General features: G+C 42.9%; 2 protein-coding genes across 12 annotated transcripts; both read right to left on the bottom strand.

Moving 5' to 3' along the window:
- Window positions 1-3,833: 3,833 nt before the first annotated feature.
- Window positions 3,834-86,731, bottom strand: HKDC1 (hexokinase domain containing 1). 10 transcript variants are annotated; one of them, XR_010935972.1, is made up of 23 exons: window positions 72,568-83,655; window positions 67,779-67,941; window positions 61,244-61,392; window positions 61,022-61,141; window positions 57,296-57,391; window positions 56,088-56,190; window positions 53,714-53,897; window positions 50,869-51,024; window positions 49,306-49,539; window positions 47,931-48,235; window positions 46,178-46,323; window positions 45,965-46,084; window positions 39,606-39,701; window positions 39,330-39,429; window positions 37,756-37,939; window positions 35,670-35,825; window positions 34,928-35,161; window positions 31,724-32,477; window positions 30,604-30,669; window positions 30,140-30,307; window positions 25,081-25,185; window positions 13,140-13,328; window positions 3,834-4,723 (listed from the first exon to the last, which is right to left on the bottom strand). XR_010935972.1 is itself a non-coding variant. In XM_067710723.1 (19 exons), the coding sequence occupies exons 2-19, from the start codon at window positions 72,628-72,630 to the stop codon at window positions 32,330-32,332; spliced, it is 2,757 nt and encodes a 918-aa protein (XP_067566824.1). In that variant the 5' UTR covers window positions 72,631-73,761; window positions 84,570-86,731; the 3' UTR covers window positions 31,542-32,329. The 10 variants fall into 10 exon arrangements, 9 of the variants coding, with proteins under 9 accessions (XP_067566824.1, XP_067566823.1, XP_067566820.1 ...); XM_067710723.1 differs by lacking the exons at window positions 3,834-4,723; window positions 13,140-13,328; window positions 25,081-25,185; window positions 30,140-30,307; window positions 30,604-30,669 and adding an exon at window positions 84,570-86,731 and having other exon boundaries at window positions 31,542-32,477; window positions 72,568-73,761; XM_067710722.1 differs by lacking the exons at window positions 3,834-4,723; window positions 13,140-13,328; window positions 25,081-25,185; window positions 30,140-30,307; window positions 30,604-30,669 and adding an exon at window positions 84,501-86,731 and having other exon boundaries at window positions 31,542-32,477; window positions 72,568-73,761.
- Window positions 86,732-86,878: 147 nt separating this feature from the next.
- On the bottom strand, window positions 86,879-111,026 carry SUPV3L1 (Suv3 like RNA helicase). Of its 2 annotated transcripts, XM_067710727.1 has the most exons (15): window positions 110,678-111,024; window positions 105,034-105,111; window positions 104,536-104,643; window positions 103,067-103,181; window positions 101,748-101,916; window positions 99,644-99,755; window positions 97,524-97,601; window positions 96,135-96,226; window positions 94,755-94,935; window positions 93,886-93,979; window positions 92,926-93,145; window positions 91,186-91,266; window positions 90,653-90,829; window positions 88,014-88,162; window positions 86,879-87,356 (listed from the first exon to the last, which is right to left on the bottom strand). In XM_067710727.1, the coding sequence occupies exons 1-15, from the start codon at window positions 110,949-110,951 to the stop codon at window positions 86,921-86,923; spliced, it is 2,364 nt and encodes a 787-aa protein (XP_067566828.1). In that variant the 5' UTR covers window positions 110,952-111,024; the 3' UTR covers window positions 86,879-86,920. The 2 variants fall into 2 exon arrangements, with proteins under 2 accessions (XP_067566828.1, XP_067566829.1); XM_067710728.1 differs by lacking the exons at window positions 86,879-87,356; window positions 88,014-88,162 and having other exon boundaries at window positions 90,653-90,753; window positions 110,678-111,026.
- Between the last annotated feature and the right edge of the window lie 3,906 nt (window positions 111,027-114,932).

Consider the following 114,932-nt stretch of genomic DNA (forward strand, 5'->3'; position numbering starts at 1 on the left):
AGGCTAGAGGTCCAAGAGCATGGTGTTGGCAGGTCTGGTTTCTTCTGAGGCCTCCCTCCTTGACTTGCAGATGGCTGCCTTCCTGACACGGACTTCTCTCTGTGTGCACACATCCCTGATGTCTCTGTGTATTCAGATTTCCTCTTCATAGAAATACCAGTCAGAGTGGATTAGAGTCTACCCTAAAGACCTCATTTTAGTTTAATTACCTCTTTGAAGATCCTATCTCCAAATATGATCACATTCTGAGGCTAAGACTTCAACATATGAATTTGGGGGGGATACAGTTCACTCCATAACAGGTGTTGTATTAAGAAAACACTGCCAAATCCAAGGTCACAAAGATTCATACCTATGTTTTCTTCTAAGAGTTTTATAATTTTAGCTATTGCATTTAGGTCTTTGATCCATTTTGAATTAATTTTTGCATATGGTATGAGGTAGGGGTTCAACTTCATTCTTTTGCATGTGGATATCTGATTGTCTCAGCACCATTTGTTGAAGAGACTATTCTTACTCCATTGAACTGTTTTGATATCCCTGTCAAAAATCAAATGACTGTGAAGTTGTAAGGGTTTATTTCTGGACGTTCAATTGTATTCCATTGATTTATATGTCTGTCCTTATGCCAGTACCACACTGTCTTTATTAGCTTTGAAAATAGGGAATGTGAGTTCTTCAGCTTTCTTGGTTTTTTTGTTTTGTTTTGTATTTTTGCGGTACGCGGGCCTCTCACTGTTGTGGCCTCTCCTGTTGCGGAGCACAGGCTCCGGACGCGCAGGCTCAGTGGCCATGGCTCACGGGCCCAGCCACTCCGCAGCATGCGGGATCTTCCCAGACCGGGGCACGAACCCGTGTCCCCTGCATCAGCAGGTGGACTCTCAAGCACTGCGCCACCAGGGAAGCCCCTGACCTTGCACTTTGGACCAGACAAGAGCGGGAAGAGACCTTTCCAGTCCCTCCCCCAGAGTCTCTCCCACAGTCGGCGTGCCACGCAGCGCCAAGGCTGGAGTGTGTAGTTCTGATGCTTAGCATTTTGCTTCTAAGAAAAGGCTAAGAAGGGAGCCTAGTAACAAAGGTCCCTCAGGAAGCCCCTGCCCTGTGGCAGTGCGCTGGGCCCAGCGGGAGCAACTAGAGGTAAGCGCTCTTCCTCACCCCAGAATCTACTGCAGGGCTGCTCACTAAAACCATGATCAGAATTCCCAAAGAGAAGTGCCGTACAATATGTTTCTCTTACAGAAAACGTTCCAGAACAAAACAGAAAGAACATTTAGGTTTCTTACCTTACTTTGAGCGAGCGGGGGCTGAATTGGACTTCCAGTTGCTGTACCCTTCAAGACAGGACAGGATAAGGTGTTATAAAGGCATGCAACTTGCATTCACAGCATATTGGTGCTTATAGTTAACCAACCACGCTGAGAAAGCAAAAGTAGTTACAAGTAACATTGAAATACCTAAGCAAATTCTACAATGACAAACGATTCTCTGGATGAAATGCAGCAGAGCTCAGAAATCTTCGATTCACAGATCTATTCACATCAGCGTTTATTAGGTACTTACAAATGTGCCAGGCACTGTGCTAGTGGCTCTGACCTCAGGGAATCCACAGGCCTCTAGAGAAGATGCATGTGCTCATCAATAATGAAAGCACAGCTGGCTGAACTGCTAGAGAGGCGTGTAGGGGAGCTATGGGAACACAGGGGTCTGTCTCTGCTGGACCTCTGGCCCCGCCCCACCGTGTCCCCCAAATTGCAGGGTGAGATGCTTCCCAGATGAACATGGAGGGAATGTGGGCAACAAGCAGCGACCAGCTTGGTGAGTTAGCACCCCACCCTTCCATAACCTTTTTACAACTTGCCCTGCCTCACAGATTTGGAGAGCTGATGCCAATCAAGAGACAGGCCCATGTGGATTTCTACATGATGGCAGCTGAAGGGATAAGGAGGATATAGTAAATTATTTGCAGAAAACAGCCACAACAGTTCACCTCTCTGTATCTATGCTCTCATGTTGTCTCCTCCCACAGTGACTCTGGGATTGGCTGTGTGACTCGCTTTGGCCAGTAGCACAACAGCAACAGGATGAAAGCGGAGGCTTGAAAAATTGCTTGTGCTGGGGCTTGCCCTCTCTTGCTGTTCTTGGGACTCTTACAAAACCACTCTCAGTGGGTGAGAAGGAGTGGAAACCAGAGTGACAGAGCACAAGAGGAAATCCCACTTTACAAGGAAGGAGACTGAGGTTTCTAGAAGGTTGCGTAGCAGCTCACAGACATGCAACCAGTCCCTGTGAAAACCAGCAGTAAACTACGCATCCTCCCTGAAGGGCAGCCCCTATCTTTTCAGCACTTCTTGTCCTGCCTCGCGTAGAATAGGTGCTCAGTAAATGTTTGCTGTTCATGAACTGAAAAGCCATGCCCTCTTCTAAGCGGGCCCCAAATCAAAGAAGCCCCATAGAAATCACGATCCTAGGGAAGCTAGGAAAGCAAGAATCGGCATAAAATGACCAGGACAATCCACGCAAATTTTCCACATGCCCAAGGCCCAAACAGTCTAGGCTTTATACTGATACCCCGCGAGAGCAAACTTCTTGCTGAAAGGGCTCTCGTGAAGCCTTGCAGATACTTACAGCCCTAGAATCGAGAGTAAGGCGACAGTGAAAAATACTGTCTGGGGCTTGGAATAGCCAGGGAGCCAAGGAGAAAGAAACTGAATGGACCATATAATTTCTAGCCCTTCCTTAGATTAAGAGTGGGAATTCAATATTCAAAGCACAACATTTCTAAGCTTGGAACAATTTGAAATATAACTGTCCTAAGGCAGTTATGGTCTGAGCGGCAGGCCTGGCCCTGAGCCTTGAGTTTGACGTGGAGATAGAAAGAGTACAGGCTTGGAGTCAGAGAGACCTGAGTTTATGTCCTGGATCTGCCACTGACCAGCTGTGCAAAACTAGGCAAGTAATATAACCTCTCTAAGCCTCAGTTTCCCCATCTGTAAAATGGGAATGATACCTACTTTATTGGGCCTTTGTGAAAATTAAAGGAGACCATGTAAAGTGAAGTCCTGGCACGGGGTACTGCTCCTGAAACGGCAGCAGCTGCAGAAAAGATCATGGATTTATACGGAGGCACAGGGCAACAACGCCAACTTACACTGGCCTGCTTGAGGGGTCAAACCAAGCTCCAACTCACAGGTTTTCAGCTTGTGTCTGAGACCCCAGAGCCCGTGTTCCTCTCTCTGGACCCCCAAGTACCATGAAGGACCAGCCCTAGACCCACAGATTGACCCTGAACTCCAAGTGCCAGTGCCCGAGCCTGCTGACTGCCACGTGGCGCCTCTGACACTGGCTGCTTTGTGCCACCTCTCCAAGGCTGTCCTGGCCTGCTTTAAAGGCTCGGTGGCATTCTGCCTGGGGCTGGCAAAGCCAAGCGGGGGCACAGGAAGGGGACAGTGGGGACCAGGAGATGTGGCAATGACATCCCAGACGAACCTCCTGGTGTGGAAGTGCTCCTCCTTCCCCAGAGCGGGCAAAACTTGTCTCGCCCTGGTTGTGGAGTAAAGGAGAAGAAGAGAAGGAAGAGGCATCGGAGGCCCGGGACCCACAGAGAGTCTCCCCACTATAACCAAACAGGTGCCTTGGATTCTTGAGACTGAGCTTCCACTTGGGGGTTAGAAATGGGTTCGAGTCCAATTCTCTCAATGCCCTGTAAGGTAGGAAGGATGTGTCTGGGTTACACTTTGCAAAGCCCTTCTCAGAGATGATGAAGGGGGCATTTTAAACCAGTCCTGCAGGACTGAGGGAAAGTCCCCCCACCCCACCCGACCCACTGTGTGCCCAAGCTTCTCACCTGGAGGCCAGAGCAGCTCCCTCCTGAGCTAGCACTTCCTCCCCACTTTCAGATGCTATTTGGGAACTAATTTGACATCCAAGCACTGACCTGGGGAAAGTCTTCACAGAGCAAACAGGCTGGGCCACGGCAGTGATTGAGACACTGCTGTGAGAGAGTTCTGTCCCCAGGGCACTAGCCTTGCGTTTGTCCCTTGGGCTTAAACACCACTGTGCCTCTACTTCCCTAACTGAAAAAGGGAGCAATTGTAGTTCTTGCCCACAGGGGCATTCTGCAGCACAGGTTAATTTAAAATGAGCCAGCCACTCAGAACATAATGTGTCCAGTAAACGTTTTCCAGGGTGTGTTTCAACACGCAGAGGAGGAGCAAAGCTCTCTGTGAGAGGCAAGAACGGGCTTCAGCTTTTACGTGGCAACGTAGAAGGCAGCCAAGGAAGGTTTCTCTTAGAAAAAGCCACACTCTTGTTTTCATCACACATTTGTGACTCTGCAGCATGACTGTCTAAGAAGCAATCAAGCAGAGGGCTTACATGAATGATCCTCTGGGCTCCCCTTGGTCAGGACCTTTCTGGCCCCGGTGAAAATTAAACTGCAAAGAGAATTAGAGGCCGGATCTGAGGGGCTCCTGAATTGTTCCATCACAGGTCCCTGCAGTGCTCTTGGTCTGGGGCTTCCCTCCTATAAAATGGACCCTGATGTAACACCTGCCAGAGGGAGTGGGCTGAGCGGGCAGGGGTGCCTGTGACCATGTGAAGCTAGAGAAAAGCTAGAGGAGATCTTACCCATCCTCGCTGGCAGGCCTGCCCCATGGTGGGGAGGACACCTGCTGTGCCTAGGTCCTTTCTTCTCTTCTGCTCTCAGCAGCAGGGGCAGTGATGCCTGGAGAAAAGCAAAGCCCAAAGGAGGCAGTGTCAGGGGTGCACCAGCCTCGCTCCTGTTCCCCATCTGGGAGCTAAACACCAGATACTGAGGACCAGGGGCAGAGTGCAGGCCCCTATTTCCAAAAGGGTCTGTAATCCCAAGTAAACTGTCATAAGGTTTCTGGCGGGATATCATCCCAGAAGAAATTCCCGGGAACCTAGTCTGCAGGTGGTGCCTCATCCCAACTACAGCCTCCTCTGCTTACACAGAGGTCTGGAATTGGGTGCTGCTCTGGGGAGGAAATCACGTAGGAATGGAAATTAGCCAAGACAGCTTCCAAAGGCCAGCGTTTCAGAGGTGTGATCATCATCACGGCGTCGCTCTTTTCCCCTAATTTAAACACGGTAGGGAGGATCTCTGGGTAAAAAGTAATTTTCTGGGCTTCCCTGGTGGCGCAGTGATTAAGAATCCACCTGCCAATGCAGGGCACAAGGGTTCGAGCCCTGGTCCGGGAAGATCCCACATGCCACGGAGCAACTAAGCCTGTGTGCCACAACTACTGAGCCTGCGCTCTAGAGCCCGCGAGCCACAACTGCCGAAGCCCGCACGCCTAGAGCCCGTGCTCCACAACAAGACAAGCCACCACAATGAGAAGCCCGCACACCGCAACGAAGAGTAGCCCCAGTAGTCGCAACTACAGAAAGCCTGCGCACAGCCACGAAGACCCAACACAGCCAAAAATAAAATAAATTAAAAAAAAGCTAGAAAGCGGGCTTCCCTGGTGGCGCAGTGGTTGGGAGTCCGCCTGCCAATGCAGGGGACGCGGGTTCGTGCCCTGGTCCGGGAAGATCCCACATGCCGCGGAGTGGCTGGGCCCGTGAGCCATGGCCACTGAGCCTGCGCGTCCGGAGCCTGTGCTCCGCAACGGGAGAGGCCACCACAGTGACAGGCCCGCGTACCGCAAAAAAAAAAAAAAAAGCCAGAAAATACAGGCAAGTAGTTTAAAATTTTAAATCACCTTTACTCCTGTAGAAACAAGCTCTATTAACATTTTGGTACATATCCCTTCTTTATATTTCCAGATGACTACATACCAATAACAACACAAAAATGGAACCATGCTATAATATACGTTTTTTTCTTCTTTTATTTTGGAAACAATACATTCACTCTAATATTCAAAAGGTGCAAAAAGCTATATGGTGAAAAGTCCTCCTTGAACCTTTGTTCCCAAGCCGCCCAGTTGCCCTCACTGGGCAAATAATGGTATAAGTTTCTGGTATATCTTTCCAGGCGTATTTTGTGCCTATACAAGCAAATCTTAATATATACTGTCCCCCTCTTGTGTGTGAGAGCATATTACACACACTGTCTACAATATACCTTTAAAAACTACTTTTTTCCAAGGAACAATATATTATGAAAATCTTTTCATGTCAAATTAATCAAGATCTCATCATTTTTTATTAGCTACACTGGGTAAAGATTTTATAGTTCATATACAGAAAGGCTAATTCAAGAATCCTTATTCAATAAATGTCAAATAGCCTAACTGAAAATTCGTACCAATTTTATTGTCACTACATATCATGAACAGCTTACAATATTATGTGATTTGCCTAACAATTAGTGTGCGGCAGCAAATCCAAAAGCCTCCCTACTATTTGAGGCTTTTTCAGTTCTCAGAGGGTAAGCCAAGAGTCCAAGCTCCTAAACATTGGCGTAAGCTGGGCATCCAGCCACTGAATCCCGATTCAAAGTTTGTGAATTCTGCCAGAATTGGTCTTGGCAGGATACCTGGCACCCCTGACACCCCGAAGCCTCCGTGGCCCAGCTCAGAGGCATAAACAAAATTTGTGAGGCTGCTTTGTTATTTGTTTACCAAAACAAAATTTGATTTAAAGTTCATACTTAATTCCTTCATCCCGAGCATTTCTGGATGAGAAAAGACACAGAACTTGGCTGTGGTACATCCTTCAGAGAACTGAGAAATATCAGTACTTGTCTGATATTTACTTGATAATCGCCGCCCTCTCCCATCAGAGAATAAGTTCCCAGGGTGCGCGGACTTTGTGGGTCCCCAGTTCTAGGCACATAGTAGGTGTTGAACACAGCCTCAAGGTCATGCTGATTGGTCTGGAGCCCTACTCAGCTACATAATAGCCTTGACTCTGGAAAAGTTACTTAGCCTATCTGAACCTCAGTTTCCTCAACTGTAAAATGGGGATAATAACTGTAATAACAGAGCCACATAGGAATGAGGTGTGTGTACATAAACAGAGCACTTAGAATAGTGCTTGGCACCTAGCACGTATTCAAAACGTTAGTTAACCATCATTCTTGTTGGTTGATTAGCAAATGTACTGAAATTCACAACAGCTGTGAAAGCAAAAGGGCTTTTACTGAGAACATAAGTGGCTTATAATTGGAGGCACAGCCTGTTCAGAGGTGGTTTAGAGCAGCGACTCCACAGGGAGAGCACAAGGCAATTTGTTGGGGTGAGGGAAGACACTATCAGAACTTTTATTTACAACTTTTTAAATCTCACTCTATAACTTTTTTAGGCTATTCTTTATAGTGTGTATATTCTTTTAGTACATTACTAAATGTATATAATTTTTTAAAAATTGAGCTATAATTCACATATCAAAAGATTTACATTTCAAAGTATGTATATAATTTGGTGCTTTCAGTGTATTCGTAAGGTTGTGCAAACATCACCACTATCTAATTCCAGGACATTTTCATCAACCCCAAAAGAAACCCTGTAGGGAATTCCCTGGCGGTCCAGTGGTTAGGACTCGTCTCTTCCACTGCAGGGGGCGAGGGCTCGATCCCTGGTCAGGGAACTAAGATCCCACAAGCTGAGTGGCATGGCCAAAAAAAAAAAGAGAAAGAAATCCTGTACCCATCAGCAGTCCCCAGCCCCTGGCAACCACTAATCTACTTTCTTCTCCATGGATTTGTCTATTTGGAACATTCCACATATATGGAATCATACATGTATATAATCTCAAAATAATTAAAACACATGCATTTGGGAACATGCCTACAAAAGTATTTTACTGATAGAGGGCATGACCAAAAAAGGTTTGGAGGGACCTGGCTGGGAGTGTAAAGCCTGCTTGGTTTTATCCCCAGCTCCACTATTAGTTTGCTCCACAGACACTGACAGGAGGTAACAGGCTCCCTCAACCCAGTGCCAATGAAATTCCAGTCGCTGGCACAGTCCAAAGTAGAACATGATCTAAGCATAACAAAGATTTTGCTTGGTAAATTATGATTTAACTTTGTTTTTATAAAAAGATGTTCTCCTAATTATGCTAGTTAGGCTAACAGTTAAAATAGCAATGCTGCCTGGGACCTGGGCTCAATCCTTGCTCTGCCACTTACTGAGCTTCTCTAAGTTTCCTTGTCTATAAAGCAGGGGTAACAATAGGTGAAAATTAGTAACCCTTTTCTACTTTTTTTTCTTTTTGGCCGCACGGCACACGGCTTGCAGGATCTCAATTCTCTCACCAGGGACTGAATCCTGGCCACAGCTGTGAAGGCCAGGAATCCTAACCGCTAGACCACCAGGGAACTCTCCCTTTTGCATTAGAATGTGGCCTTAGGTTAGTGCTTTAGCTCTGTTCCCTTGCTTACCTGGTAAGGGTAGTATGTCAAATATATTTCTGAGCAACATCTCCTAGGGTAAAGATGACCCCTAGTTGGTAGACCGCTTCTGGGTTGGAAGAACTATAACTACTAGATGGAATGCCATAGCTTTGGGCTTCCTGAGAGAGGTGACTCTTGACTTGTCCCCTGCAGGGACTCTGGAAAATGTCCCTATGGAGCTGCTACAAGAGAATTTGGTTCCTGTGGAGCAGGAGGCTTTTAAGCAAGAGAGGAATCCTGCACCTGCCCAGTGAGATCCTGTCTCCTCCTGTCTGTGCACTGCTACACGGACTCCCTCAGAAAAGAGGCGCTCCGCCTTGCCCTGCCGGCAGGCTGTGGTTCCTGTCTTACAGGCTTGCACGCAGAATGGGGCCGAGTGTGGCCTGTGGCAGTCGTTGAATCTGGAGGTCTAGTAGAGTCTAGAACTCTCCTGATGGGCACTGCAGATGAAGTCATGCAGAGAGCCTGGCATACAGTAAGTACTTAATAAGCGACAACTATCAGTACTAAATAAATGCCCATTATTATTATTAATGTTTTGTTTCATCTGCACTTACCAACTCACAGTGGGCCAGAGATCATTCTAACCCCAAGAAGCCCGGGTCGGGATATCAAGCTGCCAGATATAGCCCCACTATGAAGCATGAGAAAACACCTCTCTGTAATTCTCAAAAGAGAATTTATACAAATGTCCATTCACCAAGTATTTATTTGTACTAGATATTAGGAGCACTGTAGTGGAAAAGACGGACATGGTCCCTGTCCTTGCAGAGCTTATAACAATTAAAGAGCAATTATAGTGCATTGTGGCAGGCAAAGAGTGGGGAACTATATTTTGAATGATATATACTTAGAAATCCAAGAAGACTTCTCAGAGTAAGGACACCAACCTCTGGCCCATGGCACAGAATCCTAGGTTGGATAAAGACCAGAGCCCTGGCACTCACCTTCTCCCCCCATCACTGTACACATGGTAGATTGTTGCAACCATGGATAGGTCTCTCTGTATCCGGGCCCTTGGGTAGTTCCCATCCACAAAGACCCGGGATTGGCAAATGACTTGCTTTGGCCGACTGGCCAATAGCAACTGTGCCACAGGAAAAAACTTGAAAAGTGCCTACACATGAGGGACTTACTCTCTCTTGATGCCCTTGGGAGCCCTGCCACTGCTGTCATGGGAAGAAGCCCCTGCTGGCCTACTGGATGATGAGAGGCTACAATGGGGCAGAAACAGTCATCCCAGGTGGGTATCTGAGGCCAGCCCCCAGCCAACCAGGGAGTTGACTGACATACAGGAGTGAGCCCGACCAAGACCAGTCACATCTGCCTCAGATCTGCAGAACCACTGTGATACTGTGATTTACAATAAGAAATATATATTTGGTCTTCAACCCTGTTCCTGGCACATAGCTCCTAAAGCCCTTGTAATTTCCTAAGTGATAAAAAATTATGGGAGAATCTTTGGTTATAACATTTGGTCTTTTGTCCTCAAACAGCTCCAATTCCTGAAACAGCTCAAGTGATAAAGGGGAGCGTCTTGTTATTCATAACAAGCCTCTTTCAACCGCACCTGAGTTTATGCTAATGAGGATGGGGCTGGTTGCCAGGGGAACCAATTCTGTGGTTTGAGGGTTGGAATTTCAGCCCCCTCCCCACCCCACCCTCACCCCACCTATGGGGAAAGGACAGGGGCTAGAGGACAAATTAATCAGCAACGGCCAGGGATTTAATTAAGCATGGCTATGTATTGAAGCCTCCTTGAACACCCGAAAGGATGGGGTTCAGAGAGCTTCCAGGTTGATGAATATATGGAGATGCTGGGAGGGAGGTGCACCCAGAGAGGGCATGGAAGCTCCATGCCCCTTCCCACATACCTTGCCCTATGAATCCTTCCCATTTGGCTGTTCCTGAGTTATATCCTTTTATAATAAACTGGTAGTCTAGTAAGTAAACTGTTTCCCTGAGTTCTGTGAGCTGCTCTAGCAATTTAATCAAACTTGAGGAGGGGGTTGTGGGAAACTCTGATCTACAGTCAACTGGTCAGAAACACAGGTGACAACCTGGATTTGTGACTGGCATTGAAGTGGAGGTGGGGAGACAGTCTTGTGGGACTGAGCCTTTAACCTGTGGGGTCGGTAGATGGTGTCAGAATTGAGTTAAATTAGAGGACATTCTATAATTCTGGTGTCACAGAATTGCTTGGTTTGGGAAAGAAACCCCATCCATTTGGTGACCAGAAGTGCTCAGTGTGAGTAGGGAAAAGGAGAGACACAGGTGAAATGTCTTCCTTTACAACCACCCAGCTGAGCTCAGCCCAAATTGCTGTAACACAGAATCATGAGCTTATTGTTTTAAGCCACAAAGTATGGGGGTGTTGTTGTTGTTTTTGTTTTTTTGTGGTACGCGGGCCTCTCACTGCCGTGGCCTCTCCTGTTGCAGAGCACAGGCTCTGGACGCGCAGGCTCAGTGGCCATGGCTCACAAGCCTAGCCGTTCCGCGGCATGTGGGATCTTCCCGGACCGGGGCACGAACCTGTGTCCCCTGCATCGGCAGGCGGATCTCAACCACTGCGCCACCAGGGAAGCCCCATGGGGGTGGTTTTTTAACGCAGCAATAGGTGATTGAACCCTCCAAGAGCAGGTTGTCATAGAAGAGTCCTAAGTTAAGATTCAGAGAGCTGGCTCACTCTAGTCCTGGGTCCACCACCTGTTACCTAAATGGTCTCAGGGAAAATGCTTCACCCCTCCAAGCTTCAGAGTGTCACCTGGTATCAACTGCTCTCCTGTCTACCTCAGTGGGTCATTGTGAAGATCACATACAGCTACCTGGATCCCTCAAGGGAGCTATTAGCATGACCTGAATGGCAGCTGGCCATAAAGAAACTTTGTTGCCCAATAATCACTGATAATGCCATAAGAAGAAAGAGTTGCTTTTGCACTTACACATTTTCTCACTTGATCCTGGTAACATCGTTACAAGGGGGATCATATGATCCTAAGTTATAAATGAAGATGCTGACATTCAGAGGGGTGCTGTAACTTGCTCAAGGTCACACAGCAGGACATGGGAAAACAAGCACGGGTGCAGCTCTCACAGAGTCCAGAGCCCTCTTCCCACTCCACGGGCTGCCTCTCCTCCAGAGTCTATGTCATGTCATCCACCCCTCCTCGCGCCTCAGCATCCTGAATGCTGGGGTGGGGAGAATCACACACTCCCCAGCTCCAGGCCCTCTACAAGGAGAGCCTGCAGGAGCTGAGCTGCCCACTAACATTCAAACCTGTTCATCAACAAATTCCACACGCACACTTTCTGATACCAGGGCAGCTTCCCAAGTCTAGTTCAAATGCTGCCCTGGATCACCAAAGCAACCTAACAGAGAATAAACTTACATATTTCCCATTGCTATTTCTTTCTTAAAGACCCCATGGGTCTGTCGTATGACAGAGAAGATTATGCTCTCATCCTCTTCTTCGCTGGCTTCCTATCTGCTGTTACCCAGGAGACAGGAGTGAGGGGAAAAAGAAACCCTAGGGACTGGCCCAGGGCACTCAGTTTGAAGGTCATTCAAACTAGCGTTGCTTTTTGTCAAAAGACTGCTTGGCCCAGAGTTCATGTAGAAATTGGTGTCTTTTCCACTGGCCCACCGCCGTGGTTCCTTCTGCATGCACACCCTCCTTCCTGCTGGGAGCCAGCATTCTTCTATCACTCAATTCCCCTGGGAGCCCATCGGCCCTCTCTCTGGGACTCACACAGATCTCCCTACAACACCCTCCTCAGAATTTAAAGCATCTGTGTAAACTGAATATTGCCCTTCCCAAAAAAGCTGGCAAACATGACACAATTTCAAAACAGATGCTTCACAACATTATAAATCAACTCTACTTCAATTTTTTAGAAAAAGCTTCACTTCTTGTGTCATTTAACTGAATTTAGGGATCCTGATATCCCAGCATTTCAATAACAGAAAAATCCACTATTCATTTGCATCTACCAATGGCTGTTGGTTTCCAGCTATGCTTTCTTTGAGTCGTTTTCGGCTCTGTATCAGAGAGCAGGAACCCCCTAATCAATTGACTTCCCATCTCTCCCTTAAGCAACTCACTTGGAGGTAATTGTAACTAGCATTTATTGAGGGCATATTATTTGTCAGGCACTGCTACAGATGAGTCAAGACATTAATTCACTAGAACACATCATAAGTAATATTATCCCATTTTACAGATGAGGAAACTGAGGCTCAAAGAGGTCAAGTAACTTCCCAATTTCACACAGCAGGTAAGTAGCAGAGCTGAGATTGGAGATCCAGCTGGCTCCAGCTCCTGCACTCTCTACCCCTGTACTGTACTCTTCTTCAACAGCAGAGCATCAGCTCAGACACTGAGGTTAATAAGAAGGTACTTATGGTACTCAGGGGAGAGAGGCCTTTTACAGTCTATTAAGCTATGGTGAATACCACTACAGCATTTACCTTTAAAAAAAAAATCACACTGTAGTTAACATTATCCCAGTTATTTCAAACAGAAAGACCTAACTGAAGTGAGTTTGGGTCCAGCTAAAAATCACTGCGTAACCTGGCAAAGCGTTTGTCCCTCTCTGGGCCTCTTCAGTCAAGTAAGTGGGTTTAAACTCGAGGATCTACCCTTTGAGATCATGAGACTTGAGTATCTCTTTATTCATCCTGTTTTATAGAGAAAGACAGGAAGGTACCTAATGCAAAGGTCAGGGAGGGTGTGGCTTGGGGAAGAGTGAGACCACCAGGGTTTGGCCGCCTACTCACTTGCCTTGGGATGACTTGAGACACCTCTACTGGCTCTTCACTTGGTCTCACTTTCAAGGACAACATATGCTGCCTTGCAACCCGAATGTAGATTCTTGGCACAAAGCAGGTGTGTGTGGGTGTTTGGCTCTTTTCTTCCTTGGGAACAATGCTCTTGGGTAACAGTTCTTTGGTTGGTTAGTTGGAGTCCTGAGAACAGAAAGGGACAAAAGATGCATTTGTCACAGTATCAAGGGTCACCAAAGGACTGGAAGGGGTGAAGCCTGCTCCACCATCCTGTGGAAGCAAGGGTGTGGGCCTTGTTTCCAATGAAGGGGATGTTACTGCAGCCTCATGGTCAGGGGCTGGGGCCCTTGGTGTCCTTGACATTCAGAGGCTGCTTTATGGTTATAAAGTTCTTTGTCCCACTGGGCCCTAACAGAAGCTTTGGGTGGGGAGGACAAGAATGGTGACAATGGTGAAGAGGACGGTGAAGATGGTGATGACAACGGCAACCTGTGTGCACTGAGCCCTCACGCGTGCCAGGCACTGTGCTAAAGACTTCCTGTGTATTGACTCCAGAAGCTTCCCAACAACGTCAGGAAGTAGAAAACTATTTCCTTATGCCCAGGGAAGCTGCAACTTAGAGAGGTTGAGTCAGGTACTCATGGAAACGCAGCAGAAGCAGAGCCAGGTTTTGAACTTGGATCTCTCCCACCTTGGGGCTTTACTTTTTCATTTTACGGGTGCAGTAGCTGAGGCTTAGAGCTGGCAAGTAGCTCAGGATTAGTAAAACTAACTCAGGTTTTTATTTTTATTTAATTTTATTTATTTATTTATTTATTTAAGTCAAGCATTTATAGTCTAAAGTATGTAGAAGGAAAACACCCTGTAAATAACAGAATTAAGCACGAGAAACACATATGTGAATATGTTTAACCCCAATTCAATACCGTATTCATTAAACAAGTTCACAAAAATCGAACTGTAAGTTTTGAAACTTGTATAAGATTCATTCCATTCTTTCATTTTGTTTTAATGTTTTTTTGTGGTAAAAGTTACATAATATAAGACATACTATTTTAATCCTATTTAACTGTACAGTTCAGTGGCACTAAGTACATTCACACTGTTGTGCAATTCTCACCATCATCCATCTCCCGAATTTTTCACCTTCCTAAACTGAAACTCTGTCCCCTTTAAACACTAACTCCCCATTCCCCCTACCCACCCCCAACCCCCCGGCCCCTAGCATCTACCAATGTACTTTCTGACTCTATGAATTTGACTATTCTAGGTACCTCGTATAAGTGGAATCAAACACCAACTCAGGTTTTTAAATCTGGGGAGATATTAAATGACCAGACTGGTGGAAAAAATAGAGAAGGTAAACCTCATATGTTGGTGCCAGACTGAGCTGGGGTAGACCTGAGCCAAAAGTCCTAGTGACTGTCCCAGGTCACCTCCTTCCTCCTCCCATCACTAGGAGCTTCTTTCAGGAAAAATACCCCTGTTCTTCCACCCTCTTCCACGGTCCTGTGGGTGATCTACCACTGTCCCTCCACCTCTTTCCTACTGTTCTTAAATCCTGCCCTCATGGAGCTTACAGTCTCTGGAGGAGAGGGAGGTTAATTAAGAAGTCACAAGACGGGGGCTTCCCTGGTGGCACAGTGGTTAAGAATCCACCTGCCAATGCAGCGGACACGGGTTCAAGCCCTGGTCCAGGAAGATCCCACATGCCGTGGAGCAACTAAGCCCGTGTGCCACAGCTACTGAGCCTGTGCTCTAGAGCCTGCGAGCCACAACTACCCAAGGCCGCCTGCCTAGAGCCCGTGCTCCGCCAACAAGAGAAGCCACCACAATAAGAAGCCCGCGCACTGCAACGAAGAGTAGCCCCTGCTCGCCACAACTAGAGAAAGCCCGCGTGCAGCAACAAAGACCCAATGCAGCCAAAAATAAATAAATACATTAATTAATTTTTTAAAAAAGGCACAAGAGGGAATTCCCTGGTGGTCCAGTGGTTAGGACTCGGTGCTTTCACTGTTGAGAGCCCAGGTTCAATCCCCTGGTCGGGGAACTAAGATCCTACGAGCTGCAAAGCACAGCCAAAACATAAATAAATAAAATAAAATAAAAAGAAGTCACATGAATTATAGTTACAAACTGTGAACTGGGCGTGGTCACATCAGGAGGAAGTAAGGGGAAGCACAACACCTGATCCCGGAAGTGCATGGACAGCTTCCCAGGGGAAGTGACTTTGGGTCTGGGATGCATCAGCCTCTGTCAGAGTTTCCTTTGAGGCCCCTGAGCCAGGGAGAAGTGAGCCTTGATAAAAGAACAGGAGAGAAGAATGAAGGAGGAGGATGTGCCCTAACACTTACTAATCCATCCCTCCAGATTTGGGCCTTACTGAGAGTGGGCTGGCTTGGGTCTCTAGGGCAATGATTCTCAAAGTCTGCTCCCTGGACCAGTGGTAGGGGCATTACCTGGGAATTTGTTAAAAATGCACATTCTCAGGCCCTGCCACAGAACTATCGAATTGAAAACTTTGGGGATGGAGCCAACCATCGGTGTTTAACAAGTCCTCCTGGCCATTCTGCAACCTGCTGAAGTGGAGAGCCATGTTCCAGATGCCTACAGTCAAGTGGATTCACCCACTAAAAGTATGATAGGTCCTCATAGAGGAATTCATAGATGATGTTCTGAGAGTAGGCCTGGTAGGGGTCTGCAGCTGTAGAGAGAAATGGGACAAGTGGCTTGATGGGGTTGAGGATGGGGGACAAGATACTAACATTTTAGCAGTTCAGAGATTCACTGCCCCGGGTATGAGACTCCAGGAGGTAAAAGCATAATCTTGGGGAACTGGAAAGAACCTGGCACCTCATGTCCTATTCCTATCTCCATGCAAGACAAGATCTGGGTAGGTGACATCTCACCCTTTAAAGTAGCCTTTTCCGTTGTTGGCTGGTCATGTCTGAGATGAAATCTGCCTCCTTCTGACTTTCATCAGCCTTAGTTCTGTGGATTCTTGCAAAAAAATCTTCTTTCCCATGACCTCCCAAGGATGATAATCATGCTTATCCAGAGTTCTTAGTGAAGACACAATCACTGACCGACCGAAATATAAGAGAAGACCCCAGACGTATGAATGCTTTTATTAAAGCAAGAGTGAACATGATAGAAACTACTTCAAGTACACATGCCCTTCAGCTGGGCTGGTTGACATGAGGGTGGCCTTGCGGACCGGCCCACATTCTAGAGAATGTTCAACAAAGGTTACAGGGTCTGATTCCTAACTCTGGCCCAAACCTCCCATGCTCCCTAACTCATTGACACCTCTAGCATGTGGTTTATTTCAGGTCGTGCATTCATGACTTGGCTGGTTAGGAAGACGTTTTGGGACTATACATTTAAACTATCAATGCTTATGTAACTACGTTACAGCCAGGATCTACTTCGTTTCTGGAAGAAACAGTCCTCAGAGCATGTTTCTTGTGTCATTCTGAGGTTCCTCATCACATCCAACCAATTGTATGTTCATTCACCCATTCATCTCACCACTCTGCACATCCAATCCCAGTCCACCCTCCTCAGTCTACTTGCAGTTGGGCACTACACGATTTCTTCCCAAAATTGAGAAACCTAAGAAAACCCTAGGCAAGTTCTACTCCAAAGACTATGCTAACAAAAGGCCCAGAGAAAACAAATTGTGGCAGAGTGTGAAAGAGCAGATTAAATTCTCTTTTGAACTTGCACTCTCATGCTCTCCCAACATCCTTTGCAACACAAGGAAGAGGGCAGAGAGATGATTAGCCCAGGGAGAGCCAGACTGAAGCCCAGGAAGAAATACAACACAGGGACCTGCCGCTCAGCCTGGTCATCCCACCACCACTCAGCACCTTCCAGGCCTGGGAAGGCTCTCTGGACACCACCATCTGGAGATGATGTCAGTCCTTGAGTGATGATAAGAAATTTATCTTCAACCAAAATAAAACATCAAAAGAAACTTACTATGAAATGGGGCTCTGACACTTCTTGCATAAAGATGGTCTTTGGAGAATCACATCAGAGATAAAAGCTCCCTCTTCTGAGGCTGGAATCACAGATTCTCTATGCTCTTGACGATGTCGGACAAAAATGTGACCACATGCTCTTAAACCGGCTTTCCACTCAACGCCAGAGAGACAGCTCATTTGCCCACCACCTCGTAAAAACTGGAGCCAAATCTCTCATTTATACTGAAAAAAAAGACTCCATCCTACCACAACAGTCCATTGAATTCAAGCCTCTACACAGAGGAAGCAAAAGACTTCCTAATCTCAAGCAAAAAATGCCAGCTATGTGCTCCCACAGGGTTCCAGTCCCCTGGAGGCGCAGGGCACCAGGGCTATCACAAGAACCTCCCAGCTGATCCACATTCAATTCTCTTTTGTGCAAAACTCCAGACACTGTCTGACCATTCAGATCCAAGCTTCAATCCCAGGACAGTCCAGCCTGTGTTCCCCCCAGAAGCATTCGCTGGCCTCACCAGCTGACTCAGAAATCTAGGTAGACTAGAATCCGGGGCCCAGAGATTGACCAAGTAGCTCTAGCCCTCTTTGAGAGGAGAGACGGATTTCCAATTTCACCCAGTAAGTGCTGCCTTCTATGTACCAGGCACAAGAGGCAAAGGGCATGGGTGAATAGTGGCGAGTGGGGGGGCAGAGTAGAACTATGAAACCCTCAAAGAGCTGATAGAACACAGATTAAGCATACACATACCTGAGGAAAATGAGCCAAGCAGCCACCATGTGAGCAGTACCTGCTTTATGCCAAGTGCTTTAGGTGTCAGAGGAAATGCCAGGTTGTTCCAAGAAGATGGATTTGACCTGGGACATTGGCTAACCTGTCAGTTTCTCTGGGAAATGTCAATCTCCCTTCCTCTGCCCCCTCAGATTTATTTTTGTGCCCAGCCCTGTCCTCTGTCCCTCCACAGTTCACTATAAAACATACTACGTTGTTATCAGCACTGGGGTACCTGGTGATTATTATTTTATTTAGGCTTATAAAGAGGTATAAAAAAAGACATAAATCGTAATTGTTATCCACGATGTATTGTTAAGCCAAAAAAGCTAGATACAGAGTAATGTGTAGAGTAGAATCCCATTTTTATTGCCACTGCAACAAACAAAACAACCATATCCGTGTGTATCAACTGTACCATGTGAAATGTCTATTTTTATAGGTGAAAAATAGCGAAGATTAGAGAAGAGTTATTTAAAATTTGCTCCTGCCTCTCCCTGCATATAACCTAAGACAATTGCTTCCTGCTCCTTCACTACGGGCAGGAATATCTCAGACTCCAGTACAGGGGTCCATGGAGTAAGGTCAGCATATAAACCCTGCTTGGGTAAAGAGCTGGCAAAGCAGGTGAGGCTTAACTAGCCTCAGGCATTTCTAATTCTAATACCTTGTCCTTTCGAGAGTTAAAGCAAAAATTGTTAGACTTGCCGAAAGAATCTGACAAATCCATATTTTAAGAGGAAATTTAAATATATTTCTCTTTGTTGTTAGGTCAAGCAAACAAAAAAAAATCAACAAAGATATAGAAGATTTGAACAACATAATTAACAAGTTTAATAAATATATATAACTCTTTATCAGAAAATATATATTCTTTTTAAGCACACATAAAATATATACAAAGCAATCCTTAATAGATTTCTGAATATAACATAAACCAGGGGTTAGCAAACTATGGCCTGCAGGCCAAATCCAGCCTGCCACCTGGTTTTGTAAATAAAGTTTTATTAGAACACAGCCACACCCATTCATTCACATATTGTCCATGGCTACTTCTGTGCTACAATGGCACAGACTATATGGCCCACAAAGCCTAAAATATTTATTATCTGGCCCTTTATAGAAAAAGTTTGCCAACCCCTGATACAGGCCATATTCTGTGATCAACACACAATTAAGTTAGAAGTTAATAACAAAATGATAAAATTTAAAACTTCATAGTTTTGGAAATTATGAAAGTACAAACTTAAAATCTTTTTTAAATAACTAATAAGTGAAATAAGAAATCATAACAGGAATTTAAAATATTTAGAATCAGTGGTTAGGGTGTAGAAGGTAATAGCAGACCATTGTATTCACTGTAACAATTACAAAACAAATGGATAAACTAACAAAATCATATCTCTTTTTAGAGACACTGGAAAGCTATGGATAGAAAGAAGTCTAGTGGAACTACATTCCAGAGCAGAAAGAACTCTTCCAAGGTGAGTGGAGATGAGTGACTGCTTTTGTCTCTGAAGGCATTTGCTGAGTCTGGGCATGGGCTGATAGAGATGCGACTTGTCAGAGCAGAGGCCAACCTGCTCTGACAGGTGCACAGACATGTGCACCTGTCACAAAACATGCACAGCTGGTTTTCCCCACCTGCCAGTGTTCCTTCACAGAATATTTACTATGTGCTGGGCAGTAGAGGAGACTGTGGGCTAGAGTGGAAATTCAGAGAAAGATTTTTCTGAAATGTTATAAATTTGGGAAAGAGAAGTCTTGCCTGGAGGAGACTTGCAGGTGCCATCTTTGCACTCTCCTTCTGCCTAGCCCCAGATTTATTTATTTCCTTCCTTCCTTCCTTCATCTTTTGTCCGTGCCGCGTTGCATGTGAGATCTTAGTTCCCCGACCAGGGATCAAACCTGCACCCCCTTCATTGGAAGCGCAGAGTCTTAACCACTGGACCGCCAGGAAAGTCCCTAGCCCCAGGTTTCTGGTGTCTCCTTGAAAGGAGCTTGTGTGCACGTCTGGTATCCTGGCTTTTGTGGCTGTGGCCCAGAGGAGACATCCCTTGACAGCTCGGCTCTGGTGGCCAGCAGCGCTTGTGTTCACAGGTCAACGGGACAACAGCAAACAAAGGAGCAGTTCTTAACTAGCTATCCCCCCTACCCCAGGGCTCAGTGCAGAGGGAGCACATAGAAATGCCCATCTCCCAGTCTTCCCCTGAAAGACGTAGAGTTGCATACTTTAAAAACTGCTGCCTGGGGGTCTGGCTTCCAATCAGCCTACATCTATGTGCTGACTAAGATCCTCCCCTTTGAGTCACAGACAGGTCATAGCACACCCTCAACTGCTGGGGGCCACTAAGAACAAAGAAGGCTGCCTGGACAATCAGAAAGGCTTGAGAGACAACTGAGAACTAAGGCAGGGTTGAAGGATAAAGTTCATCTCCTACAGGAAGCCACTCTTCCGAGATTGGGTGAGGTGGCTGTTTTATCTAATGCACAGAAACCAACACAGGAAGTCAAAGAAAATGAAGAAACAGAGGAGTATGTTCCGAATGAAAGAACAAGATAAAACTCCAGAAAAAGATCTTAATGAAATGGAGATAAGTTATTTACCTGATAAAGAGTTCTAATAATGGTCCTAAAGATGCTCATCAAGGTCAGGAGAACAATGCACAAACAAAGTGAGAATTTCAACAAGGAGAAAGAAAATATAAGAAAGTACCAAACAGAAATCACAGAGCTGAATACAATAACTGAACTGAAACATTCAATAGCAGAGTTCTACATCAGACTAGATGAAGCAAAGAAAGGATTAGCAAACTCAAAGTTAGGGGGGTGGAATTCACCCAATCAGAGGAACAAAAAGAAAAAAGAAAGAAAAAGAATGATTTAACAGACATATACAGAATATTCCATCCAAAAGCAGCAGTATACATATTCTTCTCAAGCACATAAGGAACATTCTCCAGAATAGATCATATATTAGGCCACAAAACAAGTCTTAACAAGCTTAAGAAGACTGAAATCATATCAAGCATCTCGTCCATCCACAGTGGTATGAAACTAGAAATCAATTACAAGAAGAAAACTGGAAAATTCACAAATATGTGGAGATTAAACAACATGCTACCAAGCAACCAATGGGTCAAAGAAAAAATCAAAAGACAAATCAAAAAATATCTTGAGACAAATGAAAATGGAAATTCAATATACCAAAACTTATGGGGGAACTTCCCTGGTGGCGCAGTGGTTAAGAATCTGCCTGCCAATGCAGGGGACACGGGTTCGAGCCCTGGTCCGGGAAGACCCCACATGCTGCGGAGCAACTAAGCCCCTGTGCCACAACTACTGAGCCTGTACTCTAGAGCCTGCAAGCCACAACTACTGAGCCCACGTGCCACAACTACTGAAGCCCATGCACCTAGAGCCTGTGCTCTGCAACGAGAAGACACTGCAACGAGAAGCCCGTACACCACAACGAAGAGTAGCCCCTGCTCATTGCAACTAGAGAAAGCCCGCGCTCAGCAATGAAGACACAATGCAGCCAAAATTAATGAATTAATTTTTAAAAAATCCAAAACTTATGGGATGCAGTAAAAGCAGTTTTAAGGGGGAAGTTCATAGCAAGAAACGCCTACATTAAGATACAAGAAAGACCTCAAATAAACAACCTAACCTTACATCTCAAGGAACTAGAAAAAGAAAATCAAATTAAGCCTGAAGTTTATAGAAGGAAGGAAATAACAAAGATCAGAGCAGAAATAAATGAAACTAAAAAGACAATAGAAAAGATCAATGAAACTAAGAGCTGTGTGGGGTTTTTTTTAAGATAAACAAAATAAACAAACCTTTAGCTAGACTCACCAAGAAAAAAAGAGAGAACTCAAGTAAATAAAATCAGGAATGAGAGAGATGTTTTAACTAATACCACAGAAATACAAAGGATCATAAGATTCTACTATGAAAAATTATATGCCAACAAACTGGACAACCTAGAAGTAACAGATAAATTCCTAGAAACATAAAACTACCAGGACTAAATCATAAAGAAATATAGAATTTGAACAGACCAATAAACCCACATATATATGGTCAATTAATTTATAACAAAGGAGCCAAGAGTATACAGTGGGAAAAGGACAATCTCTTGAACAAATGCTGCTGAGAAAACTGGACAGCCATGTGCCAAAGAATGAAACTGGACCACTGTCTTACACTATACACAAAAAATTCAAAATGGATTAAAGACTTGAATGTAAGTTCTAAAACTATAAAAGTCCTAGAAGAAACCAGGGTATAATTTCCTTGACATTGGTCTTGGCAATGATTTTTTGGATTTGACATCAAAAGCAAAGGCAACAAAAAGCAAAGATAAACAAGTGGGACTACATCAAACTAAAAAGCTCTGTATAGTAAAGGAAAAACCATCAACAAAATGAAAAAGCAACCTATAGGATGGAGAAAGTATTTGTAAATCATGTATTGATAAGGGGTTAATATCCAAATATATAAAGAACACATACTATTCAATAGAAAAAAAAATTTTTTTAAATGGGCCGAGGATCTGAATAGACATTTTTCCAAAGAAGATATACAACAACAAATCAACAACAGATACATGAAAAGATGTTCAACAACACTAATCAGGGAAATGCAAATTAAAACTACAAAACCATCTCACACCCATTAGAACGGTTATTATTAAAAAACAAAACAAAACAAAAAACCCAAGAAATAACAAGTGTTGGAAGGGATATGGAGAAAAGGGAACCTTTGTGCATTGTTGATGGGAATGTAAATCGGTTCAGCTACTAGGGAAAACAGTATGGAGATTCCTCAAAAAATTAAAAATAGAAATACCACATGATCCAGCAATTCCACTCCTGGGTAGTTATCTGAAGGATAACTACCATTTCACTATCTTGAAAAGATAATCTGCACTTTCATGTTCATTGCAGCATTATTTACACAGTCAAGACACAGAAACTATCTAAGTACCCATCAGTGCATAAATGGATAAAGAAAATGTGGTATCCATGTGTAATGAAATATTATTCAGCTATAAAAAGAAGGAAACCCTGCCATTTGTGACAACATGGATGGACCTTGAGGGCACTATGCTAAGCTAAAAAATCAGACAAAGACAAATACCATATGATCTCAATTATGTGTAGAATCTTAAAAATTCATAGATACAGAGAAAAGATTGGTGGTTACCAAAGGCGGGGCATAAAGGGATGGGTAAAATGGGTGAAGGTGGTCAAAAGGTACAAACTTCCAGTTATAAGATAAATAACTCCTGGGGATGTAATGTACACCATGACAACTATAGTTAACAATACCATATTGTATATTTGAAAGTTACTAAGAGTAAATTTTTAAAGTTCTCATCACAAGAAAAAAATTGTTAACTAAACTTATTGTGGTAATCATTTTGCAATATATACATCTATTAAGTCATGTTGTACACCTGAAACTAATACAGTACAATACTATATGTCAATTATATCTCAATAACAATTTTTAAAATATCAATTTGTTTTATGTTGTCATACAATATAAGACATTCTCTTTTATCACTACCCAGTAAAACTGGAAATCAATATAAAAAATAGCAAAAACCATTTTCTCTTAATCTATGCTAGTGATAATTTATTGTGCTCTCCCACTAGTCATGTCTTGTGATATGCCTTTTTCATATAGTATTTTGTGAGAGAGAAAGAGAGAGAGAAAGAGAGAGAAAGAAAGAAAGAAAGAAAGAAAGAAAGAAAGAAAGAAAGAAAGAAAGAAAGAAAGAAAGAAAGAAAGAAAGAAAGAAAGAAAGAAAGAAACGGGAGGAAAGAAAGAAAAACGAATTCATTGGGTAGGCTTAAGGCAAATTAGGTAAAACTCATAGAAGAAAACATAAGGGTAAATCTTCTTGGCCTTGAGTTAGGCAGTGGTTTTCTAGATATAACACCAAAAGCACAAACAGAAGAAATAATAAATCAGACTTTGTGAAAATTATAACTTATATGCTTCAAAGGACACTATCAAGGAAATGAAAAGACAACTCACCAAAATGGGAGAAATTATTTGTAAACCATACATCTGAAAATGGTCTAGAATTCAGAATATATAAAGAACACTTAAAACTCAACAATAAAAAGAGGAATAACTAATTTTTTAAAATGTGCGAAGGATTTTAGTAGACATGTCTCCAAAGAAGATACACAAATAGCCAACAAGTACATAATAAGATGCTCAATATCATTAGTCACTAGGGAAATGAAAATCTAAACCATAGTGAGATATTACTTCATACCAACTAGGATGGCTATAATCAAAAAGACTGATACTAATAAGCGTTGGTGAGGATGTGGTGGTGTGATGTCACACCACACCACACCCCCCCCCCCCACACACACACACACACAGCTGTGGTGGGAAGGTAAAATGATACAGCCACTTTGGGAAACAATTTGAAAGTTCCTCAAAAATTTTAAACTTAGAATTACCATTTGGCCTAGCAATTGCATCCCTAGATATACATCCAGGAGAATCAAAATCATATGTTCACACAAGAACTTATTAAAAAAAGTCATAGTAGCATTATTCATAATAGCCAAATGTAGAAGCAAGCATATGTCCATCGACTTATGAATGAATAAACAAAATGTTGTATACACATACAATGGAATTATTTGGCATTTAACAGGAATGAGTTCTGATACATGCTACAACATGAATGAATACCTTGAAAACATTATGCTGAGTGAGAGAAGTCAGACACAAGAGGGCACATATTGTGTGATTCCATGACATGAAAATTTCAAAACAGGCAAATCCATAGAGTCAGAAAGTTGATTAGTTGTTGCCAGGGGCTGGGGGTTAGAAGAAACGGGAGTGACCGGCTAATGGGTATGGAGTTTTTAGGATGATGAAAATGTTCGGGGATTATATACTGGTGATGGTTGCACAACTTGTTAACGCTCTAAAAACCACTGAATTTTATACTTTAAGGTGGTGCATGTTATGTTACATGAATTATATAGAAATCTAAAAAATGTATGCAAATATATTTTAAAAAGAAGACAAAATGGATAAATTCTGGGAAAAATACAATCTACCAACTTGATTAAGAAAAAATGGAAAGCTTGTATAATCTGATTATTCAAAAAATTGAAGCAGTAATTAAAAATCTTACCCCAAGGAAAATAAAAGGCCCAAATGGTTTTATAGGTGAGTTCCACAAAACTTTCAATGAATTCTTCCAGAGAGTAAAAACTCATTCTATGAGGCTAGTATAACCCTACAAAAACAAGACAATGACAGTACAAAAAAGAAAGTTTATAAGCTCATTCCACTTATAAAGATGCAGAAGTTCTAAATAAAATATTAGCAAATCAAATCTAACAGTTATAAAAACAGTAATGAACCATGACCAAGACGGGTCTATCTCAGGGCTGCAGGGATGGTTTAATATTATTAAACTAATAGATAGTACTCTCATTATTGTAAGCAATTGAGAAAAAATTAAGATGTATCAATAGACATAGTAAAATAATTTGATAAATTTCAATACCTGATCATGGGAAAAGAAAGTCTTCACAAACTATGATCGAAAGAGAACTTATTTACTCTGATAAAAGTTACTCCTAAGAAAATACACAAAAATTATGCTAAATGAGGAAATGTTTGGGTATACCCTATAAAAATCAGGCATAAGACAAAGATGCTCACCAACATCACTTCACTTCGACATTGCACTGTATGATTTAGATGGCGTAAATTAAGACAAGAAGAAAATTAAAAGTGAAAAGAGTAGAAAAGAAGAAATAAAACTGATATTATTTGTGGATTATATGATTGTCAATACATAAAATTCAAAATAATCTAAATAACTAGAAATAATAAGATATTCCTAAATTTGATAATTGCACTGTGGTTTTGTAAGAGATTGTTGTTGTTCCCAATAAATACAGGATGACTTTTTTAGGGGTAAAGGGTCATGATCTTTGCAATTTACTCTTAAAGTCAATTGCATTTCTTTGCATCAGCAACCAAACAATCAGGAACTAAAAAAATTTTTAAAGGACTTAATTTATAATCACAACAAAACTACAAACTACCTAAAAATAAACCTAAGATTAAAAAAAAGTGCAAGACCTATATAGGAAATTACAAAGCTTTTTGGAAAACATCAGGGAAGACATAATCAAAAGAGAGACATCCCATGTTAATGACTAGGAAGAATTAACAGTTTAAAGAGATCATTCTCCCCAAACTGATCTACAGATGCAATACAACATCAATACAATTACCAGAACAGCTCTTTCTTAACATCAGTCCTAAGAGACTGACAACCTACTAAGGTACTTTTAAAGAAATCAACATTCTAAGCCAGACAATGACAAATACTATATGATTTCATTTATGAGTGGAGCTTAAAGAAACAAAATGGTTCAACTATTTTGGAAAATAATTTGGCTTTTGCCTAAAAATTTAACCAAATGACCTAGCTTTTCCATTCTGAGGTATTTACCCAAGAGAAATGAAAGTATATATCCATATAAAGACTTGTATGTATACAATGTTCATAGCTGTTTTATTTTTAATAGCCAAAAACTATTGGCTATTGGAAACAACCCAAATACCCATGAAAAGGTGAATGGATAAACAAACTGTGGTATATTAACACAATGGAATACTCAGCAATAAAAGGAATGGACACTTCGTACTTGCAACAGCATGAGTGAGTATCAAAATAAGTATGCTGAGTGAAAGAAGCTAGATCAAAAAAGTGTACCAATGTATGCTTCCATTTATATAAAATTCTAAAAAGTGCAAAAGAAATTATATTAAAAACAAAGCAAATCAGTAGTTACACAAGTATGAAGGAGGAAGAGAGGGGCAGGAAGGAGGGATTACAAAGGGTCACAAGGAAACTTTTGGTGGTTAATGTTCATTATCTCGATTGTGGTAATGATGTCATCAAATTGTATCAAATTATACACTTTAAATATACGCAATTTACTATATGTCAAGGAAAAACGCTCGTTGTAGCTTGACTCTAAGAGAACAGAATAATTCCTTTTAGAGAGAAAATCCTTCTATTTCTCTCAAAGGTGTTCATCCAAACACGTCAACAGGTCTTTTTGTTTGGGAAAGGTGTGGTCCCTTGGGCTGCCCTAGGAGTGGATTGAGACCACAGGAGAATCACTTACTCTGTAAAATAAAACTATAGGAAGTTTTCATTTTATGGAGGAGTCCAGAATTCACAGAAGAGGAGAAAGAAGTCTCCAGAGAAAGTGGGAAGAATCCATAAAACATGTAGCCAGCAGAGCCTATGGAGAAAGATGGCCAGTGAGAAGTTCTCTGGGGCAGGGATGGTCATAGAACTTTGATATCTAGTATTTCATATTTAAGTTTTTTTCCTGGGAATTCCCTGGTGGTCCAGTGGATAGGACTTGGCGCTCTCACTGCCAGGGCCCGGGTTCAATGCCCGATTGGGGAACTAACATCCCCGTAAGCCGCGTGGCATGGCCAAAAAAAAATTAAAAACTAAAATAGTTTCCTATTGTGTGATGTAGTCCCCCTCCACAATCCCCAAACCTTTAGCTAAGTCTGTTCCTGCCACTGGCCTTGAGTTAACGGTGTTTTGGGGAATCAGAAAGAGACAGTTCCACACAGCCGGCAAAACAGAGAGGAAGTAGCTGCAGGAAGTGTGGGATCAATTGAGATGGGGGGAAGCAAACTGGAGACAGGAATCAGAGGAGTAAAGGGAAGATATAAGCATTCCCTCCAGGAATTGCTGAAATACTAGGGTGGGAGAGAGACCTCTCTGTAGTAAGTGGGATGGAGAAATAAGCCATCTTATTTAAGTATTAAAGGAAAGGGTGACTGACTCCAGGAACTGGTGAACTTGGGAACATCCAGTTAAACTGTGAACGTATTTTGTGAAAGGCCACTTTAGACCATGCTAGCTACCACAGAGGTGACTTGTTAGGAACTGGGCCACAAATAGACCATGATGTGAATCGTAGACGCTGGAACTGTCCTTTGTGCTTAGTCCATCCCTGTTCTTTAGGTCAATCCCTCAAGCCATGCTGATTCCAAGTTGTCAATAACCTACCTTTCTCCCTATCTCTTTTCTTCTCATTAGGAAAAACAAAAACAAAACCTGGAAGATTTTTTAGTATTTTCACTTTCTCCCCAGCTTCATTCTTTCCCTGGCTGGACCAGAAAAGAATCCAACTCTTCTACTCTAGTCATCTCTCCTATTTCACCCCAGATATGAGCTACCAGATTCCCCTGTTATTACCCAACCTCTCCCAAGTCTCCTCCTTTCTCTAATAAAATATGGTTCACCAGGAATTTCAACTGTGAAATGGCAAGAGAGGGAATATCAAGATGTCAGAGGTGGAAGGAAGGGGTTGTGAGAAATGCATTTCCCCCAGTTGCCAGTCATTAGCCAGCCATATGTTTGGACAATAGGCTTGCAGGGACCTTAATGTTGATCATACCCATGATAAGACGGGCCCCCAACAACGGCTACCGACCTTAACACACCACCTCACACGTGTACAAACGGCTCATAGCTTATCCACATGTCCACAGTTTAGCTTGTATTGTTCACATAACCACGTTAGGCTGTTATAAAGTCTCCTCTTGCACATGAGGAAATTGAAGCTCAGGAAGGTTAAATAGCACACCTAGTTCTTCTGAATCCAAGCATACTGCCTCTCTGCCATCTAAGATGCTATCCCTAAATGTGCCAGTTCTATTAGAACATTTTGATCAGAGATGATTAACCTGGGCCCCATGGTGGGGGGGGGAGGAGGGACTCTCAAAGCAAGGAGTTCATAAACTTCTCTGGAAAAGAGTTTCAACTTTATTTCAATCACCTCTAATTGAAATTTAGCCTCTCCATCCATTATGAATGTGGGCAGCAAACCACAGTAGTTTTAGCAGCACCTGTAACTTTGTCTCCAGTGGGAACCATGGAAGTTTTCATATACGTGCTGTTGTTACAAATGTCTCAAAATACTGTTTACACTCATCAGGAAAATTATGATTGTTATTAGGTTCCTGCTGGAACTTGTCATAGAAGGCATTAACAAATAAGCACATCTATTACCATGCTACCACTTTAATATTCTAATAACTGTAATTCACTACCACTGACTTCCTCTGTAATCCTAGGTATTTAATGCATTTAAAAACATTCTGAGAAAGGATCCATAGGTTTCATAAGATTGCCAAAGGGGTTTATGGTGCACATGCACACACATGTGTGTGCACACATACATGCACGCACACACACAAAGATTGAGAGTTCCCGATCTAAAGGATGCAGGACATGGTCACGAATTGTGTGTTCATCTTGTTCCTGTTTACCATATCGTAAAGCATATATTTATGTCTTTCCTTCCCTGTTAGCCTGCGAGTTCTCACAAAGCAGGAATGGTACCTTACATTTCATTGGGTCCTCAGTGCCTAGAACAGGCCTTAGCATTTGTTGAACTATCATTTATAGAGTGTCTACTGTGTATAAGGCTCAAGTGCCACTGGCTGAGATAGAAGAATGGAGTGATTCAAAGGAGAGCAATAATTCATTCACATGCTTGTTTTAGCATTTATTCATTCATTCATTTAGAGAATTGTCCAATGGCTACTCAATGCCAGCCACTGTGGTAGGCTCTGGGGAGAACACGAAAACCGAGACCCAAGTCCTTATTCTCATGGAGTGCCCATTCCAGCTAATGGAAGGAAGAGGAAACAAGAGGTCTGAAGACAGACAAGTGGGAATGAGGTCATTTGTTCTGGAGAGTCAGAATCGTGGGGAAAGTCTAGTTCTTAAATCTATATTCATCAGCTCTTTCCAGCCAAAAGGTTACTGGCAGATAGTCACCACAGGGGTAGAAAATGTAGATAATCACGAAGCCCTTCCTAAGAGGATGTCCGTGGGATTTGCACGAGGACAGTTTACCTGGTTGCATGGTTGCTGGTCTTGCCTAGTAAACTTTGAGGAGAAGTTAGCCCTCCATTGCCCCGGGTGTTTCAGGGGCTGGCCTGTCCAAACACAGCAAAATGGATGTCTGCCCTCTCTGCAGTTCCGTTCTGGTTCTAGGATTCTATGATGCTATCAATTACTCACAATGTACAAGATTGCCTACATACCTTGGGATAGATACCTTGGGGCTTCTCTTTCTTGTAAGAGACCAAAACTGAAAAACAAGTAAGCCAGGTGACCTTGAACCTACCAAACATGTGCTGAAAGACCAGGTTGTAGGAGAATGTGGTGGTGCAACTCCCTGAATCTCTGGGCCAGATCATCCATCCAGGTAGGATGGCAAAGGGAGAGACCCCGCAGCAGAACCAGGAGAGAGCGGGACTTGGAGCTGGGGGTGTCTTACCGAGGAAGAGGAGAACTGGGGAAAGATAACAAGGACAACAAGGTTTGGGGTTGACTAAGACAAAATCTGTTAAGGTGAAACATTTCCCCAAGGAAGCATAACCTCAAAATACAAAAACATAATTTTAACAAATCTACACAACATCTCTGCAGAGAGGTATAACTCTAAAATACAAAAAAGTTCATTTTGGTAAATCTAGAACCTGTCCACAACAGTATCTCCATACCTGTTTCATAAATGTATGAAAAAATATTTCCCAGGGAACCTCAGCCCCCTCATCTGTCCCCGGCCTCAGCTGGCCTCTCTCTTACCCTCCTCCAGCCTCCTCCATTCTGTCTGTCTGAACATCCTGCTTCAGCACATGGTGACAATTAGCACTAGGAATAAGTACATAAATCAGAGTAAATCAACCTGGATGATCTGGAATATTATTCTTTTCAGTTTGTTTCCCATGATAATGGTCTCCACTTTTTCTAAGAAACATTTCTTGGAACACTTTATTTCAATCATGCCTCCATCCAGTAAGTATTTAATAAGAATGGCACAGCACTGAGTTCACTGGGGCAAAACAAAAACGTATCTAACAAAGATCTTACAATCTACCAGGCCAAATAAGAAATACATACAGATAACTCTGTGACAAGGTAGAAAGTTATGGGTGGTTCAGATAAAGGGCAGAGAGGTGTGGGGTAGGTGATGAAATGAAGAGAAAGAGAGAGAGGATGTCCACTGGGAAAATGGTCAGGAACAGGCCAATTCCTCTTAGTTCTGGAGGGTAGAATGGAGACTGATGGGGCATGTGGGAGGGGCCAAGTTCCAGAGAGGCATAGGTTAGTTTGGAGGGTGAAAGGACTTCTGGTCAACTCCAGCTGTTCAAAAGCGACAGCTGGGCTAACCTGGCGGCACAGTGGTTGAGAGTCCACCTGCCGATGCAGGGGACATGGGTTCATGCCCTGGTCCGGGAAGATCCCACATGCCGTGGAGCGGCTGGGCCCGTGAGCCATGGCCGCTGAGCCTGCGCGTCCGGAGCCTGTGCTCCGCAGCGGGAGAGACCACAACAGTGAGAGGCCCGCGTACCGCAAAAGTTATTATAGAAGATATTCCATATATTTTTCCCCTGTTGGTAAGAAGTTTGAACTAGAGAGATGCTGTCAGCAACTTCTGACTCTATGGGTCCCTCATTCCACCAACAGAGCGTGAAGTGACCAAGCAAGCCTCCCAGATGAAATATTAAAACCTCATGCAAAGATTCTTGGGAAATCAAATATTTTTATTCATTTACTGGATTTCATATACCTAACAGTCCTTAAAACAATTATCAGCAGTGACAAAAACCACATGTAAAATGATAACAGGTGCCCCAAACAGCACCCTCCCCATCACACACGTTTACTGAGAAACAAAATCCTACAGGGTGCTGATATAACTCACTTTAAGCATGACAAGTTTCCTACAGGGCTCCCTGGCAATCAACGCTTCTTCATCCTGGGGCTGAATACTCCAAAGTTTTTGTTCTCTCTTCACGCTTGAAGTCAACATGACAAGTTAATGACAAGTTAGATTCGATCTCCAGTTGATTAAGCCCCAATCCCTCTCAAATGTGCATCCACAAGTAGATGGCTCAATCTATTACAAGCAATGGCTGAAGCATCCCAGTGGGGAATTCAGCCAGCCAGGCCACATGGGCAGATCGTGTATTTGTTTCTGAGCCCAGCAGCCACAGGACCCAAAGCCATAGAGAACTAACAGCTCAGGTCTCAACTGAAAGACTTGCTGAAAGGGGATCTCTTGGGCCCAGTGCTTTGATTTTATAAGTTGGCCCATCTTTGGTCCAAACACGCCAAACAGAGATGTCATTTAATGCCCTTGAAAACCAGTAACAAAATGCTAAGAGTACCCAAGAACCTGGGGTTCTCTTTTGGCTATCCAGAAGGTGAAGTCAGCCAGAAGCTTGCCTGCTGGTCTCTGACCAACTCATCTGCCAGAGGAAAGGCTGGTCAGTATCCAAGGCACATGCGGCCCAACCCCAAGGGGTTCCTAGTTCTCCCTCCGTGCCTGCTGTAACCTCTTGGCCACAGCAGTGATCAGAGCTGCTCCCTTTCCACTCCCATCTTCTGACAACATGAATGTCACATCACATCGAGGAGCTAGTTCTTTCACAGTTTCCTGCAATATCCGAGAAAAGCTATAAGAAAGAAAAAGAGAAGCATCATCAGCACTTAGTTGTAGCGTGTATCAGTACTTCTTCCTTTTTATGAATAATATTCCATTGCATAGATGGAAAATAGATTGCTTATCCATTCATCAGTTGATGGTGAGAATGTAAATTGGTGCAGCCATTATGGAAAACAGTATGGAGGCTTCTCAAAAAATTAAAAATAGAACTACCATATGATCCACTAATTCCACTCCTGGGTATTCATCCAAAGGAAACAAAAACACTAATTAGCAAAGATATATGCATTCCTATGTTCACGGCAGCATTATTTACAATAGCCAAGATATGGAAGCAACCCAAGTGCCCATCAATACGTGAATGGATAAAGAAGATATGGTACATATATACACAATGGAATATTACTCAGCCATAAAAAGAATGAAATCTTGCCATTTGCAAAAAAGATGGATGGACCTAGAGGGTATTATGCTAAGTGAAATAAGTCAGACAGAGAAAGGCAAATACTACATGATTTCATTTATATGTGAAATCTAAAAAACAAAACAAATGAACAAACAAAACAGAAACAGTGTTACAGATACAGAGAACAAACTACTGGTGATTGTCACAAGGGAGGGGACTAGAGGGTTGGGCAAAATAGATGAAGGGTATTAAGAGGCACCAACCTCCAGTTATAAAATAAGTAAGTCGGGGGATAATATACTGCATAGAGAACATAGTCAATAATATTGCTATAACTTTATACAGTGACAGATGGTTACTAGACGTTGTGGTGATCACATAAATGTCAAATAACTATGTTGTATACCTCAAACTAATATAATATTGCATGTCAACTATACTTCAATTAGAAACAAAAGATTTGGGAAGTTGCTCTCTTTACAATCTTAAGTTTCACAATCCACTAGCATGGGATGTTTTTCCATTTATTTAGGTTTTCTTTATTTGAACAATGTTTTGTAGTTTTCAATGTACAAGCCTTACACTTCTTTTATTAAATTCACTACTAAGTATTTTATTCTTTTTGATGCTATTTTCTTAATTTCATTTTCAGATTATTCATTGTTAATGCATAGAAATGCAAATGATTTTTGTACACTGATCTTGCATCCTGAAACCTTGCTGAATTTGTTTCTCAGCTCCTTCCAATAGCTTTTTGTGGATTCCTTAGGATTTCTATATACAAAATCATGTCATCTGCAAAGACAGTTTTAGTTTTGCCTTTCCAATATAGATGTCTTTTATTTCTTTTTCTTGCCTAACTGCCTTGTGTAGACTCACCCTTGATTTTCTGCTTGAGGTCACACATTTTTGGTCTGGTTCCTATAAGCCTCTCCCTTGAATCAAAACTTGACTGAGAGGCAAAACCACACAACCATCTGGAGGCAGTGCTAGAAGCAGTACAATGTTGAACAGCAGTGGCAAGAGTGGACATCCTTGTCTTCATCCTAATTTTAAGGGAAAAGCATCCAGTGTCTCGCCCCTAAGTATGATGTCAGCTGTGGGTTTTTCATAGATGCTTTTACCAGATTAAAGAAGCTCCCTTATTCCTAGTTCGTTGAGTGCTCTTATCATGAAAGGTGCTAGATTTTATCAACTGCTTTGTCTGCACCTATTGAAATGGTCATGTGGTTTCTGTCCCTTGGTCAGGTCTTGGTTCAAAGGAAGAGGCTTGTAGGAACCACACCAAAAATATGACCCCCAAGGGGAAAATGAAGAAAAGATATTAGTCAGTTATTCTGGATAATTAGTCAGCATCATAGGAAGGGCTAAGAATCAAGGATTACAGTAATAATATGCTCATGTATACATTTCAGCAGGATTGGAAATTTCTATAAGCTTTTATAAGCTTCATCCCCAAAACAAAATATAAAACATTAAATAAAAATAAAAGCTTTCACTGCCATCTTTTCGATGTGCCACGTAGTCTACAGACACTATTTGACTTAATTCTCCTGACAGCCTATGGGGTAGGTATGATTTTTGTCACCATTTTAGAGATAAAGAATTAGGGTCAAAGGGGGTAAGAAACTGGCCCTGGGCCCCCCAGCTTCTAAGTGGTGAAGCCAGGATTCAAACTCACTCTTAATCCTTCTGCCTCCTGACTCTGAGCTCATACTTGTCACATGCTCTGTACTGTGCAAAATAGTCAGTTCTCATTGCTCCCTGTGAGGTCAGGTGAGACTGTGTTAATAATAATCACTTGTATTTACTGAGCACTGTGTAGAGCACTTTTCATGTAGGAACTCACTCAACCCTGATGCAGGCCTAGGAGGCAGAGATTATTACTGCCTGCCTGTTACAGATGAGGAGCCTGGGGTTCAGAGAGGGTGGTGAACACCCCACATCACAGCACTAGGAAGCAGAGCCCCCAGGGCCTGCACTTTGTCTGTCAGATTCCCCAGGGTCCACACTCAGCCTCAGCAGCCCCACCCCTGCCTCTCTGGAGCACTCACTGCGGGTGCAGCTTGTACAGGGTGCCATCCACACCCACGGTGATCTTCAGGTGCTCAAACCCCTGGTCTTCCCTCCTCTTCTCCACGACGGCGGCCAGGCCGGCACCGTAGAGCTCGGCCGCCCGCCGGGACACAGCTCCGCACACCTCCTTCACCACGATGCTGTCCTCACACGTGCTGTCCAGGCCAAGCTGCTGCAGGATCTTCCTGACCTGGAGGAGGGCCAGCCGATCGCTGCAGGCAAGCAGAGCAGGACGTCAGGACCTATTCCTGGGGTCCTAGAACCCGCTCCGCGGGGCTCACAGGCCCCCATCCCTAGATGCTCAAGCGGGAGGGAGAAGAAAATGATCCAAGCAATGGTAAGATTGGAGCAGGATGCCTTAGAAGCTGAGACTCAAGAAGGTCTGCCACCCCCAGGAAGTCCCATCATCTTTAAAGAATAAAGTGTGAGCACATCATCTTTTCAGGATCAAAAGAGGATCATTTTTTAGCCTAAGTTAACTCCTGTGTAACCATTTAGGAACCTCGGGGCCCAGACAGGCTGCTGGACCCTCAGCTGGGTGCTGTGGTCCTCATACAGCTGGAGAGAGAGAGCAACCCCAGGAGGCAACCCTATGCCCATCCAGGCCCTTATTCTTTTTATTTTTAAATTTCAAATCTGCCGGAACCTGGTGTGACAGCGGCACATCCAACATAGGGCCTGTCACATCAAGCCAAGCAGGTGAAATTGATCACGAGTCACCTTTCAATCTGAGACAAGAACTTGGTTTCAAAGATGCCCCTGGTCCGGAGACGCTCTGAAATCTGCCCTCTGAAGAGAAGACCCTGCTTGGTCAAGTCAATCAGGATCTGCCGCACAATCTCCCCCAGGTACATCCCACTGGTCATTTTCTCGTATCTGTTTAGAGAAGAGGGATAAGGTTGGAGAGAGCAGGAAAATCAGTGCTGGTGAGTGGTGTGATCCGAAAGGATCACAAGTCAGAGTGTGGAAGGTATGCCATTGGCATCCACCAGCTGCCTGGGTTGCAGTGGGTCAGAGTGGGCAGCAGGCCCAGAGAAGTGCATGCAGGAGACAGTATGATGTGGGAAGACCAGGCTTTGGAGCCATATTGAGCAAGAACTAGGTCCCAGCTCTGCCACACATTAGTTGCATGACCTGAGCAAGCACTTTAAACCATCATCTATAAAACAGGGAGCAAAACCCTGACCCCACAAGACTGTTGGGAGGCAACCGTCTGGTGCACAGTAGACACTAAGCTAAAGTGAGTCCCTTTCCTGGCCCCAAAGCTAGTTCTCCTTGGCTTTGTATTTGAAGAAATCTGTTCCACTAGAGCTTTTGCTCCATGAGATAACACATTTAAACTGTATGCACACACCAAGGGTGGTCCAAAATGTTAGCTCCCTTCCCCCTTTCTATCAGGCTGTGAGCTCCAAGGCAGAAGGTGCAAGAGAAAAAGGAGCTTTGCAATCGACAGGCACTGATCAGGCACGCTGCCCAGGTATGTGTGACAGTATTAGTAACAATGATGCAGAGCTGGACTGCCACTGCCTGCAGGGTCACATGGAAATCTGAGTGTGCCTGAGACTTACGTGCTGGACTTGTGTTCTCTTAACTGCTCAGGACCTCATCCGTCTAAAGAACTGACACTTAGACAATAATGGTGACAGCAGGTGAATTCAAGTATATTACCCCCTTAAACTCTCACTCCAAAACCGTGAGCTTCCAGTGGATTCAGACATAAAACTTGGATGCCCCAACTTGGGATTTAGAGGTAAGGCCCTTTGTTAAGGTCCCTTGTGTTTTGGTCCCTGGTTCAGCTGGGCTGACCACAATTCACCTGCCTCCCACCTACAAAGACTAGTGCCAAAGGAAGGTGAGGGACCACCAGGGCTGTTCTTGGTCTTGTCGAGCCTCTTCCTATTGAGTTTTCTCAGTTCAACAGTCAGCGAGGCACCTGTGGCCCAGGCATCCCATTACATTTCCTATCTGCTCAAACTTTCCACTTGGATATCATCCATCAGGATAAATGTATATTTTCATCTTATATTATATAGTAAGACACTGGGTTTAGTTGTGACAAAGACCATATGGCCTGACAGTAAAACATTTACTATCTGGTCCTTTACAGAAAAAGTTTGCCGATCCCTGTCGTAATGGATGGGCTCAGGCTAATGATCAATCCACCACACGCTAGCTCTATCCCTGTCTACCCCTTTCTCTCCTATTCAAGAAGGTATGTGAGAATGCAAGTGAACATGTACTCTGTTTTGTGTTTTTTTTAAACCATCATTATTTTCAGTATTTTTAGTATGGTTATCAATTGCAATACACCTCACAAAGTGACTGTGACCCATGCTGGGACACAACGTCATGGCTGAGAACCAGGACTCCCACCCATCACCTGCAGCCACTTCCCCACCCCCAGAATAACAGAGATCACCAACCTGGCAGCCTGCTCTTGAAAGACTAAGGATGTTGACCTCTAAACTGGACCTACTAGAAGCCCATCTTGAGAGGGCCCAGTAAGTCACCATGTCCCACCTCTGGGACACCCAGTCCACAGTGAATGGACTTTTTGACAACCTCTGCCTCACTTCCAAAGCCACCACTAGACCTTATGGTACATTGTGGTAATTAGAAAGAGGCTCACCTTCTTCCTCTTTGTTGGAAACTTGTCATAACTTTATGCTTTCGTTCAAATAAGACATTTCACTAACATCTGATGGAGAGTTGTCATAAATATACAAACTATGGTGTCTGTAACATGAAAATGGCGCCCCCTTAGATCTGCTGAAGTCGTACACTGCACAACATCTGCCCTCCTCACCTCTGTTTGCCAGGATTCAAGGACCCCTCGTCCACCTCCTTGTCGTACTGGGTCCGGATGTCATCTAGGCAGCCATTATCTCCAAATCCTCCCCACTCTGTGTTTATGCACATCTTCCCTTCATCCCCTTCCACCAGTTCAATGTTCCTCATCTCCTCCATGTAGCACATGTTGCTGCCTGTTCCTAAAAGGTCAAGATAGGACTTTAGTCTTCAAAAGACACCACTACGTCTTAAAGAGCCAGCAGGGTACAGTAGATAGGAATTTAGGTTTGGAGTCAGATACAACTGGGTGTGGACTCTAGCTTTACACTCATAGCTGGGTGACCCTAGACAAGCATCTCAGCTTTCAGAGAGCCAATTACTTCATCTGTAAAAAGGAAATAATACCTGCTTTATAGATTTGTTATAAAGAAAAAAAAATGAGACGATGTTCGTAGGTTTCCTCCACATAGAATTGGTACCTGTGATATCATTATCCTCCTCCTCCTTCTCCTCATGATTATTGATAAGCCACAGGCACACCAAGTAAGCTCCAAGCAGTCACAGAATTAGCAGTCAGAGCTGGAAGGGACCATGAGGAATACCTGGTCTTGGATAAGTAGACACCTGGCATCTGAAAGCCACCCTCTTCTCCTTTGTCCATGACCTGGTCTCAGAACTATTCTCAACACAACAGTCCAGGCAACTATTATCATCAATCAAACAAATCTTACCTCTTTGTCCTCCTAGATCTAGCCCATCCCTTCCCACAGATGAGGAAACTCAAGTCCAGACAGAATAAGCAACCTGCCCAAGGTCACAAAGTAGGTAAGTGTTGGAGTGAGATGAAACCTCTTAGTTGGCATTGAAGACATCTCAATATATCCCCATCTCCTGTTCTATGTACTACTTAAACGCAGGAAGCCCAGACAACCAGCTGGAACAACTTTCCCAGATTCTGTGATTACTTAACCCGTGCCTGTCACTGAGAATGCCCATCACCCCTGTCTCCACCTGTTCAAATACCACCTGTCCCCTCACCTGTTAGAGTATCCCCCTGGAATCGACCCTTGCACTTAAACACTGCCAGACTTTTCCAAAAGACCCTTAAAAGGCCTATATCATACCTCAGGCCACTCCCTTCTTCTCTCCTAGGTTTCTTTCCAACTCTTCTCCAACCTGTGCATCCTGACAGCCAGAAGAGGTCAGAGAACAGAGGAGGTGCACGTTGGAGCCAACATGAAAATCTAGCTCCCTCAGCCCCGTGCCAACCTGATCCAACTGGGGTCTCCTTCCTCCCAGAATAATCTGCCCCAAGGCGCTAATTTGAAAGTCCCCTCTTTCTACGTTATTCTCCTTCCTCAACAGAAAAGAAAACCTTGGCTTAGGACCCTTAGGGAAAAAGATGTTAAGTAAAGACTTGAGAATTAGGAGACCTGGAATCCCAACCTTAACTCTGTCTCTACTTTGGAGAAAGCTGGCTTCAGAACCTCTATGTAATGGAACAATGGCCCCCTGCCCTTCACTATGTTAAAAGGGAACCTCTAAAAGATCAGATGGGAGTAGGCCAATAGGACATGCCTGATCACTTACCTGCAATCAGGCCAACCTCACAATTACGATCTTCATAGCCACAGGTCATCATGGTCCCCACTGTGTCATTCACAACTGCGACTATGTCCAGGTCAAACTCCTGCAAAGGAAGCAGCTCTACTATAAGTAGGATGTGCAAGCCAAACAGGCTCAGGAGGGGCACATCAGCCTGATGTGGGCAGAGGCCAGAGTCACAGGGCTGGGTATAGGATGGCAGAGCAGAGGGGCCTCGGGGAAGGGGCAAGGTCAGGCATGAGCCTTAACACCATAACGTACATTTCTCCTCTTGATGGCTTCCCTGAGCATGTCCACCACATCTTCCCCTTCACAGTCAGTAGCCTTGAAGCCTTTGGTCCACTCAATGAGTGTTCCCTGTAAGAAAGGAGGGCAAATTCATTGGCGCAATAGTTTGCTGGGACCACTACACAATCTCAGCATCAAATAGATGCAAGGCACTATAGCTGACGGGTAGTCAAATGCTTTTGACTGTGCTTCCATCTGTAGCCCTAACACTGGGCCCAGAGGTGCCACAGAGCGTGATGCTCAGACAAGGTCTACTGCTGAGGAATAATTGCAGCAATTCATATTTATCAAGGGTCAATGCATGTTCCCTGGCCATGAATGCACAGAACAAAGGCCAGTTCTAATTTACCCAATCAATCACATCTTTGTGATAAAGCTGCAAAATGTTAATCAAAGCATTGTTTCACAGGAAAAACTAGAGGCATCCTGTCATTCCAACAATATGGATCTATCATCTTGTACATCAATATAGGAAATGCTCTACAACCATAAAAACATAATGCTTTAAGAGACGTTAGATGTTAGAGAAAGATGCTCACCATACACTGTTAAGTGAACTCACATTAAACAAATATAGATGGTGAATTATTCTATTATTATTTTAAAACTCACACTCAAATCTGGAAAAAGGCCTGGAACAATGCACACACCAGGGGGTTGACAGTGGTTCCCTCTGTGTACAAGATTACTGGTACCTTTTAGTCTCTCCTTTTTGTTTGCCTATATTTTCTAATTTTCCTAAAATTAGCCTGTATAATTTTTATAATACCGAGAAAAAGTATTTCTAATTTTTTTTTGAATTTTATTTTTTTAATACAGCAGGTTCTTATTAGTTAGCTATTTTATACATATTAGTGTATATATCAATCCCAATGTCCCAGTTCATCCCCCTCCACCACTTCCCCTCTTTGGTGTCCATACATTTGTTATCTACATCTGTGTCTCTATTTCTGCCTTGCAAACCAGTTCATTCTAGATTCCATATATATGCGTTAATGTACGATACTTGTTTTTCTCTTTCTACTTACTTCACTCTGTATGACAGTCTCCAGGTCTATCCACATCTCTGCAAATGACCCAATTTAATTCTTTTTTATGGCTGAATAATATTCCATTGTATATACGTACCACACCTAAGTCTCTCTTTTGGGAACTAGTGGTTACCAGAAGGGTGAGGAGTGAGGAGAGGGGCAAAATAGGTGAAAGGGATTAAGAGGTATAAACTACTAGGTATAAAATAAATAAGTTACAAGGATGTAATGTACAGCACAGAGAATATAGTCAATATTTTGTAATAACCTTGTATGGAGTATAAGCTATAAAAATATTAAATTACTATGTTGTATACCTGAAACTAATATAATATTGTAAATCAACTCTACTTCAATTTTTAAGTCTCTCTTTTTTCTCCCCAGCCATCAATGGCTTTGCTCCCAGCTGTCCACTGGTCTCCCCTCCTTCTTAGCTGTGTCTTCATGAACTTGTCAGAACTGCTGGGAGAGAGGCCTGAAGGCCCAGTGTCCTGAGTCAGGAGGTGCACCTGTGCCCTGGATCATTCAGGACCATGGACAGCTGCACACAGCTTCCTCCTTCCCATGTGTATTAATTTTTTTTCAATATCTTTATTGGAGTATAATTGCTCTACAATGGTACATTAGCTTCTGCTATATAACAAAGTGAATCAGCTATATATATATACATATATCCCCATACCCCCTCTCTCTTGCATCTCCCTCCTACCTTACCTATCCCACCCTTCTAGGTGGTCACAAAGCACCAAGCTGATCTCCCTGTGCTATGTAGCTTCTTCCCACCAGCCATCCGTTCTACATCGAGTAGTATACATATGTCCATGCCACTTTCTCACCTCGTCCCAGCCCATCCCTCCCCCTCCCCGTGTCCTCAAGTCCACTCTCCACATCCACATCTTTATTACTGTCTTGCCCTTAGGTTCTTCAGAAATTTTTTTTTTTTAAGACTCCATATATATGTGTTAGCATACAGTATTTGTTTTTCTCTGTCCGACTGACTTCACTCTGTATGACAGACTCTAGGTCCATCCACCTCACTACAAATAACTCAACTTTGTTTCTTTTTATGGCTGAGTAATATTCCATTGTATATATGTGCCACATCTTCTTTATACATTCATCTGTAGGTGGACACTTAGGTTGCTTCCATGTCCTGGCTACTGTAAATAGTGCTGCAATGAACACTGTGGTACATGACTCTTTCTGAATTATGGTTTTCTCAGGGTATATGCCCAGTAGTGGGATTGCTGGGTCACATGGTAGTTCTATTTCTAGTTGTTGTTGTTTTTCTTAATTTTTATTCAGGCATAATTGCTTCACAATGGTGTGTTAGTTTCTGCTTTATAACAAAGTGAATCAGCTATATGTATATATATATCCCCATATTTCCTCCCTCTTGCGTCTCCCTCCCATCCTCCCTATCCCACCCCTCTAGGTGGTCACAAAGCACCCAGCTGATCACCCTGTGCTATGCAGCTGCTTCCCACTAGCTATCTATTTTACATTTGGTAGTGTATATATGCCCATGCCACTCTCACTTCATCCCAGCTTACCCTTCCCCCTCCCCATGTCCTCAAGTCCATACTCTACGTCTGCGTCTTTATTCCTGTCCTGCCCCTAGGTTCTTCAAAACCACTTTTTTTTTTTTTTTTTAGATTCCATATATATGAGTTAGCATACGGTGTTTGTTTTTCTCTGTCTTACTTCACTCTGTATGAGTTCACTTCTTATGGCTGGGTAATATTCCATTGTATATATGTGCCACATCTTCTTTATCCATTCATCTGTCGATGGTCACGTAGGTTGCTTCCATGTCCTGGCTATTGTAAATGGTGCTGCAATGAACATCGTGGTACATGACTCTTTCTGAATTACGGTTTTCTCAGGGTATACGCCCAGTAGTGGGATTGCTTGGTCGTATGGTAGTTCTGTTTCTACTTTTTTAAGGAACCTCCATACTGTTCTCCATAGTGGCTGTATCAATTTACATTCCCACCAACAGTGCAAGAGGGTTCCCTTTTCTCCACACCCTCTCCAGCATTTATTGTTTGTAGATGTTTTGATGATGGCCATTCTGACTGGTGTGAGGTGATATCTCATTGTAGTTTTGATTTGCATTTCTCTAATGATTAATGATGTTGAGCATCCTTTCATGTGTTTGTTGGCAATCTGTATATCTTCTTTGGAGAAATGTCTATTTAGGTCTTCTGCCCATTTTTGGATTGGGTTGTGTTTTTAATACTGAGCTGCCTGAGCTGCTTATAAATTTGGGAGATTAATCCTTTGTCAGTTGCTTCATGGGCAAATATTTTCTCTCATTCTGAGGGTTGTCTTTTCATCTTGTTTATGGTTTCCTTTGCTGTCTAAAAGCTTTTAAGTTTCATTAGGTCCCATTTGTTTATTTTTGTTTTCATTTCCCTTTCTCTAGGAGGTGGGTCAAAAAGGATCTTGCTGTGATTTATGTCACAGAGTGTTCTGCCTATGTTTTCCTCTAAGAGTTTGACAGCATCTGGCCTTACATTTAGGTCTTTAATCCATTTTGAGTTTATTTTTGTGTATGGTGTTAGGAAGTGTTCTAATTTCATTCTTTTACATGTAGCTGCCCAGTTTTCCCAGCACCACTTATTGAAGAGGCTGTCTTTTCTCCATTGTATATTCTTGCCTCCTTTATCAAAGATAAGGTGACCATATGTGTGTGGGTTTATCTCTGGGCTTTCTATCCATTCCATTGATCTATATTTCTGTTTTTGTGCCAGTATCATACTGTCTTGATCACTTTAACTTTGTAGTATAGTCTGAAGTCAGGGAGCCTGATTCCTCCAGCTCTGTTTTTCTTTCTCAAGATTGCTTTGGCTATTCGGGGTCTTTTGTGTTTCCTTACAAATTGTGAACGTTTTTGTTCTAGTTCTGTGAAAAATGTCATTGGTAGTTTGATAGGGAATGCATTGAATCTGCAGATTGCTTTGGGCAGTATAGTCATTTTCACAATGTTGATTCTTCCAATCCAAGAACATGGTATATCTCTCCATCTGTTTGTATCATCTTTTTTTTTTTTTTTTTTGCGGTACATGGGCCTCTCACTGTTGTGGCATCTCCCGCTGCAGAGCACAGGCTCCGGACGCGCGGGCTCAGCAGCCACAGCCCATGGGCCTAGCCGCTCCACAGCATGTGGGATCTTCCAGGACCGGGGCACGAACCCGTGTCCCCTGCATCGGCAGGCGGACTCCCAACCACTGCGCCACCAGGGAAGCCCCTGTTTGTATCATCTTTAATTTCTTTCATCAGTGTCTTATAGTTTTCTGCATACAGGTCTTTTGTCTCCTTAGGTAGGTTTATTCCTAGGTATTTGATTCTTTTTGTTGCAATGGTAAATGGAAGTGTTTCCTTAATTTCTCTTTCAGATTTTTCATCATTAGTGTATAGGAATGCAAGAGATTTCTGTGCATTATTTTGTATCCTGCTACTTTACCAAATTCATTGATTAGCTCTAGTAGTTTTCTGGTAGCATCTTTAGGATTCTCTATGTATAGTATCATGTCATCTGCAGACAGTGACAGCTTTACTTCTTTTCTGATTTGGATTCCTTTTATTTCTTTTTCTTCTCTGATTGCTGTGGCTAAAACTTCCAAAACTATGTTGAATAACAGTGTTGACAGTGGGCAACCTTGGCTTGTTCCTAATCTTAGTGGAAATGGTTTCAATTTTTCACCACTGAGAACAATGTTTGCTGTGGGTTTGTCATATGTGGCCTTTATTATGTTGAGGTAAGATCCCTCTATGCCTACTTTCTGGAGAGTTTTTATCATAAATGGGTGTTGAATTTTGTCAAAAGTTTTTTCTGGGCTTCCCTGGTGGCGCAGTGGTTGAGAGTCCGCCTGCTGATGCAGGGGACATGGGTTCGTGCCCCGGTCCGGGAAGATCCCACATGCCGTGGAGCGGCTGGGCCCATAAGCCATGGCCACTGAGCCTGCACGTCCGGAGCCTGTGCTCCGCAACGGGAGAGGCCACAACAGTGAGAGGCCCGCGTACCGCAAAAAAAAAAAAAAATAGTGTGTATACATACAATAAAATATCACTCAGCTTTAAAAAGGAAGGAAATTCTACGTGGATGAGCCTTGAGAACATTATGCTAAGTGAAATAAGCCAGTCACAAAATAACAAATACTGTTATGATTCTACTTATATGAGGTACCTAGAACAGTCAAATTTATAGAGACAGAGAGTAAAATAAAGGTTACCAGGGGCTGGGAGAGAGGCAAGTGAGGAGTTATTGTTTAATGGGTATAGAGTTTCAGTTTGAGAAGATGAAAGAGTTCGAAAGATGGATAGTGGTGACAGTTTCATAACAATGTGAGTGTACTTAACGCCACAGTACACTTGTACTTTTTAAGTGTACCAGTGTACACTTAAACACAGTCAAAGTGGTAAATGTTACATCTATTTTACCACAATAAGAAATGGTAAAATAAACAAAGCAAAACTAGTGTGTACATCATGGGGACATTGACTGGATTAGACAAAATCTTAACAAATCTTTGGTGTCATTCTTATTATTGTCATGAGCTCTCTGGCTGACTTGCTGTGCTGACCAGAGTTCTCTCTATAAATTGAGGAGTGGTGTTCTGCTTTTATGCCAGTCCTGTAAGTTTGGTTGACATAAGCCTATCAGAGAGCAAGAGAGAGTACTCTGTTCTCCATAAGCTGGTGAATGGTGCTTTTATCCAAGAATTCCAAGAAAAATCTTGTGATGTACATTTCTAAATTATTATGAATAATGTATTAAAATCATTATCTGTGATGTTCTTCAATGTCAACTAGGTAAGTGCCTATGTGATAAACTCCTGAAATTCTAATATCAGGAAAGAAATGCATTTCTTCTGAGGCACTGGTATGCTTTTGTTCATCAGACAAGAAAAACCCTACGACCTACTGCATTTCCCTGTTTACACAGGAAGACCCAGGTAATATTGTAGACTAAGAGTTATAACTGGCCTTAACTGGTCCTTACCTCTTCTTATCTCTCGATAATATGATTTGACCTCTCTTTTAACAGTAGCCTTATCCAAGTGTCCCTTTATTGTATAGTACACTAAATTATTTTGTAAACTTCAATCAAAGAAACAATAATAATGAAAAAGGGACACAGTAAATAGAAAAAACTTAAATGGTCCAAATTCTCGATCATGTCTCCCCAGCTGCCCTGAACCTGAGACCCCGAAATAAAATGAACAGTGACTCAGAGCTGTCTCGAGATTCCCCAGGTGTAGGAGGAAATGGACCCACCAGGCTGGGCCGTCTTACCTTGTCAATGCTCGCCTGCCTGCAGGGAAATGAGAATGTGAAGCCCAAAGGCAGCTGGGCTCCCTTGAGGCCCATGTAGTCCAGGAAGTCAGCGATGCACTGCACAATGTGGTCAAACAGCTGCAGGCAGAGAGCGGGAGTCACGCCAGGCCTGCACTGTACAGGGTGGCAGGCTGGCACCTCGGAGTGCGGATCCCCCTGCCCGGCACTTACCTCTTCGCCAGTGCCCTGCATGATCTCCAGGGGGATGGTGAAGATCTTGTTGTACATTCGCACTGACCTCCGTCCGCTTCTGATCTTCACCAGGAGGACCCGGAAGTTGGTTCCCCCGAGATCCAGGGCAAGGAACTTTCCTTTCTCTGTGGTGGAGAAAGTGGGGGCTGCATTCCACCAGCACGCACCGAGCAGGGCCTTGTGTGCAGGCATTGGGAGGAAGAGGTGATGCTGAAAGTGAGCAGATCCAGAGCCTGCCTGCCTGGGGCTCATGGGCCAAAGGGGTGTGGTGGTCACCAAGCACAGTGTCAGGGCACTGGGCAGGCACCCTGAGCCCATCTGAGGCCAGCCTGCTTTTCTTGCTGTCTGGTAAAGGCCACACATGATACTTATGCTCAGGGAGGCTCTGAGGGTGAATCCAGGCCAGGCTACCTGACTACAATGGACTCGGGAAGGTGCTTCCATCCTGTCATATGGCCTAGAGGAGCTGTTCATCCTGAGCATGAAATGATTCTTCTGTCCTGCTCGCCCCTTCCCTGGATTCTCACACCCCCACCTGACTAATAAGAAACTGTATTGAGTCTGACGTCCATCACCGTCCAGGGCCCCCCAGTGCAGTGCCTCTCGGTTCTCTGACATTGCAGAGCATGTCAGTCTGTTCTGTGTGATTCCTCGCCTCTCTCCCTGCCTCATTCACTCTGTTCTAGCCACACTGGTCATTTTGCTGTTCCTTGAATTTGCCAACGACCTCACTCTCAGACAGTTCTCTTACCCCTGACGGTGGTCTATTTTTCTTCATAGCCCTGTCATTACATGGCATCACCTGGCGTTTATTTGTCTACTGTCTGCCAGCCCAACAGAACTTAGGCTCCATAAGGGTAGGGACTGTGTTTTCTTCACTGCTCTGTTACCGTGCTTACAACAGAGCCTGACAAGTAGCAGGTGCTTAATGAAACTTTGAGGAATAAAGGCAAAAGGATAAAAGCTATGAAAGAATGAATAGTTGAATAGCGTCTTTTACTGCTCTTATTGTTTTCCCCCCAAGTAGACTCAAAAGATACTGGCTCTAGAAAAGATCTTTGCTGTTGAGAGATTCCAAGTACAACTGTGTGACCTTGAGTATGTCACCTAACCTCTCTGAGTCTCAGTTTTGGCATCCATAAAATGGGAATCATTCTCTTTATATAACATACAGAGTAGGTGTGAGCACAAAATGAAATTAAACGTTCAAAAGCAAATTAAAGCCATGAAGCATTTTACAAAGGTCATTATATCTGGGTGAGACTCATGAGATTCAAAGAGGTGGAGTAACCTGTCTAAAGAACTGACCTCACTGTTTTGTGGCTACCGTCAGACGAGCACAGAGGACCAGGAGAAGGATCAAGTATCGGAAAAGTCAGGGGCAGAAAGTGAAGAGAGGGGAGAGGAAGAGAGCCAAGCCCCAGGAGAGAAGAGAGCCAGAGAAGAGGGTGGAAGACAAGCCAGACACTCCAAGTGTCCAGATGGCAGCCCCTGGGAACAGCATGTGGGTCTTCACACACATGGAACCTAACTTAGGTAATCTTCACTGCCAGTGCCGTGGATCAGCCAAAGCAAACAGATTGAGCAGAGTACTAACCTTCTACCCCAACCCTCCTCCCTCCATTACAGACATGAACCCAAGGCTCTTGAAACAAAAGACCTAACTGGATTTAAGGAGTTTTGATACGAGCTCTGGGTGGCCCATCAGAGAAGGGAGCTGTGCATGGCCCACCTGTGCCATCTGGCATCCCACAGACGTAGGTGGGCAGCATCTTGACCGTGGCCAACGGGTGGGTGTCCCTCTTCAGCCCGTACTCGAGCTCAACCCGCATCTTGTCCCGAATGCCCACAAGTTGCTCTCGGGTCAGCCGGAACAAAGCCAGCACCTTGTCAATCTGCTTCCGCTGGGCCTGCACGCGGGAGGCCACTGCGGTCACCATGGCGGCCCCCTTGGTGCTGCCACTCTCCGACAGGAGGAAGCGGACGTCACAGTTCGGGACCAGTTTCCTCACCACCTTGTGCAGGCGTTTTGGGTATCTGGAGGTGGGGGGGGGGGATGGCAAAATATGTAAAAATCATCAAGGCCCGGGCCCAGCCAATAGGAACAGACACAGCTGTAGCAGAGGAACGGGCTCCCGGGGAGGCCTGCTGGGCCAAGGCTCACCCCTTCAGTTGCTGGATGGAGGGGGAAGATGGGGGTGACTAGGGGTAGGGACCAGGGCAGCTGGGACAGTGGAAGGGACACTTGGAAGGCTCAAAGAAGTGGTTATTTTATCACTAATATTGTAAGCAGTAGGGCATGTCCACACGTAATGTATTGGCTGAACATCATCTCTGCCCAAGGGGGAAGGGTCCTTTCCCTAGCTCTTCCCAGATGTACCCACCTGACTTCCAATAACACCTCTGTTAGTCAGAGGGACTTTTGTGCTCCCTCCTTCTGGGAAATTCTCATTTCCCTGTTTGTTTACTGTCTGCCAACCCAACAGAACTTAGGCTCCATAAGGGTAGGGACTGGGTTTTCTTCACTGCTCTGTTACCGAGCTTACAACAGAGCCTGACAAGTAGCAGGTGCTTAATGAAACTTTGAGGAATAAAGGCAAAAGGATAAAAGCGATGAAAGAATGAATAGTTGAATAGTGTCTTTTACTGCTGTTATTGTTTTCCCCCCAAGTAGACTCAAACGATACTGTCTTCCTACTGGTATCTTTCATGTGGACTTGGCAACCCCTGCCATCTTGATTTTTCCCCATTTTTAACTGGGTGTATCTTACTTTCCAATCCTACCACATAGCAAGTATTTAATAATAATAATAATGGATAGATAGATGAACAGATGGATAGACAGATGGATAAATACACGGCTTTGCTAGTCGGGCAATTGGTTTTAGCAGAATATTCCTTTAAGAATGATCCCCTAAAGCAACCCAGCCAGCTAGATGAATGTAATCTCTGAATTCACCCCTTCCCCTGTAATCTCAGAACCACAGAAGGCAGTTGGGTCCAGCAACCCAGAGAAGCAGCGTAGTTTAGAGACACAACTGGACTCGGTTCCAAGCAGACAGACTGGACTCGTTTGCAGGGGGTGTGGGCCGGCGGCCAGCACTCACTGGGGGTGGATCTTGTAGAGTGTGCCATCCATGCCCACCGTGGTCCGGAGCCGCACCAGCTTCTTGTTCTCCCGCAGGCGTGTTAGGATGGCTGCCAGGGCCGCTGCACAGAGATTGGCTGAGCGGAAGGAAACGATGGTGCAGACGTGCTGGACCGCGACGCAGTCGGCCTCCGAAGGCTCCAGGCCCAGATCCGTCAGGATCTCTCTTGTATTAGCCAGGCCTTCTTTATACCTAGCCAGGGGATAGGAATGAGAGGACCACACTTCTCCATCCCGTGGGAGTCCCCCTCAGAGACCCAGCATTCCCACCTCCCAGGACTGTGAAAATAAACAGGCTGGCACATAGTCATGTGATAATAATGACGATTTCACCAGTGATCACGGCAGCCACTATTTATTGCACACTATGTGCCAGGTGCTTGTCTAAGGACTTGACATGTGTTAACTCAGCCCTCACAACAATCCTGGGGGGAGTACTGTCATTATCCTACTGCACAGAAGAGGGATCTGAGGCACAGACAGGGTAGGTAACCTGTCCACAGGCACAAAGCTGGTAAGTGCAAGGGGCAGGATTTGAACTCAGGCAGTTCGATTACAGAGCCCACCCCTTTAAGCATCCTGTGCTATACTGCCTTTGACAGAAACTCAGTCTCTGCCAAGCTCTGCATAAACACAGACTCTGGAAGTCAGATGTCACCCTGTTGAACTCAGAATCCAAGCTGATTGCAAAGCTCAGGGTAATGCCAGGGTTTCTAAGCCTGAGGAACAGGATCCTGGGTCGACTGGGGCCAGCCACCACCACCAGTCAGCTCCCCACTGCACACCTTTGTGTGAGCCCCCCAATCACCAAAGTCAAAGCCAAAGCCAGTCCCTGACAGCACCAGGTAGAGAAGGTTATTGCTACAGCAGGAATTCTTAACTTGGATTCCATGCTTGGGTTTTAACGGGTCCAAGGATGCCCTGATATTATAAGCAAAATGGCGTGCAAATGTGCATTTTGGGGGTAAAGGGTCCAGAACTTAAATCAGATTCTCAAAGGGGTCTTTGACCCTAAAAGAGTTATGTCACCAGGCTTCCCTGGTGGCGCAGTGGTTAAGAGTCCGCCTGCCGATGCAGGGGACACGGGTTTGTGCCCCGGTCCGGGAAGATCCCACATGCCGCGGAGCGGCTGGGCCCGTGAGCCGTGGCTGCTGGGCCTGCGCGTCCGGAGCCTGTGCTCCGCAACGGGAGAGGCCACAACAGTGAGAGGCCAGCACACCGCCAAAAAAAAAAAAAAAAAAAGTTACGTCACCACTTCAGTGAGGAAAAAGGTAACAAAACATGAGGAGGGTGCAGACCTCCGACAGCAGACTCCCTGGCTGCTGAAACCAACAAGAAGCCACATGTGAGGCATGGCAGGCATTGCTAATCCACCTGAAGCTGTGTCCAGGTATGAAATTGTCCTGTGAAGAAGGAAGATCTGGTTCCTTCTGTGCACCACCACCATGAGCACACCACTCCTTGGTTGCCCACCCTAACCCTCCACAGAGTCAAGGTGGAAAGGACCCTGCCAGCAGCTTACTTCTCCATGGCAGCCACGTGCCGTGTTTCAATCTTGCCCTTAATGTGGAGAGCGGAGGATTTCTCGCCGCCAAACAGGAGGCCTGCCTTGGCCATCTTCAGCAAGATGAGCCTGACGAGTTCACCTAAGTACAGGCCGCTGATCATCTTCTCAAACCTACAATTTGGTGAACAGATCAGTGGCAGCAATGCGTTTGGTTATGCAGCATCCTTTCCCAAAGCCCAGGAGCCACAGCCCATGGTTTGGAGCACGAGTAGTGGAAGGGCCTCTTTACAGGTCAGGAGGCCTCAGTCCCTGTCCCAGCTTGGGGTACCCTTGGGAGCCCACTCATCCTCTCTGAGCTACATTCTTCTCACCTGTAAAAGGCAAGGACTAAACTAGAGGAGACCGAAGATTCTTTCCTGATCACAAAGTGCTTGATTCCAAAAATCTTTATCTCAAATCACCCTTGGCCACGGGGGTGCCATTCTCATATTAGGCATAAGGAATCTCAACTTCAGAGACTTCAGGTACTTTCCCAGGATCACCAACCACAGCACGACAAATCCAAATTTCAAATGTTTCCAACTCCTACACATGTTTCTGCCCAAGAGAGAAACATGCTGTGTCTGTAAGATGGGCTTGGATAGCTCCAGAGAGGTTCTACAATAATATGGATGAAATATCCCACGAGGCTACCTACACCTGGACTCTCAGTCTGCATACAACAAGCAATTACTTATTGTTTCCCAAGTAAACTATTAAATATAATTTTTATTCTGCAAACATAAGATACAAAATCAAGGGCAACCTGTTTCCTAATCAACTTTATCTATTTCATATAAAGTCTTAGAACATTGCAGAAACAAGACAATCAAAAGAAATCCAGGTTGGGTTTGGGGGAGTGGAATTTATTTTAAGTGAAGTGGATAGGATGAGGATGATAAAGTCCCCAAAAGGGCACCACTTCCTTGGGCTGTGGCTGCTCTGTGTCACCAGTGAAATGGGTGTGTGCTGGGGACCAGGTGCATCCAAAGCAGAAATTTGCTCCCCAGGTATGCACTTCTAGTGTTGAGTGGTTTCTAGGTGGTACTTAAAATATTTATTCACCAGGGCTTCTGGGGAAAATGGTTGATTTCAGGGCTGGGGCTGGGCAAGTGCATGGTGAGCCTAGAGCACCTTACTGTGCCAGAAAATAAGGAAGTACTTAAAGAGTGATGGAATCATGTCAAAAGGACACAGGGACTAGCTTGAAGGAGCTTCCACTGGCTAAATCTGAAAAGAATTTGAATATCAAAAGAAATATAATAGGAAGGAATTATAACCCATTAAATTAAAAAAGAATCCATATTAGTATAAGTAGATAAATGGAGGAGATAGGAAAGCTCTTACTTATAGTAGAATAACAATTAATAACCTACAGGGAATGATGGATCTAGAAATTCATCAATAGATGCTAAAACTAGAGAGTGAAAGTTTAATGAGAAACAGGATATTTACATAGTCTCAAGGTGTCTCTTCACCAGATACTTATTCATTATAGAGGGAATAATAATAACCTTATGGTGCAGAAACCTCTTTCATATCCCCTTAACCAAGTGATCTGAGTTAGCATCCCCAGTAACGGAACAAACAACATGTGCTTCCAGATCCGATGCCCAGGGGAGGACACACACCACTTGTGTGATAGTCCTGCCAAAAATACATCCCCTGAATCTAATCATGAGGAAACGTCAGACAAATCCAAGTTGAGGGACATTCTGTGAAATAAATGGCTTGCATGCTTGAAGATCATGAAAACCAAATAGATATTACAGAAGATTAAAGGAGGCTAAAGAGACACGCAGCAACATGTAATGTGTGATCCTGGACCTGGACCAGGACAATTTTTTTTTTATAAAGGACCTTAGTGGGGCAGCAGGTGAGTTTTGAATAAGATCTGTAAATGAGAGATTAGAACTGATTAAGTGTTAATTTCCTAATTTTGACAATTATACTTTAATTATATAAGAGAATGTAATTCTTTTCAGATAATACACTCTGAAGTATTTAGGGGTGAAGGGATATTATGTTTGCGATTTTAGTCTCAAATGTTCAGAAAAATAATTTTATATAGACATATGTGTATTTTATGTGTATGTGTATTTTATGTGTCTGTGTATACACATATACACAGAGAGAGAATGTCACTATTAGGGAATTTGAGTGAAGGGGAATTTTATACTATTTTCACTACTTTTTTGTAAGTCTGAAATTATTTTTTAAAATTTTAAGCGTTTTTTCATTCAACACTTTCTTTTTAAACAAACACTTAATGAACTGCAATAATGTGTAAGACCCTATGTGTAGAAAGGAAAGGAAAATCACAGGTGTAGCCGCCTTCAGGGGGCTCAGCATACAGGCAGAGCTGAGGCAGACCCTGAACACTTACACCACAGGTGAGTGTGGGATGAGAGCAGAGAAAGGCTCGGCAAGACCTGAGACTGAGACGGACTCACACCAGGTGCTGCATGATTAGGCCTCGGAGAAGGAGGGGGCGGGGCGGAAGGGAAACACAGATGAGGAGTGTGTGCTTCCTCAGGCTGCACTGGTTTGTTCTGTGGCCACTCACCCAAATGCGCCAAGAAAGCAGGACACCTAGTTCACAGCCGTATCTCCCCTCCCCCTGGACTGAATTCGAATCACTCAATTTCCTTGGCTTTCACTGTCCTCATCTGTCCAGTGAAACTGAAATACAAGCCTTGATTCATAAACTCCCTGTGATGGATAACGAGTCCCAGCTAAGAAGCCTCCCAGGTATACAGCATACCTGAGTAAGTGGACATTTACTGGTGCCGATGCCCAGATTACAGCGCAGGGTACTCACAGCTGCTTCCCGGGGTTCAGAGAGCCGAGGTCCAGCTCCTGGTCGAACTCGGTGCGGATGTCCTCCAGGGCCCCGTCGTCCCCGAAGGCCCCCCACTCGGTGTTGATGCACATCCTCCCTTCGTCGCCTTCCACCAGCTCGATGTTGCTCATGTCCTCCATGTAGCACGCGTTGGTGCCGGTGCCTGGACGAGGGATCAGGGAGAAAACAGACGTGAGGGCTCCCAGCTGGACAAAGACAGAGGGGACTCTCAACTGCCCAAGAGTCCTCTGAACGCATCACAAAGTGCTTTTGATCCACTCCGGGGGCTGGTTCTCACTGAGGGAAGCAGCTTTTGGCCAGCTGGGGAGTTCATGAGGAATAAAGCTGACATGCCAAGCCTACACTTGTCAGGGTGTTAATGGTTTGCTGTTATCAATGGAGTCAATTGTGAAGAAGTCCCTGATGAATATGTATGAAAGCTGACAGTATATTCACTAAGAGGAGGATGAGTTAACCAAACTTCGTAAATATATTAAAAAAAAAAATCACCAACCCACAGTCATATTTTTAATCCTTTCCCTATGCTACTTAGCTTCTTCTCTATTTGATACTAAAAATATTCCTTACTCATAGCCTGCCACAAATTGTTCCTAGCATAAGCTACATCCTTATCTTTGACAGTGATTAGCTATCACGTAAGAAAGCAACATGCCATTATTCAAACACAAACTCACTGCAAGGAAATACTTCAGACACTTGAGTAGTGGTGAGTGGCTGCAGATGGGCACAATCTGAAGCCAGTAGGTTTGGGACCTATTGGGATAATGGAAATGTGCTAATTGGATTGTGGTGATGGTTGCAAAACTCTATAAGTTCACTAAAAATCACTGAATTATACAACTAAATGAGAGGATTTTATGCCTCAGTAAAGCTTTTGTTTTTGGCCACATCGCGTGGCTTACGGGATCTTAGTTCCCCGACCAGGGATTGAACCCAGGTCCCCAGCAGTGGGAACATGGAGTCTTAACCACTGACTGCCAGGGAATTCCCCAATAAAGCTGTCTTAAAAAAATATATTTTTTAAAAGTATCTTCCCCTGGCTGATACTCTGGTGTCAGAATTTTAAAGCCAACATGAGAAATAAGAGATGTAGAGAATCAGAGTGTAATAGAATATTTGGAAAAAGCTTTTCTCAGAAAGGCACAGACACTGTTTAGGCATGGCACCCAATTGGCAGGTTACCAGACACAGTCACTAAGATGCACACAGTGGGCAGTAGCAGATGCCATGACAGACAAGCGCCAGGCCCACTCAGAGGTGTGGGGCTCCAGAAATAGGAAGTCAGATCAAGCCCCTCCGCTGTAGAGATCCTGCCCTTTGAGGAAGACAGGCTGAGGAGAGTGAGTTGGAAATTAAGGAAAAGCAATTCAGAAAACTTCCCCCAATAGTGCTAAAGGAAAAGGGAAGCTGCAGGGATGTTTGAGAACAGCCTATAAACCCGGTCCATTTGGCCTTACTGTCCCCTGCACAGCCTTCTCATGGACCCCTCCAGGAGAGCCCCTCCCAGCTCAGGTGTTGGGACCACCCACCAGACACCCCCGCTGCGCTGCGGCCTCCCTGGTCCAGGCCCACACGCAGCAACGAAGGCCCAACGCAGCCAAAAAATAAATAAATTTATAATTAAAAAATAAATAAAAATGCACACCCCACTTATCCATCCGCCACCCAAAGTCCTCCCGTGCCCTGTCTCCCCTGGGGTAAAAGCCAAAGACCTTCCAGTGACTGTGCTCCTAGGCCACCTGCCCAGTCCTGTCCACTCTCTCACGTGAAAGGCCTTCTACCCTCAGCCTCACTCGCTTTGATTCAGCCTTTTAGGGTTTCTCGAGCACCCCGGACTCATTCCCACCTCAGAGGCCACAGGGACTCTCTTCCTCACCAGCTCTGCTTTGCTCCCTCTTCCTCATCACTGAGGTCCCTGCTCGAATGTCACCTCTCAGCAAGGCCCAGCCTGACCACCGCACCACAGTCACTCTTAGTCACATCACCCTGCTTTATATTCCTTGTCATACTAACCACCACCTGAAATTATGTTACTTGTTTAGGCCTTTTCGGTCTCTCACCCACCTCCGCGCTGAAAGCTTCACGAGTACAGGAACCTTTGGGACTCTCACCACTGAGAATCTGATGCAGAGCACGAGGCCCGGCACACAACGGGCGCTCAGTAAACACTTGTTGAATGAATGCGTATATTAATTTTCCATCTCCCTATGTTGCTTCTTCTGAGTAGAAAGTGCCAATAACCTTCCCACAGCATTTACTCAGAGTTCCCCGAAACTAAGCCCCAAACCAACCCCTTTCACCCTCCTCCACAAAGGAAGTCAAATTGAGTTACCAATGATGACACCAACTTCACAGTAGGGATCATCATAGGCGCACGTCATCATGGTCCCCACGGTGTCATTGACCAAAGTCAGGATGTCCACATCTAAGTCCTGCTGGAACACAAGTCCCAGAGGGCATCAGTGGGTGGGAGGGAGGTGTTATCCGTTTATGTTTCCCCACAGAGGAAGCAAAAGCAGTGAAGGTGCCTGGTTGAGACAATCTCTAGATCCTGCCTTCTGGGTCTGCCTGTAAGGAATAAGGCCTTTGTCAAGCTTCGGGGGAGAGAAAGAGCAGCTGGGAGCTGAAGAGTGGAACTCATGCTCCTGCTCTGCGGGTGAAAGCCTCTGAGCCATGAAAATACGAGGGACCGATCACCAGGACTCCAGCCCATGTTTCAGGGACCCTGAGAAAAGCATGCTTATCCTAGGAGCAATAGTGTTTCCAGGAGAAAACACCGAAGTCCTTGCCCATGGGGACATTTGAACCAGCCTCAGCCAAGTCCCCTCCGTGGGCACCACCATGGGCTTCCCGTTCTACCAAGTCACCGCGGGTTATTACACCATGGTTCCACGAGGTCTGGGGGAGCATTTTAAAGTGAAATGAAAACAATAAGAGAAAAACAAAGGGTACAAAAGAACACGAGAGCAACTTTAAAGAGAAAAAAGACTGGAAGGGTATACATCAATATATTCCTCATGCTGTCACGGTAGCAAATCATTTGGGTTTATTTGTGTACTTCTCAGCTCTGCAAGGAGCACGTCTTGCTTTTATATTTTTATAGTTCTTTAAATGATCATAAAATGTATTCAACAAACAGAAATACTCAATGAGTAGAGAGTGGAAAGTGGGATCAAGAGCCAGACAGGAGAGAAAGTGACCTTTCAGGCCTCAGAGAGGAAAGGTGGCGGTTGGAACATCACACACAGCATCAGGTCTAACCAAGACCCCCGAGGGACAGCCGGGGAGGCCCCAGGGAAGCGCGGGTCACCCTTCAACAGTGATCGGAACACTCTCCACATGCCAAGGCTCACAGGTGGGTTTATCCAAATCGGCAGCATCTGTGCTACAGTGAGACCTTCCCTAAGATCAAATCCGTCTCTGATTCTCCTTCGAGGGCAGGCATGTAGGAGATAACCCTCCCCCACATCCTCCCCTCACCCCCGCAAGAGAAAGGGGCTAGGACTGGGAGACCTCCCCACGCGGAGGTGGATTCCTTACCTTGTGTTTTCTCATAGCATTGGTCAGAGAGCTCACTACGTCTGTGCCCTGAACTCCCCGCGCCTTAAACTTCTTTGTCCATGAAAGCAGGACACCCTGGGGGAAGATTTCAGATCCAGACAAAATAAGGAAGGCACTCAGTTCTGAAACTGCAGAAATTTCATGCTTAAAGTGTATCCCCCTGTGGCCTTCTCTTCTTTAAGCTGAATCACACCAATCCTTTCAACATTTCTCCAGAGGCCTTTTCTAATAATTTTGACATGTTTATTACTCTCATCTGAGCAGTTTAAAACATAATACATAGGGGCAGAAAGAACAACAGCAGCAGAGTCAGAACACTTAGATTCATAAGACATTGTCCCAGTCATTTAACCTCTCTGAGCCTCAGTTTACTCATCTGTAAAATGGAAACATCACTTCCCTGCCTCTGTCACACGACTGCTCTGATAGAAGTACCAGCATACGGTAGACGCATGATGTGTGCAGAATGCCTGGTTTGCCAGGTCCACAAAGCAGAACTGACGTGTTACCTTGTAAGACTCCCTCAGGGACTTCATTTCAACGTAGAAAAATAGTTCTCAATTTGCATTATCAATTTTCTGCTTACAACTGGTGTTTCTCGAGAGTTTCATGTCTAACATAGCAAATAATCACAGAATTTTTCAGACTGGAAGAGAACTTGGAGATTAAGAGACTTGCCCAAGGTCACATAGTCAAGAGGAGCTGAGCCCAAACTTACTGACTCCCTGACCATCCCCACCCCCTCAGTTTATGGATAAAGCAGCCAAGCTTTAGAGAGGAAGGAAGCTGTTCCAGGTGTCACAGCGAGTGAAGGACAGAGACCAACTGGAACATAGGTCTCTGACGCACCCTCCCAGTGACCAGGTTTTTCCCTGCACCACAGCGCTACCTAGTGGTAGCTCTAAATTCTGCCCTCATGGGCTATGGTAACATCCCTGCCCCACCAGACAGAGGAGTGAGAGATTGTAGGGTGGTGTCCCCCCAAAAAGGATGCTAGGGACAATGTGGGACCTGTTGGGGGGAGTATATATGGGGGAGTGGGGAATAAATGCATGTGATGTATTGTTAAGTGAAAAAAGAGCTATACATACAACTACATATTTTTAAATTACACATACAGTATAACACCAGTATTTAATATAGATATGACTGGAAGGAAAACCCAACAATTCTAGTAGGGCGTATCTCTGAAGGTTGAGATTAGAGGAGATTTCTATTTTCTTCTTTAAACTTTTCAATTCCTACCCTCTTTCCTCTCTCTTCTTTTTCCTACCTTGAAAACGTATTACCATTTTATCATCAGAAACACACACACACAGAAATTTCTCTTTGGCTAAGACTTTTCCGTTCCCTCACTTAAACAAACAAAACAACAGCAACAACAAACTCACATCCTGCTTTAATTCCAATGCCCTGATCTTTAATCATTTTTTAGTTTTACAAAGAATCCCCCTTAGCCATACTTCCTCATAAGAAGTCTTCCCCTTCCCACCTCCTTCTGCACTTACATGGCTGATCAGACTCCACCTTCTCCAAAGCCCTTATTTTCATGTCACAAATCTACATCGGCAGCAGAATCACGGTAACAGCTACGCCCGCTCTCGGTTATTATTACTAACGCATTTCATTGTGGCTGAACTTTTCTACTTTAGACTTCACTGAAAGGCAGCTTGGGAGGAAATTTTATAAAATGCAGGTAATTCAACTAGACTTTGAAGAGAAAAAGTTTTTCCCTTCCTCGATATAATCAAGCCACCCTTGCCTCGTTTAAATGTCCTCTGAAAACCCTCATTGGGATACAACACAAAATGGGTCAAAATGCTTTCAGGCACCTGCTGGCATTTTAAACAACATTCTAGACCTGTGTCTTTTTGGAAAGTCAGTGTGGTCAGGGAGTTTGTGAGCTTGGGCTGAGCCATTCTTGGCTGTGTGGCCTTGGGTAAGTCTCTTAACCTCTCTGAACTGCATTTTCTCAAATATAAAGTGGAAATAATTATATCTCCCTCATACGATTGCTTTGGGATTTAAATGAGGTTATACACATAAAGCGTTCATCAGAGTGCAAGACACAGTGTCAAAATCTGAGATACAGTCTATCATCATCACCATCATCATCATCATCTTCCTTCTTCCTGAGGTCTCTGCTCCTAAGCTCAAATAAGAGGTGTTTAACTTTGGTGAACTGAGGCCTGATTCCTGACTCCTCCCACTTCCCCTACTGACTCGGGGGAACTCTGCTCTTCCAGTCTGCAAACACAAGCGAAACTCCACCTGGCCTCTTCTAACATTCCCTGAAACCTTCTTCACACTATTTTTTTCTAATTCTTTCTCAAGAAAATAATTAAAAAGTAAACCTCAGCCCACCTCCCATATAGACAGATGATGGCAAATTCCCATTCAACGGAATCTAATAAATGATTGATTGCACCTTTCAATTGTCAGATAGTTATCAAATAGCTATTGAATATACGACATTGTGCTAGAGACCCTGGGGATGGAGAGGAAGAACAATATAAAATAGTGCCTGCCCTCCAGAAACATCTGTGGAATTGGAGGACAAGGTACAAAAGAATGAAGAGACAAGTTGTATAGGGACAATTGTCAAAACCTTGCAGCTACCATTGATCCACCAGGCACAGTGCTCAGCGCATTACAGATGCTTCGTCTAAGCTTCACCTCAGCCCAGCAAGTAGATATTATCCTTGTTTTACAGATAAGAAAACTAGGGACCCAAGAAGTTAAGTAACTTGCCCAGGGGACGCAACTTGTTCTGAGCCAGGATTCAAAGCCAGGTCTGTGGAACATGAAAACCCATTCCCTTTCCACTATCCCATTATCAATAAGCGGCTCAAGCCAACAATATCAAACACATCCCAAGTCAAGATGGTCCATGAATTGATTATGAGCTGGGTGTCATGACCAGTCTGTGCAGCAGGAGCTCACAGACCACCACCCCAGGCAGCAGTAGCCTGCGGAGACCTGACTTGTGACAATAACCCCCTGGCCCCAGAAAGCTCATTGTCCTTTTATATGGCCCCTTGTTTATTGTCACAGATTCACATAAGATCAGCTTTGCCTTCTCCCTGTTTACAAATTGAAAATCTGAGGCACACAGAGATGGATTACCGGAGACTCCAGCTGGCTAGTGGCACAGCTGAGACTATACATCCCAGGTGCTGGGTCTGTCCAGTAACACTGTCACTCCAGTGACCCCACCTCAGTCCTCCTCCTAAGTGCTCACTACAGAGGGAGACTCCCCAAGTCTTCCCTCTCTTATTCTAGTTAGCTGTGCCAATGCTTCTGAGAGTGGTCGCCAGACCAGCAGCATTCGTATCACCCGGTAACCTATTAGAAATACAAATCTAAGGCCCCACTGATTAAGAAACTCCTGCATGGGGCCCAGCGATCTGTGTTTACCAAACCCTCCAGGGATTCCGACGCAACCAAGGTCTGAGAACCACTGAGCTTGGTGGTGAAAACCATCTTGTTCCCTGTGCTGTGCCCCTAGGAAGTGTAAAATCAAGGCGGCCATGTTAGCATATTCCCTGCCTCACAATTCCACCTCACTGTTTAAAAAAAAAGAAAAAACAAACAAGAAAACTCCTGCTGATCTCTCCTGTTCCCAGCCTGACCCCTGCACGTGCCATTCCCCAGCCCCAAACCCAAATCCTATCCAGCTCCTTCCCTCCCTTGCACCAGCCTTACCTCTTCTAATTTAGTCTGTTTGCAGGGAAAAGAAAAGGTTAGGCCAAGAGGTAATTTCTTCTGCATCAGCTCTTTGGTTTTCATGAAATCTGCCAGACAGTCAGCTATGTATTCAAACAGCTGCAGAGAAGAGAAAGCACAGGACACGGGGCTAAGGCACGGTCACCCAGGAACTTGATGCCAAGGCCTTCCCCCACCTTCACAGAGCCCCTGCCCTGCTACCTCTGTGCCATTCCCTCGGATAATTTCGTTGGGTGTTGGGTAGAACTGACTCTCCATCTGGACATTTCGTTTCCCCTCTTCGGAGACTTGCACCTTCAAGACTCGAAACTTAGATCCTCCAAGATCCAGGGAAAGAAACTCCCCGTTTTCTATTAGAAAACAAAGCCGAAAAAGTTATCATTTATTGAGGGTCTGCTAAATAGCAAGCTCTGTGTTCGAAGCTGGAACTGTAATAAATGTCACGAAGTCTCACAACCACCCCACGAGCCAGGTATCATTATGCCCACGCGCCAAGACTCCAGAAGTGTGGCCGGTGATTTGTGCCCTCCAAGGAGCAAAGCTGGGGTGCGACCCAAGTCTGCCTGCCTCTGCAGCCTCAGCCCTGCCCACTGGGCCATCCAGTAGGGAATAAACGCGTTCATCTGGAGAGGGCAAATGTGAACTCCCTTCACGCAGGTGGTGTTAGAAATGGGCCTTGACGGTGGAGCTTATTCTAGCCCACCCCAACCCCGGCAACAGGGAGGAGAGAGCTGATACTCCGGAAAACGGGCATACGGCAGAAAAGGCAGGGGGAGTGCAGGGAAGAGAAAGCAGCCCCAAACGAGCCTCAGTCTTATGGGCAGAGAGGAGACACTCCAGGAGGGAAAGGAGACAAGAACCAAATGCTGGTCCTTAAGGAGCAAGGCTGCTTAATATTTTGGGCCAGAGCCACCCCAAAAGGAGAAAATGTAACCTGACTGAGTCCAGTATAAGACAGATGCTATTAATAAAAAGGTGGAAATGACATATGTGTTGGGGTGAGGCAGCCCACCCTGATGACTTCAACTCAGATTCCAGCCAGAGTTCCTGCCTAGGACCCTGCCAGTATCTTCAGCATCAGCCACAGATATGGGATGGGAACTCATGTGTGCAAACCCTTGAACCAACAAGTCTTTGTATAGAATTATCTGTGCTGGAAAAGTGGCTGCATGTACCAGGCATGCTTCATGACATGTGGCCAAGGCACGTGTAAGTGAAACTCCATGACCACAAATCTGGTCACCCAAGTGGCCTTTCTTTGGTACCATGTGACCCTAAACACAGCTGCATGAATCTAAGGAACCAGCTGGCCATTCAGATTCACTCCTCGTGAAATGTGAAATAAAACATAGAGGGAAATTGCTAGTAGGTGGTAAAAACTGAAGTGGAAGCATCCCAAACATCAGAGGTAGGCTGGGTAGCCAAGGCGGCCACATGTATGTAGGCTGAAACCGTGGAGGAAAATTCCTAAGTTCCAGTTCCCTTGAAGCCTGAGTGCACCACGGTTCCTGCCCTCAGATTCCCACAAGGTCCTGTGTGTCTCCCTTTTGGGTTTATGTGTCCTTGTACTACAAGCCTCCTTTCCTGACCTGCCTTGACTGGGTTTCTCTGTTCCTAGCAATCAAGGAACTAGCGGCAAGCCCTCCCAATGGCGTGGAGCACCGCTCTTCAAACTTTAATGTGCATGTAAGTCGCCCAAGAATTTTGTTAACATGCAGACTATGATTCAGTGGAGGTGGGGCCTGAGATTTTACACTTCTGAACAAGCTGCTGCTGCAGGTCCGTGGAACAAGGTTTAGAGTCCTCATTTATAGACCCAGCCAGCTGGATATTTTGCTTTTGTGGAGATTTCTGGAAAGCAAGACTCTTTATCTCCCTAGATCAGCCCTGAAAGGAACCTGATGGAGCCATTTATTCAGGGAGGGACTCCAAGGACCTAATCCTGTGCAACTTTATTAGCACTCATCATGTACCAAGCAAGAGCTGCTTTCACAGGTGTTATCACAGGTGTTGCACAGGAAAGAGGGTCGATCACATGATCCATGTAGGTATGAACATTTACTGAGCACTGACTTTGTGACAAGTGACATGCCAGGTGCTAGGGATGCAAAGACGAAAGACTGTGGGCCCCCTGGGAAGCCCATCAGAAATACAGGCAAGTAAATAAACCACTTCCACACAGTAGGGCACGTGCTCTGATTGTGGGAAGCACAGGGAGCAGTGTCTACTAAATCAGAGCAGGAGTCACCACCCCAGAGGAGGTGATACAGAGCTGAGTGATGAAGAAAGAGAGCGAGTCAGCCAGCCAGACGGAGGAGAGCAGGGGTCCAGGGAGAGGAGGCCAGGAGCAAAGGAATGAGATTGCCTGGGGTGGGAAAGGTCTGCGCTTCTGAGCGGGAGGGACGTGTGACAGAAATGAGACTGGCGGGCAGTCTCGGGTTAAATTAGGAAGGATTTGGAAAAGCCACCCCACGTCCAAGAAATCTGGGATTTATCAAGGTGAGGAGGAGCCACAGAAAGACTTTAAGAAAGATTTTAACCAAGACCTGGTTGAGATTTTGGGGAAACGCCTCTGACACCAACCAGGATAGATTGGAGGATTTTTTTTTTAAAAAAAACCATAATTATTATTATTTTTTTTTGAAGATGTTGGGGGTAGGAGTTTATTAATTTATTTATTTTATTTTTGCTGTGTTGGGTCTTCGTTTCTGTGCGAGGGCTTTCTCTAGTTGCGGCGAGCGGGGGCCACTCTTCATCGCGGTGCGCGGGCGCCTCACTATCGCGGCCTCTCTTGTTGCGGAGCACAGGCTCCAGACGCACAGGCTCAGTAGTTGTGGTTCACGGGCCTAGTTGCTCCGCGGCATGTGGGATCCTCCCAGACCAGAGCTCGAACCCGTGTCCCCTGCATTAGCAGGCAGATTCTCAACCACTGCGCCACCAGGGAAGCCCAGATTGGAGGATTTTAATAAAAACCACATGGTGTGATCCCTTCTGTAACTCTGACACAGAGAAAGGACTCATTGGACCCCAGGGAAAGGAGGACCTGCCTAGAAGAAGAGGACAACAGCAGCAGGGGGGCCGTCAGGATCTTTACGGTGAGTATTAAGATCATTATGACTTCTTATCATGGGGCTGTAATGTACAGCTTGGTGACCATAGTTAATAATACTGTATTGCATATTGGAAAGTTGCTAAGAGCGATCTTAAAAGTTCTCATCACAGGAAAAATAAATTTGTAACCGTGTGTGTTGATGGATGTAACTCGACTTTCTGTTGCGATCTTTTCGTAATATATACAAATACTGATCAGTATGTTGTACACCTGAAACTAATGTTATATGTCAATTATGTCGCAATTTTAAAAAATAAAAAGAACACTAATTTAAAAAAAAAGAAATGATCTTTCAAGAAGGTGAGGTTTCCTTGAGAATCCACCAGCTGTAGATGATACTCCAGTGATCTTTCAGTGGCTCCAGGCAGCCGTGGACACCAGGGGTTTCCTTCTCCTAAGCCATTGCCAGGGCTTGTGCTCCTTCCCCACTCCCTAGCGCAGCATCTCCCAAAGGCGCAGGAGGACTGAACGTGTATATTCCTGGAGATTCACCATCTCCAGGGGGAGAGGTCCAAGAAGCCATATGTTTAGGAATCGTCCCAGGTGAGTCTTATGTTCAGGCAAGTGCGGGACCCCTGTCCTAATGCAGACCCCTGGGCCCATCAGCTGACAACACTGGGGCTCCTGGGCTCAACTTGCAAGGCTCACCCTCCAGGAGGCCTAGGAGGCTGCCTGGAGACACAGGCCAAGAAGAGAGGCAGCTGGGGTGGGGCCTGAAGAACCACTGTCACCTTCAAATCACAAGATGGGCACTTCCTGTCCCCCTTCCCTTGTGACTGGTAGAAGAGAAGGCACAAACAATGACCATGCTTTTAAGGCACTCGTAAGAACAGTCAACTACTGCTCCCTGACTGACAGGCTGCGAGGTAACTAAGGCTCAATCAGGTTACCCCCTCTCAGGGAGGTTCAGATGAAAGAGGGGAAACTAGAGAGTAGGCAAACTCAAAAGGATTTCTCTGGAAATTGAATACATTTCTGAAATGGAGGCCCCAAGAGATTAGGATGTAATTACGAAATCATACCACCAGCTCCCAGGAGCTCTGTAGGACTTGGGACATTTTGAATAGTTGACAGCATTCCTTCCACATGACCTCATCTGATCCTAACGACCCTACAAGTTGGTGGGACAAACTGGCCACGTCCCTTTTACTAATGAGGACAGGAGTACAGTGGTTCTGGGACTTAACAAGGTCGCCTGGCTCCACAGGGACTCGGGGCCCAGGGACCTCACTGCAGCAGGATCACTGGTGAGATTTATTGTGTGATGAGAGGCTCTAAGGAGACAGTGAAGAAAGGAGGTGGTGTCTCCTGGCCTGAGGAGGACGCAATTTCTAAAACTTGGTCAGTTTCACTTCCAAACCTTCCTGAAGCAGCCAGGGTCGGGAAGGCACACCTGGCCAGTAGCCTCACACCATCAAAGGCCACTTTCCCTTGCTTCTGGGGACACACCTCTACAAGAGGAACCAAATCACCAAAAGCCAGGAGGACTCTGACCTGGGGCTCCCTCCCTCACACACCTCATGATTCAGGTACTTCCTCGGAATGCCCCAGATGATCTATCAAGGACAGAGTCCCCGCAGCATTCTCAAAGAGCAGTGTCAGAACTCAGCAGAGATTTCAAAGCAGGACTGTCTCTCTCCACAGCCTGTGTTCCTCCATGGTGGTACACTGCCCACCATACAACCGCCACCAGCAAGGGAACGGGTCTTTCCCATCACAGTTCCCAGTTCTCAAACGGCAGAGCCAAGCTACTTGGGGCCAGGCATTGGCCCAGAGGGGCCCAAAGCCCGCTAATCCGATCAACGGTCCCTGCTCCTTCAAGAGCCCCAAAGCCCCTGCTGGAGCTTGGTTGCAGAACTGGAGCCCTGACACTGAGGAAGCCCCATGGTCCTCACTGCACTCATCTGACCTGAGGATAAGAGTTACACCATGGGGTTCTTACAGGGATTGTACGAGACAGTGAGACCCTAGCACTGCATGACCATAATAGGTGCCTGGTAGATACCAGTTCCTTTCCCTCCTACGGCTTTACCCAGAGGCTGAGAGTGAAGGAGTTTGATGGGGCCTCACAGATTCCCTCTAGAGGTCTCTAGGCTCTGGTAAGCAAAATAATGGCTCCCCCAAGATGTTTACACTGTAATCCCCAGATCCTATGGCTATGTTAGGTTATGTAACAAGGGGGAATTAAGGTTGCAGATAGAATCAGAATTGCTCATGAGTTGACCTTGAGGTTGGGAGATTATGCTGGATTATCTGAGTGGGCCTAATGTAATCACAGGGTTTTTAAATGTGGAAGAGGGAGGCCGAAGGGTCAGAGTCAGAGATTTGAAAATGCTATACTGGGGCTTGAAGATGGAAAGGGGCACGAGTCAAGGAACGCAGGTGGCCTCTAGAAGCTGGAAAAGGCAAGCAGACAGCTTCTTCCCCAGAGCCTCCAGAAGGAATGCAGCTCTGCCAACACCTAGATTGTAGCCCAGGGAGACCCACTGCAAACTTCTGACCTCCAGAGCTGTAAGAAAATTAATTTGCGTTGTTTAAAGCTGCTAAGTTTGTGCTAACTTATTACAGCAGCAGTAGAAAGCACATGTTACAGATAGAAAAATTGAGGCTAAACATTTTGCCAAAGGTCACTGAGATATGACAGAGCTGGGCCTAGAACCTAGGTTTCTTCAATTATTATTTAATATTTTTGCCACTACGTCATACTATCTTCCACCACTTCCTCTCTATAGCCTAGAATCTAGATACCTAGGAGTGAAATGCCATTTACTATGCATTCTACAAATATTTCAGGCCTAGTATGCATCAAGCACTACGCAGCGCTCAGAGCGCTGTGGTGAAGAAGACACAGACCCTGCCCTCAGGGAGTGATGGTCCCGTGGGGAGACTCTCATACACAGCAGGCTGACAGGCGCTCTGACAAGAACCTAATCCAGCATGGGGATGCTTCCCAGATGGAGGCAGTAACCTCTACACTGAGATGGAAAAGCCAAACTGGTGTCCGTAAGGGGAAGAGTGTTGGGATTCTCCAACAGGAGAGGGAACAGAGTGTGTAGGGCTAAGGCAGGCAGGGAAGAAACAAGGTGCATTTGAACTTTGGCTCAAAACTTTTGGTACTGGGCTTCCCTGATGGCGCAGTGGTTGAGAATCTGCCTGCCAATGCAGGGGACACGGGTTCGAGCCCTGGTCTGGGAAGATCCCACATGCCACGGAGCAACTGGGCCCGTGAGCCACAATTACTGAGCCTGCGCGTCTGGAGCCTATGCTCCGCAACAAGAGAGGCCACGATAGTGAGAAGCCCGCGCACCGCGATGAAGAGTGGCCCCCGCTTGCCACAACTAGAGAAAGCCCTCGCACGGAAATGAAGACCCAACACAGCCATAAATAAATAAATAAATAAAGCAAACTGTCCACAAGTAAAAATAAATAAACACTATTATAAAAAAAAAAAAACAAAAACTTTTGGTACTGAGCATGACTGAAGCATAGAGAGTCAGTGGGGTGGGGGGATGTGGAGAGAGGGCGGGAGAGGTAAGCCAGGGAACAGAAGCAAACTTCAGTTACCCATCAGCCAAGAGGGAACCAGGGGGATCAGGGTACCTGGCAGCCCCCAGCTCCACTCACCTGAGCCATCTGGAATGGCCCTGACAAAGGTGGGCAGCATCTTCACCGACGCTGTGGGGTTGGTGTCCTTCCCCAGGCCCTTCTGCATTTCAGCCTGGAACCGAGCCATGATGTCCAAAAGGGTCTCATCGGAGAGCCGCATGTGATACAGGAACCTGTCCACCTGGAACAGAGAGCATAGTGATCAGGGTTGGCTGCTGGGGACACCTGTCCACCATTCAGGCTGTAAATTCCCACTCCAGGCATGAAGCTGCCTTCCTGACTCGGGACAGCTTCTCCATGTGGATTCCCTAAGGCCCCTTGCCTGACCACTCATCAAGCTGGGGAGTTAGAACAGAATGGAATGGAAAGCCAGGGAGGTGGGGACTTATTCCTCTGAAAAACAAGCTCTGAGGAAAAAATGATTCCCCCATTTCTCTGATGGGACAATGGAGGGGCAAAAATGAAGGAGGATTCAATTTCTAATTCCCGGTTCAAGGCCCTCACCGTTGTCCTACTGCCTCTCTTCTGGAAAAGACTAGCTATAGCTTGAACCTCAAATTCCTAAACATGGAACCTTTCTTTTGTGCAATGGTAACAATATACATTCACACGTTTCCCCTTGTTTATGGGCCGCTAGGAAGAGCAGAGCTAAATTCAGTTTCCAAGTGCAACCTCTAAAGTCCAGTGCTTTAAACTTCCATTTTGTTTTTAACTGAGGTTGTTTTAACTAAGATGAAGTTTAATTTTTAAAGCCAGATCAGATTGCTATTGGAAACGAGAGCATGTCACTCAAGTAACCAGAAAACTGGGACAAAGGACCACTACCCCCGTGGAGGGAAGATATAAAAATTACTATTGCTGTGCACAGTCCATCTGAGGGCAGTAAGTCACATCATATTACCTTCCTCCCCGTGCTAACGCTAATCACTTGGTGGTGGCAGCCTAGATTCCCAGGGCTCGCTGGGATGGAGTACCAGGAGGAGGGACAGCGGCACAGGTGCCCTGTATTGCCACCCTGCTTTATCTACTGAACAGCCTCTCTATTCATCCAGGTCACAAGGAGGCTTCATCTTGGCACATTCCTGCAGGAACTTCTCTCCCACACTTTTATCTAAGGCTAAGAACATTTGTTGCAGTATACAAAGTGCTTTCATGTATGTCACCTCATCTAACCTCCAAGACATCCATTGGAGGCAGTCACGTAAGGCCAAATTATTGCTCCTAATTGAGAGATGGGGAGACTCCAAGGCTCAGAGCCATTAAGCAGCATTAGGAGAGCCACAGGTAAGTGGCAGCCCTGGGACTCTAATGCAGTCTCCATATTCCTCGCTCCATGGCCTGGTTTTGCTTCACAGCTTTGTGCAGGACCCACAAGCCCCACAGACAAGTTATACCAAAGTCCAGGGGTCACATGACCTTTATCATAAGACAGGTATGCAGTCATCAGCCAGCCCTAGAGGGCAGGCATCCCAGTTCAGTCCAGGGCCAGTATGGAGTCCTAAGCCAGTGAAGTGGTCCATGACTCCAGGGGCTCAGGGGCCCAGCGAGAGGCCAGAAAACCATCAGAGAGCCACTAACAAGAGGACAATTGGGCTTTCATCATATTTGAGAAGATAGGATGGAATCAGGTCATGCTTCATTAAGGGCTTTCTGTGCACCCCTAGTCTGTTTATGACTAATTGGTTGGCACAGCAACACACAAGGAGAAAACCGACAGAAGGGACATGACCCAAGTAATTGGGGTTTGGGGAAGGATGAGATGTACTACACGGAACCTAAACTTGCTTCTTTATCACCCCAAGGCCCTTCAGACAGTGCCCCTGAACGGACTGCTCATTTCTGCTCAGCCCCAGAGTATAAAGACCTCCTCCAGGTAACCCTATAGCATCATCCTTTGTATGTAAGTAGTGGTTTTGAGGCCCTTTGGGGTAGTTTGCCAGCTGAAGTTTAACAGTCATTCAGGACTTTGGGTTACTACTCCTGCTCTTTCAGTAAGTTAAAGTTACCACAGACAAATGTCAACTTAGCGTCAGTTTCTTGTTTATTCTTTGTATCTTCCACAGCACCTGGTACAGTAGTTAGAAGGGAAGAATGAAACATATGCTGGGACAAAAAGGCTGTATTTTAAATCCAAACAGGTGATTTGAGGCCTGTATAAGCAGGGCCACACGTTGCAGGCACCAAGGGAGGGTACTTGAGTTCAGAAAGCCAAGCCCACTCTTGGAATGACTCACAAACCATGTGACACCAGATATCTTCTAAACAAAAGAGCCAACAAGCATCACATTTAACATATGAAGAGCAAATTCAAAACTGCAGGCTCAGAGCTGCTGAATTACAGGATGTGGGAGCCCAAAGGGACTTTACAGATCACTTAGTCCAAAGATCCTGTATTATGAATCCAGAGTCATAAAATGGTTCAACTCTTGAACCCAGTGATGTCACTTCTGGAAATCTATCCTTAGGAAACAATCCCAAATATGGAGAACATTAAATACACACCAATGTTTATCATAGCAATATTTTATTTGTTAAAAAAATGTTTATGAAAGTGGCTGAATGTCCAACAAGAGGGAAAAGGTTAAATTATGGCATATCCAACTTGACTGAATTTTAGGAAGATAATTATGGAGAAATGTACTTGAGTGGCTACGTTTTAACAGTAAGTGAACTATACAGATCCACAGTGGTAAACACAATATAACTGTAAAAACATCCACTGTGAAAAAAGACAACAAGGGCTTCCACGTGGCAAACGTGACAGTGTCTGTGAGAAGGGTGGGATTAAAGGTAACATTTCCACTTTTCGTAATGTTGACTTACTAAACTGTAAAAAGTACACAGGGAAAAACCTAACCAGTTCTTCTCTTATGAATGAACAATCTGCAGGTCAGTGACCAGACCCAGTCCAATGTTATCAATAGGTCAAATAATGTCACTACATCGAATTGGAAAAGATCTCCTCTCCTCTCCCCTCCCCTCTTTCCTTCCCCTCCCCCTTTCCTTTCTTTTTCTTTCTCTGTCTTCCTTCTTTCCTTCCTTTCTCTTTCTCTTCCTTCTTTCCTTCCTTCCTTCTTCCTTCCCCTTCCTTCCTGTTTTGTTTTGGTTTAGTTTTAATGTTGGTATAAGGAAATTTTTAAAAATCGTTCCAGGGTCTGAATAGTAAGCCTCGGAGGCAAGTAGCACCCAGGATCTTGACAGCTCTAGAAGCAGGGAGCACAGAAACTATGGAGGGGACTGGCTACCTGACCGGGACAGAGGAAGAGCCCGTGCCTTTTGACCAGGTGTGTTGTCACCACGAGGAGAAGCGAACGAGTTGGTGTTCTCAGAACCTATGACTCAACGCAGCAACTCATAAACTGGCCACCCTTGCTACCCCAGACACCTGCTGGCTCACTCATCAAGGTGGCTGGAAAGTGCTCCTGACTATCCCTGCTCAGCTCACGCTTAGCTATCTTGCCTTCCCCTGGGAGAGAGAAAGGGGTCAACCCCAGGCCTTGACAAACGCTGACCCTCCTCCCAGAAGGACCTGGAACAGATCAGTGGAGGCTGCAATCCCACCTCCTGGGCCTGCACCTGGGCTGGTGGACAAACATGTCTAGCCTGATTCTTGGGTGTAACTAAAGGTTAACCACCACAAAGGGGCCCAAGGAAACGAAACTAATTTGTTAGAACTAGCGGTATAAAGGTCCAAAGACTCCCCTTCAGGGCTGGAGAGACACCATGCAGGTTACATCTTTACTAAGAGGTTGTAACAGAAAATGAATTCTTAAGCAGTACTGTAGGACTTTTCCACCTCCTTAAGAAGCTAGTAGAGAGCTCTCTGAATCTAATCAATAAATGAAAATTAAGATAACTGATTGATTTACAATATTTTAAGATTTGCTATAACCTGCAACCCAACTCCCTAATGAACAGAATGTAGTGGGAGGTTATCCCACCCAGCACAGGAGGGCTGTCAGGTGCCATGCTTTCTTTCTTTCAGTTTGAAAAGCCAGGAGGCATCATGATACAATGGAAAGAATGCTGAAGGAGGATTCAGAGGTTTGGGTTTAATCCTCACTCCACTTTAAATACCTGGGTAATCTTGGCTAAATCCACCTGCTGGGAGGACTTCTGTTATCTATAAATTGAGAGATGCTCGTGCCCAGAGCCCTGCCACTGGCAGCTGGTGTGGGTAGAGGGGCAGGCTGGGCTCATTCTAGGCTGCCAGGAGAGAATGCTGGTGGCTGGCCCCCATTTGAGCCTTGGCAACTTTTAACCAGCCGACCTTGGAATCAATTTTGTAGACAGGTTTCTTGTGCAAAGTGGCAAAATAATGCACATCATTAAGAGCACACCACTGGCCAACAGCACGTGCCAACAATATATATTTTGAATATTGTACGTAAAAACTCACACCCCTCTTGGTATCCGTATTTATATCCTTCCAAGCATGTGAAGAATCATGTGAATTACTTTAATGAGTTCTCAAATTTTCTTTAAAAATGACTCTTCTTTGTAGCCTTTCCCCCAAACATTCCTCACATCAAACACAATTGTCTTCAAGCTTTCTAAAGACTTTCTCCTCATCCGCTTCCCGTCTGGTATCTGAAGTCCGAGTGAAATTGAAGGCTCAGGACAGTATGCAATGTGCAGCCCATGGGAGATTTACTTCCTCTTCCCCTTCTGTGAGTTTTTACTGCCTCTCTGCACCCTGTACCTTTTCTAATAAGCTCTCTTAAATCTCTTCACATGTAGGCACGGGATCAATTAACTCTGTCAGGGAAGACTGGACCAGATATCTCGCAGCTCTGTGAGTCCTTACCTTCTTGATCTGGTCCTCCTTCAGCTTGGTGAAGTAAAATGCCATCAAGTGTACCGCAAACATTCTCCCCAAGTTTGGTTTCTCCTGAGGTGAGCAGGTATTTCCGTGCAGCGTTCACTCCCACGTCTCTGGAGCGCTGCCCACTTCCAGTCCAGGCTGGATCCCTCGGGGGAACTAGGTGCTACAGATTAAATACTTCCAGGCTGCTTAGTTCAACGATTAAACTTTGCCCCCTGTCTCTGGTCCCTCCCTCCAGCACACACTTGATTGTCTAATAGGAGGCTCAGGATGGTAGCTGAGGGTTGGTGGAGGGTAGGCAGGGGACGGGTTGCTTAACTCTTTTGAGAATTGGGTCCCACAAAATCTCGTTGCTAAGCAACACTCTCAAGCTAATGTCCCACCAAGCCCACTCAGCCGAGGAAAATCTTCTGAGAAGTTGGGCGTTAAACAAAGCCAACTCTCAACCAGCTGAGCTGCTCTGCAAACGTCTAGTCTCAGGCTTTTCTCTTTAGTCCTTTTCTTCTCAGCACAGGAATATAACTCCTAACTCTCTGCTCCTCAAGGGCACTATCTTAATTAAGACTAAGTATTGCCCTGGTCAGAGAGGTTTCAAGAATGTTGGGGCAGGGCTTCCCTGGTGGCGCAGTGGTTGAGAGTCCGCCTGCCGATGCAGGGGACATGGGTTCGTGCCCCGGTCCGGGAAGATCCCACATGCCGCGGAGCGGCTGGGCCCGTGAGCCATGGCCGCTGAACCTGCGCGTCCGGAGCCTGTGCTCCGCAACGGGAGAGGCCACAACAGTGAGAGGCCCGCGTACCGCCCCCCCCAAAAAAAAGAATGTTGGGGCAAACTCCTTAATTTGTGACCAATCAAATGTCTTAGCTTACAGCCACTGGTAATGGAAAAAAAATCAATAAAGGTTTATCTATTCACAGCGGTAAGCCAGAAAACCTTGATATCCCAGCTAATGAACCAGAAAAAAATTATCCATGAGAAAGAATGAATTCACCCGTACTCACTGGGAAGCTGCTGCTGGAGAGAAAAACTGAAGTCACAGACGGGAAATGTCTCAGACCACCAGGATATTTGGTTCACTCACTTATCTCCCTCCATCATACTTGATGTGAGAAGGACCCAGAAAGGGGTCAATGTATGGGTACAACAGACTTTGCACTCTTCCCGCAGTCATTGGTCAGCTTAAGAAATCAACAACAACAACGATGCTGTTAACAACAGCTGCTAACGTGGATGGAGCACTTACTATTTCCATTTTATAAATGAGAAAATTGAGGCCCAGAAAGGTTAATTTGCTCAAAATCACAAAGCCTGTAAATAGTACAGTGAGGAATGAAACCCAGGAGTTTCATTTCAGTGCCCAGCTCTTAAACAATACATAGTATTGCCTTTCTTCCTTTTCCATGCAATAGATACTCAGTTCATAGCTACTACTAGCAGCAGCATTCTGTGGGGTTATTGTCAAGAATTCCAACCCAGTTAACCCTTGAACGACACAGGTTTGAACTGCATGGGTCCACTTACATACGGATTCTTTTCAGTAGTAAATAATACAGTACTACATGATCCAGGGTTGGTTGAATCTGCCTGTAGATGTGGAATCACAGATATGGGGGAACCACTTGTACAGAGGGCCGGCTATTAATTATAAGTAAATTTTTGACTGTGTGGAAGGTCCAGCGTCCCTAACCTCTGAGTTGTTCAAGGGTCAATAGTACTTGGAAAACTAAACACACAGGTATCACTTCAATAGGATCTTCCCAGTGGGGGAAAATGAAGAAATTCCTGACCATAACATCCCAAATACTAATCAAATGCTTACTAAAATTAGCAACTGATCTGATGTTAATGAAGGTCAGCTGGGCACCCCAGTGTCTCTCTGCTCCTATAGGCACCTGCGCTACAATACAAACGGAAAAAAAAATGACTTTTCCTGGTCAACTTAGCGGCCTCGGCTTTGTTTGCTTTGCAACTGCATAGTCTCATTTATCAAGACAATTGCCAGACAATTGCCTGGCGAGAACCTTCAACAGCTGCCTCTTCAGGAGCCACTGATTCTCCAATCAGTGCTCTTTATCCATCCATCATGTGGATGAGCCACTGGAAGTCTAGCCTAAGCCCAGGGTGTTTGATTAAAACTACTCAGATGCTTTTCTCAGACTGATATAAAACCGTCTCCCAGAATGAGAAACACTATCCTTTTCAGTGTGTTTACCCCTCAGACTATGAACTCTTCTAGCTCCTTTACTTTGTCGTTTCTACAAACAAGCAAAGGCTAATCTTTAGTTGTTGACACTATTCAATTCCCCATGTGGAACTGGTATTCTGAAACAGACGTGCCGTCCCAGAGTCTGCACTGGATAACATCCTGGGCAGGTCACCCGCCTACAGGTGATAACAATATTGTCTTAATTCCTTCATTTAAAAAGTAACCTCAGGTGCAGTACGGCACCAAGGTCATTGACTTATTCAACATAGGGATAAGGGGTTACAATGGCTCATGGACAAAAGGACACAAAGTTATAACCAAAGATCTCTGCAATCTAGTGGTTGCTTTTATGTGCCAGATAGGCAGCTTTGGGGATTTTAATTAGGCAAATGACACCAGAGGATTTTCAGCTATTACATCATTCCATTTTTTAATCTAAGCACATTAGCATCTACATTCCAGGTCTGAGCTAGCTGACTAAACCAAGAAGCTTAATGATTATAAAAATCACATGTATTTGAAGTCATCTAGCTCAGCCCCCTCACTTTATTAAGACAAAATAATTAGATTATTTTACCATTCCTCATCTGATTATTTCAGTTCAACCACTGGAATTTTTCACCCTTATTAAAGCTCTACGTAGCTATTCAACGATATAGAAGTCTTATAAGCACTTAGATTTTGCTTAAGAACATCATTTGAGGGTTAGCGCTGCTAAGTGACATTTTAGTTAAAACGTATTACCTGCCTGGCCCAAACCATCCATGTAAGAAGGAACTCTCTCACATCTATACACATTTCTGTTTCCACAGAGCTGGCCCTTATGGGAAGACCTAAAGACAATATCTGCTTTCCTTTTGGTATTGAGCACAGTAGGAGGACAAGAAGTGCAACACAATTTACCTATTATTTAGTAAACACTTGTATTGATATAATGTTTACTAGGTGTTTTACAATATTAATTCCCACCACAACTATCATTCTCTCCATTTTACAGATAGAGAAACTGAGGCAAAGATCCCAAGTGGTACATGGTAGTATAGATATTTGAATGCAGGCAGTGTGGCTTCAGAGTCCATGCTTACCCACTGTGCTACACTGGCTCTCATTAACCTGGAAGCAAAGCACAGGGGAAATACAGGACCTAAGCTAGGGAAACCTAAGCTAGAGAAACACAGGACCTAAGCCCAGTGGAAAGTGCACAGGCCCTGACTTCCCACTTTGGCTCTGCCCTGACTGAAGACAAAGGCTCCAAGTTCATATCTGTAAAGGGTTCATAGCTCCATTGTGGTCATTTGCAGAATAAAAGTAAATAAGATCACATAAGAGAAGTCATGCATCCCATAGTGGGCACACTAAAAGCATCTCTTTAATCTAAGCCTTCACCTAGTTCAGTACCCCTTCTTAAAATTGCTATTTTATCTCATCCCATTTAATCCCTTAGGATAAAAAAAACGCATGCAGCCCTTTCAGTACATTCAGTAAAACATAAAATATATATTACTTATATATGGAATCTGAAAAATAAATTAGTGAATATAACAAAAAAGAAACAGACTCGCAGATATAGAGAATAAACTAGTGGTTACCAGTGGGGAGAGGGAAGGGAGGAGGGGCAAGAGAGGGGTGGGGGAGTAAAAGGTACAGACTACCATGTATGAAATAAATGAGCTACAAGGATATACTGTACAACACAGGGAATGTAGCCAATATTTTATAAAAACTACAAGTGGAATATAACCTTTAAAAATTGTGAATCACTAGGTTGTACACCTGAAATTTATATAATATTGTGCATCAACTATACCTCAATAATAAGCAAATAAATAAACTTGAATAAACTTTTTAAAAAACCATAACTGTAAACCATTAGAAGGTACCAGTTCCATTTATTGGAATTATAGAAACAATTAGGAATTTTATAAATATTTTATTCCTGTTACTAAAGAAAACAGATCTTGAATTCTGTCCCCTATTTTTTTAATGATATGTCCGAAGTTAGTTGTCCATAATATAAAACAATCTGCCCTGCTGGTATTCCACATGCTGCAAAAGAATAAGAAAGAGTGTGTGTGAAAGAGCAAACTGCCATAAAAGAAAGTCAAAGTAGAAACTTTCAAACCCTGCCAGCAGTTACAGTTACTATGGTGTTGCCAAGGGAGCAACCACAAATGAAGCAGAAATGTTAACTTCAGCAAGTTTCAAAAGAATACTACTGATAGTTTTTTATAGGTTTATTCCTGACCCAAGAGCAGTCAGGGAATGCTCATGAAGAAATGAGCACGTATGTTAACTACAGTTCAATAAAAATCAATTAATTAATTAATCTTTAATAATTTAAAAAATGGGTGTATATTATTCTGTATGTAAATAGTACCTAAATAAATTTGATTTTTTAAAAAGGGGGGAAAAAAGAAAGACATCAACTGCACACAATTATTTTTTATCACAACTGTACATTAAGAGCTGTATTTGCAAAATACATAAGTGTGGCATAAACCCACAAGGACAAGAGAGCTTAACATAATTTTGGAAGACAGAAAGCTGACAGAGGAGTAACAGCTTAGCAGAGGAAACACTGACACCTCAGTGCCTGCAGAGAGTGACTGCACCAAGAAACGAGCAACGACATCTATAACTCTAGAAATGCTCAGGAATTGAAGGCCTTGATACTTCAGAAAAGCAAGAGGCTGAAAAAAAAAAGATTGGCTAAAAGTGTATATGAAAAGCTTTCAGCTTTCAAGTCTGCAGATACAGAGGGCTGAATGTATACTGGAATTAGACAATCAAGTAAATGAAGAGTGGATGGCAGGAGGTTGTTTTCTCTCTGCGAGAGTGGGAGGTCACAGACAAGCGAGTAGAGAAGGCTAGAATGATCCAGGTTCTGGATTAGAGTTGAGGCCATTAGTATAAACTCACGATTAGCTTAATATAAATACAGATGGTTAGATATATTGTATATATACACACACACACTATATATATATATACATAAATACTTGTAGATATGTATATGTACATAAGTTGGTATACTCATATATATTTCCTTGCTCTGCAAGCTGAGAGACCCTGGAAGCAATGATACCCAGCAGCAACAAGAATACCTAGCACTCAGATCTTGGTTTCTAGTATCATTCTCCACAACCCCACAGCAAAAAAAAAAAAAAAAGAACCAGGGCTCCTTGGAGAAATGTCTGATTCTAGAACTAGGCAGAGTATATACAAGATGAGTCTTGAGCATCTTGTAGTGCCAAAAAAAATAAGAATGCTAAAAAAACGAAACACAGTAACAACAACAAAAACAAATGATGAGGATGTATCAAAGGGACACAAGACCAACTGAAAGAGTTTGCAGTAACCAAAGCTAGAACAATTTGAGCAACAAGATGAAGTATTACTTTATTATAACCCAAAGTATAAAATAAATACCCAATAAATAAATAAATACCCATCAAGCCATACTAATATAAATAAATTGAATGAATAAATAAATATGGGAGAAAAGACAAATTTCCCACACAGAATAACTCCAAATAATTTATGTAGATACCCCACCACCTCCAAGGAGGTGGAGCATACACCCCTCACTCCTGAAGTGTGGGCTGTGCATAGTGACTGCTTTCCAAAGCATACGACATGGAAAGGTGGTGGGGAGGGGTCGGGGAGAGTACTTTACAGTGGAGAAACCTGATAAACACTAGTCAGCCAGATGATCAAGGTTAACATCAACAGGGAGGTCATGTTGATAGTATGTACCTTTGACATGGTGTGATAAGAACAGCACTTTACCTCTGTGGTCTTCCTCTCAAAACCCATAACTCCAGTCTAATCCTAAGAAAAACATCAGACAAATCCCAACTGAGGGACATTCTGTAGAATACGTGACTAGTCCTCCTCAAAGTTGTCAAAGGCATCAAAAGCAAGGAAAGCGGGGCTTCCCTGGTGATGCAGTGGTTGAGAGTCCGCCTGCTGACGCAGGGGACATGGGTTCATGCACCGGTCTGGGAAGATCCCACATGCTGCGGAGCAACTAAGCCCGTGCACCACAACTACTGAGCCTGTGCTCTACAGACCTCAAGCCACAACTACTGAGCCTGCGTGCTAGAGCCCGTGCTCCGCGACAAGAGAAGCCACCGCAACGAGAAGTCCGCGCACCTCGAGGAAAAGTAGCCCCCACTCACCACAACTAGAGAAAGCCCACGCACAGCAACGAAGACCCGTTGCAGCCAAAAATAAATAAATAAAATAAATTTATTTAAAAAAAACAACAGTCTGGTACTGGCATATATATAGTACCATATATATAGTCAGCTAATTTTTGACAAGGGTACCAAGAATACACAATAGGGAAAGGACAGTTTCTTCAATAAATGGTGCTAGGAAAACTAGATATCCACATGCAAAAGAATGAAACTTACCCTACAGCATTCACAAAAATTAACTCAAAATCAATCAAAGATTCAAATGTAAGACCTGAAGCCATAAAACTCCCAGAAGAAAACATAGGGGAAAAGATCCTTGACATTGATCCAGGCAGTGATTTCCCAGATAAGTCACCAAAACACAGGAAACAAAAACTAAAATAAATAAGTGGGACTACATTAAACTAAAGAGCTTCTGCATAGCAAAGGAAACCATCAATAAATTGAATAGACAATCTACAGAATGGGAGAATTCGTAAACCATATATCTGATAAAGGTCTAATATCCAAAATATATACTCATACAACTCAACAGCAAAAAAAAGAAAATAATCCAATTAAAAATGGGCAAAGGACCTGAATAGATATTTTTCCAAAGAAGACATACAAATGGCCAAAAAATATATGAAAAGATGGTCAACATCACTAATCATCAGGGATATGCAAATCAAAACCACAGTGAGATTTCACTTCACACCTGTTAGGATGGCTTTTATCAAAAAGACAAGAGATAACAACACTGGTGAAGATATGGAGAAAAGGAGACCCTTGTGCACAGTTGGTGGGATTGTAAATTGAGTTGACCTTTACGGAAAACAGTATGGCAGTTCCTCAAAAAATTAAAAATTGAAGTACCATATGATCCAACAATCCCACTCCTGGGTATACATCCAAAGGAACTGAAATCAGTATCTCAAAGCAGTATCTGCATACCCATGTTCATTGCATCTTTATTCACAATAGTCGAGATATGGAAACAACCTAAGTGTCTGTCAACAGCTGAATGGATAAAGAAGATGTGGTGTATATATATATACAACGGAATATTATTTAGCCATGAGAAAGAAGGAAATCCTGCCATTTGGAACAACACAGATGGACTTTAAAGGCATTATGCTAAGTGAGGTAAATCAGAGAAGGACAAATACTATATGATCTCACTTATATGTGGAATCTAAGAAAACTGAACTTGTAAAAACAGAGAGTGGAACACGGTTACCAAGGGCTGGGGATGGGGGAATTGGGGCGATACTAAAGGTACAAACTTGTAACTAGTAAATAAATAAGTTCTGGAGAACTAAGGTACAATATAGTGATTATAGTCAATAATACTGTATTATAAACTTTAAAGTTACTAAGAGACTAAATCTTACCTACTGTTAACATAAAAAGAAATGATAAATATGTGACATGATAAAGGTATTAGCTAATGCTCCTGAAGTAATCATATTACAATATATAAACACACTGCATACCTTAAAATTACAGTGTTAATGTCAATTATTTCTCAATTAAAAAAAAGCCAGCTTACGATCCAATCAACCTACATCAAAACCCAAAAGCCTTACCCTTGTAAACAGAGCTTCCTATTAGCTTAATTCCTCCCTTTTTTTTTTTTTTGACCACACTGCAAGGCATGTGGGATCTTAGTTCCCCAACCAGGGATTGAACCTGTGCCCCCTGCAGTGGAAGCATGGAGTCTTAACCACTGGACCACCAGGGGAGTCCCATAATTCCTCACTTTTAAATATGAACATAGCCAAAGATTACTAGACACTAAAGAAAAGTTTCCAATGGTAAAAGCAAAAACCAAGCAAGAAAAAAAAAAAAGTAGGAAACAGAAAAGAACTTAAAACAAAAACTATAATATCTTTAGGGAAATAAGATATTGATTGTATCCATGAAACAAGAACAAGAGGATAACTACAAACAAGGGTGGAAGCAGGGGGGAGGGAGAGGAACTATATGACACTTAAAAAAAAAATTCAGTACTTTTTTCCTAGCAAGAGTTTTAAGCTCAAAAAGAGAAATTTAACTTTGAGCCATAACTGATAAAAAAACTTATATGAATCTATAGGGAACGTCCTAATAAAACTTCTGGGAATAAGTTAAAGGTGTATTCTCTAAGGCATTTTCCAATATTTTTTGATTGTATTAAACATTCATATTCTCTGGTTACATTTTACAGCACTCTTAATTAGCTTTGAGTGGTTTAAATTCCACTAATAAGATAATGGCCTCTGAGAAATACATACAGTTGTACTAGGATTGTCTGTAAATGAATAAGGATAATACACACATGCATACATTGCAAACTTTGCTGTAACAATACAATATGATGTATTAAGTTGGTAAGGGAAGAAGAGCATTAGCTGAGGAAAATAAGAGAAGCTAAAAAGTTTTAAGATCAAGGCAAGATTTATAGTTAAAAGAATATGTGAAAATATATGAGTTCTAATATTACTAAAAATTAAGTAACAGGAGTCAGAATTGATAATTCAGCTGGAAATCATTTATGTGAATTTGCACATATAATTGAGCAAAAAGTCACAGTATATGGACCAGATGGTGATGAAATTAAATCACTGTGCAGAACTTAGGAGACTAAATCATGGGCGGTTTTTCTTCTATCATCTCAAGATAGACTCTTCTAGTGGCTGAAAGCCCCCAAGAAAAGGCCAGAGCTGAAAGCATCTAGTTTCTTAGAACTCAGGACTGCCAGCTGTTAGAATGTCAATATTCTCAAAGGAACCCTCCTACACTGTTGGTAGGAATGTAAATTGGTACAGCCACTATGGAGAACAGTATGGAGGTTCCTTAAAAAACTATAAACAGAATTACCATATGATCCAGGGATCCCACTCCGGGGCATATATCTGGAGAAAACTATAATTTGAAAAGATACATGCACCCCAATGTTCATTGCAGCACTGTTTACAATAGTCAAGACATGGAAGCAACCTAAGTGTCCACTGACAGATGAATGGATGAAGAAGATATGGTAAATACATACAATGGAATATTACTCAGCCATAAAAAAGAATGAATGCCATTTGCAGCAACATGGATGGACCTAGAGATTATCATACTAACTGAAGTAAGCCAGAGAAAGACAAATCATATGATATCGCTTATATGTAGAATCTAAAAAAAAAATGTTACAAATGCACTTAAGTACGAAACAGAAATAGACCCACAGACATAGAAAACAAACTTATGGTTACCAAAGGGGAAAGGAGGGGGGAAGGGATAAATTAGGAGTTTGGGATTAACATATACACACTACTATATACAAAATAGATAACCAACAAGGACCTACTGTATAGCATAAGGAACTATATATACTCGATATTTTATAATAACCTATAAGGGAAATGAATCTGAAAAAGAATATACACAGGCACACACACATATATATACATAACTGAATCACTCTGCTGTACACCTGAAACTAACAAAACATTGTAAATCAACTATACGTCAATTAAAAAAAAATGAGAGAATGCCAACATTCTCATAATAAGCAACAAGTCTTACCTTCTTTCTCGCATATTGCCATACTCCCCTCTATTCTTCTGAATTCTCTAACTCTTTCTTTTCAAATGTGTATCTGAATCTCTTCTCAGATGCAGACATTACACTGTTTATTGTTACTCCTCTTATTTTCAAAATGAAAAAAGGAACTATCAAATAATGAGCTCTAAGAAATGAAAACTAACATAGAGAAAATTAAATTTTCAATAGGTTAGAAGATAAAGTTGGAGAAATTGCCTAGAAAGTAGCAGAAAAGTCATGAGTATAATTTTAAAATACTGATTTAACAACCACAAAAAGGAATAATAGCTATATCAAAAGAGAAATGGAGAAAAGGGATGATTTAAGGAGTGATTTAAGAAAGCTAAATCCTCACCTACTATAACAGGAAATCAGCAGCTAATGCTTTCAAATGATGACTCAAGAGACAGTAGGAGATGTATATTATGCAGAGTCAATGAGGTAAATATTAGAAGAAATAGATAATAGAGTTGAAAATGCTTGTTTCTGGTTTTTAAAGCTATGTATATATTCCTTTGACAAAAATTAATTTTTAAAACACGGCTTAAGCTTACTTGGCTTATGTATATAGAGTTAGAGGTAAGTTAATGCGCTTAGGGGAAAGTTCTTATTTCCAAGTGAGCTTTGTTTTGAATTTATATTATATACTACTTTTAATTACATGTGATCAACATCTATTTATCAGTTTTTAAAGAATAACAGTGAGTGATAAACATGCTAAGAAAATGAAAATGCAGCTGTTAAGAGGAAAGAATAAGTCAATTTGTGAACATTACAAATTACTTAAGGAACTTTTAAAAATATATATGATCTCGACCTAATTACAAGCACTTGAAAAAAAACGATCTCCCAGCAGGGAATTATCAATTTCACTGCACTTTACAGGTGTCTCAAATAGCAGTTCAAAGTAGTCACTGAGGCGCATAGAGACACAGACCTACTAGAGAATAGACTTGACACGGGGAGGGGGAAGGGTAAGCTGGGACGAAGTGAGAGAGTGGCATGTACATATATACATATATACACTACCAAATGTAAAATAGCTAGCTAAAGGGAAGCAGCCGCATAGCATAACACAGGGAGATCAGCTCGGTGCTTTGTGACCACCTAGAGGGGTGGGATAGGGAGGGTGGGTGGGAGGGAGGGAGACGCAAGAGGGAAGAGATATGGGGATATATGTATAACTGATTCACTTTGTTATAAAGCAGAAACACACCACTGTAAAGCAATTATACGCCAATAAAGATGTTAAAACAACAACAAAGTAGTCACTGAGGTTACAAGCCTTTCCCAAGCCTCTATAAGCACCAAGGGCTTTTCAAAGGCCGGGACTGGTTAAGGAGCACATGATATTGAATCTCTGGGCAGATTCTAAGAGCGTAGCTTTAAAGGACTTCAAAACGCCTCCTCAACCCAAATTTGCCGAAAGTACCTTCTTAAATTCAGTCTTCAAGACCCGATCCTACTTCAAAAGCTTTTTTCCCCTTCTCCGGCATCTTTCTGCCCATTAAGACAACTACTGTTTATCGTCTCTGTTGGAACTGTCCTACTATGTTGAGTGACAGACTTTTAGATAATAGTGCTCCGAAGCATGTTTAAAAACATTGTTATCTCTGTTCAAGTTTATGTATTTTACAACCTTTGAAAATAGAGTAGGGTTAACAGCCTAATTCATTTATCCATTTGCTTCTCTTATCAAACCACAACTTTTCATTATATCCTCAGAGCTTTGTTTTCAATAGGACACACAAAGAATGACTGCATCATAATTACAGACTCCCAGGTCTGAGGTGTAAGAATTTTTGGTGATTTGTGATGACAGTTTTGTTTGTGATTCACAATAAGTCATTTTTCAAAAGACCCAATTCCATTTTGTATACTCACACTCGTCCATAAACAATGTACAAAGCATTACAAGTCATTGGTTATTATTGTTAACCACTTACGTACTAACCACATTTTACTAAATTACCCAGATCTGTACTGATGGAACTGAGGTCGGCATCTAAGCCTCAGTCCATACCCAATGCTGATGTTCGGCTGAATCCACAATAGTCCAAGGAGGGTTTTCAGGCAAGTATTTCAAAACCTGCTAGAAAACTGCAAGAAAAAAAAGAAGTTTTGGAAATATTGAAAACATGACCTTAGTGAAATGTATGCCTTGAACTTAGCTTGCCCCATAAGCCCACAAAGAAAGATAAGTGACATGTCCAACTTGTAGCAGAGAAGGAAGACCTGATTTCACAGTGACAATTTTAAACACACTGCAGAGTTATTCAGGGCCATTCCAATTATATTTTTCCTGTTTTGTTTCACCTGATTTCATCTTTCTTTTAATCTCTTCTTCTGCCTAACCACAGAGCTCTCCCTCCCCCACAAACACGGGAAAGGTGAAAAGTAAACTATCACCAGTATTTATAAACACTCTGTAGCTCAATGTTCAAGCAGCCCTTCTCTGACAGCACCCCACCTCCACTCCTCTTATCTGAGGCTTCACTAACATTTAACCTGCAAGTGTCTTGCCTAAGTGTCCTCTCTGACTTACCAATTCTAGCTTCTAAACTGGAGAAAGTGAGAGAATTAATAACCCTCCAAGGGCTTCCCCTGGTGGCACACTGGTTAAGAATCCACCTGCCAATGCAGGGGACATGGGTTCGAGCCCTGGTCTGGGAAGGTCCCACATGCCGTGGAGCAACTAAGCCCGTGCGCCACAACTACTGAAGCCCGCGCTCCTAGAGCCCGTGCTCCGCAACAAGAGAAGCCACTGCAGTGAGAAGACCGCGCACTGCAATGAAGAGTAGCCCCCGCTCGCCGCCAACTAGAGAAAGCCTGCAAGCAGCAATGAAGACCCGATGCAGCCAAAAATAAAATGAATTTATGAAAAAAAATAATAACCCTCTTAATTGATGTATCTCACCACGTAAATACGAGACCAAACCCATTATCCAGTTCAGTTCATGGGTATTTCTTGAGACCATCTGGGCAAGAATAGACTATGTCTGCCATGACGTTAATTCACAGCGGAAAGCAAGTCCTAGAAGTTAAAGTTGCTCAAACGCAAAATATCAAAAGAAATATGCCGTTCCAGGCATTTCACTATTGATTATCCACAAGTTAGGGAGATATACAGTCAGTGCTGCCTGTTCAGCCTTTATCTTTATGAAGGCAAAGGTTAGAAGAATAAAGACTGCTATCAATTAAATATCATCTGAACTCTGAACTACTGAAGAAAAAGTCAGAGAGATGACTAACTGTAAACTTGGCTACTCCTTGACCCAACTACAACCAAATCAGTTTAATCCCTAGTCTGAAGTCAGCCTCGATTTAGCAGTTGCTCAAGAAATTAGTTTAGTTCTTCGAATGACCTAAGAGCTCAATTCACAGCCCAGAATGAACCCAAACCTTCAGGTTCATTTATAAAACACTTCCTGTATACCAAGTCCTGTGCTATATGGCACCTCATCACATTTAACCTCCCAAACAACACTAAGTAGGTGTTACTGTCCATCTTTTTCAGATGTGGAGACCAAGTCATAGAGAAGGTAAGATTACTGAACTGGTAGTGATGAGAGAAGCTAAACCAAGATCTATCCAACTCCAAAGACTATGTCCTTAAGCTCCTTTTAGCTATATCTCTAACCAAGGCTTAAAATCTTTATTGGACAAGTAAAGGCCACTATGCATCAGACTGGCCTTTGGACACGGGAAGACCACTCACTCTATGTAAAATAGCCCACCAACCACTACCACTCTCTTCCCTTATTCTAGTTCTTTCTAGCATTTATCTCTGAAATCACATCTATTAATTTCACATTCATTTGCGCTTCTACTATATTCCAGGCACCATAGATATGGCAGTGAATTACACAGACAACAATATTTGCCCTCACAGAGCTGACATTATTTATTTAACTTATTCCTGTCAGTCACCATACCAAAATATAATCTCCACAAGGGCAGGAACATTATCTGTCTCACTTACTGCGTATTTCCAGCACCTAGAACAGCCTCTGGTACATGGGTACAACAGACAGCAACCTCTGTCAAAGAATTCTACCTGTGACATCCTCAGCAAAGGTATAGGAAACTGGGAAAAACAATTCACCAAACTGATTTTATTCCCACGCAGAGTTCCTTATAGTGCATTGTCTTAGTGCTATACTACAAATGGCCATTAAATAAATCTTTAAATAAATCCTCTAAGACACAAAACAAACAGCAGTTTAGTTATCCTTAACAGTTAATTTTTCTTAGCAAAAAAAAAAAAAAAAAAGACCAGTAAAAGATAGCCACAGTACCATAGCAGGCAGTAAATGCATATGAGGAAAAAAAGGATTTTAAAATAGATTTTTATTTGCAAAAATAAAAATAAAACTAATCTGAATCGGGTTCCTTCTTCTTTCTTCTTGTCCCTTTTAAGGAAGTCCCAGATTCTGTTCTTCCTTTGCCATGCTCAGTTTGTTGTGTCATCCACTCTCTTTCTAGTTGTTTCAGCATGTCTGCAGTGAGGAGTCCTTGCTGCACCAATCTGGAAGCAAGGGATTTCTCTCCTGCACCAGAGCCAAGTGGTTCAGCAGCTTTACTCCCTAAAGCTTTGGTGCCATGATTCCTTCTAGTTCGGCTCTTTACTATTCCTGACAAACGGGACTGGCTTTCTGCTGATGAGTTCTGCAAATTCAGCAGTTTATGTGCCTCTGAAATTTTAATCAGTTTGGTGATGTTATGTACACCATCTTGGATAATGCCATCTAATTGTTTCTGGAGATCTCGAACAAGGCTGGCATCTGGAAACATATCTATAAACCGGTAGCTGGAAAAAAAGACATATTACATTATAGGAACAGCTCTTACCGCAGTCACTGGACTAATCTCAATGAAGTAACTACATCTTGACACTGACTCATTCCAAATATTCTGCTTTTGCAAAACTGTGTCCAGTGCCTTTGCTCAACCTTTATTTCGGCCAACACACCTAAGGAAGATGTTGTTATGAGAGTCGGTCCTTGCTCATATCTTAAATGATTCCAATATGCTCCCCTAGTGGGACATGCCCCACCTTTGATAATCACTGATCTACAGCCGTACCTCTCAAATCACAATGTATACATGAGTCACCTCAGGATCCTGTTACAATGCAGAATTTGATTAAGCCTTGGGTGGGTCTGATATTCTCTATTTTTAACAAGCTCCCAGTTGATAACAATGCTTTTGGTCCAGGGATCACCATTTGCGTCACAAGGATCTAGGGGACTTTCTCACCTACCTATCTTAACTAGAATCGTAAGAACTCCTTAAGTCATTTTTGGAATAGGTATAAACCAGGCTCAACTGCCTTAATGGACAATAAACATAAAATAGAGCACCCTGCAAATATGTCCCTAATTTGAAAGTGCAAAAGACCATCATAAAACCTTTGATTCACCCTATTACTTAAAAAATGAGAGTGCATACAGGAAAAAATTGGTACCTTAGCCACAGGTAAAGATCCAAGACATCATGGACAGCTTCAAGATCCATGAGGTCTTTAATATTCTTAGGTGGAAGTAACGGCCATTTAATATATCGTCGTAACCATGAGAAGGTCAGGGGCTCATTCCTGCTATACTGCCTGGCAAACTGAGAGAAACAGAAGAAACGAATTTGGTAAAACAATCAGAATTCACTTCAGTCTGTGACCAGAAAAAAAAAAAAAAAACAGCACAACAAAATGTTAACTGTGGCTATATCTCAATAGGCAGGCTGGTTTCTCTCCTTCTTTATACTTTTCTGTATTTTAGAGAACATTTAATATCTTATAAAGGTACTTTAAAAAAAAAAGACATGATTTCCTTCTTTTTTCCAAAACCAGGGCAACAATATATACATGAACTAGCTTTCCAGGGACTGTCTATTAACTTTTATGAACAATTAATGTTCTAAGTTCTAGGCAGACAGTACCCAAAGATTCTCATTCCTTCATGCAACAGTCCTATAGCTTCAAATGTGAGCTTGTATTTTTTAATATCCTCACTTATTATAAAGAAACTCTTTGAGGTGGCTTCGTGCAAGGTTGGTCATGAGTCAATCAAACTAGTAAAGAGACTACCTCTTTACTAGTTATATAGTTTTGGCCAAGTCACCACTGTGCTTCAGCTTCCTCATTACCATAAGACCATCATACCTCCTTCTTGAACCACACGACACTCTTGGAGAATATGCCGCCTCCCAGACAATGCTAGGCATTATTATGCATCACAATATACTATAGGAGACAGAAATAAAACCATGCAAGAACTATCAAGCAGAAGTTTAAAATCTTTAGCTTCAAGGATAAGGTGATTTCAAATGGTTCATTTCCTAATTAGGGAAAATTATCTCTAAATACTTAACCTAAGCAAGGTCAGTACTTTAGAGAGGCAGGGCAGTTTTCAAATAATTGTGGTTAAATAATATCACAATTTTATTAATTTCAGTCTGGTGCATTCTTCTAGGTTTAATAAATGCCAAGTAGGACAGCCATGAAGAATGTAAATGTGACCACGCTAACTTACTAATAAGCAGGACATGCCAAAAAGTTCTCTTATAAAGGCAGTGGCTTTAATATTTTTGGCCACAAACAACTAATGGAATCCCATATGTAAAACAGCTAAGCACGGAGCTGCTCAGAGACGGGGAGGGAGAGAGGCCCATGCAGGAGCCATGGAACACAGTTTCAAAACAACTTCCTAAGGGGCATCAGAGACCATCAGTGGGATTGAGCTCCTTTATACTTCAGTAATAATGGAGATCAAGAAAAAAGAAATATCTCTAGATTTCACATTTCAATCTGTAAACACAACACATAACAACTATTGACCTGTACTGCTCCAGACTCCTTACTCCTTAGTAATATGCTTCCGCTTTATTAGGGTAGCTGCTTGAAGGATGGTGTAAATGGGGTCAGGGCCATGGGCTCCAGCTCCATCCAGGCCAGTTTCTTAAGTTTAAGACTTTGTTCCATAAACTTCAACCTTATGCTAGTCAGCTCTCTCACAAACACCAGCTCTAAGAAACAGAGCGCTGGTAATAGCTGGACACAGTAAATAGCTGGACACGGAACACCTCTGAGACACATTAAGGAAAAAAGAAAAAGGCAAGCTACAGACTAATTCATTGTAACATTTATGGGAAAGCACACCCACCCAACAAAAACTAGAATTTCTACTCATACAGGTATGTAGGCAAATGTAACGGAAAAGGTCTGCAAGGATACACAATGCTGATAATAGCAGTTATGCCAGAGGACTGAGACTGAAGGTGGTAGCCCAATTTAACCTTCTCTAATGTTTTAATTTTGCTCACACAAAAAAAGTACTTATGTATTATTTGTGTAATTTTAAAGTAATTTAAAACATAAGCTTATAACTAGATTTGGTAAAAACAGAGCTAGTATGCAGAAAGCTAACATCTATTAAGAAGATGGCAGTGAAACTACAACAATGAATCAGGAAAAGATGCAAAGAGGAGACCTTTGGATTTAGCGGGGTGGGCGCTCCAAGCAGAAGCAAGAGGGACAGCAAGGGCCCAGAGATGTGAGAAGACACGGCAGGAGACTGGAAGTTCAGCTTCTACTGCCTTTGCCTAGTCCCCCTGTTTGGGTGAATCTTGTGCTCAGAAGTTAGAGATCTGTATCCCTACCCAAATGAGTTAAAAGAAAAGAGGCTGGAACCTTGGCACCAAATTCACACAAGACAGCCATCCCCGGCCCAATGCCTGATAGTTAAGAAAACGGAATACTATGGCCACTACTGACCCCAAAGCCACCTCCCTTCCAAAACATATTACCCAACACCAATAAGGAAAAAGTATATCATCAGGCAAAGACCCCTTTCCTCGAAAAAACTGTTTAATTATTTTTGTTTTAGCTTCTTCAAAAAGGCTACCATATAAGCCCAAATACAAAGCAAGACTTCTCCTTCCCCCAAAAAATTATCTGTAAGAAAAAAGAGCCATTTTTATTTAAGTTCGTACACAGTACCTCATATTAAAGGGTACTCTCTTATTTCTTTATTTTGAATAACAAACTGTTGTTTGGGGAAAATGCATCAACCTGAAACAACTCAAAATATCACAAAGATAAAGGCTTACCTGTAACAATGAAGAACAGACAAAAGGTTGCTTCTTGTTGATAGGGGCTGTGCAGAAAACATACCTCACTCGTAGACTTAATGGAATATGCTGGATCAACTCTGCAGAAAATTTAAAGTCATCCATATTGCAGACAAAATACTGCCCATCAACTTGTGAAAAGTCTACAAAAATATCCTGGGGGGAAAAAATATATTAAATTACTGGACTACCTAGCTGGGCATGAATAAAGTACCCAAGTCTATAAATGACAATCACTTTAATCCATTAACAGACTTCCAGAAAGGCCTGCTTAATTCACTGCCTCCTCAAGCTAACAGACTTCCCCCATAGCCTTCCCGACCTAAAATACTCAGAAAATTCCTCAGGACAAAAGTCCCAAAAGATTTTGAGAGAAAGTTTCCGCTTTCACGATAAACTTCATAAACAGCAACTTCACAAAAACAGACTATCCATTCATGTCCACAAGGTTAACCAGTAATTGTCTGACATACTGACCTTTTTAGAAAAGCGATGTAAGAGTTTCTACTTACAATGAGATTAGAAAGCGTTGTGTCAGGGAGATGGTAGGCAAACATTTCAATCTGTTCAGCAGTTGGATGAAGACCAGCTGCCTTTAGTAAAGAAAAAACGACCATAAGTTTATTTTTTTTTTTAAGGATAAGTTTTCTTAAGTTATTTCAAGATAAGTCCTATATTCAGGTTAAGCTATTGCCAAACGAGTTAAGGGACAAGAATTTAAGTAAAACAGAGAAAAGCATCATACTTTGCCATTTATTACCAACTGGGAAAGCTGACGAGATGATTTAGTAAAACTAATCAAGTATACCCATTGAGTAATTAATCTTTTGCTTATACTTTAGTTATATTTCTAAAATCTATGATGATCTGATAAAGTACCACAAATAGTTTCCGGGGTCCCAATTCTCTCCACTGAACAAAAACGAAAAAGGAAAACCCAATCACTTTATCCAGGGCAATAAAACTGACATACATACATAAAGAGAAAATGTCTAAATTGAAGGTCAGCTATCTCTTTACCTGTATATTTACACAATGTTAAGAATTGCCCACAATAAGTATAAGCAAGAAAATAAGAGAGAAAAGGAATGGGAAAAAGAAAGAGGAAAGGAGGAGAGAGAGATGAGTCATGGGAAGGAGGCAGACGATGAACACAAGAAAGGAGCTACAAAAAAAAAAAAAGAAAGGAGCTACACAGGAGGGAGGTGGGGGAGATCCATTATCAGCTGCACTCTTAACAAAAGCTACAGAAATGATTTCAACCACAGCTTTCCTCCAGGAACTTTTCCTTGCATTCTCTCATTTATATACCCTTTTACCTGGGTTCACTAAAATCAGATGAGCCTTAATTAGTGAATTTTCCAGGCAAACTTTAATTTGTAAGTTTGTTTAAAACATGTACACTTCTGCCTCATTAACTACACTAACCAAAATTTAACCCTGTCCTTACTGGTTCGAAGTTGTATAGCTTAATGCTATTTTTGCCCCCCACACAAAGGTTTCTTCTACTTCCGAGCTTCTCACAATTTTCAGTCTGCTGATATAGTGTGTGCCCACCTGAAGCAACTGTGCCCCTATCCCCACCCACTGCTAGATTATGGGAAGAACTAAAGGAAAATCAGGTTTACTAAACTTGTTATATTATGGCTACATTTGTAAAATCTGAATCTTTCACTTGCATACCATTCTCTAACAAAGGGGTCTCTATTAGGCCTCTCAAAAGCAATAAAGCAGGGTTTTCTCTTCTTTATTTTTTTATTTATTTACTTAATTTATTTTTGGCGGCGTTGGTTCTTTGTTGCTGTGTACGAGCTTTCTCTAGTTGCAGTGAGCGGGGGCTGCTCTTTGCTGTGGTGCACGGGCTTCTCATTGTGGTGGCTTCTCTTGCTGCAGAGCACGGGCTCTAGGCACGTAGGCTTCGGTAGTTGCGGCACGCAGGCTCAGTAGTTGTGGCTCACGGGCTCTAGAGCGCAGGCTCAGTAGTTGTGGTGCACGGGCTTAGTTGCTCCGCGGCATGTGGGATCTTCCCGGACCAGGGCTTGAGCTCGTGTTCCCTGCATTGGCAGGTGGATTCTTAACCTCTGCACTGCCAGGGAAGTCCAAAGCAGGGTTTTCTTGACATGATTTTCATGGCACAAAATTTTCTTTTGCTTATTTGTTTCCAGGTGTCTGAGGCAAAAGTCTGGAAAGTAAGTGAAGGAAGGAATGACTGTCCTCCATAGAGAAGTAGCAATTACTATGTTACACCTTACCTTTATAGGATCCACAGGCCTATTCAAAATTTCCTTTAATAAACTGAGGTCTTCTCGATTCATTGTTGTAACCTCTCCTTCTTTAAATTTTGAACTGAATCTACCAGCTCTGCCAGCAATCTGCAAGGCTTGAGAGGTGGTGATTGGTTCTATTTCTTTTTCTCCCTTTTCATTGATACTGGGCTTCATAAGGGAGTAAAAAATAATTCTTCTTATGCTCCTGAAACAGAAATTCAACTGATGTCATGGACTGCTGTCTGAAAAACCGTCCATCATTTGATTCATTACAGAAATGCTCACTCTAATTCTAGTTTAGGCCTACTTGCAATATTGCCCACTATTTACAAAGTAAGGTAAAAGGGTTTGTTGGTAATTCTTTTTCTTCCCTTTAAATAGCATTTTTTAACAACTGTGTACATTTACTAAAAATCATCATCAAATTATACATTTAAAATGCATGAACCGTATAATATGTAAATTATACCTCAGTAAGGCTCTAGAAAATAACTTTTTTACAAATAAACCACATAAAGCCTTCTTAGGCTACTTTTAAACACTGACTGCTGTTAATGGCTTTGAATAGTTCTTTCATGCATAAAGGTACAGTTGCATTCATTCCCCAGAGAGGAATATTCAGGCTTAATATTGTTAACCCCTAAACACAGTGGCTGGCCCCGCACACCCAACAGGCACACACCCTTGTTGACTCAGACAGTGAAAATCAAGTGAGGTAATGTAATAGGTTAGCAGTGGTAGGAAGCAGCACTCAAAAGTCCAAATGTTATGTGATATTTTCATTTTATTCCCTCAACAGGTGTGAGCAAGATAAATCTCAGACCTATACTATAATATCCATTCTCCTAAATCAAAGTGTTTGGTCATTCTAATGCCAATTATAAGTTTTTTTAATTTCCATCTAACCCACTGAATATCCATGATTATTAAAAACAGATTACTTACAAATTAAGTCCCATGCCAACTGCATCTGTAGCAACCAGGATTTTGCATGGATCACCAGGATCATTAAACTTTCTTGCTTGAGCAAGTTTGGTCCCTAAAACAGCAACAGTTTATGTTAAATCAGTATTCTCAATCTTTTACTACATCACACTAAATATATCTTGGGGGCTTCCCTGGAGGCACAGGTGGTTGAGAGTCCGCCTGCTGATGCAGGGGACATGGGTTCGTGCCCCGGTCCAGGAAGATCCCACATGCCACAGGGCGGCTGGGCCCGTGAGCCGTGGCCGCTCAGCCTGCGCGTCCGGAGCCTGTGCTCCGCAACGGGAGAGGCCGCAGTGGTGAGAGGCCCGCGTACCGCTAACTAACTAACTAAGTAACTAAGTAACTAACTAAATCTTGGAAACCCTTACCTCCTACTCTCCATTTTTATGGATAAAACTCTTATTGTTTCAAATTTATTTCTTTACATTCTCAAGGAGCCAGTTATCCTTTATTTCCATTCCTTTAAGTATACCCACAAAGAGCAACACAATCCTCTTATCATTTCTGAGGACACTCATCAATAGACTTCTGGTAATATTTTAAGAATATTACCAAGTTCATATTTTAATGACATTTCTGTAAGAAAATCATCAGCTCAACATTTAAAAATACAGTCTAATAATAGCAAGTAACAAGAGCTATAAATAATTAAAATACTTCTATCACCACAAAGATAACTAGAGAAATATTTATTTTATATGACCTATACTAAATTACACACCAAGCAACTTAATTCATATCTTTTACTGTGTTTTCTAGACATATCGCAACATAAATGGCAAAAACAAGAGATTTCATATCTTGTCATGATGAAAGCCAATAATTACCAGGTGGGAGACTGCCATATATAACAGCTGATTCCAATCCCCGAATTTCAATCTGTCGACTCACAGAATAAATATCATTCTTGCTAAAACAGACAATGCAGTCCCCAGGCCGAAGGTTGTCTAAAGATTCTAATGCGTGATCCAGCACAAAAATGGGGGTAAGCCTCTTATAGGTTCGAACCTACAATAAACGATATGATATTGTAAAATAACATACCTAACTCAGCTTCTTCTAATATTGTGAAAAACTCACAATCAAGAGTAGCTAGAAACTGATAAGTTCCAACTTTTTCAGGAGAAAATACAGAAAAACATTTATTTTGATATTACAAATATTACCATCCATTCTCACCGGTATTTCTAAATTAACAAAATGTTACAGAGGATTTCATAAATTTTCAAAGCACTTTCATATATATTTGATTTTTATGGCAACGTGGTAATTTCAGAAAGGTTAATATTATTTCCCTTTTATGAAAGAATAAAATAGAGTCTAATAAAAGATCAGCTCTGATGAGGATTTTTCCAGTTCTAGCCTTCTGTGATTTGCTTAAAAACACAAAGTGAATAACAGCAAAGCCAAGACTGGAACCCAGAATTTCTTCCACTACATTCCACTATCTCTCCCTGAAAGCTGAGCGCAAAACTAAAGTAATGGACCAATTTAAAAATATTTCTTCATTTTATTACAGAAGTCTGGTAAAGAAAACAAAAAGTAGGATTAAATGGAAAGGAGTGGCTTCCTACTTTAGGAATTTGAAAAAGGGTACAAACTATCTCTACCAATCAGATATATATCAATGTCCCCAATATCTGACACCTGAGACTTTGAAAATCACAAACTTTTGCTGGAGCCTCCAACTTCCAACATTCCTGATTTATTTAATTCTAAAGAGTTCTGTTTAAACTCCAAAAGGTTTTGTCAAGAAAAGATAAGGAATCTCCTTATACTTTTGGAGACTTAGGGTGTGACAGCCACGCAGTCAGAACTTTAGTTCATGAGGGTCAACCAAGTATGTATGATCTAGTCAACTACGAGGAAATGCTAATCTTTCAAGTTCTGATTTTGCCACCATCTGGGGCCTATGAAGCCACTGCCTGGGTACTCTGGGCTATTTGCTATGCCACCTTGAGAACAAAGTGTATAATCTAGGGGCTTCCCTGGTGGCGCAGTGGTTGGGGGTCCGCCTGCCGATGCGGGGGACGTGGGTTCATGACCCGGTCCGGGAGGATCCCACATGCCGCGGAACGGCTGGACCCGTGAGCCGTGGCCCGCTGGGCCTACGTGTCCGGAGCCTGTGCTCCGTGGCGGGAGAGGCCACGGCAGTGAGAGGCCTGTGTACAGCAAAAAAAAAAAAAAAAAAGTGTATAATCTAGTACCTCCACATCTTCCCCAGTTGTGTACATAAGCTCGGTAACCAGGTCAATAGCAGCAGATTCTCCACACAAATGGATTTCTTCAGCACAGAGTCCTGTTAAATGCAAAATTGGCGTTTCTTAAAATTTTAAAGATATAAAATTAAATATGCAATACTCTACATACCAAAAATACTTTAAGTTTGCTTACCTATTGCTTTACAACTTCACCAAGTGTTTTCATATTGTCTCTATGATTCTAACCTCAAAACAAAACCTTCCAGTAGGCAAAAATTATCACCACTTTTATAAATCTTGGGGTTTTTTAATTGCTTTGGCCAAGGTTTTGAGTCTACTAGAGGATGAAGCCAGCCTGTACTAGAACCTGCATTTTGATGGTTAATACTGAATATCAGTCCTATACTTTTTTTTTCAAATTAGGCTCCATGGAATCACTGAGGTGCCTCAGAGGCTGGGGGCTGGTAGGTAGAAGAAACTCCAAGCTCCTTACCCCTGAGCGTATCCACTTTCATCTATTTTATATTACAGACTTTAGTGTATACTCTTTGTTTACAGAAAGTTTACCTATGTTTTTAAATTTGAAAACACTTGCCCTACAACATGCTGATCAAAAATTCACTCCAATATCAAGCAGGAGAAACGTTCATTCATGTCTATGGACCTCGCTTCCAGGAGCCTATCCTAAAGAAGTAATAAAATGAATAAAAAGTTAACACCTACAAAGATTTTTACTGCATCATTAATAATAGAGAAAAATGTTCAACTCTTTGGGACAAATTACAACTGGTCTCCCACATCCACAGGTTTCACATCTGCAGATTCAACCAACCGCAGATTGAGCATATTCAATCCATGGTTGGTTGAATTCATGGCTGCAGAAGCCATCCAACTGTAAAGGATTTGAGCATCTGCAGATTTTGATATCTGTGCGGGTACAGGAACCAACATCCCACAAATACCAAAGGACGACTGTATAGTACAGTTCTTCAATGGAGAACATGCAACATTAATATGTGGTATGGAAAAAAAGTCTATGAAACAACAGAACTGAAAAAAAAAGCAAGATAAAAATTATATATTCACAAAACACCATATACATGAGAAAAAAGACTGCCATAAAACACCAAAATGTTAATAGTGGTTGTGTAAATATGGCAAGATTTGAACACTTTAATTAAGTGATTATGCTAATTTTATGACAGAAGAAATGGACTTCCCATTATTAGAACAATACTTAGAAAATTAAAGCTCACACTTAGCTGACTTTTTTGATGGATTTGTGTCAAGAGAGAATCTAGCTGGCTCTATTTGGCAATGTCAAGCAGATAAATGCAGATAAATCCCAGTGCAGATGTCACAAAGCACAGGTTTTATAGCAATAAGACCACCAACCTAGTAGTGCTCTGGTCCAGGCCCATCCTCTGGCTGGATCTTTAATCATTTGAATTTCATCAATCACGGCCACTTCATCTTAAAATAAAAAGTTATCATGAGCAAGACAATCTACTTCAGTAGTATTATAAACAAACCACAATACCAAAATGCAAGCTTTCAATACCACCATAATCATCATCATTACTTATTAGGTGCTTCGTTTCTAGCAGGCTTGTTCTAAGTGCTTTACAACTCATTTAATCCTCACAACAAACCCATTAGGTAAGTATCATCATTACTTACATTTCCTTTTTTTTAATCTCATCTTTTTTTTTTAAATTAAAAATAATTGTCTTTGGCCACACTGTGAAGCTTGCAGGATCTTAGTTCCCCAACCAGGGACTGAACCCATGCCTTCCGTAGTGAAAGTGAGGACTCCTAACCACTGGACCACCAGGGAATTCCCCTACATTTACATTTTACAGAAGAATAAACTGAGACCCAGAGAAGTTAAGTCACTGGCCCTAGTGTAAGATTTAAAACCGTGAAATTCAAACCCAGACCGTCTCTACTGCACTGCCTCCCAAACTGAACAGGTTCAGTTGTCCTATTTTCTGCAATCTCAGAGGCAGCCTGGAGAATCTGCCTAATAAGAACACATCCACACAGCAACTGAAGTAGCTCCTGGGACCAAGGAGTAGATAACCCTGCAGTAAAACGAAGCACCTCAGGAATCCAGACGGGTGTCAGGAGGAGAACCAGAGAAGAACGTGTAATTCCCTGAGCTCCAGCTCTGCTTATTCTTAGGGGTTTTAAAGCTTATTATGGTAAAAAAAAAAATAGTGGCTCATTTTATTTTCTAATGCCAAAATGCTTCCAACCATATTATTTTATTCTTTTTAAGTCATATAAATTATATTTTAGTTTGCTTCCCAAAATACCAAGGAGTTGCAAGGAGCATATTTTAAAAAAAGGAAAAATTTAATGTGCCCACAACGACATTTAGCAAACAAAAGAAAGCTAATTTTATACTGAAAAACCACCAGATTAAAAATTACTAGCATATCTGAGCGTATACAAACAAGATTAGAAAAGAGGGCACAGAAGAAGGAATTTTCATTTATATGTGCTATTTTAATTTTTACAATGTATTACTTTTAGAATAAATGGATTTTTTGGAAAACTATCCATTTACCCAGAAAGTTAAGATTATTAAAATGAAAAAAGCAAGCTACCAAATAGTACATAATATATAATCCCTATTTTATTTAATATACACACTCACGATGCACACATAAGTATAATGCATACACAATACAAACACAGTCTAGAAAATATACACCACAGGGTTAATACTTGTTGATTCTGGATGGGTGGAATTGGGAGATTTTTTTTTTTTCCTTCTCTTTGCATTTATTTTTATGTTTTCTATAATGAAGAAATGATTGCCTATATAATAAGGAAAAAGGTAATTTTCATTTAAAATACTTTCAAAACTACAGTACTTAAATAGAAGTTTTCTGTGGTACTATGTGTAATAGTGAAAAACGTTAAACAACCTAAATATTCTTTAATAGAGGAATGAATAATTTTAGTCATAATATGGAATACTACATAACAATTTAAATGAATAAATGTGATATATATTCATGATACATGTATATGTATACAAGACTAGATCTAAAAAATGTGTAAAATAAAAAGCAAATTGTGGAATAATAATGCAATATGATAATCATGTAAATGTTTTAAAACACACAATCCACAGTATTGATAGGCAATACATAACAGTGATACCAAAAAAAAAAAAAAAAAGGAAAGGTATATACCAAATATTTGATAGCAACTGGATCAAAAGAGGAGAGAGGAATTGAACTGGGGAGCGACACAAAGGAAAATTCATACTTAGTGACATTTCAGTTCTTTTATGAGAAAAAGGGAAAGAAATTCAAAAGCAAACATAAGAGAAAGTTTGGCATTTTTAAGTAGTGGTAAGTCCTGGGTATTTGCTGTACTATTCTTTTCTTTGTCTCAATTTAAAATTTTTTTCACAATAAAAAACACATTCCATATGTTCATCTGAATTTTAAAATAAAAAAATACTAAACCATACAGTTTTTAAAATGGTGTATACATACAAGGAGTTGTAACACTGCACATCTCAACAGTACAAGCAACATGGGCAGCCTGTTTCCCATCTGGCTCTACTGTCACACGTTCTTCACCTGTTACCAAGTCACATGGCACACCCTAAGATGACAAAAAGAAAACAGGAATTATTTCCACCTTGAAAACAATAGCAAAAAGAAGTTTTGGATGTTTAATAGAGTATTCTCTCCATTACATCAAATTTATTTGTCTAATAGTTGAAACAAAATATCCCCAATCCTTTAAAAAAAATTTTAATAAGAAAGCAAAAGCCACTCTCTTATATAACCTATGTAAACTTGGAAACATCTCAAATCAGCTAAATTCTCAGATAACAAAAGCATGAGAAATTGCAGCAGTTTCACTTTTTACCTCTGTACTATTTCAATAGTTTCTGTACCATTTTAGTTTATTAAAATGAAATTGTTTCTATGTTCAAGAAGAATATCATAAATAAAATTTAAGAATATAAAGACCTCCTAATATATTTCTTTGAGAAGGACCAACATCAATGCTATGGTGTATTTGAGTTACCAACCACCCCCGTCCACTAAGGACTGAGGGGTTCCCCAGGATGAATAACATTTGGTGCTAAATCAGGGAAAGTCCAGGCAAACTGGAACAGCTGGTCTCCACAGTGGCCTGAAACTAATGAGGAAACATCAGACGTATCCAAACTGAGTGACAACTTACAACACAACTGACCTGTAGTCTTTCAAAATGTAAAGGTTTGGCATGGACATATATACACTACCAAACGTAAAAGAGATAGCTAGTGGGAAGCAGCCGCATAGCACAGGGAGAGCAGCTCGGTGCTTTGTGACCACCTAGAGGGGTGGGATAGGGAGGGTGGGAGGGAGACGCAAGAGGGAGGAGATATGGGGATATATGTATATGTATAGCTGACTCACTTTGTTATACAGCAGAAACGAACACACCATTGTAAAGCAATTATACTCCAATCAAGATGTAAAAAAAAAAATGTAAAGGTTATGAAAGACAGAAAGACTGAGGAATTGTACTAGAAACATGACAATAAAACACAGCGGGAGACCCTGAACAGAATGCTGGGGTGGGGGGGGATGGGGAAATGGAGTGGTGGCAGTGTTTATAGGACAACTGGCAAAATTTGAATATGGACTGTGGATTAAATAATGGAATTCTATCGATATTAAATGTCCTACTTTAGATGAATATCCTGAGGTTATGTAAAAGAAAGTCTTTGTTCTGTGGAAATACTTTAAGTATTTACGAATAAGGAGGCATTATGTATGCAAATTACACAAATTATTCAGAACATAATAAAAGAGAATGCAAACCGCCTACCAAAACGGGTTAATCTTTCATTATAAAATCATAATAAAACAATGAACTAAAATATGGCCCCTTTACTGAAATGATGCCTCAGACCACAGGGCATTCAGTCCTTTTCTCTGTCTTTACCGTTAGTTCTAGTTGACAGCATCAAAGGTCTAATCTTAAAAAAAGGTAAATTGAATACAACAGAGTAGGTGGGTAACTCTGAGGAGACAAAGAAGGGGTTCAGAGGGCGTTTCATCTATATCAATATTTTCTTTTTCTTTTTTTTGGCTGTGCCACGTGGCTTACAGGATCTTAGTTCCCCCGCCAGGGATTGAACCCGGGCCCTCCGCAGTGAAAGCACCAAGTCCTAACCACTGGACCGCCAGGGAATTCCCCAATAATATTTTATTTCTTGAACCTGATGGGAGTTGGGTAGTGGACTCAGGTTATCTGAATGTTATTCCCTGCATTCCTCTGTATATGTGAAATATTCTGTAATATTGTATTTCACTCATTCTGATACACACGTTTTTTCACATTTTAGTATCTCTGAAACCAGGATACCTCTTAACAATGGATGGCATGTCAGAATTCAGTCGGCAGCATCATCTTCCTTCTCAGTTTTACATAAAATAACAGTACATCTTACACTTGATGGCTTGTTAGATGCAATGCAAGATGGCACTTTTTGTTAACAGTAAATTACTACATACGCCCTCCCCCTCTACCCCCTTCACTCTACTCTCCCCCAAATTAACAAGAAAAAGAGAGAATATTTGGTAATATACTAACAGCAGCATTACTCTTTTCGAAGATCTCATGTGCCAGTAATTTTAAAGGGCCACAATATACTCCAGATTTTGCTGACAAGTATTTCTGGATTGCATGATAAGTCTTTCCACTGTTCGTGGGACCTGAATGGAATATTATCTTCCGCTGTAAGACTCTGGCTTCTGGGTACCTAAAACATGAGTAGGTAAACAGCTTAATTCCATTAACCTCAAAATCCTGGCAAAGGTATTAAATGAAAAAAATTCCAAGGAAACATCCTCTTAACATTCATAAGATAGCATCTTTGAAAAATTAAATGATGAGCTTCATATCCACACTAAAATGACTGCTTTCCGAGAATAGCATTTACTAACTAGAGGGCAGAAAAATCCAAATGCAAATTAATTTATTGGATATTCTTGCCACTGTATAAATCCCCTTCCCCAAGAGTTACCTGAAATAAGTTTAAACTGCTAACAGCTCCAGAGATTTGTCCACATTATTTCCACAGCTCTACATGTGCCCTATAAATAAATATTCCTAGGCTTCTGAATTTCAGCATATACAATAAAATGACTGAGTCTTCTGCTTCTGGCCATGAGCACTTGCCCTCTCACCATAAACAAGTACAAAACTGCACAAAATATATACAGCAGCTGCCTGGGGACATGGACAGGAGGCAGTGCAGGACTACAAGCCCCAAAAGAAAGGAACACCTGAGATGAGCCCTGCTGTACCCCAGTAGGGCATAGGGAGGTGGAACCCAAGCAAGGTAAAAGTCCCACTGAGCTGAGCAGTAGAGATCAAGTTCAAAGCTGCTGAAGCAGCTGGAATTTGAAAGCCAGAGTGTGAAAGAGAAAAAAGGGTGCAATAGAGGGGGAGCCTTGAAGAGAATTTCTTTTTCCTTGGGTCCTTGGCCAAGGGCTGGGCTGAGCATGTCCTCCTAACAGAGGACAGCTTGCTAAGAGTTTGAATGGAAAGTCTCAAAGAGGTGGCAAAGTGCTAGGAGATGCTGGAGTTCCAGCCACAGTGGTGGAGGGGAGAGCTCATTAATAGCGTATTCAGCTGAGACACCAGGAAGGCCACACCTGAATTGTAAGGATGACACCCTAAAGGGCTACTCTAGATCCGCCCTAATAAAACCTTAAACCAAACTTGATTAGGATTCAAGGGGAGACACCAGTTAACTGCCTGCCAAAACTGCCCACTTTTCTAGAGAAAACAAAACAATCTAGATGACTTATGATTTATCATCCAGCATACAATAAAAGTACATAATGATCACTAATTTTCCAAGATTAGAAACTGAAAATTTCAAATCTACAAATAAAGAAACTAACCAGTTAGGTGGTATTCTTAGGTCACTGATTTTACGTAGATCATCCTTACATTCCAACACAGGAAATATCTGTTTTGCATGTCTCAAGAAAAATGGAAATAAATCATCCACGTGAGCTGGAAAATAAAACACTGCATTAATATGTGCAATCTAAATGCTATCCATAACTGCACTGAATGAGAACTTTACTCTTAGTGAGCTAAATTAAGGGGGCATTGCCAGAATAAAAAGAAAAACCCTAAAACAAGGAACTCTATCCCTTCCTGAGGTCCTGCTTTGTCTTACATTTTCCTCCTCATTTCACTTATATTTTCCAGGAAAACAGAAAATTGGCTTTCAACAACCACGTTCCACTTCTTCTATGCAAACAGGTAAAGATCAGCATTGATGAAAGTTAAGTTAAAAACAAAGAACCTGGGGGAATTCCCTGGCAGTCCAGTGGTTAGGACTCGGCACCTCATCGCAAGGGGGCCCCGGGTTCGATCCCTGGTTGGGGAACTAGGATCCGCAAGTGGCATGGTACGGTCAAAACAAAACAAACAAACAACAACAAAAAACAAAGGACCTGGGAATATACATTAGAGAGAAGGCCTGTGGTTACTGAAGAGAAATACAGGTGCCAAGTATTTTTTAAACTACAGAGACCACTAAGAGACAAAACATGAAAGTGAATTGACGCCTCAGCAAGAAGTCTCCACACCTTAGTGGCTCTGATGAGGGTGGGGTTGTGTCCAATTCTGCTTTGTGTCCAGGTTCTACCTCAGTGCCTGGCCCAGGGCAAAAGTCTAATAGTCAAATACTTAAAAATATAACCAAAGCCAAACTGCCCATGGGAACAAAATAACGATGTTCCTACATTTTTTTCTTTTTTTTGCGGTACGCGGGCCTCTCACTGCTGTGGCCTCTCCCGTTGCAGAGCACAGGCTCCGGACGCACAGGCTCAGTGGCCATGGCTTACGGGCCCAGCCGCTCCGCGGCATGTGGGATCTTCCCGGACCGGGGCACGAATCCATGTCCCCTGCATCGGTAGGCGGACTCTCAGCCACTGCGCCACCAGGGAAGCCCAATGTTCCTACATTTTTATCTTTTATAGCAAGAGCTTTGTCCTAATATGAGGGAGAAACAAGCCAGTGGCAGAAACAGATGGAATCTGTTATGTATTAATTCTGTCTTGTGTGAGAGTTTATTTCACTGTAGCCTATATATTACTACATAGTGAAGAGCAGATAATGACAGATGAAGACCCCAGTCTTCCTCCAGCCTAAGACATACGGGTGATTTAATAACCAGTTCAGGGACCCACTATAAAAGCAAAAGGACCTAGAAGGCCTCCTACGAAAGCACTGAATTATTTACAGAGGATATTAACAGGGTTTATTCTAAAGCAAATATGCCCTAACTAGAGAAATAAACATAGGAAGAAATAAAAAGTATGCTCAACAGGATTTTAAAAAGTCTCTAAACACTTGCCTGCACTGAAGCAAATATCATTCAAAATAATGTGAATGTCCACATCCAGGGAATGAGACTGCATGATATAATTTCGAAAGCTTATGAAAGCCTGGTGGAAGAGACGAGCTGTGGGAAACACAAAATCAAAACAGGTAGGACTTAGTTTTCATTTAATTTCTCATTTTAAAAAATACATATACACGTCACACCTAACTCATCAAAGTGTCTTTTTCTTTTCTTGTAGTACAGCTGGTTTGTTATGATCCGGGCTAAAACTGATATTCTAGTAGCGCATGAAGGAAAGCTGAACACACAGCTCCCTTGCCGTGTGTCTGGCTCCCCAGGTGCCTCCTGCCGATCTCCTGCCTACAGAGAAGCAAAAGTCAGGGACATTCTCTAGATTACAACTATGTATTAATACGTATGTCCAGGCCACACTAGGTCCCACACAACAATGACAAAGCTGTAATCTAAGCAGTAATAAGATGTCTCTAATGGAAATCTTATTAGCCTTACCATCGAGTCCATAATCAGCACTCAGTTTCTGAATTTCTTTTCTCTTGTAAAACTTATCTAAGATCTTCTTTACTTCATCTGGAAGAAAGATATAAAAATTTAACATATGTTTAACATTTGTTTTCCAGATAGAGAAATGCCCAAAGAGCAAAAGAAACCTGAAGTCATAACACTCAAGGCAGCAGTCTACTGAGTGTTGCGAGAACTTGAAGGTTTTAGTTGATCACAAACTCTTTATAGTTTAATAGTGTCTAGAAAAAGTATAAAGTCAAACAATGCAATATTCCTGTAATACTGCAGAAGACTAAGCAAGGTGCTACAGGATTAGCATCACCCCTAGCCTCCATCAGACCACTTTTAGATAACCATGTTCTGTTTTGTTTACTTACAACCATTCTGAACATCAAATAGTGAGCAGCTAAAGGTATCTAGAAAGATAACCAATACTGTGAGGGCCAGATCATTATGCTTTCGTGTGAATGACTAAAGGAGCCAGGGATGATCTTTAGCTTGGAGATGATTTTAGGGAGAACAGATTATACATATTTTGTTCTAGATGGCATAACTAAAGTCAGTGGGAAGTGAAGGAAACAGATTTCAGTGTAATTTATACAAGAATTTCCTAATAATGAGAACAGGGAAAAGGGGTTGTCTCACAGAAGTGCCAGCTCGTTGTCACTGAAAAGTACTCAAGCAAGGCTTAGATGACTGTATTTCAAGGGTGACAGCAGAGAAATTACTGTGCTATAGTGGAGGCTGGATTAGATACCTGCTGAAATAACATGCCACTAAGAGTCCCTAATTTTACAGGTGAAAATACTTTTTTTTTTTAATTTTTTTTTGTGGTACGTGGGAAAATAATCAAGCTGAGATTGTATTAACATTGCACATGTTAAAACACTACTGCATTATTCTGTAGAGATAAACATTTTACTAATCCAGCCACACCCTCTACATTTCTGGGAAGGCAGGCCAAAACTGATACAGTCTTTGCTCATGAAACACAGAAAGGCCAGGTGGCCTGTATTTTTGCCTCCCACCAGAGTACCAACTGCACTTGCATCCAACCACAACACACACACAACACTCACTGAAGAAATTAAGCCTGAATAAAGCATCTCACTATCAAAACTTTGTTTTGCAGAATGAGAGAATTTCAAAGTCGCTGGTTTAGCCATTAGGTTTGCCCACAACTAAATGTAAGATGCATACAAACATATCTACTATCACAGGCAGCTATCCTGATATTTCTGGGTTTCTGTTACTTTGTACCCAGTGGGTCCAACAGTTTCTTTACAATAGTGGAAAAATCAGTGACAAAAAAGGCACATGCAATTGCTTGGGGAAATTCTGCTGACCTATAAACTCAATACAAACTGAAGACATCACATTTATTAGAATTAATCCATTTTCTGTAACTAACACTCCAGTGTTATGCAAGAATTATGATACTTCACTCAATTTAAAATGCTTCAGAAATATGAGGTTTCTCATGCTAAGTGAAAGAAACTAGTCAGGAAGGCCCACGTATTGTATACTATTTATATGAAAGGTCCAAACAGAAAGGGAATGTGGATTAGTGGTTGCCACGGGCTGGGCAGAGGGGAGTGGGGGCTAGGGGAATGGGGAGTCACTGTTTCTGGGTATGGGATTTCTTTTGGGGTCATGAAAATGTTCTAAAATTAGATTATGGTGATAGTTTCACAACCCTGCAAATACACCATTTAATTACACACTTTAAATGGATAAACTTTATGATATGTAAATCATACTGTACAGCTGTTTTAAAAAATGAATACTACCCACATACTAAAAGTGAAGCTTCTCTGTATCAATACTTTCTTTTATCTAAAATTTAAAAGATAACTGCAAAAACATTAACACAATGGAAATAGCATGGAAAAAAATTTAATCTACTACAGAAGTATATGGAAAACATAGTTTTGTTTTTCATAAAAATTAAGCTTTAACTGTCTCATTGTTCTTTTTAAAAATCATTCATTCATTCATTCATTCATTCACTTATGGCTGCGTTGGGTCTTCAGTGTTGTGTGCGGGCTTTCTCTAGTTGTGGCGAGCGAGGGCTACTCTTTGTTGCGGTGTGTGGGCTTCTCATTGTGGTGGCTTCTCTTGTTGCAGAGCATGGGCTCTAGGTGCACAAGCTTCAGTAGTTGTGGCACACGGGGTCAGCAGTTGTAGCTCGCGGGCTCTAGAGCACAGGCTCGGTAGTCGTGGCACACAGGCTTAGCTGCTCCACGGCATGTGGGATCTTTCCGGACCAGGGCTTGAATCCGTGTCCCCTGCACTGGCAGGCAGGTTCTTAACAACTGCGCCACCAGGGAAGTCCCTGTCTCATTGTTCTTAACAGAATGACCTGATTTGGGGATCACAGTTACTTCTCATTTAAATTAACGGTGATTAAAGGAGACTCTCTAGATTTCAGCCACAGTAGAAATGACTCAGTACTACAACTTTTAACCAATTAATAGCTTTCTTCCAGCTTCCTACAATGGGAGTTTGGGATTTAATAACAGGTTCTCTTCTAAAATGTAAATGTACCTCACATGAGTCTTTACACAAAAATGATCCACTTTACTCACTCCACGTACATCTCGATGAAGAATGAAGTAGCTACTACTAATGGTTGGGACTGCTTAAACCTTATGATTTACCCATTTTGTTAAAATGTTTTAATTTGCTTGTTCCACTGTACTTATCAGTAATTAACTAGAAGCCCATTACTTAATACATCAAAGCTCTATGATCACTTGAGGGTTGGAGAAGCAGGTGGAAAGGTACAAAACTCAACCTCTTCAAAACAGAATTGGAAATGCCAAAGTTACAGTGGAAACACAGGTGGGGAGAAGTGATCAGAATAGATCAGAACATCTCTAGGATCCAAAAAGGAAAGGGAGAATCAATCCTGAAGAGACTGTACCAAAGACCACCTAGGAGTGGCATTTAGTTTCCACCCCTTTAATATTACAACTAGTATTACCACTCTTGTTGAATATGAAGAAGTACTGAAATATTGTTCTAGTAGTGGTTGAACTCATGATGAACCTTTTGTATCATCACAAAGGGAATTATAAAAAATAGTACTAGATTTACTGAAACTGTCCCTATTGCAGCAGACAGTTGCATTAGGCCAAATGCCTCCGACCCTTCTGCATCTCTCTCAGGTGATGGGTGTGAGAGATGACTATTCCCTACACCCTCAAATGTATCTATCCCTGATACACCTACATCAAATTACAATGACTTCGTTAGGCTTCTGTTCTTTCTTAAGGCTCCCCTTGTAACCAACAGCATGATTCTCATCCAGGAAGCTAGCTGTGCTCTGGGCAGAAAAGTGTTGCCTAATACCCTATGCAGAAACTGTCTCCATAATCTTGATCCCCTCAGCATTACACCGTAATTCTGTACTTCGTGAGTGATTCGCCAGAACATACCAATCCAGGTGTTTTGACAAGCAAGCTTCCCCAAAAACTCTGACTCCAGTTCACTTTACTAATACGGAGCTGAGTGGCTTCAACCCTACGAATCCAAGTTCCAATCTGCATCTACCCATCTAGAACTACTAGCATCTATGAGGAAACTACCACAACCTGTCTCAATTAATCTGATACCTTCCCTAGGAGTCACAACTGCTAATAAAATTCACCATGAATATTATTTGTTGTTGTCACGTCCTGTAAACATACCAGTTATCAATCAAAAATCAGAAAGAGATCATGTGTGGTGCATCAATCACCCATGGTCAGCCAGGGCTCACCTAGCTTACCTCAGTGCCTGGGTGCTACCTTCCTCCTTCACTGCTCCACTTGAGACCACCCAAAACTTCCAGCTTAGTCAGCTGTCCAAGAAAGGGGAGGGCCACTCTGCCATCAAAGGTAGCTGCACTTCATTGTTAGAACTTCCAAACACTTAAAAATTCATAACAGTGCCCAAAAGATTTCAAAACACTAATCTGGTGAGACCAGCTGATCATGAGTAAAAATACATCCAAGGAATTTTACACCAGTTATTAACAGCCTAAAGAAAGAGAGGCTTAGAACCTTTATTTATATGATACCCCAAAAAAGTATTTTGTTAAATCCTCACATCAACCTATGCTATATAGTTGGGATGGATTATTTGGGCTCCTAGGGTGATAGTTTTCCCAGTTTCCACACATCACAGATTCTACTGCAGGGTAATTCCATTTTTCAAATAGCAAATGTTTAGTACAAGTGATACTAGTTTACATTTGTTCACCCCTTTACACTTTTCAAAGTGCTTTGCCCAACTCTTTATCATGACTTTCACAATCCAGAGATGTAAGCAAAGAAAATATTACTCTCATTTTACCATTTGGGAAATGGAGAAAAGGTAAGTAAACTGTAAATCGGGCCAGTCACTTAAGTGCTGTAATGACTATCACAAATATGCACCATCTTTCTACTTGTAGTCAATCATGTTCACAGGGCTAAATGTGTTACAATCAACCAGAAAAAATACACATACACATATAATTTATATACATATATGTATGTGTTACAATCAACCAGAAAAAAATATATATAATATATATGTTTACATAATACATAAGTATATGTATGTGCTACTGCCTGACTAGATAAGTGTCAGGGGTAAAGACTGTCTACTTCATAAGAGTTACAGTAAAGATTAAATGGGTCACATGCTTAAAACAGTACCTATCTCTAGCAAACACTGAGTATTAGCCATTGTTATTTTTAGAAAAAGAAGAAGAAGATGGAATTACAGATGTATTCTAGGCAGAGGGAGTAGCATGTGTAAAAGCCCTGGGGCACAAGTGCACATTTCATCAGTTTGACTGAAACAAGGAGAGTGGCTGGCAACAACGCTTCTCCAACAGGTACCCACGCCAGATCAGGCAGGGATTGAGGACCCTTTTAAACTGGGAACAATGGAAAAACATTAAACAATGTTTTGCAAGGGAGCAATAGGATTAGATCTTGCCACTTACTGATGCTAAGCGATTCCTTTCCCTCTGGAGCCCCGGATGACCAGGGAACCTACCACTTTCGGTGAGCACACCCTTACGTTCTACCTTGTACTACAGCTGGCCATTCATATGTCCTTCCTCCCCACGAGACTGTAAGTTTCTGGAGCGGAAGAGATCTGGATGTGAGTCTGGTTCCTCTTGGCAACCACCATACAGCCTAACACAGTGTCTGGTTTGCCTAGGTACCCAGTCAATGACAAAAACTCCTGAAAGAAATCTTCCTCTGGCTTTTCAATGCCCCACTCCCTTGTCCCTTCTCGGAGCAATAGTTCTGGGTAGCGGGGGAGAAGAAAGAGTACACTAGAAATCAGTCGTCCACCTAACGACTCGAAAAAGGTGAATCGTCCCATCACAAGAGGGCTTAAACCATTCACAGGACAACAGTGAAAGGGAGAAGGCCACTTCTGGAGCAGCACATCAAAGGATCAATAAGACACAGTCCCAAGCCTTGAAGGGCTCACACGCCAGTAAGGGAGGCAGACAGTGACAGGCACGATGACAACGCTCGAGGGGACCTCGGGTCTCCAGGGGAAGGGCGGGGGGGGGGGCGGGGGTAAGCTTCTTCGCGGGCCCTGCAACACCACCCGCGCCGCCCTCGCCAGCTCCTGCACTCACTCTTGTCCAGAGGGCGGGTTAGCTCGGCCCCGACATCGCCGTCAGCGCTGCGGCCCTGCGGTTTCACAGTCAGCGGCACGAACAAGGACGTGTTCGGAGATTTGGAGCCTCCTGAGGCAGAGGAAGAGGCGCAGGCAACGGCAGGAACGCGCCCCAGAGTCCCAGGAAAGGGCCCAGTGTGGGCGCGAAGGGCAGAGCAGATGGCTGCCCGGGGGCCAGGCTGGCGCCCCGGGGGAAGCCGAGCCCACAACAGGGCACACCGGGGGAAGGACATTGAGACCGCAGACTCGAGAGGAGGCTGGCTGCAGCAGCCTGCGGACACGGCGGCGGGCAGTGACGCACAGCGCCAGTGCCTATAGCCCGCAAAGACCCAGAACAGCGGAGCTGCCCAGGAAGACGCCCGATTAATAAAGAAAAAGTAGTGCCGGAAGATTGCTCGTAAAGGGGAGGAAAAGCTTAGAAGCGAAAATCACAGAAGATAAGTGCTTGCAAGTCCTTGTTCTCTCTCTCTCTTTTTTATTGGAGATTGGAGCCAGCTTTCTTTAAAAAAATAATCTGGCACCTTTGGGGATGTCACAGATGAGAGGCGGGACCTGCGAGGTGTGTCACATGACGCAAGCTGGCCCTGCGGGTAAGTGTTCGGAAGCACGTGGGCAGTACGGCCAAGAGCCTTGTGGGTGCGACTGATGAGAGACGCAACTCTCTAGGTTGTGGCGCCACCGTGGCTTGCGGACTCGAAGCTTTGAATAGCATTTCCCAAAAGTTCCTTAGATCATTAACTTTCGTTTCCTGATGGAAGGCGTTAGAGAACATAACTTGATCTGCCCTTCAGGACCGTTGTTAAGGAATTTTGTTCCACAAATTCTTAGGTAAACCCCTTGTATGACGTGTGTAGGTACTTATACTTTAATATGAGCAGTTTGTATACATCATCCTAGCAGCTGGTATGTCACAGCCGCGTAGCAAAATTATGTACCCTGTACTCGGGGCAAAGGTTAATTTCTTTTGCATTAGTTGGATACTGTTTCATTTGAGGTTGCAACATCTTAAATTCAAGATACGCCGTTGGATTTTCCATATCTCTTACTATACTTAAAACATCAAGGTCTTGCAACTTGAAGGAGCACGGCATATGATTTGTAATATTGCATGTCAAATAAGATTTCAGTAACAATTTGCTATTGTGCCTTTGATTCACCGAATACTTTTTTTTTTTTTTTTTTTTTTTTTTCTGTACGCGGGCTTCTCACTGTTGCGGCCCCGCCCGCTGCGGAGCACAGGCTCCGGACGCGCAGGCTCAGCGGCCATGGTTCATGGGCCCAGCCGCTCCGCTGCATCCCGGACCGGGGCACGAACCCCTGGCCCCTGCATCGGCAGGCGGACTCTCTACCACCGCGCCACCAGGAAAGCCCGTCACCAAATACTTTTTAAACATCAGGGATTCAAGTAGACGGCCCTTTGCCCTCAAAGAGTTTTTGATCTGGTTTTGGTCATACTAACGGTTAACGTTAAGTAATGAAAATGTTTATTATTCTTAGGCTAATGAGAGTTCAAAGAACTATTCATGCCAGAACTACAGGCCAGTTGTTATGTCATCGTTTCTCACCTACATACCTCTGAACACATTGGGTGCCTAGTACAACTGCTATCAAACCACTAAAACTGTATCATAATTGTGTTTATAGAGTAGTAGTACTCAAACTTCAGGGTGCATCAGAAACATCTGGCAAGTTTGTTAAAATTGTTGGGGCCCTAATCCTGGAGTTTCTGATTCATAGGGTCTGGGGTGGGGCCCAAGAGTACGAATTTATAACATGTTTCCAGGTGATGTTGACCCTGCTGGTCTGCGGAACCACACTTTGAGAACCACTGCTCTGGGTTATAGTTCCTTCAGGGTAGGGCAATAAAATAGCACTAAGGAAATACTCAGGAAAATGCTGAATGAATGCATAAATAGAGAAATAAATGGGGGACAGGGAAAGGAAGTGGGAGAAGTAAAGATATCCTTGGTGGTGGGGAATAAACTAAGTTCTCTCTTCTTTGCCTTTGCTATTAACAAAACCTGGTTTATAAGTTTTCTCAAAAGCACATTCTAGTAGATTTCTCCCCCTCACATCTTGCCTACAGATTCTGTAATTTGACATTTCTAGAGTATTTTTCTAATGTAAGGTTATCATGATCTGGATAACAAATTGTTTATCCCTTAGAATCATGGAGTAATAGAGCAGGAAAGGGGTCTTAGAGATTATCTGGTCCAGTTTCCCCAGACCTAGGGAGGGAGCAACTATCAAATGCATTTGTAGCACTTGTAGATAGTGTCCACATGGTCCTGCTCTGCTGTCTTGCTTTCTCTCCCCAGCCTGATAAGACTCCTAGAGAGCCTAGTCTATTTCCTTTATTCCAATACTAAGTTGCATAACAGTTCTTATCTGCAATTTTATTACATTTAGACACATTTTTTTCTAAAGGACACCTTTAATTTTATAAGCACTAGGAAAATAAGCTTCATCCATTTATTCAGATATTGAATGTATTATGTGATAAGCACAAAGTATACCAAAACAAAACAGGCTGAGCCCTCAAGAGGCTTATTAAGTCCATACAATTAAAAAGTCTTCTAGAAGTGTGGTAAACAGTCCTGGAGGTGTGCACAGCATGACTTGGAAGCACAACAAAGGGACATGTCTTTGATTTAGAGGTGGAGATGGTGTCAGACAAGGCCCGGAGAGTCTTACAAGAATTTAAGTGAAGTGCCAGCACAAGGGCACGCCTTCTCCAAGGAGTCTGGCATAGCTGGAGCTTAAGGTGTTTTGTAATAGGGAATTTTAAGCTTTTCCTGGAATCGAGTCACTGAAAGATTTTAAATAGGGGAGTGACATAGAATTATGCTCATAGAAGATCCCAAGCCTAAAAAGGGATCTGTCATATTTGAGAGTGCATATTTTCCTCACTGTATCTTTGATTTGAAACTGTAAAATGTGTTACATTTCAATCCAGGCTAGTATAAACCCCCTGGAGAGTGCCTGTGTATGTGTTCAACAGATCCAGCTGAATATAAAAGGAACAATTTAAGAATTTACTGACTCACATGGTAATTAGAATTGAGTATTCCAACTACTTGATCCACATTGAAGGGGTCCAGAATATGCCACTGGGGCATAAAATTTTTAGTAGAAGGCATTGGAGTTCCTGAAATCCTGTCTCGCTAATAGCAGAGCCTCCCCAAAGAACTCCATTGCCATAAATCCCCTTACAGGGAGCAACCAGGGAAGATTAACTCATCACCAGAGACGGCGAGATATCGACACCTAAACAGACTTTCGTTACAGAACTACCATATCTACCATCTATTTTCCTAAGGATCGTTTTATCTTTCCTAAAAATCATTGGCTTTCCCATTAGTGCTTTCTCCCCACAACTTCCTCTAAGTCATTTATAAGCCCACTTCACCCTTTCCCCTAGCAAGATGATATATAAGCCCCAAATTCTAACCACCCCTTTAAGTCACACTTTTGTGAACTTCCTCTAACTCGACTACAACTGTCTTTTCTTTCGCTAATCTGTCAGTTTAATTAGTAGGCTCTCAAACACAAAAGTGGGTAGTTTTTCCTCCCCAACAATTCAAAACAATGAAATTAGCTATTTCTCTCTTCACCAGCGAGAGAAATAACTAATTAAATGGTTTGAACGGTGGTTCTCAATCCTGGGTAGTTTTTATTTTTTAAATAAATTTATTTATTTTTGGCTGCTTTGGATCTTTGTTGCTGTGCACGGGCCTTCTCTAGTTGCAGCGAGCAGGGGCCACTCCTTGTTGCGGTGCGGGGCTTCTCATTTCAGTGGCTTCTCTTGTGGCGGAGGACAGGCTCTAGGCACTCTATCTTCAGTAGTTGTGGCACGTGGGCTCAGTAGTTGTGGCACGTGGGCTTAGTTGCTCTGCAGCACGTGGGATCTTCCCAGACCAGGGCTTGATCCTGTGTCCCCTCCATTGGCAGGCAGATTCTTAACTATTGCGCCACCAGGGAAGCCCCAATCTGGGGTAGTTTTTTTTTTTCTTTTTTTTTTTTTTTCAGTACGCAGGCCTCTCACTGTTGTGGCCTCTCCCGTTGCGGAACACAGGCTCCGGACGCGCAGGTCCAGCGGCCATGGCTCATGGGCCCAGCCACTCCGCGGCACGTGGGATCCCCCCAGACCGGGGCACGAACCCACGTCCCCCGCATCGGCAGGCGGACTCTCAACCACTGCGCCACCAGGGAGG

Source organism: Pseudorca crassidens, chromosome 16, assembly GCF_039906515.1.
Source record: "Pseudorca crassidens isolate mPseCra1 chromosome 16, mPseCra1.hap1, whole genome shotgun sequence".
NCBI classification, from domain to species: domain Eukaryota; kingdom Metazoa; phylum Chordata; class Mammalia; order Artiodactyla; family Delphinidae; genus Pseudorca; species Pseudorca crassidens.

Bases quoted from the DNA above. Each gene is read 5' to 3' on its own strand.
- HKDC1 (XM_067710723.1), bottom strand. From the start codon at position 72,630: ATGTTTGCGGTACACTTGATGGCATTTTACTTCACCAAGCTGAAGGAG. The intron at 67,942-72,567 runs GTAAGGACTCAC...TCTCTGTTCCAG, and splicing joins AGGAGGACCAGATCAAGAAG to GTGGACAGGTTCCTGTATCA. The intron at 49,540-50,868 runs GTAAGCTGCTGG...TCCCCTGGCTAG, and splicing joins CACGTGGCTGCCATGGAGAA to GTATAAAGAAGGCCTGGCTA.
- SUPV3L1 (XM_067710727.1), bottom strand. From the start codon at position 110,951: ATGTCCTTCCCCCGGTGTGCCCTGTTGTGGGCTCGGCTTCCCCCGGGG. The intron at 99,756-101,747 runs GTTAGTATATTA...TTGTCATCTTAG, and splicing joins TCGAAAAGAGTAATGCTGCT to GGTGTGCCATGTGACTTGGT. The intron at 87,357-88,013 runs GTACCAATTTTT...CTTTTTTTCCAG, and splicing joins GATCTTTACCTGTGGCTAAG to CTACCGGTTTATAGATATGT.